General features: G+C 51.7%; 5 protein-coding genes across 15 annotated transcripts; 2 read left to right on the top strand and 3 right to left on the bottom strand.

Moving 5' to 3' along the window:
- Positions 1–1,961: 1,961 nt before the first annotated feature.
- LOC113999455 (heme-binding protein 1-like) lies at positions 1,962–7,597 on the bottom strand. 3 transcript variants are annotated; one of them, XM_027742894.2, is made up of 5 exons: positions 7,413–7,597; positions 7,211–7,296; positions 3,466–3,607; positions 3,150–3,333; positions 1,962–2,994 (listed from the first exon to the last, which is right to left on the bottom strand). In XM_027742894.2, exons 1-5 carry the CDS (start codon positions 7,570–7,572, stop codon positions 2,820–2,822), a joined length of 747 nt encoding a protein of 248 aa, XP_027598695.1. In that variant the 5' UTR covers positions 7,573–7,597; the 3' UTR covers positions 1,962–2,819. The 3 variants fall into 3 exon arrangements, with proteins under 3 accessions (XP_027598695.1, XP_027598697.2, XP_039241467.1); XM_027742896.2 differs by lacking the exons at positions 7,211–7,296; positions 7,413–7,597 and adding an exon at positions 3,936–4,277; XM_039385533.1 differs by lacking the exons at positions 7,211–7,296; positions 7,413–7,597 and adding an exon at positions 3,936–4,277 and having other exon boundaries at positions 2,906–2,994; positions 3,108–3,333.
- A 136-nt stretch (positions 7,598–7,733) lies between these two features.
- On the bottom strand, positions 7,734–33,090 carry KLC4 (kinesin light chain 4). 6 transcript variants are annotated; one of them, XM_027742880.2, is made up of 16 exons: positions 33,009–33,090; positions 22,461–22,727; positions 22,036–22,266; positions 21,584–21,662; positions 21,270–21,495; positions 20,865–20,952; positions 20,460–20,561; positions 19,980–20,153; positions 19,723–19,822; positions 19,145–19,197; positions 16,698–16,765; positions 16,507–16,615; positions 15,563–15,712; positions 8,832–8,956; positions 8,661–8,718; positions 7,734–8,216 (listed from the first exon to the last, which is right to left on the bottom strand). In XM_027742880.2, exons 2-16 carry the CDS (start codon positions 22,707–22,709, stop codon positions 8,127–8,129), a joined length of 1,902 nt encoding a protein of 633 aa, XP_027598681.1. In that variant the 5' UTR covers positions 22,710–22,727; positions 33,009–33,090; the 3' UTR covers positions 7,734–8,126. The 6 variants fall into 6 exon arrangements, with proteins under 6 accessions (XP_027598681.1, XP_039241456.1, XP_027598682.1 ...); XM_039385522.1 differs by having other exon boundaries at positions 15,590–15,712; XM_027742881.2 differs by lacking the exon at positions 33,009–33,090 and adding an exon at positions 31,313–31,414.
- A 123-nt stretch (positions 33,091–33,213) lies between these two features.
- MRPL2 (mitochondrial ribosomal protein L2) lies at positions 33,214–34,840 on the top strand. Its single transcript, XM_027742884.2, has 6 exons — positions 33,214–33,472; positions 33,558–33,699; positions 33,788–33,903; positions 33,993–34,103; positions 34,426–34,499; positions 34,587–34,840. The coding sequence occupies exons 1-6, from the start codon at positions 33,229–33,231 to the stop codon at positions 34,797–34,799; spliced, it is 900 nt and encodes a 299-aa protein (XP_027598685.1). The 5' UTR covers positions 33,214–33,228; the 3' UTR covers positions 34,800–34,840.
- A 1,321-nt stretch (positions 34,841–36,161) lies between these two features.
- On the top strand, positions 36,162–50,964 carry LOC113999442 (cullin-9-like). 2 transcript variants are annotated; one of them, XM_027742861.2, is made up of 29 exons: positions 36,162–36,786; positions 39,069–39,223; positions 39,580–40,098; positions 40,239–40,374; positions 40,567–40,757; positions 41,251–41,626; positions 41,826–42,027; positions 42,336–42,543; positions 42,646–42,833; positions 42,979–43,196; positions 43,342–43,573; positions 43,950–44,055; positions 44,361–44,588; positions 44,735–44,825; positions 44,898–45,069; positions 45,259–45,364; positions 45,717–45,812; positions 45,900–46,075; positions 46,577–46,710; positions 46,790–46,966; positions 47,210–47,325; positions 47,796–47,978; positions 48,329–48,489; positions 48,793–49,003; positions 49,098–49,263; positions 49,415–49,560; positions 49,743–49,860; positions 50,314–50,510; positions 50,591–50,964. In XM_027742861.2, exons 1-29 carry the CDS (start codon positions 36,192–36,194, stop codon positions 50,873–50,875), a joined length of 5,889 nt encoding a protein of 1,962 aa, XP_027598662.1. In that variant the 5' UTR covers positions 36,162–36,191; the 3' UTR covers positions 50,876–50,964. The 2 variants fall into 2 exon arrangements, with proteins under 2 accessions (XP_027598662.1, XP_039241468.1); XM_039385534.1 differs by lacking the exons at positions 50,314–50,510; positions 50,591–50,964 and having other exon boundaries at positions 49,642–49,790.
- Positions 50,965–51,161: 197 nt separating this feature from the next.
- On the bottom strand, positions 51,162–119,702 carry LOC113999444 (phosphofurin acidic cluster sorting protein 1-like). Of its 3 annotated transcripts, XM_027742866.2 has the most exons (25): positions 119,515–119,702; positions 71,025–71,112; positions 65,982–66,071; positions 65,509–65,634; positions 65,161–65,323; positions 64,918–65,009; positions 62,723–62,803; positions 61,871–61,930; positions 61,074–61,225; positions 57,548–57,641; positions 57,159–57,230; positions 56,743–56,864; positions 56,487–56,619; positions 56,258–56,362; positions 54,812–54,918; positions 54,342–54,496; positions 54,138–54,248; positions 53,948–54,050; positions 53,558–53,590; positions 53,157–53,199; positions 53,012–53,054; positions 52,779–52,920; positions 52,404–52,627; positions 52,100–52,213; positions 51,162–51,999 (listed from the first exon to the last, which is right to left on the bottom strand). In XM_027742866.2, the coding sequence occupies exons 1-25, from the start codon at positions 119,700–119,702 to the stop codon at positions 51,884–51,886; spliced, it is 2,757 nt and encodes a 918-aa protein (XP_027598667.2). In that variant the 3' UTR covers positions 51,162–51,883. The 3 variants fall into 3 exon arrangements, with proteins under 3 accessions (XP_027598667.2, XP_027598668.1, XP_039241469.1); XM_027742867.2 differs by lacking the exon at positions 53,558–53,590 and having other exon boundaries at positions 119,515–119,647; XM_039385535.1 differs by lacking the exon at positions 51,162–51,999 and having other exon boundaries at positions 52,208–52,627; positions 119,515–119,647.
- Positions 119,703–120,385: the final 683 nt, after the last annotated feature.

Raw genomic sequence — 120,385 nt, 5'->3', positions numbered from 1 at the left:
CGGGGGCCGTGAGGGCCGCGCCGGGGGCCCCTGCGCTGCCGGGACCTGCTCCTGCCGAACACGGCGTACCCGGAGCAGCGAGGAAGCGACAGAGGTCCCTTCCCGCCCAGGAGCTCCTCGTAGTCGGGCTGTTGATGGCAGAAGCTCCCGGTCTGTACCGCTGTGAGAGACCCTATGAAGGCACTGGGGCAGCAGGGGCCAGGAGCTCCACACCCTGTTAGGGGCAGAGGGCTGGACACAGCACAAGAAGCACAAGAAGCCTGCCCCTTGCTGCTCCTCTGCAGGGCCCAAGCCGAGACATTAGCTGGTCTGGCCATCTGCATGGCTGGAGGCCTCTCTGCCCGACCCAATGCCTCCGGTAGAATGTGCTGCAGTCCTGCAACACGGGCTTTCACAGCTGTAGCTCTGAACGCCAGCTTTCCAGCCGGTTTGTTGAGCCTCCAAAATGCTAGCTGCTTTTGGTACTGCATGGAAGTCTTGCCATCAGGCACACAACATCCCCGCAAGCGCTGCTGAATCCATCACAGAGGATGCTGAAGCCTGTACTCAGCAAAACCTGTGGCACAGGATTGGAGCATGCTGCTGCCCTGCGTGGCAGTGCCACTCTGGTGCTGCACCAGAAGCCTCCATTACCACCTCCTGGAACACCACGGAGCTGCTCCCACAGGGCATGCAGCCATGGAACTTTGCCAGTAACCACAGACCAGTCCCCTCGTGTAGGGAAGCCATCATCTCCTGCCACCAAAAGCTCTTCTGGTTGTGGTTGGGGACCAAGAAGCCTCAGAGGAAGTGGTACCCTACTCAAAAAGCTCTAGAAAGGAAGTTTTATTTCAACCTGCAACTCAAGACAAGCAAAGCAGCTAATGTGTAGTAAGAGAAAGTGTCTCTGTCCCACACACACTGGCAGACTTTCTCTCCCACTGATACTGAGCCACCTGACCTGAGCCTCACATAAGAGCATTGCTGCTTTTTCCCCAGGAGAGACAGTGAGTTCAGCACTGCTGACCCAGGTACCATGACTTGTCTGAGGAGCACTTACCACATCAGCCTCAGAGCTGCAGGCTGTCACTGCATCTTCCCAGTCCATATTGCCTTTAGTGCCCCAGGAACAAGAACTGCACCGTAAGATACCCAGGAAACCACTGTCTGCCCTTGCTGTGCTTGCCCAGACTCTGCCTGAAGCTTCCTTGCTTCCTTGCTCCCTTGCAGGGAAGGATGTAACATGCTCAGCCCCACTCTCCCCACAGCCACCAGCTAGGCAGCCAGACTCCTTGCTGCCAGAGGGCAAGCCAGCCTGGAGAGGCCAGTGAACAGCATCTGACTGAAGAAAGGAGTGGCAGAAGCCACCTGTGCTGCTAAAGGCAGTGAGACCACAGAGCTGGCCCTGGCTTTCCCCCCATTCCTACCCTCCAGCTGCAGTGTAGGGCCAAAGGGCCAGAGCCAGAGTTTGAGCAGCAGGCAGCGAGCCACACAGCACACATTCAGTCACAGCAGGAGGAAACCCCTTGGGAACTGGGTCAGAAGCAGTCACAAGTCCCTTGACACCAAGCCAGTTAAACACATCCCTACAGAAGTATGTGTTTCTGCAGCCAACCAGCATGACGTACAGTCACATTAGAATTCTCACCCCCAAAGATCAGGAGCCCATGTGCAGTACAGCCAAAGGATCCAAATTTTGCATGGAGAAAAATGAGGCTAGAGCAGACCCCATCCAACAGCAAAGCACCTTACTGGCAGGGGAACGTGCCCAGAGTTGTTTGCAGTAGCAACAGAAGCAGCATGTGCAGCAGTGCAGAGGCTGTGCTTGGCTTAACACAGGGTCATAACCTGGGCAAACATTAGAGCCCTTCAAATTAGCCACAGCTTTGCAGCCTCGAGCATCTTCAGGAAGGAGACAGCAAGCCTCTTCCCAAGCCAACCCACACACCCCACATCCCCACCATCAGTGATCAGTAGCTGCAGTGGTTTGAGCTGGGTTTATTTACTGTTGGCATTGCCAGCTTCCCCCAGGAAAGCATGACGGTATTCATGGATGTGAGACTTACTGATCAGTGCACAACACACAGTGGTGCCACGCCTGCTGCTGTCAGCACCTGTCCCTCTCAGCAGCAGGTCTGCAAAACAGCACCCACAATAGATGGACAAAGGCTGCCAGCGCCCCAGTCCTGGCTGATGACTGTTGAGTGACAGCCAGGGAGGCATCCAACAGTACAAAGAGAGCCACCCTGGCAGGAAACATTCAGGATTCTCACCTGAATTCAAGGCCTTTCCCTCTTCAAATCCCACTGTCCCCGTAGCAGCATTTCAGTGACTCTGTTCGGGACAGGCAGCCATTCTCACAGGAAGCAGGCCAGAGGCCACACAGAGCCCCACACCTTATACACAGTCATTTGCTTTCTAGACACCATCAGCTTGTGCTTCTGCCAACCACAAGCCCCACTGGCATACCTGGCACAGCTCTGCAAGCCCAGCTCAGAGCTGAGAGGAGCACAGGTCAGGCTAGCACATTGCACAAGCCCACATGGTTACTGCCTTAATGACCCCCCACCACATGCTTCCCACCAGGACCTTGCTGCAGAGATTGTCCCTGGTGCCAGCTCCAGCCTCAGCTGGCCCCTGTGGGGGCAGGTGAAGTGCAGATCAGGCAGGATTTCCCCTGACAGAACCCTTGCAGGGCAGGCTGCAAACCCACCCCGCAGTCTCTTGGTCTGTCATTTTGTGGGTGAATAGTGGGTCAGGACGTGCTCCATCTGCTTTGGGTCAGAACTGCCATCTGCACCAGGTCCAGTCACAGGACAGTTTGCGGTCACAGAGGGGACTCACTCTGCTCGGCAGATGAACCAGATCTCATTGCGGCGCTGAGGGATGCTGGGATTTTCATAAGAAGCCACAATGTAGGTTTCCCGGAGCACAGTGTCTGTGGAGCCCAAGAGCTCCCAGAAGAGATTGATCTCCCGCAGAATTGTCTCTTCAGTGGTCATCCCATAGAAAACCCTGCAGCAAAGGAAGCAACATAAGTAACAGAGCCAGCACATTCCCCCTTCCCACAGCCAGGGCTCCCATCCCTCCGCCCAAAGAACCACAGCAGCCATGCAGGGAGTTCGTACATCTCCGCTGAGCTGAGAAAACACCTCTGGTGCTGGGGTCACCTGGTTATAACCCGGAGCGGTGCCCTCTCAGTGATGTGGATTTCAGGGTCCATGGGAACAGGAGGATTTTGCTGGAACTCTCCTGGGAGATAATAGGCAGTTACGACCTCACGCTCCAGCTCGGTCTCATCTTTGGTCAGGTGGATTTCGTTGAGCACCGGGACTGTCATGCCCAGATAGCAACCTAGAAGGAGGTAGGAAGGCAGTTAGACAGGTGGGTCAGAAGTGGCAGCGCTCCTCCCCACTCCGGATGGACAGTGGCAAAGCCCTCCCTCTGTGCAGCCTGCCAGCCCCTCCAGCCGTTGCCTGCACACACCTACTGAGTTCTCTTTGCAGATGTAGCGCATGAGCTTCATGAAGCTCATGGAGATGCTCTGCTCATACATGGGCTCCCCCTTGGTGACACACGCCCACTTCCCAGCTGGGTAACGCCGCTCCTCATAGGCTGCTTCCTCGCACTGAAACAGGCCACAGAGAAGCCAAGTCAGAGTTAAGCACGCTGACAACACTGCAGCACTTGGGTGGAAAACCAACACTGACAGGCAAGAAGCGGGTAGACACAACCCTGCCAAAACAAGCCCCTCTGCTAATCAGTTGGCAGAGGAGGACAAAGAAGGCAAGGGGAGCTGGCATGACACACACTTCAGACAAGGATACTTATGAGCACCGGGCAAAAGTCAGCAAAAGGAAAGGCACAGACAAGGGACAGGGTGCAAGGGGGTCTGGAGGCTCCTGGCATGCACAAGGAATGCAGTACATCCTCTGGTCTCTGTCCTGCCTACTCACAAGGATGTTCCTGATTCCAGGCACCCAAAGGCCTCCAGTAAGGCTGATGTTATCCTCAGGTACAGTGCCTTTTCCTTGGAACACTGTATGCACAGAAGATAATGAGCAAAAAGACTCCCACCCAGTAGAGGGGAAAATCTGGCAGAAGAGCTCTAGCATCCAGAAGAGGACAAAACTCCTCTCAGATCCCTCTCCCATACGAAGAAGTGATAGGAGGAAGAAGAGACATGAACCCAGCTGGTGCAGAGAGGACAACTTTGTGAGATGGGTCAGAATCATAGAATCATAGAATCGATTGGGTTGGAAAAGACCTCCGAGATCATCGAGTCCAACCCTTGGTCCAAATCCAGTCCATTTACTAGATCATGGCACTCAGTGACACGTCCAATCTGCGTTTAAAAATCTCCAGGGACGGTGAATCCACCACCTCTCTGGGCAGCCCATTCCAATGCCTGATTACTCTCTCTGTAAAGAATTTTCTCCTGATATCCAACTTAAATTTCCCCTGGCGGAGCTTAAGCCCGTGCCCCCTTGTCCTATTGCTGAGTGCCTGAGAGAAGAGACCAACCCCCACCTGGCTAGAACTTCCCTTCAGGTCGTTATAGACGGTGATGAGGTCACCTCTGAGCCTCCTCTTCTCCAGGCTAAACAACCCCAGCTCCCTCAGCCTCTCCCCATAGGACTTATGCTCCAGTCCCTTCACCAGCCTCGTTGCTCTTCTCTGGACCCGCTCCAGCACCTCAATATCCTTCCTGAACTGAGGGGCCCAGAACTGAACACAATACTCAAGGTGTGGCCTCACCAACGCAGAGTACAGGGGAAGGATCACTTCCCTGGTCCTGCTGGCCACGCTATTTTTGATACAGGACAAGATCCCATTGGCCTTCTTGGCCACCTGGGCACACTGTTGGCCCATGTTGAGCTTCCTGTCAATTAGTACCCCCAGGTCCCTTTCTGCCTGGCTGCTTTCCAGCCACTCTGTGCCCAGCCTGTAGCGCTGCAGGGGGTTGTTGTTGCCAAAGTGCAGGACCCGGCACTTGGCTTTATTGAACTTCATCCCATTGGAATCAGCCCATCTCTCAAGTCTATCCAGATCCCTCTGCAGAGCCCTCCTGCCTTCCAGCTGATCGACACTCCCTCCCAATTTGGTGTCATCAGCAAATTTGCTGATGATGGACTCAATCCCCTCATCTAAATCATCAATAAAGATGTTAAACAGGACTGGACCCAACACAGACCCCTGGGGAACCACTAGTGACCGGCCGCCAGCTGGATGCAGCTCCATTCACCAGCACTCTCTATTTCCAAGACAGAATGTCCAGTCTTCTGGAGAAAGCCAACACAGAAGCAGGGCAAGGGGAGTGGGGAAAATTGCACCTGGATATGCTCACAGTTCAGCTCATGGCATGTCTGTGATCACAGGTAACACATAAAGAGATGCTGGGAAGTTGTAACCAGCACCTATCTTCCTGCTGTTCTCTTGTTCTTCAGCCAGATTAAAGTGGTCATGAGACAACCTTGTTCCACAGAGCTTAGGGTATCTTTCCAAACTTCTTGCTTCCACAGCTGTGCTGGCAGTGACCGAGCCAGGAAGCTGTGACCAGACTCAACAGTGAATTGTTGTCCTCCCTGTGCCTCCACCCACATCAGGTCTATGAGAGCCAAACCAAAGGCAGAAGGAAGGCATCTGGCCTACTGTTGTGCATCAGTGGGATGCCAGTAAGACTGCCCCAAAACACTGTAGGCCAGCCTTCTAGCTGAGGCCATGCCAGCTATTGTCCCATCAAGCAAAGCAGAGCAGGGAAAGAGTCTTTTCCAAGCAAGAAAACCACCAGTTCCTCTACACTATTTGCAACTCTCATCTGCCACATCATCTGCAAATAAACTTATCAACTCAGCAAGTCACAACAGCAGGGTATGCCACAGCCTGACCCTTATATTAAGCACTACCAGTCCAGATAGGAGTTGGCCAAGAGAAATATTGACGATGCTTCACACAGATCCAGTAGCAACAGGTCCCTGCAATGTGAGCTGGGGAATTTGACTGAGTATCGACAGAGCACAGCACTGTAGGTGACACAGTAATTCACTTGCCTCTGAGAGAATGAGGTCTTGTAGCACTGATAGCTCAGGAGAAGCAACAAATACTAATGACCTGCCTGAACCTGGGAAATGTGTCCCTAAGAGTCCAGCTCCAAAGTCCCCTCAGCACTAATGCCAGGAAGTGGCTCTTCTCACCCAGCCTCAAACTCCAAGAATCTTCCTCAGGCACAGAGGATCTTCAGGCAACAAAAGATCTTCAGTTCCCACAAAGTCCTGGGGCCCCATTCCTGCCTGGGATCAACACAGGTGGAGAAGCAGCCAGATTAAGTCCCTGGGACCAGAAGAACAGGGAAAGAGAGTGTGGTGAAACCCAGTTCAGAGCTGCACAACCCACATGCTCAGACATGTTTTACAGGGAGTGCTGGACCTCAGCCCAGAAAAAATGGTTAACCTCTCCTCATATAGAGGACAACTGACAGATGCCTTGGGTAGCAAGCCCAATGAGGCTTGCAGAGACACAGGAACCAGTCTGACAAGCAGTTATTTCTCAAAGCTCAGAAGCACCCATATGTGCAAGAGATGAGAAGAAGTGTGCAACTTGACCAGCATGGAGAGGAGATCTTCAGGCAGAAGATACCATGTTTGGATTGGCAGTTGTGACAAGTAACAACACATGCTCAGGTCTGACGACAAGGGCCAGAGGCCCTGCATTCCCCACAGAAGCATATTTATCTTATGCCTGCTGAGATCTCCAGCTCAAAGAGTAGCCACATAACCAGCATAAATACAAAGCCAGCAGGGCTTTGAGCTATGCAATGAGGAGTTTCGAGCAAGGCAGGGAGCAGACTCTGAACTGAAAATTCACTCTCTTGGATGTGCCCACCCCAGCAGAGAACAGGTTGGTAAAGAAGGCAGCTAGAAGTCAGAAGACCAGAGAAAGCAGCAGGACTAGTCCAATTTTAAAATAAAGGCCGGAAAATTGAGCACTGCCATTACTCTACAGAGGAGGAGATGCAGGAACACCAGAATACTGCACCGATCCAGAGGTGCCATCCTGGGATGCTTCTGCGGGAACCTCTGTGAGGCTTGTGCGCGCCTGCCGACACGGGGCCACCTTCCCCGCCAGGGAGAGGCTCTTCCTGCTCCCCGGGCTGGCAACAGCACCGGAGCCTGCCTCACCACGGGCGGGCAGCGGGTGAGAACCCGGGCGTGCGGAGAGGGTCCGGCCTCACCTTCCCGTGCTGCGAGAGGGACACGTACGGCACAGGCTCGCGAGCCTGGTTGTGCCGGGCCATCTGGGCGATCGGGCCTGCCATGTCTGCAAGGCAAAGCAACAGGAGAGACAAGGCTCGCCCCGGCCGCAGCGCAGGAGGAGTCCTGGTTCGTGCCGTCAGCCCCGGCGGGCCCGCGCCACCCCCGCGGCCCGGCGCTCACCTCGGGGCAGGCTCACTCGATGCGTGCTAGCCACGGCCTCCCAGTGCGCGAACAGCCGGCCCTGCTCCTCCTGGTCGTCCTCGCTGTCGACGCCGTCCCCGCCGGCGGCCGCGGGCTCCTCGCCCAGCCGCTCCAGGTCCTCCAGCGTGATCCGCGCCATCGCGTGCGCCGGGAACGGCGCCGGGAGCGGCAGCGCCTCGGGGCGGCGCAGCGGGAGCGCCCCCTGGCGCGCCGGCGGACCGCGCGCGGACCGTCGCCGCAGTCCCCCCGCCAGGCGGCGCCCGCTCCCCCCCGCCCACCCCGCCTCAGGCCGAGCCGCGGTCGCTTCTAGGGTCGGTTTTATTTAATAAAATAAAGTACAGCGATCACCCGGCGGGGGACCGACGTCTGGGGGCACGGGGCACTTCTGCCACTGCCCCGGCCGGGGGATAGCCCGCCCCCCCTCCCCGGGCTGGCGATTCTACCAGGCGAGCGTGTGCGACCGGTACCGAGCAAGCCGCCACCGGGGCTGCTGAGCCCGATGTGCGGCAGAGGAGCATGCGGGCGGGCTGCGGTGCCCAAACTAGCTAGGGACTCCCGGGGGAGGCCGGGCTGGGCAGGCAGACGGTGGCACGAGAGCCGGTGATGGGGAAAACAGAGCAGGTGGTGTGGGGAGGTGCCGGGTGCTGCCCTGTGCAGCGCGAAGCCAGGGTGCCCAGCAGCAGAGCAGCCACGTCAGTTGGAGGAGAGCAGGGAGCTGTGGGAGGACAGGTCCATGCTGCTGGCGCTGAGGCCTCTGCTCTCCGCACGGAGGCCTTGGGTGCCCTAGAAAAAATACAGTGCTGGTGAGGTACTTGCAGCCCAACCCCATGCCCCAAAGCTGCTACCCTAACTCCTGCACCCCTTGCCTCAGAAGCCAGAGATACCCTGGTGTTGCTGCTGTCAGACCCAGTAAGTGCTGCCTCTGCTCTCATTCTGTGGCTGGAGGGGTTGCTGAGCAGGCAGGGAGGTGGGTACTTGGAGGCAACACCTTCAGGTTTGGAGCTATGACCTTGGAAGAGGTCTGCAGCTGCCCAGGGGTGCCATGGGACCACCAGCCGAGGCAGAGTGGCTCCAACACCACACAGCCGCAGAGCGCACACACTGTGAGGTCTCAGGCACTGCACCTGTGGCCCGCTATTATGACCCTCACCAGCTGTGATGCAGGCCACAAGGCCGCCACCCCAATGCCCACTCCTGTACCAGCCCCTCCACCCACCCTGTGCTTACCTCAAATGAAGCATCGCTAGACTTGTGCAAGTAATTTAATGATGCAGCTCGTTTCATGCTACAAGAAATCAGAGGAGAGCAGGTTTGACCATGCTGTGTCTGATCAGATCCAGACCCACAAGGTGTCAGGGCCCCCACCTGCCCTGTACCCAGCCTGATCCTTGTACCTACCTGGTGTTCCTGGGCTCCAGGGGACCATTGCCCTGCAGTTTCTTGACCAACATCTCACTGCTCCTCCGTATCACATCCCGGATTTTCCCCAGGGAGCTGCTGCGCTGCAGAGTGCCACTGCCATCCTGGACACAGAGACACAAGCCAGGATGATGGCTGAGTGGCACTGATAAGGTTCTGGCATGCTGCTGATGAGTGGCTGGAATTGGCTCCAAACATCCTCTTGTCTGCCTGCAACTGAGGATTTAGCTCTGACCCAAAGCAGGCTTAGTGCTGACTACATGGCTCCCCCCCCCCACCCTGGTCCTTCACAGGACATGGGGATCAGGGATCCCCCCATACCACTGTCTGGCTCATCCAAACTGATGAGCCTATCCGGTGCAAGACCAACACCCAGACAGGTTGCTGACTTGCCCCAGGGCACCAGCACAAATGGCACTGGCACAGCTTCATCACTTTCAACAGCTCAGGCAGCAGCTGCCAAGGAGGTACCACTGCCCAGGGAAGCAACAAGCCCTGATGAGAGTCCCAAGTTTAGGGATACTTTTGTCAGGCCAGGACTCACTGCCAGGACTCTCTCCTCATCTGCCACTGGCTGGAGACTATCTTCCCCCACCCCTTGCCCTTCTTCACCATACCATTGCTAGTCCTCCTCTCTGTCCAGCACTCATCCCGATGCACACCCTGGTCCTGCAGGCTCACTCACATCAAACAAGACCATTCTACAAGCACACACAACCTTGTCCCACCTCTAACGGCCCCAAGACAATTAGCTTTGAGCCTCCTGAGCAACTCAGGCAGCTCCACTGGGGACACATTCATTTGGCTGCTGTGTTGCCAAGACTCCTATGCCCCCACCCTTAGCTGTGTCCGGCCACACTAGCTGCCCCAGGGGTGGCACTTAGCAGGGGTTTCTTTATGTCTGCCTGCTTTTTCTGAAGACCAAAACCAGGCAGAAATCTTGTTCCCCAGTCTGTTTCCTCCCATGTGCCTCCAAAAGTCCCCAGTACTCAGAAAGGCACTTCCAGCCCTTGACAGGCTCTAGCCCACCTCCTGCACTTAGCTCCATATGCAGGCAAGGCACAGGTTGCCTGCCTGACACCACATCATGCCACTGCGTCATTACGGCACCAAGCTCTTCCCCTGTGGCCTGGCCTGCTCGTTACATAAGGTTATGGCACCGCTGCTGATGTGGAATTACTTTTGCTCTGATGACCTGATAACAGCAGTCTTCCCTGCTCCCAATTCCAATGGCCCTGGCACACACAGGCAGTAGAAACTGAGATAAGGTGATGGCAAAAGCCCTTTGCTCCTTAAGATGTGGAGGAGCCCCTCTGAACCATTCCGAATGGCCAAAATGCATTGTGGCTCAGGCTAGCAGCAGCAATTACCCCAAGACTATCCATGCAGTTCTGCGGGTAAGCAGGGTCTCTGCCTTAGGCCAGTCCCTCCCTTGTGCTGACCACTACAGCTTGTGGTCCTAGGGAAGCCTTTTCCAGCACTTCTCTGCCCTGATTACCCAAAGCTGATTCAGCCTTAGACCCCTCTCTAACAGCTGACCGCGACTTTTCTTACCAGCAACCCTTTCTCATGGTATTCATTTCATCCCTTCTTGGATAAGCCAAGTGCATTGAATCTCTTCACTTTCTCATTGGAATGAGAGGTTTCCAAGCTGGGAGCCATGTGTTGCTGCTGCAAGGGACTCACTCACCAGAAATGCAGAGCACCAAAAGTAGCAAAGTAAACAATTCATTCACCCATGAAGCACCATGGGTAGGTTTTGGAGGAGATGGACATCAAGCGTGTGGCATTAGCAAAGATGGGGTAGGGTGTTTTTTGCCTCCACAGTAGATTTGCACTGGTCACAACTCTTCCTGCCATGCTAGACACTGTTCCTTTTCCCAGGGCACACAGACCAGTGGTGGAAGAGGGCACACAGCTTGGGAAGGGGAGCAGGACTGTAGTACAAGGGCAGCAGGATCTGGCCAGGAAGTATGCTCTTGTGTCAGGGCTGGAGAGGATGGAGCCACGTTTTCCCAGCTGCATTGATGCAGACTGACTGCAGACCAACACCAGAATCGAATGCTGCTGCATGCTGGGTTAAAAATAGCCTCTCTTCTCTCCCCACTCCCTTTTCTGCAGGGTTATTTTTAACCCAGAACATTTATGGGGTTTGGTTTGCCGCAGAGCCCCCACCCCATTGAATGCTCTCATCCTGGTGGGTGCAAAGAAAAAGCAGCAGCTCTACCACTGAGCTGCTCTCCCCTGCATGCTCCCACCCTGCCTAACGCACAGAAGCAGCAGACTTAGGCAGGATTTGGCAGCATGTGGAGTTAACTCAGAACTGGGAGACGCAAGGGGGTATTTCTTTGGCTAAATAGAAACGCCTCTTGGACAGGGAGAAGCACAGTGGAGCTGGGTCCTTCATCTCCACTTCTCGGCCTAAGAGAGGTGCCCTGGGGACAGCACATGCCCCTGAACACACACAGACAGACACCAAGCATCCCCACACCTGCTGCAGCAGCATTTGCACCCACCACCCCAGGACTGACCGACGCTGGCCTACAGAGCATGGAAAGAAGCACAGGGCAGCAATTTGGGTCTGTCTACCTTTAATTAGAGGTATGGTTGTTACAGTACCAGGTCCAGGACATGGCAGAGCACAGGGTCAGGTGGCCCCGATGATCAAATGCACCCTGCCCTGGGGACTCACAACTCTCCAGGAGTGTGGAGCAGCACTAGGAGAGGCAGGGAAGGCACAGCCCTGGAGCACTTGGTCTTGGGCTCCACAGCCCATGGTCCAGAGGACAAGCTTCCTTTCAGCAAGCACAAGCACCCAGGGGAGCAGCATGCATGCACCCCAAGGCCTTTGCACCACCACAGGAAAGCCAGGCCCAGACAGACACAGGCACATTTAGCATCATAACCTGCCAGAAGACTAGCATGAGAGAAACAATCTAGCTAAAAAAATAAGGAAGAGTCCTGCGCTGGCTTCTGGGCTCTATCCTGCTGGCTGCAGCCTCCTCAGCTTTCTTCCCAGATAGGAGGGCCAGGGAGGTTCACTTCCCATAGGAGGCAGGATGACTGTGTAAACCCAAGGGTGTGAGACTCAGAACAGTGGTAGTCTGGCTCTGGGAAACATTTCCTTTCCCAGTAGTGACCAGCAGCACCAGATCCTGTGAAGGCCTGAAGTACCAATCAGAGGCACTGAGCCACCCCCACAGACCCTCAGGGGCAGTACTGTTTTCCTAGCAGTTAATTGGGTTACAGATTTCCCACCCACTTGGCTAGGGACAGACAGACTGCAGTCAGCCCCAGGGACCTATGAGCAATCCAGCCCCTTCCCCCATGGCAACCTCCCTCCAGCCATCCCACCTGCTCCCACATGCTCAGAGCATCCCCAGCCCCAGCTCCTCCCTTCCTCACATCCTTCTTTGCACCTCCTTTTTCTCCCAACCATTCTGCTCCAAACCAGTCCTTTCCCCATCTCAGCCACTTCTAATGGCCTGGGATCTGACCCCCTGCAGGATAGTTCTTTCCTCCTACCCTTCCTCTGCCTCCAAGGAACAGCAAACAACTTCAGCCCTGCTTCTCCCACCAGCCACACCTAGCCTAGGAACCCCACAGCAATGGGGAGCTGATTCACCCCTTAATGCCAACAGGTGAGGAACGTGGCTACAGCATCCAGTCAGGAGGTTGCAGCCAAACATGCCTGTGCTGGCAGGTCCCTGTTCCATGCATGGCCCTTGGCTGTCACCCCTTCGCCTTGTCTTGGATGTCCAGTAGCTCTATGGGCCGTCCTATACTCCTGTGCCCTGCAGAGAGACCCACATACTGCCCCTGGGTTGCTGAGCTCAGCAGGGAGAAGGGTAGTGAGATAGGGACTGCCCTGTGCTGCAGGAAGAGCCCAGCTCACCAGGGACCAGCGCAGGTTTGCTACAGAGCACTAACATCAGCTAAGCCGACAGGGAAGAAAGCAACTGGGCACATGACAGCCCTGCCTAGGCCAGGCCTTGCTGTCCCATAACAGCCACCCATCTTCGCGCTTCTGCAGAGATGGAAGGAATAAGCTAGGAGGGTTGAGGATGTCTAATGACAGTGGAGTCACCATGCCTGGACTGAAGACAAGCCCCTGCAGGCCTGGTCCCCAGGGATATACAAGGGCAGGCTGGGGGTGGGGGCATGCAAGGGGACGGTGGCCCGTCACCCTGGCCTGGGGGAGTGGGCAGCTCCTCGCAGATTCTTCCTGCTCTTGCTGGCCATGGGACTGGAGCTGGGCCACGTGGCCAGGCACTCCTCTGCAGGCATCGCGGTGCCCTCGCGCGCCGGGAGGGTTGGGGGACTGGTGTGGAGTTCTCGCCGAGGAAGGAGGGATGGTGTGGAGGAAAAGTCGGAAGATACAACACAAACATCCAGGTGACTGCAGTGGAGGGGAAAGAGGGAGTCTCGGGAGGCATTTAAGCCTAGTGCACAGAGAGGAGAAAGACACAATTTACAAGGCTGTGAGGTTGTAGGTCACCTAGGGAACAGGTGGGGCAGGGCCCAGGCTGCATGCAGAGACAATGGGCCACATCTGAGCAGGGAGAGATTCTTGTGAGACAAACCGCAGTCTCACTTCTTTGCCAATGTGTTTAGCAGGCTGGCAGGAACAGCTAGCTCAGGGAGGAACAGCCTAGGCCTCCTGCTCTGGGGGCTCCTTGCTCCTGGGCCTTGGGCATGGGGTACCTGCCAAGGCCACTGCACCACTGAGCTGGTGCCATTCCTGCGCTCACATCCCAGACCCTGGCTCTCACAGCCCAACTGCCTGGGCAGCAAGCAGTTGGTCCAGGCCCTGGGGTGCTTCCAGAGCTGCCCATGGGCACAGAGGTTCCTGGCATCCTGGGGGCTCCAATGGCCCTACCTGCAGCACATGACAGCTAAGGGAAGGCAGCAGACACAGCTTTAAGGGAGCTCATGTGTGGTCTCTGGACCAACACAGAGAACAACAGGCCCTGACAGACAGGAGCAGCAGGAGCTGCCGCAGTCTTCTTTTCAGGGGAGCTGCAGCACAGTGCAGGGCTGCTGGCTTGGAAGAGGAGACTGGTTATGTGTGCAGCAGGCTGGAAAAGGCACCATGTGGCAGCAGCTGTCTCGCCTAGGCCCTCAAATCCTCTGTCTACATCTGGCTGGGTCAGGGAAGCTCTGTGAAGACCCTTGTGGAAGGGTCATACGAGCAGGAACTACTCCCCTTGTCTAGGATGGGCTGTGGGAAAGGGTGGCATTGCCTACTTGTCTTGAAATGATCACCTCAGAGACCGTCAGAAAGGTCTTCCCAGACCATCACCAGTGCAAAGAGATGACCCAACACCAAATACAGCCAGGAGGAACTGTAGAGATTCAGCAGCCAGCGTAGGGACCAGGCAATTCTAATCCAAGCCCTCCCTCTGTGCTTGTCTAGCCCCATTACTAATGAGGAGTGCAAGGGCCCAGGGTTGGTGCCTCGACAGGGCTAAAACCCTCTTTACTCCTTATGCCAAGAGCTGGCACAGAAGAAGCCATGCATCTGGCAGAGGCTGCTGGGTCCTCTCAAAGGTCTGTTCTCCAGATCCCCTTCAGCCACCTCCTGCGTACAATCCACAATCAAGAGAGCCAGCAGGCTTCAGGCTTCGGGTGTTGAAGGGCTGTCATGGCAACAGGGAAGAAAAAGGAGGAAGGGAGGGAGCTGATGCAGGTGAGGATAGAGCAGAACCAGGTAGGGAAGGGTTAGTGACAGCAGATGTGAGGGAGCAGCAAAGGACTCCGTGTGCTCAGCGTCTTGCCTGTTTCAGGCTGCAACAACCCCTAGGTACCCAGCTACACTACACTCTCAGCTATAGTTTGCAGAAGTAACAGTAAGTGTTAAAAGCTCTAGCAACCCTCAAGCCAAGCACCCACCAGCACCATGCTCACCTGTCGCCTCTTCTCCATCCTCCTCCTTGCAGGAGACAAAAGGTGCCTGTTCCAGACCTGGATCACTACCTTTCTCCAAACTCAGTGCTAGTAACCAAAGTGCCCCTCAGCCTCAGAGCAAACCTAGACAGCCTCAAGTTGGCCTGTCTGTGCCTCAGCTAACACCAGTCTCTACCATTAGTCAGCTCAGCCTAGCATCCCACAAAGATCTGCCTTTCATCACCTCTGCTTGGCCAGAGACAGTTGAGGGCATGAGACCAGGAGATGGGGACAGCAAAGACACTGGCTGCACACTATTCCTGTGCCCTGCAGTCACTCACTCACAGACACACCAGGCACATCACATGCACACAACCCTCCCCAGGCTCAGCATTGTCTGTGGCGCAGTGCAGGACAGACAGCCAAATGGCTCTCAGAGGCTGTGTGAGCCTGAGATGGGGCCGATGCTCTCAGCCAGGACCTCAAGAGGGGAGCAGCAGGGAGAGATGTTAATAAGGTTGCAAGCCTAAGATTAAGGGCAGACCAGGACCAGCTCATGCTGTGCACTGCCAGGGCCCGGCAGCTCCCCCGAAGCAGGAGCCCTTAGTTGGGAATATCTGGCCTGTACACCTGAAGCCAGACCCAGACACGCACCTTTGCAGGCTGGTTGGCTCATGCCAAGAAAGAGGGGAAGGAAATGTGCAGGGAACGAATGGAGGCAGACAAGGATGCCACGACAGGCCACGCGGGGACAGCCCTCAGCCAGGTTGTCCCTTCTCTCTGGCAGCCGGCTGAGGCCATTCTTGATGGTGTCTTGTACTTACCCCGCTCCATTCCACGCCCATACTCACTTCCTCGCTACCGTCTGTGGCATTCTCGTACTTGACGCTGCCTCCCAGGCTCCGACGTCTCTCTGTGCCATCACCCTCCTTCAGGATCTCCACCACCTTCGTCTGGTTGATTGGGTCAATGCCCTGCAAGTAGAAAAGGATAAGGAAGAATCATGTTTTGCCCTTCTGTATTCCTTCCCTCTAGAGATCTGCCGTGCATCACTGTGCTTGGTTCCATTCCCTCTCTTGGCCATTGCCCCATCACAGCCAAAACATTCCAGCACAAGCAGAATGCAGCCAAATGTCATTTCCTGCACTTAGCAATCTCTGTTTGGATTCCCAGCTCTGTGAGACCCCACAAAGCCATAAACCACCCCGGGGAACAAGGACTTGCTACCCCAAAGCTGACAGCCTTTTTTCTTCACATTCTGGAGTGCTGTCCTTCAGTCTTTGTGCTAGGTGCTTACAGATCCTGCTTTATTATTTGAGGATTGAGAGGAGACTAGGGAGAGAGGAACTCTAACAAATTTCAGGTGTGTCCTCTGGACAAAAAAAATTAGTGTGCAGAAAACATCCCAGTGAGTGCAGTTCTCCTCAGTAGCTGACTAAAGTCCAGTAATCTGCCTTAACTCAGCTGCAGTATTTCTACACTCAATGAGCCATGCCTTCTTCCTCATGCATACACACACTGACATCTGCTCCATCCCTGCGCACAGGCACATGCACAACCCCACACATGTACACACGTGTGTACCTCTGCACAAATGCAATCCCAACCACCAAGGTGCTCTGGTGTCATGGGAATGTAAACCAAGAACATAAGAGACTGCAAGGCCCAAGAGAATCCCTCACCACACCCAAACCAAACGCAGTGCCATAACCTGCCACCTCAAGTCCTGCAATGCCCCCTCCACCAGGGAAGGTCTCTCTGGGGTTACCTGTCGCCGAGAGCGAACTGCGCACTCCTCCAAGGTCTCCGCTGCCTCCAGCTTGCCCTGGCGCCGGTACAGTGCACCCAGGTTCCTCAGAGTGGTATTCACAGTCGGGCTGTGGTAACAGATGGAAGGTGAGTGGGAGCCCTGGGGCCACACCCTTCAGCATCCACAGGTGCCCACAGACCACCTCTTACCTGCTAACCTTACAGGCCTTGTACCAGCCACCGTACTCAGCATAGGGAGCACTGTCTCTGTGTTTGCTCTACAGAAGAGATCAGAACTGTTAGTCCCACACCTGCTGCCCTCCTCTGGCCTGTGCTCTCCCACTGGATTCCAGGGGCAGGCCCCAGGCTGCAACCCCACACCAGCCCAACCTTTGGAAACACAATATGCAAATACAGTGATGAAGCCCAGCAGGTTCCTGGAGTGAAAGTTAAAGGCCCATTTGCTGCAACACATTTTAGCCACAAGCAAAAGTGATAAGCCAGTACCAGGAAGGAGCATTATCCCATCTCCTTACCCCCTTCCATGGTACCAAAGGCAGCACGGACAACACAGCCCATTTTCACGGCATTCTGGAGGGCGTAACACCCCAACCAACATGAAAAGGGAGACGAGAAACCCAACAAAACCCCAAAGGCATACCAGGCTGCATGGGCACTAAGCCCCTCAGCCACGGCTAGCAAAGGAATCAGCCAGCCATATCCCAGCCTTCTGCCTACAAGGTCAGGCCTGCCCCACAGAGCTCAGCCCAGTTAGTTGTCTCCTCTCCATGCCCAGCCTTTGCACCCCAAAGGTGGCTGGCTGGCCCTGTCATACCCAGGTGCAAAGGGGCAGCTGGCCAGAGCAACAGGACCAAGCAGGTTCAGGGAGCCACTGCTCCACAGGAGGAGTTTCCCCTCTGGAAAGAGTTTTAGCCCAGAAGAAACTGTCTGCACGGGGGACCATTTTTCTTACTCAGTCCCACAGCACTTCTCAACTTTATCGCACATGCCAGAGTCTACCTGAGCCATAGGCACACGCGGTTTTCTTTGCACCAGAGCCTCCACAGCCTGGGCAGGCACCAAGGACAGAAGAGTTCAGGACTCAATACACCTCTGAAGCTTGAGGCAGCCCTAAAGGGTGTCCAAACCTGATAGGAAAGGTGTCAAATCCTCTAGAGCAGATAAAGCCAGGGCTGCCAGCTGTGCCCAAGGCTTTGCTGTTGTCATGAGCTGGCCTCCCTCTGCTGCCAGGAAAGAGGGCAAGGGAAAAAAGTAGTGAAGCTCTGCAAGAGGGATTTCATGCATTTTAAAAGAAGATATGGAAACAGCACAAGGCAGAGCACAGCAGCCCCATCTCCTGGGCCAGCAGTACAAGCACGTCTGTGATTACTGCTGCCTGAACAGGAATGCCAACCATGCTGTGCCATGGGGCACAGGCACAACTGCCTTAAGGACAGGAGCCCCAGGGGCAGGGAAAGAGGCTCAGCCCTTGCCTGAGACTCACATGTAAAATGAACCTCACTCCATCTGTGAGCCCCTGAGCCTGCTGTCTTGCCCTGTGGCAAAGCTTGCATTATCTGGAGCATAGCTCCATACTGCAACTATCTACTTTTGACCTCTTAATTCTCCAAAGATACCATCAGAATAGTCTCAATCCCAGAGGCGCTGGGGGGGGGGGGAGGAAGCAATCTCTACTCCAACTTGGATTTCTCCAGGATGGTGCTGCAGTAAGTACAGATTCCTTGCAGCAGAGCCTTCATAGTGCAGCAACTGGAGCACTGAAAAGCTGAGCACTGCCCTGCACTGGGAATGGCACGGAGCAGTTCAACAGGAAGACAAAGGATGCTGATGGGAAGCACCTCCTAGTGCTCTGCTCCCAGGACTCACAGGATGGGACTGATCAGTCACTAAGTCAAGCCTGCCAGCCTGCTGCCTGAGCCCATGCAGGGTTGGGACCTGCTCTGAGGGCAAAGGAAAACGAAGACTGTCTGCTCCCACTGAAGCTAGAGGATTAGACTAAAGCCCTTCACTCTGCTGCTTCACCCACCTGTTAAACAGTAGGCAAAGTCTTAGACTTGGCAAAAGCAGAGATAGGACTTCACTGCATTTATTGGCTAACCACAGGGCAGGGCCTGGGCAACAGGAGCAACCAGCAGCTTTGCCTTCCAGCCTAGTTCAAGGCAAGCACAACCTATTTCTATCCTCTTTAAGGGCCCACCCTGTTCAGAGATCTTTTTCAGGTTTGGCTCCATTTCCTACTGCAGTTTCTTCTTGATCTCCATTTTTCCCTAGACAGCCCTACAGGGCTGCTTCAGAAGCCGGTTATGCTCTGAGTACTGGTAGCTCTTTGGAACAGAGTGCCAAGGCGCTGCAGCACAACCCTCTGCCGTCTACCATCTTCCATCATCTGCATGCCCAAGAGGAATCACTAAAGCAAAAAGAGATAGCATGCAGCCATGGCTGAGAAGCTCAACAGTCCTAGGAAAAGCCTCATGCTCTCTGATGGGCCTTCCCTCCTTGTTGTCCTAGGGAGCAGCCATGCTGCATCCCCTCTCTCCAGACACCTCCTGGCCATGGCAGCTCTTTAGACTGCAGCTCCTCCAGGAAGGAGCATGTGGCTGTCATAATAGAGGATCAAACCTCCTGGAATCACTCACCTTGCTCATCTCCTCTCTCTCCTCTGCATGCATCCAGATTGGCTTGTGTTCATCTGTGTGGGGAAGAATGCAGAACAGGTCCACTCACTACCTCATCCTGTTGCTCTGCCTCCTGCACAACCCAGCACTCTGTCCCCAGAGCCAGCAGCTCCTCAGAAAGAAATGACAAGGTTTCCAGATACTTCTGGTCCCTAAACCAAAGCCCCAAGAAAGGAAACCAACATTGCAAGGGCAGGACAGGGGAAGGAAAGAACAAGTCCTCTCATGGGGAAGTACATGTGCCAAGTGCACAGGAGAAACTTCAGCCTAAGTCTGGGAATGACTGCGCCATTTGCTATTCCCTCTTTTAACCACAAGTATTCCCAGCCCAGTAAAGACTGGGTTGAGACTTCTGAGAGAAGAGGAGGAACAGCTTAACATTACTGCCATAACTAGAATGGCAACATCTCAAGGGCTGCCCAAAGCAGGGATCCTGCAAGTCATCCCATCCCTCTTTCAGGGCAACACCAGAACCAGCTGAGTTTAGGCTGAGAGCCAGGAGACCCTTCCCCAGCCCCAGTGGCTTCTGCTGTACAAACCATCCACAGAGCCAAACTCCTTCACGTGAGCACGGGTAAGGATCTCCTTATACAGCACCTCTGCATCTTTGTATTTTCCTTGCTTCAGGTAACAGGAAGCCTGCAACCAAAACAAAACAGCTCCAGCCCCACTGGGAAACACAACTGCAAGAGGGGGCAGAGTTAATCTATTTTTCTGCATCTTCTAAGCACCAGGCAATGCTCACCTTTCCCATGGCACCCCTCCCTAACCACACAGCATCTCCCCAAGGTCTCACCAGGTTGTTCTTGGTCTTGGCCACATTGGGGTCATCAGGACCCAGGCAGCTCTCATAGATCTCCAGGGCCCGGCAGTAATAGTACTCCACTTCATCATACTTGCCCTGGTTCTGGCACAACAGGGCCAGGTTGTTCAGCTGCTTGGCCACATCAGGATGGTCTTTGCCTAGAACCTGGAAGAACAAAAGAAAAGAAGCCACAAAGACTGCAGTGGACTCCTGGAATTAGTAGACGCTTGTCCCTCCAGCACATGCCTATGTCAGACAAAAGCTAAGGACTAGGGAGGTAAAGAGGAGAAATTCCAGCTTTCACCTCCTGGCAGGCCTCTCTAGGGCTGCAAACACTGGAGAGACAGGAAAGGTGGTGGCAGAATCAGCAGCTAAAGAGACTAGGTAGGCCCTGAGTCTTCCATGTACATTGAGGTAATGGGAGAAAGGCCTAAGAGAGAGCTGAAAGGAGAAAGTGTGGGAGACTAGTACCTTCTCACGGATCTCCAGGGCTCGCTTACACAGTGGCTCTGCTTCTTTGTACTTCCCTCTCTTGCCATAGAGAACAGCCAGATTGTTCAAAGTTGCTGCCACCTACAGAGACATAAGCTTCTCCGTGAAACAAAGCAAATTCCAGACCAAACAAGGGGTGCAAGCAGCAGTAACAGCGACTGTCCCATTTCCTCCACGCTGCAGAACTGCTGCTTCTAAAGATAAGAAGGTCCAGAGACAGAAGGCTTCCCTGCCTATATGGCAGGATCCAAGAGAAGACAACTCCTGACAGGCCATACCAAACCAGACAGCAGGAAATATTGAAGCAGTAAAACACTGCCAGAACAGTGCCCCAGCAGCACCCAAAGGTGAAGGAAGGGACTGAAAGAGGAAGGAGACACTCACCGCTGGGTGGTCTTTGCCTAGAGTCTTCTCACGGATGGAAAGAGCATCATTCAAAAGGTGTGCTGCCTCTTTGTATTTATTCTGATCCCTGCAGTGCAAAGCCAACCAGTTACTTGGGATTTGGACAACACAGCCCACAGCAGGCAGAGCTATGAAAAATAGTCCTCCTTCCACACAGATCCAGCCCTCACAGCCCTTCCATTTCTCCACTCCTCCCTACTATAGCCAGTCCCTAGCTATATCAGGGAGTCTGGCAAACTAAATACCTCACCTATGCCAAAACCTTTTTGAAAGGGAAATCACTGGAAGCTGGGGGAGCTCCCTGTCACCAGGATGTGCCGTAAAGGTGAACAGGAGATGCAGAAGCCTGTCTTGGCCCAGTCTTGTCCTCCCCACCATGCTCACCTGTACACTAATGCTAGAATGTTGAGCATGGTAGCCACATCAGGGTGATCGTGGCCTGATGTCTTCTCCAGATCCTCCAGCGCCTGCTTGCAGAGCGGCACAGCCACCTCATAGCGCCCCTGTGACGCATACTGGATAACAAGGTTGTGGAGGGTGCGCAAGCGTGCAGGAATCTCATAACCTCCCTGCTGGGCAGCTGCCACAGCACTGCTGTGCTGGTGGGGCACTATGGGCACAGAGAAATAAACATGGCACAGTTGGCACAGCAGGCTTGAACAGAGACAGGCAGCAACCATGCATGAGCAAACACTTACATCCGGGACCATGCTCCTCCTCCTCATTTGGGAACAGATCATCCAGGGAGTCCTTGGTGGAGTCACCCTCCTTCTCCTCCTGAGAGGATGAGAATCACAATACTGTTGCTTCTCAGACGAGACAACAGCAGCCTGGGCTAAGTCAGTTGCCAAACTCTCCACCTTTCTGCAGCCCACCAACACACTCAACTTCCCCTGTTGTCTCTGCCACCATATTCCCCCCAAAACAAAATGGATAAAAGACTGATTTCCCCAGCACCAGCATCCATGCTACTCCACGTTCTTCCAGAGACACTGCCCCATGCAGGCCCCCTTTAGTTACAGGCATTGCTGTGCATGGTAGCTGGGAAGGGACAAAATCCACGGCAATGCCTGGATTACACCCAGGCAGTACTGCTGGTCCAACCTCCCAGACCCACAAAAAGCAGCTGCTCAAAAGGACTCAGGCATACCGAAGGTGAGACATCCTCATCATACTTCTTCAGCTGATTCATGAACTCAAGGTGTTTCTTCTCCTCCTCCAGCTGAGCCACAGTTTGTTCACTACGCTGCAACTTCTGCTGGGTGTTGGCAAGCTCATCACGCAGCCACTGGTTCTCCTGGCACAGTCTCCGCACCTGAGCACGCAGCTTCTGCTTCTCTGACTCCACAGCATTCAGATGGTTGGACAACGCCATCATCACCTGGTTAAGAGTCTCAGTCAGTAACAACCACAATCCTGTGTCTCCCTCACATGCATGCTTAGGGTACACCTCAGGGTCATGCTGGCCTTCCACACTTAGCCCCCTCCTGTCCCTGCAGCTTATGGGAAATGGTCACATGCCTACCTTCCCTCATCAGTCCTGGATAACACACAGGGGATCCCCCACCACCTCACCTGAGCTTCTCCAAGCCCTAGTTCAATCATCTCCACTGATTTGCGGAGCAGGTTGGATTTCTCATGCACGAGATTGGCTTCTTCATCTTTCTTCAGGCACTTAATGGTCTCCAGCAAGCTGTGCAAGATGGAGTTGTGTTCATTCTTGAGTGCTTCCAGCCCTTGCATCACCAGCTTGGTGTTGGAAATGATCTCCTCTTGGCTCAGCTTGTCCAGTTTCTCCTCCCTTGGGTACACCATGGTGGACATAGTCCTACTCCTGCAGCCCTGCAGAGACCACGACAAAACCTGAGTGCCTCAGTGCTCTTTCAGAGTGCCACAACCAGACACAGGTATCATAACCTCCTTTAAGCAGTCAGAGATAGAGTTTAAGTGGTTGCCTACTCTAAGCCCTTTATCTTACCCTCTCCCTTTGGCAGCAGGCAGCTGTCAGGGCATACGCCTCTGCTTTTGTGGCCTGGCATGCTGGCAACCAGTGCAGGTGGCACAAGTGGACAGGAGACAAAAAGGCTAGAATCGGTGCTGACCTCCAACACTCCCACACGCCCAGCAGGAGGAAAGCTAATTTAGCTTCCATTTAAGAGCAGAGATTTGTGGTTACAATCCGTACATCTCCTGCCCACAGACCACTGATGCAGAGAGGCTGTCAGAGCTCAACACCTCTTCTGACTGCAGAAGAAAGGGAACAGAAAGTGGAAGGATGCCAGCTCAAAGCTTTCTGCTTCCTCATGGAAAATCTCCTGGAAGAACTTCTCATAGACAGGGGGACAGCAGTGGCATTACTGTGCCAAAATATTGCCTGACCAGAAGAGCACATCCTGACGATCATGGCCCTGGCACAGAACGGCTATTGTGGTAATAAGGGACACAACACCGCCAGCAGGACTGACTCACACAGCGTGGGGAAGCTTACATACACCGACTGCTACAGTCACACTAGCATAACCCTTGTGTGGGCGTCAGCTTGAAACACTAAGAGCTTTTCCATCTTCATGCGCCCTGCTGCCAGTCCAAGGACTCCTCAGGATGGCATAAGGACTCTGTACTCCTTCCCTAGATATACAATGGGAGAATACCAAGCTACTGCCTTGGCACAGGGACACCAACCACTACAACCCACAAGGTTAGTGTGGCTGCAAGATCCCTTCATAGAAAGTCCAGGAGCTAGGGAAACACAACAGGCGAAAGAGTGCGAGGCACAAGAGACAGGCAAGACCCCTTAGAGCTGGTTGACAGTACCCTGGCTGCTCCATGAGTCAGTCATCTAACCCAGTCCCAGCCTCCCCCTCCAGCTGGGCCACCCCAGCAGCCTCCTCGCATTACTCAGTAATAAAGCCACCACCCACCTCACTATGGGTCACTCCAAAACAAGCCTCCTGTGATGCCCTGCACAGGCAGCACCTGCCCACCAGCACCTCCTTGCCATCTGGAGCTGGCAGAGGGCTCTGCAACCTGAGTGCCCAGGGCCCTGCTGCCAAGAAGCTGGAAAACTGCCCAGGAGTTATGCAGGAGGTGGTGAGAGAATTGCTGCCAATGGATTTGCCCTTGCCCTTCTGTAGAAGACACCTCTGCATGGTTTGAGCTCTTTGTTGAGCAGCTGCCTTATGCCTAGTTTACTGAGAGAACAGAAATCCTGCCTCAGGTACAAGAACAGAGAGAGCAGAGCTCCTGGCAGGACTCCTTTTCTCCTCACCTCTGCAGTCTGCCCAGGAAGGCTCAGGGCTATCCCACAGTGCAGTGAGCTACCAGGGAGCTACTAGGGAATCGACCCTGAGCAATTGAGGGGCCCAGTTTCTTCCTCATTGCAGCACTGAAAGTAAAGATGACGACCAACACCGGAACAGTTGTTTCAAATAGCACATCTCATCATATCCACTAATTTCCTCCTCTTTATCCTCACTCTTTCTTGAGTTATTTTATAGGCCTGAACTCTCCTCTCAACTCTTCTTTGGTGTCTGTTTCAGTGATACAAATCCATCCCTCAGAAAGGGGAGAAAACCCTCAACACACAGTGGAGACCTTACTGAACCTCAGCAGGGCAGAAGCACTTCATATCTTTTGAAGACTGCATTCCTGTTCACACCTCTGAACAAAAACTGAGTTGTGCTCCCCCATCTACCCCAGTCACAACGCTGACATCACATTTACTTCATGATTCAGCATCAGCAGCAACCATGAGTCAGACTTCACCGTATCCTCCACTTTTGGGTATCTGCCATGCTTCATATGCAGTTAACCCTGTGCATTGGGCACTTTACACCAAAATGGTCTCATATGGACCACAACTTACGGCAGTTTGCTTTAGAGAAGACCATATGATAAGGATAGCATGAAAAACCTCATTATGGTTAAGATGGAGGGCACAGACTACTGTTTTGAAAGGAAAAATAGGTCTGTTGAGAGTTGGCTGCCACTCTCTTCCAAACTGATCTTCCAGAAACCAGCAGTTAAGCAGACCAGTTGACAATTACCCTGGTTATTCTTTTTCCCACCTTTATAACACATCTGGAGTGTGATCAAGTGCTAAAGCAATAAAGGAAGCCTTTCCTAAGGCAGACTTCTGCAGGTGAGCACAACTCAGGAAGAAATGTGCAACAATTCCCAGCCTGAAAGAAAGAGGCTGGCAGCCCAAAGGACACTAGTGCTGCCTCATCTGGCCAAGCACTGTTGTCCTGCTCTGAAATTGGTCCAGACAGCTTCCCAGGAAGGCTCAGCAGGCACTTACCTGCTTTCACAGAACCCAAGGGTTCTGCTAAAGGGTTAAATGGCTCCATCACTAGTTTCAACTCATAAGGAAACACAGCCCCAGACTTAGAAACAGGGAAGTAGGAGTTCAGTGGAGCATAGGCAATGCTTGGGACGCAAGAATATACCCAGGAATGGCCTCCTACCCAACATACCACAAAACTAGAACTCTGCTTTAAAGCTGACACAGCTAGGCAGTCCCTCTGGGTACCGGGTCAGCTGTGAAATGCTGAGTTTTCATGGCAGCACCACTTATGTCCATATCGAGATCTTGCTGCCATCTTTAAAAAGTACAATACATATGCATTGGGTAGAGGAACATGTTATAGGATAAAAAGCCACCAGAGCTTGCACCTTGCTAAGTAACAGTCAGACAAGATCCAAATCCATAGAAAATCAGCCTCAATAGTTCTACTGTACACAGAACCACTCCCTAACTGTGAAATTGCTGTGTGTTAAACCACCAGTGCCTCCACAATAGCAACATTCTTTCTTCAGCCCTTCCAGCAGAAAACATTCAAGCATTTCATAGTCCCTACGATCAACTTGTTTTTGGAAACTGTAAAAATTTCAGACTGAGAAGCAAAAATAGTTAAGACATCCTGACCCATAGCACATCAGACTCACTTACCCTGCAACTACATCCTCAGATCCTTCAAGACATACCAATACAGGCTCTTCTCTCACTGGCTGTGCAAACATCTGTACACAACCTTGGCCTCTCTCCCCTAGGATGACATCCTAGAAACACAGCTCTGCTCAATACCAACACGTTTCCAGTGTTCAATGGCTGACAGGGGATTGTTCAGACTGGACAGACCTAAGAACAACACACAGCTGCTCAACAAGAAAACAAATGGGAGACTGCAGAGAAGTCACTCAAATGCTGCTACCTCTTGCACAGCAAAGAAAACCAACAAACACTGGTGGGAGCTGACTTATTATCCCTCTAAAGCAACAACTCTCCCCCACAGAGCCTTATTTCTAGTTCTCCCCAGTGCTGACAGGTCTACACTCAGTGCTCAGCCCTCCAAGGAAGAAACATGCTCTGTGGCATCAATGTCAAGGTCAGGCAGACTGAGGCTGCTGTATACACGCTCTTCCTACTCCTTTGCATTCAGCATTCAGTGTCCTTTATCCAGGCACAAAACACTCAGAGGTTCCTGAAGAGAGGAGGGGAGACATCATCATTTGCCTTTTGCCGGGTGAGGTTAAACTGGAATAGGAAGAAAGAATGCTTCTCCAAATAGCTCCTTGAGAGATGGACTGCCCAGTTCCCAGCTTATTCTTCTGCATTCCTCATGGCTCTGCTGGTGTCACAGCCCAAGTCTCCATCTGCACGTTTCCACTCTAGTTGGCATGTCTTCCCTATTTACCATGAGCTGCTAGAATAGCCTAGCTTTCCGACAACACCCATCTCATCTCCCCTCTTCTGCTCCCACTTGCAGGAGTGCTGCTAGAAGACAGGGAAGGAACATGCGTGCACTGAGCTTTGTGGCAACTGCAGCAATCAGCCAGGAATCCACCAGCAAGCACATCCTGCCTGGCACAAACCTTTCTCCTATATTCAAGTGCCTAACCGGGAAATCACTGAAACTGCTGATGCAATTTCAGCAGCTCATTTTTCTGCCTCTGAAAACTGCTCCCACATGCAAGAGCTTTAAGATGAAAGAGCTGGAAGCTTCACTGCTTTTATCTTAAACCCACAACAGCTACAAGGATGTCAGATTAAATGGGTCCAAATGAATCTTGAAGCTCGGGTTATGATGCCTAACGCTAAAAGACTATGGAGAGTGGAAAAAAAAAGCACCAGGGAATCAGGAGTCAAATACAACAGGACAGAGACTCAGGTCTATGCACACCTCAACAAATTCAGTTCACTGCCTCTCTGCATGTTCCTGGACCTAAGTGAAATGCAGGGTACCATCCCAACTTGAACAAGTAATAGTGTCAAGACAATAACTGCAGCTTCCTTCAAATTGCAGGTCTGCCAGCACTTTCTGTATAGAAATGGGCACAGATTTTTAGCAGCAAATTCTTCTGCAGGAGAAGGTGATCTAAGGATAAGGTAGTTGCAGGAAAACAGCTGGGTTGTGGAAAAAGCTTCCTGTGGAAGAGTAAGTCTGACCCATAGCAAGAATGAGTGACCATTTGGGAGACAGATAGCAACAGTAGCATTTAGAAATAGGAACAGAGGGCTTAGTCTTACTTCACCATAATTATCCCAGTCTCATGCTGTGAGACACGCTTATGCTACCTGGTAAAACAGCAAGGTTATACATTTGGGAAGAAAAACAACTCGACAAAAGCAGGGAGGGGTGGCGCATAGGGTGTTTTGGTTTTTTCACTGTTGGACCTCTGCCAGCTCATTACTGCTGAACAACAAAGGGTCTCTGGAAAGACTGGTTGACCTCCAATGAAGCTAGAAGTGAGTTCGCAAATAAGACAGCTGAGTCTTCAACACTGCAACAAAACCATGACCTAATACTTTGGATGCTGAAAAATAAAATAAAAGCAGTAAAAAGCAATCAAAGTGCCAAAGTTGCAACCACCACAGAGGCCATGTCATAAGCACAAGCTTTCTCCTTATTTTGATACCATAGTGTCAGAAAGCAAACAGAGGCTGTAGGAGATTACAGTCAGCTGCACAGAGCCTCTGAGATTTCCACTGCACAGCCAGGACACATTAACACTGCCAGGAAACTTGCACACTGCCACACCACTGCTAGAAGAACCGTTGTGCTCAGGGTCACCACCCTAGGCTACTGTAACAGACCGATAGAAAAGGGATGACAAACTGGTGCTTCTGAGCTGTACATCCAACAGTCGGTATTTCCAGAGCTGCTCTAATACGGGTAAAACAAGAAATGCTGAGGTTCACGTGAGGCACAGAGCAGCAACAGTGCTCTGTGATGCTCGTTACCACTGCCAGAAATGCCTGTATGCTCCCCTAGAGCCACTAAGAACACGCAAAGAGATCAGTGACGGGTCAGCACCCTGGAAGTTCATATCCAACAAATCTCTGAGCTGCAATCCCAAAGTCTTTCAGATATTACAAACTCCAACGTGCATGACATTCTCTGTCACCATTTGTTTCTGGCTCAGAAGTTTCTACCCTACTGCCAAAAAAGGGGGCACCTAGAGCTTCATCTGCCACCCAAAGTTCCTTCCCAACACATTTTCCAACAAATTCCTGAATTCCTTAGATAAACTCAATGCATTTGCCTTTGCTGAACACCTTTTCATGACAAAGGAGCGAGGCACAGCACTAGAAACTGATCCAAGGCCTAGAGACAGGGAATGCAGTGCATGCCTCCTTTCAGCAGGGTCCCACAGGGATCCTTCTCCAAAGCAAGAGAAGCAATGCAATCTAACTCAAGTAACAGAGCAGGTAGTGGAGGCAACAAGCTCTCTCGCTCACATTCTCCTGTGTCCCAAAACCAGGACTCTCTTTGGCATCCAGGCACCCTCCGCACACAGTTTTGAAGCAAACCTCCAAGACCAGAAAGGCTTCACCCAAGGAGCTTCCACAATCCTTAGAGTGGTGTAACTCAGTACAAGTTGACTGTGCTATTGGAAACAGCATAGCCCTCCCTATTCCCTGGACAGGGATCAAGGCTAAGATTGCTTCTTTTAGCAGCAGCTGACACATGCCAGCACTAGCTGACTGTGAAGCTCTGAGGGTTTTTTTCTAGATACTGTAAGGCTTGTGTTGGGAATGTCTGTGCTAACCAGCATGCTGCAAGAGGCCCAGAGGACTAGGACTAAGGACTAGATTTGCAGCTCAAGTAGAAGGGTTCTGCAAGGAGATAAGAGGCTCCCTTGATGCTCTTTCCCTTCAGCACCAAACACTCCTCTCTGTCCCAGAAGCTTCAGCTCCCTACCACCTACCACCTCTAACAGAAAACACACCTTCACATAACCCTCCTGAAACCAAGGGCACGTGGTGCTAAAGCGGCTTTAAAAGGACTTGGCCACAGTAAGTCAAGTTCAAATCACTACAGAAAGAACATGGGAGCTTCCCATCCTCCTCCCTCTTTCCAGCCTTTAGCTGGAAATGACAAGACAAAAGGTACTAGGGTTTGTTCCGACTGACCAGAGCAAGCAATTTTTGCGTTATCAAAGCATGATCCGATTCCAATATGCATACGTACTCTGAGGAAGACAGAGCAAGTGGTCTGGTTGGCTTTGTATCAGATTACTCATTTCTTTCAAGACCATGAAGGTCTTACTCCCTTCATTGATTACTACTAGAGAATACAGATATTGGAAGCAATAAGAGTTAAAAAAACCCAACAAAACAACCACCCATAGCAAAAACAAACAAATAAACAGCACCAACCTGTTAGCAGAAAATCATTAGCAGAAAACCACTCTGCTCTGTATTACACTTCATACTGCTTACAACACCAGCTGGCTGGGGTAACGTGCACCTTCCAGCAGGCCAATGGAATGAGAAGCAGTCTTCACCACCCCCACTAGCAAGCTTGAGCTGGCACCTCCAGATCAGCTGATAAGACCTTGTTTTTAAATTCTTGCTTATGTCTGCAGCAGCTCACCAAATCCATTCTGCATCTGCTGCACCGGGGACTACAGTAGAACACCATCAAAATGTGTTTCCAGGCTAGTGGAGACAAGAGCTAAGCAGTTGGAATAAAGCCAGGACAAGCATCTCTTCCTAGTTTCAGAATCTGATTGGGAGTCTCACTCTATAAAAAATAGAGTGAGAGCCATTACCTTGCCCTGACAGCATCAAGTGGTATTAAAGCAGGCAGAATAATTCCCAGGAGCCAGTGCCTCTGCAGGCATCTGTCTAATGTGAATGCTATGCACTGGATTTGCCTGAGGAGTACAGAAGGCCAGGATGCAGATGGGACCAGCAAGAGCCCTGAAGCCACTGTGTGCGCCCCGAAGGGCTCTGGAGTGCAAAACACTCCTCCCATGGTGTACCTGGGGCAGCCGCAAACACCAGTCGATTGCAGACTGCAAGACTGCGCTATTATTTCCAGAAGCAAACAGGTTTTGTAAACCATAACAAGGCAGCCAAATTCACAGAGACAAACCTCTACCTGCATAACATGCAAAGGATCCGTTCTACCTCTGGCTCCCCTATGTAGCTGGAGCTCTTTGAGGAGCTATGTGGCTCTTTCCCAGCAAATTAAGCCTTTATCCAGAAACTCTGCCAAGGTCAGAATCTGGCCACGTGTCCTTTGTGCCCCAAGAGCCATTTTGGAATTTGGGGTTAATATTGTTATTCCAACCTGGACATTCCTCCAAAACAGCAGATGAAAGAACACATGCTTCCTGCTCCTTCTGCCAATTAAAAGCAAAGCGCAGCCATGTTTATTTACCCTGTGTCTGAGCTGGCTAGATCTTTGACCTATGTGTGCTGAACACCACCCTTTCCCCACACTAAGAGGCAGGGGCGGGTGCTTTCCATATCTCCAAGGTGGCATGGCAGAGAGGAGAGCAAGGGCACTAGGGAGCATGGAACCGCAACAGAGTGCCAGATGTCCCTGTGCAAGACACAGGGAAGCCTGCGGTTTCTGGTAACGTGCTGCTGTCTCCCACCATTGTGCAGATTTCTCCGGCTGCCTGGCCAGAGCGTTCTACTGCAACACCATCCCCCAGCTCTTCTTCAGACACCACCTCCCAGACGCATCCTCTCCTTCCCAGAAGCTTACCAGCGATTGCCCCCCCTCCCCCAGCCCACCACTTTTGGTAGGGTGCACCTCCAATTCAGAACAGCTTAGGAAGCAGTTAATTGATGGAAGGAAGGTTTGGGAGGAAACAAGGCTCTTTGAGAGCCATCGCTGTATGACCTGCCTCCGTCATCGTTTCTCCGGCTTTGTCTGGCAGGAGTCACGCCCGCTGCGTATCCTTGGAACACGTAAGCCAGAGAAACCCCTTCAACCCTCAGAACCACCACAGAGAAATTCTGTGGCCACCTGGCTAAGTGCAAGCTTTGCGAGGAAAAAAAAGTTTTCATCAGCTCTGCCCGAAATTGCGCATCAAAGCGGTCCTTTGTTCCAGGGTGCCTGGGCACCCTGCCTGCCTCAGTCACCGGATGGGAATGTCCCCCGCCCCGTGCCGCAGAGGAGCGGTACCTGGCTGCCTGCAGCGGCTTGTCCAACGCCGGCTCTCCCGGAGGAGGCGAAGGAGCGATGGCCGCGGCACTCCGCAGCTCCCTCTGCCGCGCTGCCCTCGGAGCGAGCAGCGGCGCAGGCACCCGACGCTCGGCAGCCAACCACACTGCGGCAGGGGGAGGGGAGGGATGCGGACAGGCTTCGGGAACAGGACGGTCGGACGCTCTCCTGGGAGCGCAGAAAGCGCCACGCGCGCCAAGCCCACGGCTCCCTCCTCAGGGATCGACGGGAGCACCAAGGAGCGGGGCCAAGCCCCCGAGATGCCGACAAACTCTGCTCAAGGAGATCTACCCAGCTTCGAGCTCCTACTCAGATCGGCAAAGCCCTGTTCCATCCCACCCTCCATCCTGTGGCAAAAGGTTTTACATCCTGTTTGGCATCACCCTCGCCTTCGTCCCACTGCTGACCCTATCCCAGCCCCTAAAGCCGAGCTGGTGTAGCTGCAGAGAACCATCCAGTTGTGTGGTTGCTATCGCTGTGCCCACAGCGATGGCCAGATACAGGAGATGTGGGATGGCTGGAGCCCTACTGTGTACACACTGCACAGGGTGGACTAGGCCAGGCAGTGCTGAGAAGCACTTGTTCAGTCTCTAGATGCTTTACACGGAGAGGGAACAATGACACAGCTTCCAGCTTGGATAGTTGCTGCAGTCACCCCATCCACAGTAACACACAACTGTCATGGTGCTCCCTACGATGTTTTGTGAGCCTCATGCTGTCCCCAGTTACCTACATCTGCCTGTCCCAGTGCTTCACCGGTGTTCCTGTCCCTTCCCACAGATTCCCCCGAGGGGGAAGGGCTTCAGGTATCCCAGGAGGCAGCCCAGCCATGTTGACACGCAGGTTCTCTCTTGCCTCATCTCACAACATATATTTCTTCTCTAAAGCTGTTCTCCCTTCCCTAATTCTGAAGGGCAAACCTGGCTTGCTATGGGGTATACACAGCAATGGCACAGTTAAAAGTCACACAAGTTACATAGGAGGAATGCAAACATACATTACATACGTTATTTGTCTTACAGTGAAGGCCATTCCCGGCAGTGAAGGCACGGACTAATTATAGAGCGGTGAATCCCGCAGTCTGTGCCCGCAGCACCCTGGAAATAGCCATGGCTGGGACTTCGGGCTGACCCGTCGTTGTCACATACATAGTCTGCTTTTCCCTCGGGGGCTCCTGGCCCCCGCCAGCCGACCCGGCCCTGCCCGCGGCGGGGCCAGGACCACCGAGCCCGCGGACCCGGTGCTGCCCGAGCAGGGCGGGCGCCGGCGGGGCTCCCGAGCCAGCGGCTCTCCCGGTGTCGGCGGGGGCCGGTCCCGCGGGCTGCACCTCCCCGGCTCCAAAGTCCGCAAGGCCGGCGCCCTTCACGCCGCCGACTCGCGGCGTTACCGAGGCCCGCGGGACCCGGGCACGGCGGCCCTAGCCCGAGCCCTGCCCTCGCTCCTCCCGCTGTCCCGGCGAACAGGACGCGCTGCGGTCCTCGAGCCCCGCCGGTCCCGGGCCCGCCACAGGGACCTCCCCAGCTCCCCGCGGGGATCCCGCCGCGCCCCGCAGCCGGTGGGGTGGGGGCGCCGCCCGGGAAGGCCTGCGCCGCCGAGCCCCACTCATCCTCCCCCCGCTCGGGGCCGCAACCGAGCCCCGTAAGCCCGCCCGCCCCACCTGCTCGGCGCGACACCTCGATGGCGGCCCCGGTCGCTGCCCCGGTCCCGGCGGGGGCGGAGCGAGACGCACACCCAACACCACCCACCCTCTCAGCGGCGCAGCCCCTTTAAATCCAAGATGGCCGCCACCTCCTCCCGGCGGCGCGCGCGCCCCCTGCCGGCGGCTCCCCCCACCCCTCAGGCGGCCCCGCCCCGCCCGGCGGCCCCTGCGCGCGACCATGGCGGCGCTGGGGCTGTGCCGCGCCTTCGGGGCGCTCCTGCTCTCGGCGGCCCCGCGCCGCGCCCGGCCCCCCGTGCTGCCGCCTGGGCCTCCGCCCTGGCTGTCGGGGCCGGTGGCTGCCGCCTGCCGCGGGCTGGGCGGCTCGGCGCCGCGCTGCACCACCGACCCGCTGTGGAAGTGCCGGGTCAAGTACACCGTGCGGCCCATCGGCATGAAGAAGACGGGTGGCCGCGATCACACAGGTGGGCGGGCAGGCGGGGACGGGCGAGCCCCCGGGGCCGGCGGGGCGGTGCGGGTCCCGCCTGCAGCCGCTCCCGTGTCCCGCAGGTCGCATCCGCGTGCGGGGGATCGGCGGAGGGCACAAGCGGCGGTACCGCATGATCGACTTCCAGCGGCTGCGCTACGAGGAGGGGGCCCCGCCGGAGCCCTTCACCGAGAAGGTCATCAAGGTCCGATACGACCCTTGCAGGCGAGTGCGGGGTGCGGGCTCGGCCCGGGGCCTGGGCAGCCGTGCCAGCGGTGACCCCCTGCTCAGCCACTGCCGGCTCCCCGTGCAGGTCGGCTGACATCGCCCTGGTGGCTGGCGGCAACCGCAAGCGCTGGATCGTTGCCACGGAGAACATGCAGCCGGGGGACATCATCAAGAACTCCTCTCACATTGGCAGGATGGCAGGTGCATGCCAGGGCCAGGGGCAGCTGCACTGGCCTTGCCAAGGGCTCGTCAGTTGCTCCTTGCCCAACTTGTCAGCTTGTGTCTTCCAGTGTCTGCCAACGAAGGGGATGCGTACCCACTGGGGGCTCTGCCTGTCGGCACACTGATCTGCAACCTGGAGAGCCACCCTGGGAAGGGAGCACAGTACATCCGGGCAGCTGGTGAGGAGGCCTTGCACTGTTTGTAGTGGTTTGGTTCTGCACAGATGAAGAGGAGGGCAGGGGGGCACTGCTGTGGGTGGCCAGTGACAGGGAGTTGCTTTCCTCTGCTCTCCCCCTGTTAAGAGTGCAAAACAGCCCTCCAGAGAGGCAGGGACAGCTCTGTCTTGTTGATTTCTCAAGGCCCTGTCTTCAGCAAGAAGTGCTGCATGCAGTACAATGGCAGGGTCTTTGGAGAGTTTCCAGCATGGGGTTGTGCTTGCCACAGAGTGGGATACTTTGACCTGCTGCTCAAGGCAGCTACCTCCTTTCTTGCCTGCTGCAGGGACTTGTGGGGTGCTGCTGAGGAAAGTGAACGGGACAGCCATCGTGCAGCTGCCCTCCAAAAGGCATATGCAGGTAAAGGAGCTGTGCTGCCCCTGGCTCGACTGCCTTGGCATGCAACTGTGTCCGCAGGGAGGGCTGCAGCTCTTCTCTGCCCTCTAGGTGCTGGAGACCTGCGTGGCTACAGTGGGCCGCGTGTCCAACGTGGATCACAACAAGCGGGTGATTGGGAAAGCGGGCCGGAACCGCTGGCTGGGCAAGCGCCCACACACAGGCCTGTGGCACCGCAAGGGTGGCTGGGCTGGGCGCAAGATCAAGCCTCTCCCGCCCATGAAGAGCTACGTCAACCTGCCACGGGTCAGAGCAGCGGAGTGATGCCAGCAGCCAATAAAGCATCCTTCATGCCACTGCTGTCACATTACTGATGTCTTTTATGTACAAGGCCTTGGGGTCTGGTAGTGGGGTTGCCAGGAGAGATGAGCATGGGGTTGTGGACAGCCTTGGCTTGAGTTTGAGGTGGGTGGGTGACTCAGTGGGGTCAATGGGCACACTCGTGCCAAACACAGCTGTAGGACAACTGGGTTCTTCCCCCACCCTCAGCTTGTGGAGCAGTGAAGGCGAACGGGCAGGAGGGTGGCTTCCAGCAAGAGTGACCTGCTGCACAGCTGGGAAGCACAGACCTCAATGCCTCCCAGCCCCGTTAACCCCTCACTGCTCCCCAGCCCCGCGCCGGTCGCTGCCTCCCCTTTCCCTCTCCACCTTCCCTGTCCTGCTGCCCTCCGAGTGCCGCACTGTGCCCCCGGTGCCTCACACAGCCCCCAGCGCTGCCCCGATCCTGCAGTGTCCCGCCTCCGCCCGGTCTGAGCTCCCGGTGCCGCCCGCCCCGCGCAGCCGCGGTCGGTGCGGGGCCCGCGCAGGCGCCCGCGGGCCGGAGCGGCGCGAGAGCGGTGCTGGAGGTAACAGGGCCGCCCCGGCCCGGCCCCGCGGCGGAGGGAGGGCGGCGGGCTGGGCACAGCACGGCCGGCGAGCGCCCCGAGCGGCGCTGTCCCGGGCCCTTTCGGGGAGGCCTCGTTAGCGGCCCCCGGCCAGCCGGGGAGGGGGTGCGACAGCCAGAACGGGCCAGGCCGGACGCTGCTCGGTGCCCGGCGAGCTCTCGTTTGGCCCGCGCCTGGAAGGAGCTTTGCTGCTGCCGCTGGCGCGGCCTGCCCGTGCGAGCGCTCTCCGCGGTGATGTAGCGCCGTGCCACCTGCCTTTAGCGTGTGTGTCCCGGGCACAGGCCTGTCCCTGCACCGCGCTCCCAGTCCCGACTGGGTGATGTGCAGCGGAGCCCTCCAATACAGACTTGTACAGGCCCCTGGGTCCAGCATGCATGTTCCAGCTGGCTCGGGGAGCTCCATCAGCACACAGCCAAGGTGTTGCAGCTGAACTCCTGGGGAAAGCTGCCGTTCCTGGGCACTGCTGTCCGTGTTCCTGCCATGCCCATAGCCCATTTGGCAGTCCAAAAATTACTGTGTTCTACCGTATTGTCTTGTTTCCACACATATGCAGTTTTCCAAAAAGAAAGCAAGCTACATCTCATACTTTACTAGACTTGCTGTATTAGGAACTTGTAACACTAACCATGAGTACAGCCAGTACAAAAGCACATTTTATTGGTTGCACTGCCATGTCATGAGCACTAGATTACAGATCTCTAGCCATAGCATGCCTCAAACACCTCTCCCCAGCTCCTACTTCCCCTCTGTCTCTGCAGGCACATCTGCTGCCATGGTGAATGAGAAGCACAATGGCAACCTGCTTGTGCAGCTGGGACCCAAACTGCAGGCCCACCCGGAGAAGCTGCTCCGGCAGCGTCGAGGCCACAACGGCCGGCCTGAATACCTGATCCAGTGGAGTGTGATTAGCTTGGAAGAGAGAGCAGTGGGAGGCAGCAGTGCCTCCTGCGCAGAGACCAAGCCAGAGAACATCTCGATGTGGATGTCTGCAGAAGAGGTCTGTGCCAGCTGCCCAGCACTGCTGGGCAAGAGGAAGCTGGAAGGGCCATGGGTGAAAGAGGAGAAGGCACCAAGTCCGTTGGCTGCAGATGTCCCGCTGGACGAAGCCTCGCTGCTGGAGATGAAGGCTGATGTCAGGAGCCTGGTGCAGCGAGCCATGCGGCAGTTGGCCGAGGCCGGGACGCCCAAGTGCTCCATCCTGAACACTGTGCACGTGCTGAGCGCCTACGCCGGCATTGGCTCTCTGGCGGGTGCCTTCAGGGAGACGGGAGCCCTGGACGTGCTGATGAAGATGCTGTGCCACCGGGAGAAGCAGATCCGCCACAGTGCCGGCAAGATGCTGCGGACCCTGGCTTTGCAGGATGCAGGTGGGGGCTGCTGCTGCTCAGTGCCTCTGTGGAGGTGCTGCTGGGCAGCTGAGGGGTGACAGTCCTTTTGTGGGGGTGAGACGCCTGGGAAGCAGCATGCCTTGGGGCTTGTTGGCAAAAGGGGAAGAATCAGTCTGGATCTTCCAAACTTCCTCAGTTGTAGTTGTCTGGAGTGCTGTAAGAGTTAAAAACCCCTGACAGGTTTCTGAGCTGGGATGCTAATTAATTGTTAGGAGTGTTAAAGAATATTAGGGGTGGCTGTCTCCTGCAGCAGTCCCAGCACCTCTCCTGCTCTGCCACTAGAGCCCAGCCTGAGGAGTCTGGGGTTCCTCAGCCTGAGGGGTGCAGCTGCCGCTTTCCTGTTTGCAGGTTCAACCAGTAGCAAAGCTATCCCAGAGCACAGACACATGCAGAACACTGACAAGGCTGGACACGGACAGTGGTGCCGTCTTCAACAGCATGTACTTACGAGACTCACATAAACACAAGCACAGACAGCCATGTCCCCTCCTGCTCTTCGTCCAGCCGAGACAGAAGGTCGCTCCTGCCAGCACACACTGCACTTTCCAGGTTCACAATTACACGCACATTCATGGATCCCTTGGGTTCCAGCACGGCCCCTCTGTCTGTCCTGCACCTGTGCCTGGATCCAAGCCCGCCTACCAGCCTCAGGAGTCCCCCTGCTCATCCATTTGTCAAGCTCGATGCTTGCTGACAAACATATAGCACTCAGACACTTGTTCCTCCCACAGTCCACATTTCACAAGTCCCTTGGGACTTCCAGCACAGACCACCACCTGCCTCATACCTTGGTCTGGACCCAGGACCTCCTACTTTCCAGCTAATCCAGCGTGAAGTTTTGCTAACAAGTTAAATGCACACTCCGTGCCCAGCAGGACTGGGGAAGATAGAGATACTCGCCCTTTCCTGCTGGCACCAGGCACTGCAGTCCTGCTTCAGCTGCTGGTGCTGACCTTCCAGTAGCTTGCCTCCCTTCCAGTAGCTGTATTTTGGGACACACACTGTTCGGTCCCCAGTGGCTGATGGCCGAGGACCCTCCCTGCTCCAGTCACTAACACTGAGACCCTTGCACTTGCCCCAGTAGCTGGCACCTCAGACCAGGGACACCTACAAGTCTTGATCAGACTTGAGTAGCTTGTACTGAGCCCACTGTACGCCAGTCTTCCCAGTAGCTGGCTCCAGGCTCAAATCCGTGAGACCCTCCCCAGGTCCAGAGGGCAATGGCATTTCCAACTGTCAGTCTCTCCACTTGCTGACTCCACAGGGCTCCCACGCCCCCAGTTAGGCTCCAGTTCCTAGTACCGAATGCAATTCGCACAGGTCTCACCAGTAGCTGGCACAGAGTGCTTGCAGTACACGCACACATGGGGCAGAGAGAGTTAGAAAAGATTTAATAAGAGGACATAAAAAAGTAGGACAAACTGTGTCAATGAAGTACAGGGCTGTCAAACAAGTGCACTGGCTAGCCATGCTTTAAACATGACTGGTGCCTTTTATATTCCTTTCTGTGCACCCTCTTTTGTGTTCCTTGCCAATTCCAATTACTCAGATAATCTTACTGAAAAATAATCATTCTTAAACTCCAGATGTCCTTACTAATTATTGTGACTGACCAGATTTGTTTCTCCTCACTGCCTCCATTAGCATTTGTCAGTCACGTTTGTGATTCTTTATGTTATCATTTATGGCTTCCTTCTTTCACTTTTTGCAGTGAAAAGGTCCTTGACTAGATACGCTTAGAGGAACAGGCAGTCTCCTTCCGCATACCCTTGCAATGAAGACTGGTACCAAGGGGCTTGGCAGAAGCCTGGAGGATAGAGGCTGGTCCTCACCCAGTTCTCTCATTTAAGAGGAGCTGCCATGACTTGGAAGTGCCTGATGAGCCTTGGGTGCACCTGGAAGGTTGCTGGTTGTGGTGTATCCCACAAGAGATCTGGCTTTCCCTGTCCTAGTGTCTGAGTTCATGCAGCTCTGAAGTGGGGCAGATGAGGGGCTGATTGAGGTTAAAACTTCTTTTCTTCCCTGGGGCCCTGATCTGTAGTCAGTTATTTGGGTTGCTGCTTTGGGTGAATCTTGCAGCTTTAGGGGTAGAAAAAATACATTGTGGAGCAAAACGTTGCCACTCCAGATGGAAGGATAGAACATGGTTCAGGTGACAGGGAGCAGCAAAGCTGTTCCTTGCCTGTGGATCTGTCTCTCGCAGGGAGGGTGGGGTACGGGTTGTCTTTATGGGGCCTGAAGAGTTTTTGTTGCTGTTGCAGAGAGCCGGGCCTATGTCCTGCTGTCCCTGAGCCAGCAGGATGGCATTGAGCAGCACATGGACTTTGACAGTCGCTGCACCTTGCTGGAGCTGTTTGCTGAGATAACATCCTCTGAAGAGCAGTGCATGTCCTTTGAGGGGATTCACCTTCCACAGGTAGTGGCAGGCCCTGCCAGCCCTGGGCCTGTGGGGCTTCAGGGGCCAGGAGGGGTGGGAGTGGAGGGCCAGGGCGGTGTCCTTGTTTGGGACAAGAAGGTAGTTGGAGTTGGGCAGCTGAGCAGGACTGGCTATTGGGAGAGCTGGCACAGGATCTGGGCCTGGCGTGAGGCTGGCGGTGGAGGAGGGGCACATGGAAGCCTTTCTGTGAGCAGGGAGACGAGGGTGGGCTGCTGCTGCTGCCAGCTGGTCCAGAGGTCTCCTGGGATCCTGACTGTGGATGAGCTGGTGGCTTGGAGAGAGCTGGGAGCTGGAGGTGCTCTGCAGGCTGAGTCTGACAGCTGTGCTTGTTGCAGATCCCTGGGAAGCTGCTGTTTGTCCTGGTGAAGCGCTACCTGTGTGTCACTTCTCTCCTGGACAAGCTGAGCGGTGGTGTGGAGCAGGGAGAGGAGCAGCAGGGGTGCGCTGTACCCAGCCTGCTCCCTGAGGAGAGGAGCCGTGTGAAGCAGGAGTTTGAGTTCAGCATGGCCATGGCAAACCTCATCTCGGAGCTGGTGCACGCGATGGGCTGGAACCACAACCACAAGCCAGAGCTGTCGCCCCGACAGGAGCTCCGGCCTCGCACCACCTGCTCCATCTTCCAGCAAAAGACTCCAGCCAGCACTGCTGCTGAAGCAGCCCCTATTTCCCCACCAAAAGAGCCCATCACCTTCAAGACACGCTCAGCCTTCCCGAGCCGCAGCAGCTACGTGGAGTACGTGCAGGCGAACCTCACGTGCGGCATGCGAGTTCGCATGCTGGAGGACTATGAGCAGGTCAGCGCAGGTGACGAGGGCGAATTCCGCCGCAGCAACGACGGCATGCCACCCGTGCAGGTACCCTCTGCTGGGGGCCAGGGGCTACCAAGTGGCCTGTCTGCTCTGTTGGCTACAGGCTGTTGTGCAGCCTTCCGTGGGGACAGTGGGGTTAGGCTTCCCTTTCCTCAGCTGGGCCTCTGTTGGGCTTTCCTCTTCAGGTGTACTGGCAGGCCCTGGGCTGTACATACTGGGTTCACTGGCACATGGTTGAGATGATTGGCCCTTCAGAGCAAAAGGAACTTGAGGGCCAGGAGAAGGTGAACAACCTGACACAAAAACACAGACTGAGAGCAGGTGAGCAGCCTATCAGTCTCCTTCCAGCATGTTCCCCCTCTCCCACTTCCCCTTCCTTTCCCCCAGCAAGCTGGGGATCTCTTCTACCCAGACACTCCACGAGTTCTTTCCTTGGGGAATGTAGAGTGTACAAAAGAGGATGGGGGAATTGGCAGAGCTGACAGTGCCCTTCCTTGCTCTGCCCTCCTGCAGTTGCACAGCCATTTTTGTGCAAGCCCTTGGGAGGTCTGTACTCCCTGCCTTACCTGGGGCAACCGCCGACCAAGGCTGCAGAGGCCCTGAGCCGTGCCGAGTGGTGGGAGCTGCTCTTCTTTGTGAAGAAGCTGGAAGCACAAGAGCAGAAAGAGATCACCTTTCTCATCCAGCATGACCAGGGAGAGCAGGTATGGGCCAGTGCCTGCAGTGGGGAAACGGGAGGGAGAGAGCGAGGGAGAGCATTAGGGAAAGGACCAGGACCAGTGGAGATGGCAAACATGAGCTATGCAGGGACAGACTGAATGGGGCAGAAATGGGACAGAAATGGGAGGGTGAGTGGGGATAGCAAAACCATGGGGAGCTTGTTCCAGCAAAGCTATGAGGAGAGATGAGAGGAAACGCAGTCTCCCATGACTGAAAGAGTGACTGTCCAGTGAGGTTTGGGTAGGTGAGGCAAGGCCATGGGGTCATTCTGCCAGTTGCAGTTGGGTGGTGAGTGCAGGTGGGAGGTCTGGGCTGGTGGCAGTTGGGTTGGGGACAGCCAGGGTGGCACTGGGAAATGGCTCCAGGGACCTCCAACGGTGCAGCCTTTCCATCAGTTCTGCCACTGGCTGTCACAAGGGGCATGAGGGCTGTGGCGAGTCCAAGATTAACTTGGCCCCATTGGTCTGGCTGTTGGAGGTGAATGAAGAAGCCCTGATCCGGCTGTCGGTACCTGCGGAGCTGGCCCAGAAGGTGCTGCAGGTCTTGGAGAAGCGGTGCCAGGGCAGCACTCTGCGTGACCTGCGTGGCTGCCGCATCTATGCCAGATACTTCCTCAGTAGGGGAGCTGAGCAGGATGGTGGGGGGAGCACCGCAGTGTCCTCAGAGGGCAGTGGCTGCAGGAGCATTGGCCGTGAAGCCACGATGGCCAAGGCAGCAAAGGAAGACCTTTCTGCAGCCGCAGTGCCGCCCCAAGCCCCCAGTGTGGCAGTGAAGTCCGATTCCCAGCTGTTCAGCGAGCTCCTTAGGAGTGAAGGGCTGTGCTTCCCAGAGGTGACGGAGGAGCAGATCAAAGGTAATGTCCTGCTACATGCTGGGGTGCACACGCAGTTCTGGAAGTGGCACCGTTGCCTCAAGAGAGGAAGGTTCTGGGCAGGGCATGGGGGGCCAGGCAGCTGGTGGGGCGCCTGTGGGTGCTGGTTTTGTGAGTGCATGGCACCCTGGGAGCTGCTGGGGGTGTTACTGCTGCCTGATGCCTCCCTCCCTCTGGCCAGTGTTGGGCAGCTCCAAAGGGGTGAGCGAGAGCGGCTCGCTGGCCGAGATTGCAGCCATGGTGGACGTGATCGAGAGCAGCAGTTCAGCGGTGGGGCTGCGCTTAGCTGGGCTCAAGCAAATCTTGAAGATCCTGGAGGAGGAGCCCAAGTCTGAGCAGCAAGTTGGCACAGCCCAGGGCAGGCTGGGGACCGGGAGCGCTGGGTGAGCCGTGGGATGCTGCACACCCCTCCTGCTGCCTGGGGAGGGCTGTGTCAGCACGGTGGGGGACAGTACTGGAGCTGGGAGTACCGGAGGTGGCAGTGGGAGTGTGCAGACCGGTATGTCCCTGCATGCTTGGCAAGAGGAAAGTGGATTTTGTGTCCCTTTGTCTCAGGCAGGCTCATTCCTTGGGCTGACCCAGCTGCGGCAGAGCCGTGTGGGCAGAGAGGAGGTGGCTGGCAGGGCCCAAGGTGCTGGTGTGCCAACGGCAGTGCCAGGAGGCTCCTCCTGAGGTATCCTTTCCCGAGCAGGGAGAAGCTGGTGCAAGTGGCAGTGGAGCTGCTGAGCACTGAGGTGGCAGAGAAGGCGCTGGTGGCGGTGACGCTGCGGCTGCTGGCCGTGCTGATGGCGCAGCACGACTGGCGTGTGCCGTTTGCCACGGAGGGTGGCGTGCGGGCCGTGCTGGCCTGCATGCAGCAGCACAGCTCCTCCGCCCTGGTGCAGCAGGCTGGCCTGGCGGTGAGTGGCAGAGGGGATGCTGTATGTGGGCAGGCAGTGTGCAGGCTCACCCAGGTGTGGTGGAGATGCCCACTGCCCTCTGGACCGCTGCTGACTTTGCAGGCCCTGAAGGTGCTGGTGGGAGCTGCAGATGGTGAGCCAGGAGGTGGGAAGTCCTTGTCCTGGAACCATGCTGACGTGCAGATGATGCGGGAGATCTTTGCCAGCATCGGCTCTGCCTCCAGCGAGGGCTCTGCCAGTCTGCTGAGTACTATCCCTGCTGCCCTGAGCACCATGCAGAGGGTCCCAGGGTAGGGGCAGAGTGCGGACAGCAGCTGGGGCTGGGGGGACCCTCCGCAGTGGGGAGGAACGAGCACGGCAGGCAGGCGGCTTGTGGGTTCAGGGGAGGCTCTGTGCCTGGGGGAGGAGAGCGCCCGCATGGCTTCGTCCCTGCAGGGGCTCCTCAGGAGTGCAGAACGGCTTGCTGGTGGTGAACATGCTGATGGATGGGCATCGGGGCCTTGCGGAGCAGCTGGCGAGTTGCGACCTCCCGGCGGTGCTGCAGAGCTGCTGGAGGGATGGGCAGAGCAGCGGCTGCCCTCATGCGGTGCTGGCCCTCCGCGCCATCAACCGCCTCGCAGAGCACGGGCTGCCCCTGGGCCTGGAGGCAGCAGGTACCGCGCTGCCCATCCTCCCCATGCCACGGCTCCACGAGTGCCGCAGGCAGGGATGCCTCACCTGCCAGGGCAGAGCACCCCGAGATGCTGCTGGCTCTCAAGCTGGTGCCTGAGCTGGGCCCACATGTCCTTGTCATGGCAGGTAGAGAAGTCCCACTGGACCTGAAGGGTGTGCCGATGCTTCTGGGCAGCCTGGAGGATGGCGCTTTGTCCAAGGAGGTGGTGGTGGCCCTGGAACGGCAGCTCTGCGGTGAAGGCCCTGTCCCCTCTGGGCAGGTGGCCCAGCTGCTGCAGGACCACAGCTGCTTCAGGCTGCTGCTGCGCAGCTTGGAGCTGCTGGGGGTGGAGAAGGCTGTGAGCCTGAGCATCCTCAGGTGGGTGCAGGGGGATTTGCTGGGGATCTGGGGCCCCCTCAGCAGGCGTGTGAGTGCTGATGGTGATGTTGGGGAGACACAGCACATGTTTGTGGGTCCTAGTGGGGGTGTTCTTCACCAGGGGCAGGAACACCCCAACACATAAGCAGGTGCTGATTGGGTCGTCCTGGGTACAGGGCCATGTGGGGACAGAGCAGGATGTGTCTGGGTGCTGGTGGGGACATGCAGGGGCAGCACAGAACGTGCCTGGCTGCTGATGGGTTGTCTGAGGTACAAGGGGAGCCTTGGTTACCAGTCCCTGAGAGGTGCCTTCCAAGCGGGGCAGGGAAGCAGAGCTGCCTCTGGCACTGCTGTCCATGCGCCCTCTGTCGCTCAGGATCCTGAACAAGTTCCTGGACAGTTATCAGGAGGATGTGCTGCCCTGGCACGAGTGTGTGGAGCCCTGTGTGTCCTCCCTGAGCGCCCACAGCAGCAGCTGGGAGGTGAGGGGGCCCTGGGACTCCGGGCAGGCAAGGGCAGCTGTGCTGGCTGTGCTGGCTGTGCCGTGCATTGGCCGGGCCCAGCATTGGTGAAGCAGGTCCCAGCCTGGCCTTCTTGTGTCTAACGTGCAGCTGTGGGGAGCAGCTGTCCTGGCCGTGTCCATGTCCTGATGGCCACGTGCCTGGCCAGACTCTGGTGGGCACTGGTGCAGTCGGGGTGGGGGGGATGGAGCTGCAGCACCTGCAGCTGGGGGGGGCCAGGGGAGTTCCTGGCACCGCCCCTGCTGCTCAGGGCTGTGGCTCAGCAGGTGCTGCAGGAGGTCGTTGGCTTCCTGCACCGCCTGGCCACTGCCAGCAAGGACTGTGTGGTGGTGATGTGCCACGTGGGCACCCACGAGGCTCTGTCCAAAGCCCTGGAAAAGCACAGTGTGGCTCCGTCGCTGGCACCAGCCCTGCTCAACCTGGTGACGGACTGTGAGAAGTACACCAGTCTCTACAAGAAGCTGACGACCAGAATCTTGGCTGGCTGCATCCAGGTGGGCCTGGGGAGGCCCAGCTATGCTGGGACTCTGAGTCTTAGGGCACTGAGGGACAGCCTTCTGCTCTCTGCCAGCCGCAGCTCTGCGGTGGGGGAGGGGAAAGGACCCAGGCCCCCCAGTAAGAGCCTCACCCCATCCTGTAGCTGGTCCTGGGGCAGATTGAGGAGCACCGCCGGAGTCACCAGCCCATCACCATACCCTTCTTTGATGTCTTCCTGCAAAACCTGTGCCGAGGTGAGTGCTGGGAGTGGGAACTGACCCCTGTGCTGGCTTGGTGGCTGAAGGCTCTGTGTTCTCTCCCCACAGTGTCCAGCCTGGAGGTGAAGGAAGACAAGTGTTGGGAGAAGGTGCAGGTCTCCTCCAACCCGCACCAGGCCAGCAAGCTCACGGACAGGAACCCCAAGACATACTGGGAGTCAAATGGCAGCACTGGCTCCCACTTCATCACTGTGCACATGCAGTGTGGTGTGGTGATCAGGTGGGGTTGGGCCAGGAAGGCTGAGAGGGCTGTGTATGGAGGAGAGGGCTCTGGGGATCTGTGCAAGCCCTGCCACGGTGGCCCCTGTCGCTGAGGGTAGCAGGACATGGACAGCAGTACGTGGGACTGTCAGGGGTCAGGGCAGGGGGGTGGGAACTGCTGGGCAGCCCTGTGTTTGCTGTGCTGCAGGGAGATGAGCATGCTGGTGGCCAGTGAGGACTCCAGCTATATGCCATCCCGCGTCGTGGTGCTGGGTGGGGACAGCCCTGCCACCATCAGAACGGAGCTCAACACAGTGAGTCCCCATGGGAGTGGCAGGCTGGTCCTTACTGTGCCCTGTGGAGGTCTGGCCCTGGTGTGAGGCCCTGCATGGTGCTCACTGGGAGGTGGGGATGTGTAGAGCCTACTCTAGCCTGTAGGCTCCAGTGCGTGCTGGGGAGGTGGGCACAGGCAGTCTTGCAGCCAGTCTGCAGCAGGCTGGTGTGCTGTAGCTGTGAGCCAGGAGTGGGGCCCTGGTGGGGGAAGCCCCGAGGCTGTGCTGGGGCTGCTGGGATACAGAGGAGATGCATGGCTAGTACAGAGGCTGTGACTAAAATGAGGGGTTGGCCATGGGAGGGTGTGGCATGCTGAGGGCTCACTGCCTGCAGGTTACCATCCTGCCTTCGGACAGCAGAGTGATCCTGCTGGAGAACATGACCCGCTTCTGGCCCATCATCCAGATCCGGGTGAAGCGGTGCCAGCAGGTAGGGGAGCAGGGGCCAGGCCAGCCAGCTGGCAGTGTGGGGTGTCAGGGCTGTGCCTGAGGTACTGAGGGTCATGCTCTCCTGTAGGGTGGCATTGACACACGTGTGCGTGGCATTGAGGTGCTGGGTCCCAAGCCCACTTTCTGGCCCGTCTTCAAGGAGCAGCTGTGCCGGCGGACATTTCTCTCCTGCACTGCTCAGGCTCACGCCTGGGGCCAGGAGATCTGCCGGGACCGGGGGCAACTGCTGCAACTCTTTGGCAGGTGAGTTGTCTCCTGGCTGTGCTATCACAGGTGTCCCAGGGCCCCAGGGGGTGTTGCTGGCAGCTCGCGAGGGGACTGCGGGGCTAGGAAGGGAGCAGCTGGCTGTCCTGCCTGGACAGGGAGGGGCCCTCACTCCTTCCTGGCCACCAGTGCTCCCAGAGGGCCAGGGCCACCTGAGGTCCCCCAGGTTTAAGCTGGGTGTGTGGACTCGGTTAACCCACCAGAGAGGGGTGCTGGTTCCCCACAGGAGCTGGCACATGCTGACATGGCAGAAGTCGGCCAGGCGCAGCAGGATCTCATGGCCACAGGCACTGCAGAGCCCCCCAGCTTGGCCCAAGGGCCATTGCGAGCGGGTTCCAGGGGCAGCAAGGGGCCCTGGCTGGTGGGTGTGAGTGGGTCATGCCTGGCAAGGGGCAGAGCAGGGAGCAACCACGGCACTCTGCTTTCCCACGGGAATTCTCCCAGCCATTGGCACCGTGTGCTGCCTGGTTGCTGTTGCAGACTGAACCGGGCGCTGCAGCACGAGCAGGGCTTCGCCGACCGCTTCCTTCCTGATGACGAGGCAGCCCGGGCATTGGGCAGGACGTGCTGGGAGGCCCTGGTGAACCCCTTGGTGCAGAGCATCACTAGCCCAGGTACCCTGCGCTCTCCGGGGCCCATCCGTGCTGTGCCCCAGGCAGAGGCAGCTGGCTCTGAGTCTGGTTGGCCTTGCAGCCCCTGATGGCATCAGTCCCCTGGCCTGGCTGCTGAGGGAGTACCTGGAGAGTGTGGAGCCGCCCCGCTGTGCCAGGGGACACAGGGCTGTCTTTGGATCCTGTGTGCGGCGCCTGACCCAGCTCCTGGTGCACGTGGACCCTGGTGGCCCAGAGCCGGAGGAGACAAGAGCAGCTGGTGAGCGAGGCACTGCCCTCCCCTGGGGCTGGGCTGATTGTGGTCCAGGATGTCAGGCTGTGGCCGTGGGGCTCGTCTTGGGAGGGCTCTGTGGCACAAGGAGGCTCCTGAGCCAGGAAAGGCTTGTGGTCCTGGCCCAGCAGTGGCCATGCCTGCCCAGCGTCCCCTCTGACCTGCTGTGGTCGATCAGTGTCTGGGGCCTGTCCACAGAGCCACACTAACCCCAGGGTCGACGCTTGGCAGGTGGGAAGGCGGGGAAGAACAAGGAGGTGCCGGCCAGGGCTGCAAAGGCAGTGGTGGAGAAGTCGAGTGGCCTGTGGGGAATCTCTCAGTGCTGGCGTGGCGTGGTGCAGCAGCAGGTAGAGCTTGGAGGGGCAGCCGGGAGGGGCATGTGGGACCCACACTGGGTGGGTGGAGCAGAGAGTGAGGCCTGGCAGTGCCCTGGGAGCATGGGGAGGGCACAGGGCTGTACCAGGCCTCCACAGAGCCCAGAGCAATGTGGGAACAGCTCTGCTGCACTTGCCACCCTGGCATGGCTCAGGTGTCAGCCAGGCCCTGCACCCAGGCTGATGCTGCCAGGCCAAGAGCAAGGTACAGTGTCAGACCCCTAATTTCCTACTGGGCTGCTGCTGTGCCTCTGTCATTCCCTCACAGACCCTGCCCAGCCCTCTCCACAAGCTCTTGGCAGCCTGCAGCAGCAACAGGGCCCCGAGTTGGCCCCTGGCTGGGACCCAAGGAGTCAGTGTTGGCAGAGCAAGGCTGGGGCTGCAAACATTCCCACGGGCACATCCCGCTGTGGGGCTCACCCCTCTCGCTCTGTGTCCCACAGGTACAGCAGTTCCTGGAGGCAGCAGGGCAGGTGCCAGACCTTGCAGAGCAATACTGCGGGCTGTACCAGCGCCTGCGCAGTGCCACAGAGGAGCTCTTTGGGCAGCAGGCCGCCTTCATGCTGGCCCTGGGCCAGGGCTTTGCAGGGGCTTTGCTGCAGCTCTCCTTCCTGACTGCCCTGCATGTGAGTTGAGGGAGTGCGGCACCGGCACCGGTGGCCCCAGGCGGGCGCAGGCTGGGGAGCTGCCCTGGCCCATGGCCTTGGGGCGAGCTCTGGGTGGGTGGTGTGCTCGTCCCCACCGAGCCACAGAGCCCTGTCCTGCGGCAGCCCGGTCCCCAGCTGCGGGTGTGTGGCGCTCATCATGGTGTGGGGCTTGCCCCGGCACACGCGTGCCTTGGGCTGGTGCTTGGGCACCCTTGGCCCCCACCTGAGAGTGCCAGAGCTTCCCAGCTGCTCCCCCAGGGGACATTCCCCCAGGCCTGCACTGTGGCCACCCTGTGAGTCCCCTCCACAGCTAGCCCTGTTCCTCACAGGTGAGTGAGCAGTTTGCCCGCTACCTTGATGTGCAGATCCAGGAGCATCGCAGGGCAGCACAGGGCAGCACAGGGCCGCTGGAGCGGCTGCAGCAGTTCTTGGAGCCCTTTGTCGTCTTCGGTGGCCTGGAGTTCGCCCACAGCTTCGAGCACTTCTACAGGTGAGGGTGCTGTGTCTCCGTGGAACCAGGGGCCTGGTGCAGGGTGGCGTGGCATGGTGGGGGAGCCTGGCCCAGTGTGGCAGTGGTGCTCCCGCTTTGCTTTTCCCAGCTCTGGTGTGTGGAGGACCCGTGGGTGCTGCCAGTCTGCAGAGGCACATTCCCTGCACACACATTCCCAGAATGTGTGTGCTGCCAGGCCTGTGTGGCATGGGGTGAGGCCGGGGCTGTGTCTGTCTCCTGGCGGGTGGCTGATGACCGCAGGGCCGGGGCCCACCCCTGACCTAATGCTGGCGGCTGTGGCAGGCACTACCTGGGGGACCGGCTCCTGACGCAAGGGCCGTCTTGGCTGGAAGGAGGCATCGTGGAGCAGATCGGGCTGTGCTTCCCCAGCCGCTTTCCCCAAGATATGCTGAGCAACTTGGCTGAGTCAGAGGAGCTCCAGCGGCAGTTCTGCCTCTTCCAGCTGCAGGAGCAGGATAAGCGGCTGCTGGAGCTGGACACGGGCCTGGATGAGGTGAGAGGGTGGGGTGGGGAGGTTGGAGACCACCGGCATTCCTCATGGGGATCCTGGAGCCTGAGCTGAGCCACCCTCATGTCCCCATGCCCAGGTGCTGGAGACAGCCTCGGTGGCAGATGTGCCAGAGGTGAAGGTGCTGGCCCTGTCCCCGCGCTGCTGGCCTGTTTCCCCACTCTGTTACATGGATAACCCTGGGAGGTTTTTCTCGGCAACGCTGAGCTCCCCCCTGGATGAGTTTGCTGACTTCTGCCAGCAGAGTGAGTGCTGTGGCAGTGGGTGTGCGTGTGGGTCTTGCCGGGGCCCAGACCCTCCCCAGCAGCTCAGCCAGAAGTGGTGGCGTGCTGGCGTGGGCTGGGAGTGCTGGTCAGGGCTGGTCCCTGGCCCTTGTGCTGACACTGTCCCTGGCAGGCCAGAGCCAGCTGGGCTGGGAGTGCACGAAGCCCCAGCGATTGCAGTGGACGTGGCTGGGCCACGCTGAGCTGCAGTTTGGAGACTGTGTCCTCCACGTGTCCACGCTACAGATGTACATCCTGCTGTGCTTCAACAGTGCTGAGGTAGGAGCTGGGGCCACAGTGGGGGGAGGGAGGCAGTGGCTGCCAGAGCCTGGCAGGGCTGTGTCCTCCCTTCCCTTCCAGTGGGGTCTCCAGCAGCGTTTGGGGCACAGGACACCCTTGTTTAGCTGGGCCTGCAGCCAGTAGGTCTTGGCCAGCCATTCACCTCCCATGCCCTGCTGCAGGAGGTGGCTGTGGAGGCCCTGCTGCAGGCTACAGGGCTCCCTGCTGACCTGGTGCACCACGCGCTGACACCGCTGATCCACGGCCAGGGCGTCCTGGTGCAGAGCTGCACACTGGGAGGTGAATGTGGGGCTGGGGCACCCCTGGGGAGGTGCTGCTCTGAGCCCTGAGTAGGTGCTGGGGTTTGGGGTGCACAAACTCGTACGGCAAGTGAGTGGGCTGGGGTGGGTCTGTCTGGTGGTTCTGGGGGTGCGAGTCTGTGTGCCAGGTTGGGGCCATTAGGCCAGGTGTAGGGTTGGGAGTGGTGTGTGGGGCTGGGGCTTGGGGCCATGCTTGGGGTGCGGGTCAGTGTGGATGGTTGTGTCTCGGGTCTGTGTGTGGGTTGGGGACAGGGATGGGGTTGTGTGCGTGGCTGTTGCTTGGGGCCACGTGTGGGGGACAGGGCTGTGGCGGCCAACTGTGGGGGCAGCAGGAGGAGGCCCAGGTTGGGTCCAGCAGCCACACATGTGTCCTGGGGCTCCTTCAAGGCCCTGCTGGAGGCTTGGCTGACCCTGGGTTGGGTGCTGGCTCCAGGTGCACTGCGGCTGAACCAGGTAGCCCTGGCCCAGGCCTCTGGCCGCCACCTGAGGCTGCTGCCTCAGCAGAGGTACCTGCGGACAGAGAGGGCTGAGGTGAGCGCCCTGGAAAGGAAGAGGAACGTCCTCTGCTGCCTCATCACCCGCATCCTCAAGGTGGAGAAGCAGCTCCACGTCGACAACCTGGTGTTCAGGGTACGAAGGTCCTGGGGGGCAGAGAGGGACTGCATGGGTGCTGTGGCACACTGCAGTGTGGGGCTCCCTTGCTGCCATAGGTGATTGATGCCTGTCAAAAGGGTGAACTGGGGCCAGGTGTGCAGTTTCTGAGCTTCTGCTGCCACAGCGTGGACGTGCTGTCCTGTGTCCTGCACCTGTTGAACCAGGGCTATCTCCGGCGCCAGGAGGGGAGGCCTCATGTCCTGGAATACATCTCTGCTGAACCCACAACACCCCCCACTTCCCAGGTCCAGCCACAGGTTGCCTTCCAGACTGTAGAGATCAAGATGGCATCAAGCCTGGCCTCTGCCGAAAAGAGAAAGGCATTTTCCACATTCAGGTAGATGAGGACCTGGTTGGGAAGACTCAGGCTGGGTCTAGTCTGTTTCTTCCTTGTGGGTTCTATTTAAATAAATGAGCCAAGTGCCATCCAGTCCTGGTTCATAGTCTGTCAGAGAGCTCAGCTGGCTCATGGCTGGGAGTGTGGTGAGGCCACATTGCTGTGGTCAGGCAGCCCTGACTGCTGTGCTTGCTAGAGTGGGTGTAGTAGCTGCACCCTGCCCACATTTATTCTCCCCCAGCTGTGCTTGGTCATGCCCTGAGACATGGGGACACACACACCCCCTGCCATAATGGTACCAGCATTAATTTATTAAAATTAATCCTGAAAAGTAACCGTACAATAAATTTAAAAAAAATAGAATCTTGTAAAAAAAAAAACCCAGGTGCCCTCATGCCACACCTCCAGCTGGCAGCACCCTGGGGTAGGGCTGGTTGGGAAGGGATGGGGGAATGAAGAGGACAGCCTCAGCAGCAGGGCTGCAGGGGGACTGGAAAAGCTGCTGAGGCTCTGCTGCAGAGAGCATGGCCAGGCACAGCAGCATGAGGCTGGCAGTGGGGCTGGCAAGGGGCAGCACAGGGGTTGTGGGCCCTGCTCAGCACCTGCCCCCTGCAGAGCAGTCTGGGTGGCTGCAGCGCTGGGGAACCTGCCTGGGTCCAGCCCAGCTGGGGCCCTGGCTGGCTGCAGGGGTGGCCTGGCAGGTGCATCTGTGGAGAGTGAGGCCCAGAGCCCTTCCTGGGGCCCTGCTGGCTGGTGCCAACCCTTGTCCCAGGCTGCTGTTGGGGGTCATGGGAGGCAGATGGCATGGTGCCCTGGCTGGTGTTGGAGGGTGCGTGGACCCAGTCTCACTGGCCTCACCTTCACAGGTCTTGGCCCACAGGGTGGGGGTGTGGTATCCCCCCTCCACAGAGCAGGCAGGGACTGGCCACAGAAGATGGGGACAAGAGCATGTCCATTTCTCTGTCTCTTCTTGCAACCCACTGCAGCTCCATTCCAGGGATGCCCCCATGTATCACACACTCTTCGAGTAGCCAAAGATACCCACAGGGAGGTACTTCACATGTGTTGGCCACTGTGCTGCCAACTGGAAAAACTTCACATCGTTCCACTCCACCCCATCTATGGAGACTGAGAGGAAAGGGTGCAGTGAGGCACAGCCCTGCCACAGCCAGCCTCTGCTGCTTGGTCTGCCCCCCTAGAGCCCCAAATGGCTTATACCTTCCCTCACCTCGCAACATGGTGTTCTGGTGCTTGGCTGTGCAGATGAGGCGTGTGATCCCTTCGATGACTTGGCTTTTGGGTTCCAAGTCCTTTTCTTTAGGTTTCTTGCTCAGGAACATCACTAGGGGCCAAGGCCAGACAAGACCAATGTTAAGATGTCCCCACCTGGCGCTGGGTGGGAGCCCTTGCCCCAGGGCTGGCTTATTGACTGGCCCCTCCTGGGCCAGCTCTCAACCCTGTCCTCCCTCCCACCCTTTTTGCAAAGGACTGTGGCCCCACAGCCAGAGAGCACACAGAGTGGGCTTGGTTACCTTTCTTGTTTTTCTCCTTGGTGACCACAGTCATGGCCATGGTGCTGGGGGGCACCAGTTCCCCTGTGCCAGGGATGCGGCTGACCTGGAGTGAGCGGAAGTTGCTCTTGAGTGTGTTCTTGATACCCGTCTCCCGCTTGTCACCCTCCTTCTTCCTGTCCAGTCCTTGTGTTGTCCAGTAGTCCACCTGCAGGCCCATTACCTCCACACCAGGGCTCAGAGACCTGGGCAAGATGGGCAGCACCATGTAGCACACAGGTGCTGCCTGTTCTCCTCTCCTTCCCAATTGCCCAGCTGCAGCCTGCCCGGGGAGCAGCAATAATACTCCTACCCCAGCCTCTGCTGCCTCAGGCTAAGTGTGGCTTGCCTTCTTACCCAGCACCCGAGAGGCCGCTGCTGACAGACGGGGAGGGTGGCGGAGTGCTCACGGTCTCCTTGCCATAGGGAGCTGCTCCACTGGTGGCTGGCGCTGAGCTCAGCAGGGAGGGGGTACAGACTGTGGCATCATCTGAGTCCACTGTGAAGGAAGAGTGCGGGTTGTGGGGGCTGGGGGACCCCAACAAGGGCCTCCCACAGTGGAGAAGAGAGTTGGGCTCCCAAGGACTCACCAGAGGCACTGAATGACTGCTCCACCAGGCCCACCTTCACCACCTGCAAGGACAGATGAGTCAGAGGACAGCCAGCATCAGTAGGGCTGCGCGCTGCCCCTCTCTCCTCAGCCCCAGTGGCCTGCTGGCCCCTCAGAACACTCACCCCCACAAAGGGGACAAACTTCTGGCAGGAGTCCTCGTCGGGGCTGGAGAAGGAAGAGAGGTTGGTCAGGGTTTGGGTGTACTGAGCACCGAGTGCCATGTGACTATCCTTGTGCCCAGGCACCCCCGCACTGGCAGGGGTCAATGCTGGCTCACAGCCACTGGCACAGTCTCCTCTGCCCTCCCTCCCATGGGACCCCCTGTCCCCAACATGGCAGCACAGGGCACACTACACAAGGAGGCAAGGAGTTGTCCTCTCCAGTGCTGGGAAAGGGCTTGCATGCGGGAGGGCAGCCCTGCCCCACTTTGGGGTCACGGCTCCTCTGCACAGCAAGAGGGATGGACGCACATGGGGGAAGGTGGGGGGGGCCAGGCAGCGGCACAGCAAGCACAAGCCAATACCTGATATAAAAATCAAAATAGAGACTTCTCTTCCTTGAGTGCCAGAAACCAAGAGAAGGGAGAGGTGAGAGTGCAGCTGGAACACGAGCGTCAACCCCCGGGCAGCACAATACCAGCTTGCAGCCCCCACCCAGCCCATCCCAGTCCTGGCAGCTGGTCCCCACCACTGGGACTGTCACAGCCACAGCTGCTGGAGGGGCCGAGCACACCGGGAGGTGGCAGGGAATGGTGCTGCTCTCACTGTGGAACCCCAGCTCCCCTCAGCACCACGCTGCTCGTCAGCGGAATGCCAAGCCTCACTCACTTGTCCCATGTCCCACATCCCTGTCCTGAGCACAGCCCAGACTGGGGCGACATGAGGGAGGACAAGTGCCCTGGGGACATGCTCACCTCTTCTGCTTGTATGTCAGCATGGCCTCAGAGATGGGAAGCTGGTGAGAGAGGCTGGCTCCAGCGATGAACTGGGCAACACGGCCTGCAATGTCCACAGTGTCTGTGGGCACAAAGAGCCATAAGGGCCTCAGTGGCAGCTGGGCTCACCATCAGGGCACTGCTGATGCCACCCTGCCCTGCTCCTCACCTGCGGTGGGTGGCTCAGCCCTGCTGAACAGCTCCCGCCATGCTGTGTCCAGGAAGAGAGTGCTATATTTGTTATCCACTGAGGCCAGGTACTTGGCCAGAGGGTGAGAGCCTGTGGGTAAGAAGGGCAGCATTGGCTCCAGGCAGGGGAATCTGGGGAGGTAGGAGAGGACAGCCCTGGGAGCAGGCTCACAGTGGCTCTCACCCAGCGGCACAAGAAGAAAGCGAAGGTAGTTGAGCCAGTCGGGTGTCTTGCTGGCCAGTTGCTCCACAAAGAAACGGAGGACAACACTCAGGTAGCTCTGGTCCCCTGCCACCACCACCTTCACCGGGGGAGGCATATGAGAGTTACAGTTACAGCTGCCAAAGGAAGAGAAAAGGAGACCATGAAGGATGTGTAGTGGCTCAGCAGGCGGGCCAGGGGACATGCCCTGCCAGGCCAGCTGACAGAATCCCATCGCTGAGAATTTCCAGCTTGCTGTGCACTGCCAGGGGCAAAAGCAGCACTGGGATACTGGGATACCAGGATACTCCACTTTCCCCAGGTCTAAACTTGTCTCTACAGTAATGTCCACAGCCCCAAAAGGTCCTAATGAGCCCTGGGGAGCCACGGCCATACTGAGCCCTTCTCTCAATTCATATGGTGCCACCAGGCTGAGCCCAAGCTGTACTCACTATCGCTGGATGCGGGAGACAGTGGTGTTGAAGGCTGCCTGGATGTCCGCCACGGAGCAGGTGGATACGACCAACTGCTTGTGCGCCTGGAGCTGCTCACTCACGTACTGCCAATGCAGAGAGCTCAGGTTAAGGCACCCTGGGGGCATGGCTGTGCTGGCCAGCAACAGCACGTGCCTGCCCTGGCCCCCCCTGCCCTCTGGGATAGAGCTGAGACCCCTGTCCCCACCCATGCCATGTGGGTAGGCTGAAACCATCAGGTCACTCATGGCTGCATGCCTGAGCATCCCTGCTCCTCCCACCTCTGCTCTAGAGGCTGCCTGCCCCAGCCCTCTGCTCTCACCTTGAGCACAGCAGTCACCACCCTTGCCATGGCAAGGGCAAAACCGTCCCAAGAACCAGGCTGTGCTCCTTGAGATAAGTGGTTTGGTCCAGAGACACTCTGATTTAAATTCTGCTATCCCACAGCACGGCCCAGCTATAAGCTCAGTCCACCTCTGCTCATTCCCTCCTTTTGCTCTCCCCCACTGTGGCACTCCAAAATCCTTCTGTGTCTCTTCAGGTGTCTGCATGCAGTTCAACAATTGTAAAACAGGCAGCCATGCTAAACAAGGGGGCTTAGAAGATACCCGATGGGGTCTGGAAGTGGGCATTGATCCTTTTTTCCCTATCCAGGACAAGTGCTAGAGCAGGAATATGTCAAGAATGCACAGCCTGAGTCAAGACTTCACCACCCTTACCGAGAAGCCCTTCCTTCTGCCATAAAATTTTCCAGCACTGTTTCTGGATATCAGATGTAGCTGCAGGATCCTGAAGGGGTCTCAGAGGTGTTTTGTCTAACTGTTTGCATGTTTGCACATACGTACATGTCCCTGCTCACCTTTAGCGGTCAACTCCTCCAGGTATGGGGGAGGCAAGTGCTCATCAGGGGCTGGGCCCAACCTCACATGGACAGTCAGCATGAGGCAGGAAGGCCTCACATGCCCCCATGTCTGGAGACCCCAGCTCTGACAATGAAGTTAATGCTCCCTGGGAATGGCAGGCAATGTTCTTCCATCTCTCAGTGGGAAACACCTCTGCTGCTTCCCAGGGCCTGGTGCCCACAGAGGAAGGGAGCCTTTTGCCAGGGCATCCAGCAAAGCTCTGACCCGTGGGGTTCCTGGGAGCCAGGACCAAGCAGTGAGGGCCCAAGGTACAGTCCACTAGCCAGCCTTTCTGGGACTGAGCTGCTATGTGGCACGTGACAGAGGAGACACATGCAACTCTTCTGTATGTGGCTCAGCACTGTGTAAATGCATTGTCTCCCTGAAGGAAGGGCCACGCTGGGGGAGAGGAGGACACAGCTAGTGCCATTTTCCCTAGGACACCCTGCCATGGTTGGGAGAATCCTTGAGGACCATGTTTACAGCTGCCCCTATGCATCCAGCTCCCATCACGCCTACTCACCTGCCCCTGCCACTCAGCAACATTCACCAGCACGATGCTCTCGGGGAGCTGCTCGTCTGAGACCAGGATCTGGTTCAGCTGATCATAAACAGACTTTCGGGGCACCTATGACAGCATCACCATGAAGGTTAACCCCAGTCAGCCACCTTGGACACTCTGCCCATGGCTGAAGACCTGGCAGAGCTCTCAAATGAGAAGCCTCCAGCTGAGACTGTTCCCAGGGCCTCACCTGGGTGCTGTGCCACGAGTCTGGAGAGCTCTCACTGTCCAGGCTGCTGGCACGGCCACCCTGTCCCTTTGAGCTCTGCCGGTCCTTCACAGAGGTGCTGCGGGGACGCCACAACTGCTTGCTCTCTGCCTTGCTGTGAGGGAGAAGCAGGAGAGGCAAAACTGTTGACGAAATCTCATCTCCACCAATCCCCACTCTCTCCAGGGAGTCAGTGTGGGCCCATGCAGCCCCAGCATGGGGCACAGGCCTGCCTTACCTGGGGGACACGGCACTGGGGAGCTCAGCTTTGGTCCCAGGGCCCAGTCTATCCACGCTGCCCTCCCTCGTGGCAGCCTCTGTGGGGGCCAGCCGTGGACATGGCTCCTCTGCAGCCAGCTCCTGAGGGCCACACACAGTCACTTCATACACACTCCTCTCTCTGCTCCTGCAGGGAGCAGCCCTGCATCCATGGATGCCCATCATCCAAGACAGGCCTGGAGAGCCAAGGCTGCAGGGCCTCGAGAGGACTGGGCTGCATCTCCTGCAGACCCTAACATTCCCTCCACTCTTGCCACTCTCCAGCACAATGTACTTGTCTTCCCAAGCCCTGCTCCCAGGCTGGTGGGCACTCTTGGTACTCCAGAAAACAAGGTGGGGCCTGAGAGAGCTCCACATCTCATAGCCCGTACTCACCACTGCAGGGATCTCCACTCCTGGCTCTTCCTGTGGTCGCTGTGCTCCTGGCTTCCGCTTGTCTGCCTCGCCCTAGGGGACAGGGAGTGGGGTCAGAGCAGGATGGAGCATGCTGAGCAGGGAAGGTGCCAGTGACCCATACCTGGCCTCACAGAACACATGCTCCCACAGGGGAGCCCGGCGTCCCCCTGGGACCAGCCCCAGAGGATGCCCCCCATCGCTACCTGTCTGCCTGCGCTGGGAAAAAGAGGAGGAAAGAAGGAAAGGAGCAGCCCCAGGCAGGTGCTGCCAGGAGCTGTGGTCTCAGAGTGCAAGCACTGTGGGGGTGCTGGGCTGGCTGGGGAGGGAAGGGGGCAAGAGGTGGTGGTGATGATGGTGGTGTAACTCACAGGGCTGCCCGACTCTTGATCCTGCCCTTTCTGGCTGTGCAGACTGCCGATCTCAGTCTGGGAACCAGAATGAGAGACTCCCTCAAAGAAACGCCTGCAGAGAAACAGACAGACGAACGGACGGACAGACAGACAGACGGGAGAGAAAAAGGCAGGAATAAGAGAGGAACAAAGTCACCATGATCCCAGCACACCCCCACCAGCCTGTCCCAAGCACAGACCACTGTGGAAAGGCCCCCAGTGGGACACAGGGCCAGACACCCAAGTGCCTAGGCAACTCACAGCCTAGGAGCAGACCTGCCAGCAGTGCCACCTGCAACCCTGATGAGCTGAAGGAAGCATCCCTATCTCCCAGCCAGCAGTGCTTTCTCCCTCAAGTGATCCCCTACCCCTGCAGTGCAGGTGAGGAACTGCTGCCATTTCACTGGAGTATAGTCTCTGTAAAACCACAACTCCAAGATACTGCTGAACCTCTCTGCCTCCTCTGCACCATCACAGCTTCCACAGATTTCTGCTACCTTCCCTTCTGCTTCCCCATTTTCAGGAATGGCTCCTTGCCTCTGCCTGCTGCTGCAGCACACTTCTAACCACATCTTCCAACTTCTCTTTCTGCTTTCCCCTTTCCCAAGGCTCTGAAGATCACAGTATTGCACACAGAACCACACCTCAGCACAATACTTAAATCTGCCTATTTTTAGTCTCTGAGCTGACCTTTTGGTAGAGCTGCAGGGTGCAACTCCAAGGTCCTGTTTCCAAATCACCATGGTCAACAGAGGAACTCTCTTGGGGCAGCCAGGACAGTCTTTGCTACAGTGTGAGCTTCCACCTTTGCTTACCCTTTTTCCACACATTATTTATTTGCCAAGGACCCCCTTCATATCCTGTGGGCTGCTTGAAGACCAGTCTTTAGGAAACAAGCAGGCTCTATCACTGAATCTCACTTGCCGGTTTTCCCAGGACCCTTACAGCAACCACAGTCCATCTGCGATGTGTGACTTTCCTGCAGGAGACTTGAGCTAGATTCCCTCTAAGCTGTGTGTATGTGTTCATTAACTCCCAGGAAATGTTTCTCCTGATTTGCCTAGTGCACAGATGGGGACGTCAAGTTGCAGGTTTCCAGGGATGGCCACAGAGGCATAGAGAAGTTCTTCTGTTAGGACTCTATCTTTCTATTGTTTTCTACTGTCCTCATCTGGACATATCTGCAGCTTTCTGCAGGATTCCTCCTCATTTTACTTTCCTTTTAGCATGCTTCCTCCTTTGTATACAGCACGCTGTAGTGCCAGGCACGACAGTCTTTGTCAGGTTTTACTGCTACTAAAAGGACATTCCATCTCTGTAAATACATGATGGTTCCCACCGCAGAGCAGCTCTTCAGCAGCAGTGTTTATACACTGGTTGGGACAAGTCAAGGCTCGATTTTCCCCTCACTGGCCCAGTGACCAGTTGCTCACGACATGTTTGTTTACCAAAGCTCCAGATTTACAGTCAGAATTGTACTCTGATGGGACATTTTCTCCGGGTCACACTGGGATAAATTATGTCTCCTGTTAATAAAATATCTCTTCTCTCTCCTAGCCCTTCTGAACAGCCTCCTTCCATTTTCAGCAAATTTATTCCCCTTCTTCCCCATTCATTTTCTCAGTCATTTATGGAGACATTTGTACCTTCACCTTTGATCTACAATCAGTTGGTCTGACTATTGAGGACTTACCTAACAGCCTCAGTTCCAGCTCCAGTTTTGCCCCAGCGCAGGAGCAGCCTACAGCTGCGTAGCCTCCCTGGCTGACCAAAAGGATGGCTATCAGCTCCCAACACCACTGGCCCAATCCAGGGCACCAGCAACTGCTCACCATTAAGGACTACCTTAATGCCCTTGCTCCACAGAGACCTTCACAGCGTCTAGCAAGGCTGTCTATGACAATAAATCCAACATGAGGATCACATCTCGAATTTACAGGTTGGGCTGGAAGGTCTCACCAGCTGAGAAGGCTATGCAGGAACCACGGGAACCATGAAGTCTACATTAAACACCTTGGCAGTCAGCTTCCACATCTCCTTAGGAAAAGTACAGATACAGTAATGTGAATTCAAGGGATACATACAGCACTGCCAGAAACTGAGGCACTAGAGACCAAACCAAGCCAGGGACACTTTGTGAACAGGCTGAAGAACACATCAAAGCCCAATAGACTGTCCTTCCAGAGTCAGCACCAAACAGCTCAAGAAGACTCTAACAACAGGTACCAGCAGAAACCAGTGCTCACTCTGGGATGCTGTCCCAGTGACCAGATGTTTGCAAGTAGAACCAGGTTGGAGGTCTTACATTAAATACACTCAACAGACTTTTCTTACAGTTTCACATAGTTCACATACATAAAGCGTTATCTGCCCATCTTCCTTTTTCTCCCACAGCACCTTTGTTTCCTTTGATGAGAGACCATGTGAAACTCCTTTTGGAGTCAAGCAGATCATCTAAGCAGCTCCTTGTCCATGTGTTTGCTCTCTCCTTCACAATGACTTGCGGGTTTGTGAAAAACATGACTTCTGTCATGTCCCTGTTTTTACCCCAGTGCCCCATGAGTTCCAGAATCCAGCAGATTTAATTTCAAAAAGTTTGCCTGCAGCAAACCAAGTCTGCTACTCCTGCTAAGTACCTTCAGCAAGGATACCAACTAAGCCAAATTATATTTAAATACTATATATATATATAATATATATATTTACATGGCAGGGAGGTTGGAACTAGATGATTTTTAAGGTCTCTTCCAACCCAGGCCATTTTATGATTCTATATATAAAATCTATAGAAAAAATAATGTCAAGTGAGCTTGGCTTGGCTAGAAGAGACCCAATGCACTATGAGGCAGTCAAGTAGAAAGACAGTAAAAGGCGACCTTTTCACAAAAAGACAGCACAAAAGCAGAAGAGCCGTGAGCAGAGAGGCCAGGTGATCGCAAATCACATGGGAGCAAAGCCTGGTTTCACTGCATGGTCCACTGGAGACTTCTGTGCCAAGTCAGCAGTACTTGGCAGAGCAAGTCAAGTCACCAGCGCCTGGGGAATGGGATGAGGAACATTGCTGATGGTTGCTAGTCACGTTTCCACAAAGACTGGGAACACAGCATGCACATCTCACAGGGACATAAAGACTGGCCCAGGCAGTCACTAAGTGCTCATGCTTCAGTGCGGAGAGCCCAGAAAACACCAGGACTGTTGGCAGAAAGATATGAAAGCTGGGAGCAGCCGGGGCTTAGATCAAGTAGGTACTCTTCCAGCAGATCAGCGTCAGATGCTGGGCTGGCAGAAAAATGAGACTAAGTGTGAAAGAAGATGGATTTTATGGGCAGTTTTGAATTTATTAAACAGGATATGCAAGTGAGGAGCTAGAGGTGCCAACAGAAGATGGCAATAGGAGTGGAGACAAGACAATGCCTGCATTAGCCCAAGCAACAGAAAAGTGTCAGAGGGCATTTCTTCACATCCAATAGACTGCTGTAGGCCAGGGACTCCCTTCAACCCTTACCTCAGGGTGGGCTTGGGTGTGCTGTGCACACTCTCATTGTCCTCAATCTCTGGGCCGCTGTCACTGTTGTTGCACTCTTCCAGGCTGTCATAGAGCAAGCCCAGGTCTTCCTCCACCTCCTGGGTCTGGTCTACAGGGTCAGAGTCCAGGACCTGCAGGACCAAACCCAGAGGACAGTGAAGAGATACAGAGTTACCTGCATCCCAGAACAGGCACATAGAAACTGCCTGACAGTCACAAGGCACACCATGGCACCGTTCTCACCTGAGAGAGCCAAATCCAGGCTGTGGACAAATCCAGTGACATTGCCATTAGGCCAAAGGAGGGTGCCACGAGCATGACATCCAAAGGAGTCTCAGACATCCATCATACTTACTGGCAGTTAAGACACTTGGGAGGACCTTCACTGACTGTGCTGCACACTTAGTGCAGACTCTCAGTCAAGGCAAGCTACCCCCAGGCTGATGTTAGCCTGCACTCAGTCACGGTCAGTATTGCCCCAACAATGCCAGCTCCTGGTGCAGAGTCGGTGTGTGACCGAAGCCTTCTTCCCTGGGCACCTCTCCCCAACAGGAAGGTGCTTTTTGATTTTAGCACAATGCTCAGAGCTACATTCTTGAGGCAGAAGGCTTTGGAAAAGCCAAGGCCCAGTCTATGCCATGTCTCACACCACCTTTGGCACACCCCTGAGCAGCTACAGCTCATGCCTTGTGCTCCCAGTGAGTGGGAACCAGGACTCTGACATCTATACATCTGCCAGAGACATTCCCAGGTGAGGCAGCCTTCTTGCTTCTTACCTCTTCTGTCACTTTAAACCTCTTCAGCAAAGCCACAAATTTCTGCTTGAAGTTTGGTTGCTAAAACAAAAGAAGATCAGAAAGAAGATCAGCAAAACTACTAAACCACGTTCCAAGATGACTAACATACAGGCCACAGTTACTGTCTCTAACATGCTGTCAGCTCCTTTCTAGCTCCATAGGTCCAAGGTCAGCTATGATCTCTCTCACTCTTTAAATTTGCTGTAGGATTTGGACTAATTCTGTACTCCACAAGAAGTCTGGGCATGAGGGGGGATGAAAGGCTTCATACTTTTTCTGCTACAGGCTGGAATAGCACTCCATTTAAATCTCCTTTCTCCCCAGATCATCTGGTTGAGGAATACTGCCTTCAAGCAAGAAAAGATGGGGAATAAACTCAGGAAGAAGGTGGCCAGACACCTACAGGGCTGAAGTCAACAGGGATGAGAAGCTTGGAGAGCAAGGGGCTGGTAGAGCAGCTCCTCCCTTCTGCAGATAGGCAGAGGAGCTGCTAATCGTTCACCTTTCTTTGTGCCTACCTCCCCTTCCTCAGGAAAGGAAAGAGACCATGTCACAGCAGCAAGTTAAAACTGTGTTGCATACAGATCATCACTGATATGAAGTCAGGCTAAACACAGTACAGACCATGAATCAAGGTACAGCCCTGAGCAACAAGCTAGCTAGCTCATTAATGGCAAGAGGTTTGTTCCTTCTTCTCAGAGCCAAGGGGGCTCTCCCCTGCTTTGCACCAAGGCCATCATTCCCCCTCCCCAATGCCCCTCACTGCCTTCAGGGAGGGGACAAAGTGAATCCCTTCCATCCCTTTGATCACGTTGTAAATGCTGATGTTACTCTGGTCATTGATGTGGTTCGGATCATTTTCCTCCTAGCCTTCTTGGTTTTCCTCAAGTCATCCTCTTCATCAAACAGATCCTGCAGGTAAAAAAGTCACAGCACATCAGAGCAACTGAGTTCAGGGAGCAGCACCTCCTAGTTCTCCCGCCCCACACTTGCCCTCCATTTTGAAAAGCTTTGGTCCACTCTGCTCCCAGAGTCTTGCTTCTTATTTCCGCTACCTCTCTCCATGGAGATCCTTCTCCCTCCTTAGCACTGTACCCCAACAGACCTTCTTTCCCAACAGACCTTCTTTCCCAGCACCTGTGCCACCAGGCTCCTCCAGAGATAAATGTACCAGCAAGATTAAGAGGAGAGACAGCAACTTTCTGCAACGTTCCTTGTTGCAAGCTAAAACTCTGCTCTCTGCACTCATCAGCCTTCCCCATGAACCATGTCTTGTTCTCCTGCTCTCCCCTCTCCAGAGTTAGTTCAGAGGGTACAGCACACAGAGTCACAAAAAACCATTTTTTCCAGGGATCAGCCTTAACAAAACGCACAACTCCCTGGGACATGGGACCCTGATGTGTTAACTCAGCACATTGGGACGGGTAATCTGGAGAACCCTTGTGAGAGAGTGAAATGTTAATCATTAATGATTCAAACAATCAGTCATTTGCAAAAGAAGCAGAGTGTTTTGCCAGGCCAGGTTTGCACCTGAAGGGAAGGAAGAGAGTTTCTGGATGTGTGGTGGAGAAACTTCTGATCTGCATAAGAACAGCTCAGGAGCAGAGGGGGTGGAGCACCTGTCACCACAGGATGACCATGACAAATCAAGCTTCGCTAAGCAACAAACTGGATTTTGAGCCAGATAAGGGAAGAGGCCACTAAAAAGCAGATCCTGCTAGGTGGGACAATGCCAGTGTCCCCCCTTACACAACCAGCTCAGCTGTAAAACCCCACTCCACCCCCCCCCAAACCCCAGGATGGTATCAGGACATTCACGGGTAGGCCTGAAGGTATTGATCCTTCTGATGAGGCATAACTGGCTCAACTACACTGATGGGAGAGGCAGCTGTCACGTCTTAGAAGGTATCATAAACCATCAAAGTCCCCCAAAGCCCACCAGACTCATTCCTGAGGCCTTCCACCAGAAGACTGATCCACAGTGTTTCAACAGATCCACAGTGTTGCAACAGAGTGTAAAACTGTGTCACTCTCACCTCCCGCCCAGAGAGGTATCTGGGTGTTCACACCTAAACCTAAGCATATATTAACCCATTGAACTCTATGTTTTGGGGGCTTCCCCCACCTTTGACAGATCAAGACTGTGACCATCACTTTGACCAAGCAACAATCAAGTCTCATGGCTGGATCCACAGGTGGTGATATCTTTCCACTATCTACTCTTATCCTTCCTTCTTTCCTTTCTTTCTTTTCCCTACATATTTTCTTAAGTGATATCTTTATACTTTTATATTGTTATATTACTATAGATAATAATAACCAAAATGGCTACATTCCACCTTTCCATTGCAACCAAAGTGTTCTGAGAAATAAACCTGCCATATATATATAAACACCAGTCATTCATTGTCACTTCACTCTAATCTGCCCCAAGGGATCTATTAACTAGAGCCTCAGTTACACCTGCCTTCAGGGGTGGGTCATAACAACCCTGAAAAGGGTTTGTCCCCATGCTTGATCAGCATGCTACCACAAGTCTTTCTTTGGCCCCAAATACAGGCAACCACAACAAGAGGACAGCAAACACAGTGACACAGATCATCACAGGGCTGGGATGAGTCAGCAATCTCTGACCATTTTCAGACCTAGACAGTACTTCTTCCTAAAATCTCTGTTCTCTCTCAGAGAGTGAGCAGTCTCTGGTCTGTTAGCACAGGGAGACAGGAGAAAATCATGGTGCCAGACTGAGGAGGGCTCAGCAGTGGTTTTCTGTTGCAGACCCGACACCTCTAAAGACAGATGGTTGAGACCTATGGCTCTCCAAAGTCCCTTGCCTCACCATGGACTTGACAGCAGCCCACAATTCTTTCTGCTGTCAGGTATTATGGCTCTCTGCCCTCTGAAACCATGCCAAATGTTTCATGAGGGAGATGAGAGGGCTCAGGGTGATCAAGATCTTCAACCCCCTAACTCTTGGCCCCAGAAACAGGACCAGGACATAAGCCATTTTGCCAGGCCTCCCTTACCTGACCCTGCACAGCATCATCGCTGGCTTCCTGCTCTGAGGAGAAGCTGTCATCCTCTTCTTCAGAGTAGTTATCAATGTCCGGGGAGCGATCTGAAAGCAGACAGTGCAAATGCCCAGCTAAGCATGATGCCTGTCATGGCTCCAGCGAAATGACTGGTACTGCTGGCAGGCACTGGGGTACACACTCTGTTACCCATGTCCTGTCCCAAACGCTCGCCTTCAGGTCTGAGCGCTAACACACCTGAAGCTTTGATTTTAGGACCTGAGGGGACGCTCCCGTCCTCGTGGTCAATGGGCTGACTAGACAAAGAGTAGATGCTGATTTCAGCCACTCGGATGTTCACATCTTTCATGTTGCTGTGGAGGCCCAGAAGTTGCCCACCATCCGTCGGGTGCTGCATCACCTAGACAGACAGACAAGCTCCCTGACAGGATGACACAGCTGGCAGCCCACCTCCTCTATATTATAACCCACCAACAAGCCAGAGCACTCCCAGCAATGAGGCTCTGTCCACCAGCCCAGCTCTGTGCCCAGCGCTGGCACAGGGAAGGCCATGTTAGGCTCCCCTCTGTTCCCAGCTCCCTGTACCTCGGCCATGTTAATGATGCCCACTGCAAGAGTCTTGTAGCCCAGGATTGTGCGGTTCTTGTATCTCTTCCTCCGCTGCAGCATGATCTGTAGTTTGTTGCCATCTCTCTTGAGGAAATGTGGGTACTGGGGAAGGAATGGCAGCATGAGGGCAGGGCTCAGCATGACACACAGGTAGAAAACTCTTCCTCAGTGCTGATGTACAGCAGGATATGACCTGCCAAGCTTTGAGGTGCTCCTCAAAGGCCACCTGCACTTATCCATCATCCTCCATATCCCGATGCCCGGCAAAACAACCCCTGGAGCAACGGAGCACTTGGCCTGTAGCAGGAATCTTTGCTGCTATGGTCTGAGCATGGGCAATCACAGGAGGCCCCTCCCCAGAGACTATGCCTTTCACAGTTAGCCCCAGTGTTGTGGTTGCTGAAAAGCGCCAGGCAAGAAAGCCCAAGGGACCAGGCAACACCAAGTACCTGCAGTGAGAAGGTCAGTTCCAGCTCAGTCTCCATCAGGCCTCCAGGTGGGAGGACGTATTCATTTGATCTCAGGACTCGCTTTGAACCCTACAAGATTGGCAGACACACACTGTAAGCTAAGCTCAACCACAGACTCCACTGCACCACACACACAAGTCAATGGTGTTCACAGTCCATAAGGAAAGAAGACAGTGCCATGACTCTGTTCTGTTCCACCTCACAGAGCCACCTTACACACACCTGTCAATGCTTTGCAAAAGCCTGCAGTTTCTCCTGAGCTGCCAGAGGTCCCTTCTCCTTGCCTGCCTGCCAGGGAGCACTTGCTCTTCACAAGTCTGTTTTGCTTAATCTGGCTCTTTGCATGGGGAGTGCAAGTCTAATATTGTGCAGGGGACACTACTTGAGCCAGAGGGAGCCATGCAGAGGGAAGGAAAGGGTCCCAACACACTGCTTGGCCAGGAAAGGGAGACATCTCTGCCCTGCAGTAGACAGACCCTGTGCAGACAGATCCCTGTCTAAGCACAGCTGGCAGAATGGCTCTTCTGGGACCAAGTCAGGATGTCCCAGGAGAACAGGGGTCCCTCTGCTTGCTCATCTTGTGTCTCAGAAAACTCCTCCTAGTCTTTTCCTCAGGCAACAGTCCTTATGTCTCCACATATAGATATGGTTTTTTCCCCAGAAGGACAATAAGAGAAGCACTCTAATTATGTACCCACTCCAACTCTTTCTTTTACTTCTGTCCTATCTTTACTATCTCTATGTCTTGGCTTCTGACAGAGAAACTGAATGACTTGTGGGATGAAAAATGCTGTCTGCATGCAACAGGCTCTCTTGGCTGCAGGGTGGCACAACTTGCAGACCCTCCCAAAAGTTGTCTGCAATGCTGTTCCCAGAGTCTGTGCCAGGACCAAGGCTTTCCTATGAAAGGTCTTCCTAAAACTGAAGAGAGGAGGTGGAGCACATCCCCTTCACCATCTGTGAGCATTCCTGGCCAAGAACACACTGACTCTTCCTTCCTGAACCCTTATTTGATAACAGATGACAGGTAGTCACAACGAGAGTGACCATTTGCTGTTTGATGCAGAGAGATTATCCACCAAAGATTCATTCTTTCACCAAAACACAAATACTACTGCAATTACTCTTGAAGATGCTATTTTTGGGGAACGAGTTATGGCAAAGAAAAGGTGAGGATACCCTGGGTGGTGTGTCCAGCAAGTGAAGGTTTCATAAACGATGCTGTCCTGTGCCTTACTGTCATTTACCACTACGTCCAGCCTCAATCCTAGGTGAATCCAGTCCCTCAGTGAAATGCCAGTGCCACATCTATGTGGCGTTGCAAGGACTGGGACAAAGGCTGCTTCACTATCACAATGCAAGCACAAGAACACAGAAATACTGAGGATTCTCCATCTCTTGAGAAATTCAAACCTCTACTGGATATAGCACTGAGCACCTGATGTAGCACAGCTGTTCTGCAATTTGAGTAATGTCAGGCAAGACCAACTTCTCAGCACAACAGTTGAGTATCCCTATGAGTACTACAGGAAAACTTAATATCAGACTGTTATAGTGAAAATCACAGATAACAAAGAGTGTCAAGGAAGTGAAAAACAATAGAGGTCACGGCCACAGATCTTCACTACCTAAAAACTGAAAACATACAGGAGCTTTCACTACTATACACAAGCACATGATGCCCAAGTGTGGTCTGCAAGGTACAATTCCCAATTTCAGGTATAAATCTGTCCTGATTGGTTTATAACACGGTTGAAACTAGAAGAGCATACCACACCTGGAAAAGGAGAGAGAACTAACACAATATTGGAGACCTGGCCTTAGGTATACAACAAAGCACTAACCAGAATTCAAGCTAAAGGTGCATTTTGGGAGGGAAAAGACCATTAATACCATCAACATATTTGGGGTGTAGCTGAAATTACTTGGGTAGGAGTGAAAAACAAGTGGTTGCAAAGAGAATACAAACAAAGCATAAACAGAAAACTCTGCATAGCAAGAAAGAGCAAAAAATCCAAGTTCCTGCAGGAAGCAGGGCTGGAGCAGCAGGCAGGCCTGTCAGAGGCAAATGAACTTCTTAGCCTGGCCTATTTTGTAGCACACACTCTGGTCTGCTATGTAGTGACTGCCAATATCATCCCTCTACAGCAGTACCAAGGTTTGAATCTGAGTCACCAGCTGTATCCTGCAAGCAGCTGCAGGAGGATCTGCATCCGCAGCACCTGTCACAGGAGCTGAAAGTTCTGGGAGTGCTGGGGTTTGCTTTCTTCTTTCTTTGATTGTTTTCTCTATTCATGGCTCAATATAGGGTATTTCTGAACTATAGTCTCTCTGTCGAGAGGGAACACCCTGTTTCCCTTCATGACATAATCAGTTATGATACCAAGACAGGTATCTGCACCTTTATGGAGCTGAGCCAGGCACATCCAAATCTCTTAAGGCCATGCTGAACACCACACAGAAGGAAATGCTCTATGACATCTCCAGTCTGTTAAAACAAATAACAAGGGATAAAAGTTTAAAGACCGCTCAAACGATACGACAGTAAATCCCCTTTTTCACATAGTTCAGTTCTCACTCAAGGCTACTGAACATTATATATTGAAATAACCTGTGGGAAATGAGTAAGTCCTGTAGACGTAGAAAGCTCCCTTAGTCCTTTGACAGTGGTGTTTTCAGAAGAAGGAGCAGGTAACAGCACATGGCACAGCTGGAAAGCTATCTTTTAAGACCAGAAGGGCATGATCGCTGTGAGATCAGGTATTCCAGACAGGCTTACACTGTCCTTTGAGTAACATACATTTTTTGAGCAGACTACCTCCAGCACTGGGGCTGTTTTCTTGTGCCAGCACCATTCAGGCACAGTCAGAGGTTTGTTTCCATGCAATCTGCCCTTCAGAGCAGCAACTTCCCAACATGCAACTTTCTGAACCCAACAGAGCTGCTACTGAAATAAGAGAAAATACAGCTCTCCTTTCCTCTAGTCCCCAGCTGCCCCCTTGGGAATTTGCAGGTCCTCCATACATGCATCAGCTGTTTCCATCCAAAAGATGGAAGTAGCAGAGTTCACTGGGCAGCCTTCAAACAGCTTCTTACTAGTGTGACTCATCTGTTACCTAGGAGAGGAGCAGAAGGAATGGATCCATCTGAGGCCACATTGTAGGCAGGCTATGCTGAGGCCTCCATCTGCCTTCCAGCAGTCCCAAACCCTGCCAAGGCGGCTGGTCAGGCAGGTGAAAGCAGTCTAAGGAGGCACACAGATCCACCCCACTCCCACAATCAATGTTAAGCCATAGAGTAACGCGGGCAAAAGCATTCTCCTTCAGTTTTCTTCAGCTTTGCAGGGAGTCTACATCATGCAGTCATAACTATGTGGCCCTGCAGAGAGGAGGTGACCATGTTTAAATCAAGTCCCTGAATTCAGCCTCCATTCCATGGCCTCCATTCCTGCAGTGAAGAGTCCCTGTGGCTTCAAATTGCTGAGGCCTATTAATTTCTTTTGCCATCAGGGTGCAAGATTGGCCTGTGGCAGGGATGGGGGTGATCTCTTTGAAAGAGATGGAGTCCCACTGCACAGCCTCTTCCACAGTCTCACATTTGCAGTGCATGAGAGGGGGCATTCCTGAGGACCTACACACTCAGCACATATCAGTCCAGGCATAAGGGATGCTGCACAGGAACTCAAAGATCCCCAGTCCCACAAAACACACACAGCTTGGGCCAACAGTGCAGGAGAGAAGTGAGACCAACCTAGCCTTCCCAGTCAGGAGGGACCCACAGCTCCCAGATGGCTCCCAGCCCCCCAGTCCTGTGCTGCTGCCACCTGTGGCCCAGCCTTGATTGCTTCTGCATTTCCAGGGGCCAGGCACTCTCTGCTGCCCAGGTTGTTTCCTTGCCTGCACCAAAGGGACACAGGTCTTAGAGGTCCCAGGGCTTTCAGCTCTCCTGAATGACATCATACACGCAGTGATGGAAAGATCAGCAAAGTGGGACACTGACCAATAATGCATAAACCCCAATATCCTCCTGCTGTCCTCACTCCAGGCCCCAGCTTTCACGTATTTTGCTTTCTGTTTCTTCTGTGCAAGTGAATCAGGTCTGCCATGAAGACAAACTCCAGCTCCCAGAGCTCCACTAATGCTGCAGCTTCCAGCATTAATCCAGGATTTAGATCCTAATGTGTGCAGCACAAAGAGCTCTGTGGGAGCACAAAGCTGCTGAGCTTTTGCCTCGCAGTGCTTTCAATGGGATCAGCAGCTTTCCTGCCAGCTGACAAGAACGAAGGAAGGACACCAGCACTCTAGTTGGGTAAGAGGGGCTGTGGTGAGAACATACACCCAAGACGCATCTTGCTTCCATGCTGTCTCCTTTGGCAGGTGGAAAGGATGTGACTGCACCCATAGGAATCCATCTCTTCACCACCAGCTGCAGAGAGGGTGGGGGGATTGCACATACCAGGATAGTGGCAAATTCCCAGTCCTCTCTCCCCTCCACTCTGCCTGGTTCAGAGTAGAGGCATCAGGCCTAGCACGGATGCACAGAGAAAGGGAGAGGACAGCAGAGGGAACTGTGAGATCATGCAGGGTACAAATGTCAGCAGAAGTTATGCACAGAGATGATGCTGATCCCTTGCACCCTTCCCACCCTTCACTCCCCAGGGAGTGATCTGGATGGAGGGCACTGCCAGAAACCACCCAGTACTGATCCTTTCTAAAGGGTTGGGAACAGTGGGAAGCCAAAGTCTGAACAGCAGCTTGAGAGGAGGGCCTTGGCTGAGGTGGGCAGGAAGGCATGACACATTTTGTCCCAGTGCCTAACCAAATTCATCCCTGATATAAACCAGCACCATGCAGTTTGCTGCTGTCCCACTGGCCTGAGAGCCAAAATCTCCCCAGGGGTGCTAACCGAGACAGAAGGGGTTGATTGGCACAAGGCAAGGGACATGCAGACCAGCACTTCACAGAGAGCAAAAGGACAGGCTTGGCCTGCTGCCATCAGGCAGCAACATGGAGAGGAGCCTACCTGAATCTTCACAGCAATAAGCACAGAGCTCAGCTCTTTGTCCAGCTCTTTCAGCACCGTGAGTTTCTTCAGGCGCAGACTGCAGAGCCTGTAAGATAGAGAGAATGGGACACATTCAGGCACCACCATCCCTGGGGCCCTGCCACATGGTACCCGGTGCTCGGAAGGCAGCCTGGATGCTTGGCCCACTTGCAGGCACAAGCTTGGCCGAGGAACACTGGCATTCAGGCACCCCTGAGACAGACCATTGGGGAAAAAAGGAAAGAAGAGAAATTAACAGAGCTAAAGCAGGCTTAAGGGATTAGTGGGAGACAGGAAGTCCAACAGCAGGCCATACGGTAAAGAGATCCCTTCCCAAGCAGGGCTGTTGCCAGCTCTGCTTAAATCTACCTTGGCCACAATGCTGTTTATTTATAAACCAAAGCACTTAAATCCACTCTTATCCTGGACTTAGTTAAGGCAAATGTTCCCATGCTCTTCTCTTGCACGATACCACACAAAGCTGACTCGGGAAGCAGCCTCACAAGAAGCTTCATACAGCAGCCACCCTGACAACCACAAAAACCTGGGGACTCAGCATGGTAAGTGGCACTTGCAAGAAAAAGCTAGGAAGGAGCCTGAGGCTAAGTGAGAAGAGTGACTTTTGCTGCTCAAAGGATTAGTCAGTGCCTGTGAGATAGCCAGCCACCCCAATCTCCTGTCTAGGAGCCTGCAGCAGAACTCCCACAGAAAGTACCTGCAAGGAACTCTGTGTCAGGGAGCACAGGCCAAACACATCTTTACCAGCAACACCAGCACGCTGATGTTCTGCAAGCCAGCCCCTGTGCTCCATGCTCCACAGCTGCAGACACTGGTACCCAGGACTTTTGTGGATATCAGTATGCTGGACCTGAGATTTAGGCCACCCTTCCTGGAGAACAGATTTGGCTACTACCAAATACATTTCTGTCTGACACACTGTGCTCCCTGAAGGACCAAATCTATTCTCTCCTGCTTTTTTTATTTTTAAAGGAAAAAACCCTGCTCTTGCTCAGCTAATGAACAGGAACAGTGTAGAACAGCCCAGAGGTGGAATGACAGTGGAAAGGGAAGGACAAACAGCCAAACTGCAGGGCAGGTTTAGGACTTAGCAAGCACTCATTTCCTACCATGTCCCTGCCCTCTCTTCTAAAATAATTTTAGCTTGTGTAGAAGATTTTCTGGACTGTGACTGCAACCCTGCTGCTCTGTCCTTCACATTTGGGTAGCAGGGCATGGTGGAGACCAGAATTCAGGAAGCTGGGAGTGCAGACAAGCTCTTGTACACTTGTTTGCCCAATGGTCTGCATTCCTTCAGCCAAAACCCAGGGCTACAGACCCCTAAGCCCTTGTACCCTGTGCACCCCAGCACTACAATAAGTGACCCCATCTCTGTCCACCCTTCCCCTCTGAGCTTCTGTTTGTAGGAAGGGAGAAACCTTATCATCTGGGGCAGGTTTCTTTCTCCCCAGAAATACTTCGTCAAAGTTAGGAGTGAGCTGAAGGGAGCAAGGCCAAAGACAAAGAGGATGCCTCTTGGGCAGGGAGGGGGGACTAAACGCTCACCAAAAAGATGGAGTACAGCAACTACACCAGATGTACTAAGGGAAAGCTTGCAAAGAGGCTAAGCTTAGCTAACACCATCACTAACCAGTGCTGGCTTTGACTGTCCTTAGTCCCTAGACAAGCCACAAAGAGAAATGAGGCTTGAACATGTAAGACAAGAACAGGACATCTACTCAAATTTTCCTTACAGTACTGATCTAGTTACCTGCATGGAAAAGTTATCCCCAAAAGATTAAAACTTCCATACGGATATCCAATCTTAATTTGAGGATATCTACCTGGCAGTTGTTCTCACTGTAAAAACACACTCCTCATCCAAATTAATCAATTCATTAGCTCTTCATGCTCTTCTCGGAGGCACTCAGGAGTTCTGTCAGTACCTGGTATTTTTTCTCAGGGAAGAATAAGTGCACATCGATCAGCTTTACCCACTTGGGCAGCTCTTTCACCTCTGATAAGGCAGTCGACAGCTTCTTTCTTCTCTCTCTCTGAAAGCTTCTATCCCTCTCCAGCTTTTAAGATCTCTTTCACACAGTGTGAGACACTATACTCTGCACCTTGTCCTTCTCATACCCCGTGCAGGAAGGTGGTTACCCCCTCCCACCCTCTGTTTTTCCTCCCCTGCAGCACTCAGAGATCCAACTAGCTCAGGTATAGCTTGCAGCCTGCAACTCAAACCCTTCTCAAAACAGTGCTTTCTAAAACACCATTACCCTTCCGATAGGGATTAACATGCATGTTCTGGAGTCTAAATGTACTTATTTGCAGCACAAGAGCACATAATTTTTAAAAGGGTGCTCCTTTAGCAACTTGGCTGTCCCTGATGATCCTCTTTTGATCTGTTACTTAACCAACCCCTGCATCACCCAGATTTGTGTCACTGCTGGGTGTTCAGTGCCAGTACTGGGCAGCAGTGGGTCTCACACTAATCCCTGCAGATCTCTACAGGACAGGATCGATCCACAGTGATCAGAATGGTATGCTGCTCTGAACACTTCAGCCAAATCCCAGGGCAACTACCCCATGGTTTTGCCCAGAACTGATCAGTGTGTGATACCCCCAAGTGACTAACTTTTTGGTAGATAAATTATAAATCTGGATTTACTTGTTCCTATAATTAAAGACAATAACTAGCAAATGTTCTTGACCTGTGGAACTACTGCAAGGACTTCCTCTATATCCAGTTGTGGTAAACATGACTAACATTCTGACAGCAACAGTGACTGGCAGCAACAAGGAAAATGAGCTCCAACAGGACAGTCTGACAGCCTCCTGGACCTCCAGTACTCCTACACTCCACTACTGGTTGTTTACTAGTGAGGAGTATTTTTCCTGGTATTATCTTTAAAAATGCTGCCTTCTTTTCATCACTAACTTGGATGGTCAGTCAGACAAAAATCCTCTTTCTTGATCATGGCTTTTCAAACATGCAACCAAAGAAAGCACCTCCTACTTTTCACTTGTTCCACTCTACCTCTTTATTCAACCCCGTACCCAGCAGGAGCACACATCCCTCCACCGCTACTGCCTGAGGAGGTAACAAGCAGGAGTATGTCTGCATATTCACACACCCAGCACTGCCACCACCCTCAGCTAAGATGATGGTAACAAAAAGGAACACGTGCACATATAAACACACACGCATCCCAACAGCCTGGCTAAAGAGCGTGTGTGTGTGTGCACCAACACACACACAGACAGACACACTGTGCCTGGATGCACCTCAGCTAAGCAAGCACTGACTTTCAAGTTGGGATTCTGAACTGCAAGCAATTACATCAAAATAAGAACATGAGGAGCGAGAAGGGAAAAAAAAAAGAGAAAGGGGCAAACGAGGAACTCAATGAGTTAACAACTCATTAAAACCACAAAGATGACATTTCCTGGAGTATGTTTTCAGACACTTAGGTCATACTTTGAAAACGGTCCCCAAAACATCACTCAGCACATTTCTTTTGCTTTTCTTTCGCTTTTCTTTCCTGCTCCAGGTTGCAGCGTCCCAGCTGTTTCCTTCCTCTCTAGTTAAATGACAAATTTGGAGCTTTTGCTCTGAAGTCTGATTGAAACGCTCATAACACTTTCACCAAGCTGGCCTGTGAATTCATCTTGAAAAGCAAAGCTCCTGTAACACATACATTTTGTGAAGTTCAGTGCCAGCAGCAAAGCACTGCCTCCAGTGGTTTTTTGCAAATGCCAAGAGGTGACTGCTGCTCTCAGTGGACACACACACACAGTGGCTAGTTTTTTTAAGGAAACCTTCCTGTCTGAGTGGTCCATTCAGGACTACTCTGGGAGTCACACTCCCACCACCCCAGACTTTCATTGCTGGGACCAAAGCCCCTTCGCAAGGGGCAGCTCCATTGGACCAGTGAGTGGGTGCCCCAACTGGATCCCACCACACACTACACTCATTTAATCACAGGGCAGTAAAACAATAACAGCTTGAGCTAATGCCTCCAGGGTGAATGTAGAAATCTTTGGGCTTTTTTACTCTGTTTTTAGCCTGTTACTTACATGCTCTTCATGCCCCTTACATGTGCCTCTTGATCCCATGGTGATATTTGGTCTGGGGTCTTCTGCTTCTTTATTTGGGTTCTACAGAGTCTCTGGGTGAACCAGCCACACAGTGCCACAGATGGCAGTGTCCTTTGTTAGGCAACAGGTCAGTGGCAGTTCATGGCTCCTTTCATGGGACTCCAAGACATCTCCTGCCATCCAGGGCACAAACCTGCAGCTCACACTGCAGCTGCACACCCAGCTACCTGCACTAGGTGTACTCTTCAACAGCTTTATTGTTGCATTTTCAAGGTCAGTGTCTCAGTGAATGCCGTATATCCCTAAAGCCCCTGATGTCAGGGGATTATAAACCAGAGGTATGGTTCTTAAGGCTCATAGAAAGCAAAGGAAAACAGGATGAAAATACATCTATGCACAGTACAGAATGTGGTACATTTTTTCTGCTGGCATCCTGGGGCTGTTCAGTGCTTGGCTTACTGACCACTGGTGAGCAGCAGGTCATTCTCTGGAGAGGACTGTTTCACTGGACATTTGAACTGATTTTTTCAAGTGGTAGCAGCCAGGTTCCTTGGGTTTTCCTGTAGCTCCTTTGCCACCTACAAATGTTAGAACACAGCCACCTCTCCCAGCACTGGCCCTCTGCACTTCCTTGTCAACGCTACAATCCTTATTGGATGCACAGCCATGGACTAAGCCTTCAATAGAGGCAACTTAGTAGCTCTTCAATGTTTTTCCTGACTTTGACAGCTCAGGTTTCCCTTTCAAGGTGATATTAAACTCTGAGACTGGGCTTCTGGAGAGATGCCAGATGTTCTGTAAGGCTCACAAGGTATGGGACGCTCCCGACAGTCCTGCACCCCTGCTGGAGCAGCACCTATTCCCAGTAAATGTTCCTGCTAGAGGACAGAACGCAGTTGGCCAGGACCAGACATCCTGGGCATGGGGACGCCCTGCAGACTGGCTGGTCTTATGGAGCAGTTTGTAAAAGCAGTTTTACTCCCTCTGATCAGAGGGGGGTCCAGCCCTACAGCTCACCTCTGATAGTGGCCAAAGGGAAGGTGTCAAGGAAAGAGCACACCAACAGGGTGAGAGCGGTGAGATATCACCCAGAACGTGCCACAGCTTTCTGAAGTCAAGATACTCCCTGAGCCATAGTGGTATCTATGCATGAGACACCACTGATGCACGCAGAGGGGAGGAGAGACCTACTCCACTTACAGAAAGCAAGTCCCTGTTGCCAGCAAACAGGAGCAATGAACTGGGACAGCAGCAGGTTCATCAGGTTCTGCAGCTCAAGCATCAGGACAGGTAGGTGGGCCAATTACAGACACACTGGGATGAAAGCCAACATCAGCCTGCTTTGAGAGCCTCCCCAAGGGAAAGAGAGACAGAACAGTCAGGGCTTGCTAGCACGCTCTTGCCACTCTGCCTTCTAGCAACTGCTGCAGCCTGGGAAGGGCAAGTAAAGCGAGCTGCGCTGAAGTGGTGTAACACAATAGGATGCAGAGGCCAAAAGCCATGATAGCACCCTCTTGGGATCTCCAAGGAAAGAGCTAGGGCCAGAATCACCAAACACCTGCTGTGTATCAGGTCCTTTAGCCAAGTTACGCAAGGTGATGCGCAGCACAACAGCCCTAGTGCTGACCAGCAATCCTCTCCTTGCCATCAGAGAGGCATTTTGGCTCCTCTACATCCTGGCTGACAGCAGCTTGCTACCAATAGCACATGTCTGCCCTGTTGCTGGATCCAGAGCAGAGTTCTATTACTGCAAATTGCAGTAGGTTCGACTTATCCCAATTACCAACTGATCTTCCCAAAGGAAATCCTAAAGCATGAAAGACAGGAAGACAAAAACTCCCCACATTGTTACATCCCTTCATTTCCTGTAAAGCATTCACAGCTTATGGTTCTGCCTGCCTCACGAAAACCAGGATGTTTTCCCATGTGACTATTCCTCTCCATCATCCCATCTCCTTCCAAGTGCCTCTAGACAGACGAAACCCAAGCCAATGCTCAGGCATCCCAGAGGACCAGCTGACACTATTCTTCCTTTTGTCTCTGAGGCTTGTAACAGCAAAGGAATGTAAAGCCTGTGCTGAGAAGGGGTTCCTTCTCCTCACAGCAGCGACTTGGCTGCCCTACATGGGAGCAGGACAGGCAAAGGCATGCTGGGAAGGGCAAAGAATTACAGTATCAGTAGGGTACACATTAGGAAGAGCAAGATGTCATCCTCAGTCAGGAAAAACGGGAGGCCAAGGGAAGAAAACAATGTCCTGAAAGCAGATACATCCACCTTTCCTTGTCTTCATGGCTGGCTGTTGCAGCTGCCCAGTCTTCCTCACAGCTTTGTGTCCTGGTTAGCATGTGCCCCCTGGGATGGCCATTCAAGATAGACCAAAAAGAGGCCAGTGCAGGCCCTGACAGTGCAGCATATTAAATGGGACCTCAGCACCACTGTATTGAATTGGAGCACCTCTTTTTTTCATTTTCCTATCCTGATGGAAAAGAAAGTCCACACAATCAATGCTGTTATCATCTGACTGGGCAGTCCATTCTTAACTGCATTAAACATCACTGTGTATGCACATTTATCGGGCATGCCCTGCTGCAATCAGCCCTTGGAAGGGTGCCTAACTCTTTATTCTCTGGGTAGATGATTCTGGTTTGGTCAGCAACTTGCCCTTGAGCTTGCTGCACCAGGCTGCTCTATTAAACACTCTGAAGCGTCTTTCCCACTGTAGGGACCACACACAGGTCTGCCCAGGGGCTCTGACTGCCACCCAGAGGCCTCCCAGGAACCGCCTGCTCTCCCATCACAAGCTCTTAGCACTGCTGTGTTCTCAGATATGTATTTCATAGTATTGCAATACCACTGAGACAGCACACAGCCACTCCCAACAGATGCACAGGAAAAGAGCGGGTCACACCCCAAAGAGATGCAACAGTCACGACAAGGCATAACAGACATTCCAGGCTGGGTCAGGTGCACCAATGAGATAAGGAGGCTCAGATAAAGGACAAGAACATCAGACTATGTGCGTGTTTCAGCCAGCAGCAGTAGCTACTAATGATCACTAGCAACAGCTACCAGAGCTGCTTGCTGCCAGTGTGAAAGCAGCCAGGTGCGAGAGAAGAAAGCACAGATAGGTACTGGATTCACTGATTTGTCTAGAAGACATAAGATTCACTCAGCATTACAGAAGAGATTTGTTGGATTTATTTAGGTGAATATAAAAATCTTTCTAAATACCTAATAAGATGTACAAAATCATCCTCTTCCTCAGGGTTTTCAAAACCGGTATCTGACATCTGTAGCCAAACTGTAGCCAAAACTGTTTCTGGACCAGCCACTGTTTCCTTCACAGGAAGGTTATGTTTTTGAAACACCCTTTTTAAAGGAGATCAGCCAATATGCATTACTGAGTGTACACCAGCCCTACACACATGAGGAGAGGCAGAAAGACCAGCAGCAGTGCTTGTGCTCAGGGTGCAGAGCACTTCTCTTTCCAAGAAGCTACGTCTACTACAGGCTGCTTTTGTGCTGCCAAAATGTTACCATGCCGGCAGTGCACACCGAAAAAGATCTGAACTACTCATAACATTGCATTTCTAATTAAAGAATGGCTGCTTAGGACAAGATCTAACATCAAGATCCCTCTGCTTGTTTGCTGCCCATGGCATAGTGAGGAAGTGGGGGCTGTTGCAAGCAGGAGGGCAATGACGCAGAGATCACAGCATCCCAAACCAGGACAGAGCAGGCCTGGCTGCAATGAAAAAACAGCTCTCAAACAAATGCTTGGCCAAGGCCACACACGAGTATTCCCTGTTCTCCAGTATCCTCACTAAGCACAGACAGCAGTGACACTCTCAAAACAGCAAATTTCCCTGGGATTCCCTCTGGTCAGGCCTGCAGCCAACTGCTCCAGAGCACATGTGCTCTCCTTCTTCAGGCTGCTGAGCCATCCTCTGGTGTTTGGATGTGCCTCGTCACATAGGCAAGTATATGACATCTCTGCAAGCAAATCACTTCTAAAAAAGACAAATGCTGCTTTCTCAGACCACTTCAAATGCAGTAGCGGAGGCAAGTCAAAGATAAGCCTGTATTATGAAATGCTCCCTTCCTGTTCTGTGGCAGATTTCTTCAAGCAAACTGTCCTGTGCAGGCTCCATAGCTACAGACAGGTCCACAGTTTCAGACTCAATAATACAGGCAGCCTCGAAAAGAAGCAGACCACTCTGTCCTATTAGCTGTGTGTGTTGTGGACTTGTGTCTGTGACACTACACAGCAGACAAAAAGACTGCTAAACTCAATATATAACCTAAATGCCACTCCTGACTTGAGGACTGCTTTCTCCCGATCTGCCCTGCTGTGGACTGAGAGATCCCACACGTTTTGCTAGCCTGGAGAGTAAACCACATACATCCTTCCCCTGATCTCAGGGGACATTCCTGCTAATGCAGCTAGTCTCACTGTAGGAGGAAAGAGCAGCTCCTACCATGATGCCAGGCCTACCTAGCACCACAAACTCCCAAACAGGATGAGTACTGCCTGTGTATGCAGCCAGTGCAGAATGGGGCAACATGAAACAGACCACTGCAACCTGTCAGCATTGGCAGGGCTATTCCTGCCTCTCCTTTCTAGCAACTCTCTTCTCTCCAGACAGAATTCAATATAGAGCTCTGCTCAGCCAAGTTGCTTCCCAATAGGTTTATAACCTCTCTGATGCACAGGTCTCTTAATCTACTGATCCAGACCAGTGAGGCCACTGTGTGAACCACACACAACAGACCCTTGTCTGAAAAGTGGGGAAGCCACAAAAGGACAGTTGTTAAAGCCATGGAAGAGCAATCATTCTGTATTCAGTGTCAAAAACAAGATCAGAGGGTGGAGTGGAAACCCTGAGATCTGCCTAGAAAGACACTGTTGGTCTGCTCCAATCTGTCACTGTCCCAGACATGCCAGAGCTATCTCACATCCCACAGAGAGGAGCTGCAGCTTACCTGGCATTACAGAGCAGCTTTCCTTTTAGCACAGAAGTGCCTGCAAACACTCCAGTGTGCATTGTTTCTCCTCGTCAGTCAGCTTCAAAAATAACCCCTCCTGGCGGAGACATCCATCTTGTCACACCACTGCAATCCATAGCTTCTGGGCTGTTTCTACCCAACTATGCATGCTTTTTTGAGGCAGAGATGCCACACAACCCATGCAGCTGGAGCGGAAGTGAGAAGGCTGTACATGTTGCTACGGCTCACACTAAATTCCCTAGCTCAGGGGTACCATGGTATTTACCAGAAAATCTCAGCAATAGAAGAGCGCTTTGTGTCCAGGTCCACTATGCCTGTAATATCAAGCTCTCTGAGAGCAGGCATGGAAAATCATGAACCAGCTACACTGCAAAAATAGAGGAGCTGTGTCCAGGGAGCAGCCTGAGCTCCAGTGGGCCAGAGCAGAGGCATTTTCTCCTTGGGGCCCTCTCCAGGTGAAGCCTGCAGGCAGCTGCCATTCTCAGTCATTCCTGCTCGCTGGCACTCAACCAGCAGGCTGCCAGGCTGTCCAGCAGACTGTCCCTGCTCTCCAAGGTGCTGCAGCTTGGGCTCAGCGGTGTCAGACAGTTACTCGCAGGCCGGCAGGGCCCTGGGGGTCCCAGAAAGCAGCAGACGGACTAAGCAGATGACACTCCATGCACTTGCAACTGCTCACTTCCAGCCACTGTCCCAGTGGAACAGGACATTCTTTCCAAGGATCACTGTGCCCCCTCACCACCTCAGCAAGCTGCAAGCAGAGCCAGGAGCTATTGTGGCAGATGTTTCGTCTAGCAAAAGGGTCCATAAATAACTTGGTGTGACTCCTCACCACAGCCTGTATTACAGCCACACTGGGCACAGGCAGGCATCCAAAGACACCCTGGCCAAGAAAATTTGAATTTGTAACATACATTAGAAGCTCAACATCCTAAAACCACTTTGTCTCTTTAAAGCACAGTTTTGTAGTGCTCACTGAAGCATCAGAGTGCCTATTGAAGAACTCAGGAAACAGAGGGACAGGTGGTTTATCATACAATTCCTTCCCACCCACCCATGGGAATCTGTGGCTGAAGGGAAAGGATTTCCTGCACAATAGGTGCACACAAAACCACTTGGTGCAATGGAGGTGTTCCTTTATGTCCATTATATGGGCATATGCTGGCCTATATGTTCAGATGCATCGCCCTTGTTTTCTCTCTAAGTACTCTGAATTTTTATACAGGAGGTCGTTAAGCATTTCTGAAATGAGTCGTCCCCAGCTCTTCTATATAGCCTTTTAGAAAAACATTTGCCAGTGCACATACCTTGGGACTGGCCCACAGGAAGCTCTGCACCAGCCAACTAAAGCAGAAGAGACAAAATGTGGCTTTTTTGGTTCACTGATCAAACTGTAAAAGAAGCCTATAAAAGAAATAAAAGCCAGTTCCAGCCCAGAATAATACTGAAAAGTTTTAAAAACAGCCATGAGGGGACAGCTTTGAATTTGACTCTATCTAACAGTGGTTAGTAAGGGCAGGAAATAAGACTGCAAGTGACTGAAATTCCAGCCAATTACAATTTTTAAGAGGACAAAAGTGTAGGGACAACAATATCAGAGGAGAAAACTTAACTAAAAGCCCAGGATCTGAACATACCAAAAGTGTACCACTTAAGGCAAAAACCTACTACAGAAATATCTGGCAGTTCCTTAACAGAAACACTGCTTGCAGCTATAAATAGGCTACCGGTTCAAAGGAGAATGCCCTCCTTGGGATAATCCTATACAGAGAAGAGGCAGAGGAAGCTGTTCTCCAGGGAAAGCCAGATACAAAACCACAGGATCTTTTGTTAGTGCAATTCCTTGGATGCAATTGCCCTACTCCTCCCTCATGTATAAAAGATCAATCAGAGATTCTACAGATCGTCACCACTGCTCCTTATCGTAAGAGGCAGGATCAGCCCAGATGATGTTGAGGTGAGGAGAGGTACCAGTCCACAATACCTGGAGATCCAGCAACTATCCAGAATCCTGGAAGCTGCACAGACTATCTGACATGCTCAGAGCACCCAGCCTCACAATCACAAGCCAGTAGCATGGCCAGCAGTGGCAGAGCCAGGGATGTCCAGTCCAACAGCCTGCAAAGCCTGCACTAGTTTAGATTTTTTAACATGCACTAAAATTGGATTGGCAAATTTAAATATAGTTTTACAAGAATAAACCTTACTTAAAATTAGAATGTAATTAGAGAAACATGTACAGGTCAGTCAAAATTGGATGCACTGCATTTACTCTTGCCCTCATCAAGAACACACACAACCTGCCGTCCTTCACACTGCAGCAGCCAAAGCACATGCCCCATACGGACAAGGCATGCCTTAGCTGTGAGACGACTTGCTTCTCAGAAGTAATTCCAACACTGTCACAAGGCACAAGTTGATGTGATCACACCCTAGTCAAAAGTGAATACTCTGCATGACGAAACCATCCTTGTTCAGTGCTGGATTTTAGTGAGCTGCTTCTGAAGCTTGTTTTCATCTGCACCCAACAGTACCTAATTATCCCACATATCCCAAGTGATCCAACTCATGTTCAGTGTCAAAGGGGCTTTTAGGTAGCATCCAACCTGGTTTGTGTCATCAGAGGAGATAAAAGGACAGTATGGGAACAAACAGCACAATCAAAGTTACCTATCTCAGTAAAATAAACCAAACTGGCTTTTCCCATCTTGGAAGCAGACCAGCACTTACTGGAAGCAGCAAAACTGAATAAATTTCTTTCACACTTGAGGCAGCTATACAACTTGGCACCCAGTTGGCTACTAGCTATGCACATTCACAAAGAAGAAGAGATAGGTTTAGACCTATCTAAATGCTGGTTGCCCTCAGCAATGCAAGGACAGGTTTACCTACTACAACAGAAGAGGTTGCTGTTGTTTAAAAGGTTTTTCCTCCATCAAGCCTTATGAACAGAGTTAGATGTACTTAGGTACAACCATTCTTAAAAGGAAAACATTTTTGTTCTATTGTACCATGGTCAAACAGTACAATGGGACAATAGGATACACTGTTGCCCTCCAAAACCTGTCAGTCCATACCCTACAAGTCCAGAAGGCTGTTAAAAAGCTCATCTCTAACGTAGCAAAGCCTCAGACACACAAGAACTACGATGCCACACTTGCCAATGTCTTCTGCAGGCTGCAAGTCACTGCTTCAGGCAGTGGCACAGGCTAAGCCCCTCCTCGTCCATGTCCACACTTCACTTCCTGCTGTGGCAAGCTCATGCAAATACATCCTGCAAGCTGCTGCTTTGTATAGCAATGCACAAACACAGCCCATGCAAATGCAAGCATGCCCACAGTCGAGCTCTGCTCTTTCCCTGCCTTTGCCAGACCATCAGCAATGTACGTCCAAAGGCCCTTTGCCAGGCACCACTCTATCTCCAGTACAGTACATGCAGCCATGAGAGCAAGATGGATATGGGAGGGAAGGCCAACTCCCACTGCAGGCTGGCCTGGGATGTGCCATTGCTGAGAGAAGACAGATTAGGGTGCAGTGGAAAATGTTCTTCCCATCAGAACACCCATCTGACGGGAGTCCTGCAGCAGCAATTACACATTTTTAAAGACCTGTCAGGTAAGAGGAAAGAGAACCACTAGGAGTAGGCTCAAAACACTCCTACTGGGAGAATTAACTGTGCAAACAAGAGTTATTCAAGCCCGCCAGGTTGACAGAACTTGGACAGCAATGCTGAGCTCCCATTACACCTGGTCTGAACCAGACTCGGTGTTTCTTTGGCTGACCAAATTTCCTTTCCACTAGTGGAAGATGAGCAACAGCAATACTTATACACATACCACTCTGAGAAGTGTCTGAACCTATATAGCCCCCAGTTTCCTCCCTGGGAGGAAGTAACACTAACACAGAGACTTTTCAGCAGAGAGCTTCCCCAAAACATGCACAGCTACACCAGACATCCTCTCCTTCATTCCTCCAAGAATGCCTCCCAAGTTCCCACAGGCACATTCAGTTGCTGATGTGCAAAGAGACTGGCACAGCACACCATCCTTTGCAGGACAGCTGGATGAGTACAGGGTCACAGCAGGAGAAAGCCACAGTGCCACTGCTGCAACACTCAGAGCGCTCTGATGTGCTGGCCTCCACTTGTCAGAGTCCCCACATTCAAATCCCAGCAGTTTGAGATGGGAGGAGAGAGCCCAGAGTTTGCTTCCTGCAAACAGATTGACACAGCAGAGCCTGTGAGTGTTGCTCCCCTAGCAACCGAGAGGGCAGAGAGAAAGTCTTTTGCAGCTTTCTACCTACCAGTGTCTGCACCAGTAGCTGCATCCCCGGCACACAGGAGAGGTACCACACACAGTCCTGGGGACAGAACACCTTTTCTGCAGCCATGCAGAGTGTGAGCAACAGTGCTCTTCCTGAAAATTATACAATATACATATCTATAATGTTGTTGGACAACTTTAACTGCCCCCTCTGAAAACTAATGACTGCACAGTCTGTTTTTCTTTGATAGACAGGTCCTTAAGAGGTATCTGAGCAAGAATAGCCTGCAGATTCACCCTAGGAGGTGATCTTAGTGAAGAACTCACAGATCAGACAATGGCTCAGAACGACCAGAAGATGCCCCAAGGAGAACCTGCTCCAAATGACTATTCAGCTCTTGAATTGAAGACACACACAACATGCACAGTTGATGAATGGGTTCTTGGAAAAAGGGTAGGCAGAGTAGAGGCAGTCAGCTGAGCTCAGCAGAAAGAGATGAACTTCCAAGACCTGTTTCCAATGTCCTCTCAAAATACTCTGGTGACCAGTGACCCAGGGGAATGGCATGAAGCTGTGTCAGGTGGGGTTTAGGCTGGATATTAGGAAAAGGTTCTTCACCCGGAAAGTAGCTGGGCACTGGAACAGCCTCCCCAGGGAAGTGGTCATGGCACCAAGCCTGCCAGAGTTCAAGAAGTTTATGGACAATGTTCTCAAGGCACATGGTGTGATTCTTGGGGTTGTCCTGTGCAAGGCCAGGAGGTGGACTCCATGATTCTTGTGGGTCTCTTCCAACTCAAGATATTCTATGATTCTGTGATACTGCAGACAGTTTAAAATCTCAGCATCCTCAGAATATTTAAAAAGCTGCTTGACAGAGATCCAAAGCATCAGAAAATTCACACCTGAGATCTAGCTGCAACTTAGCCAAGAGGCCAGGCACAACCAAACAGATCAGCGTGCTCGTGTCTAAGAAGCTTGATGCATCTGTAGTCTGGAAATTCATAATTTACTCTAGAATAAAAAGTCTTCAGCAGCTGTGAGATGCAGCCACTGTTTCCTTGGCAACAGAGATGGCAGGATATCTCTCCCCAGGGCTGCTTTCTCCCTGGAGAGTCACAACCAGGGCAAAGTGCTAAAAGGGCACCCTTGGATCTGATCATTCCTCAGAGGGCACCCGCAGCACCCCTCTTCAGTCTAGCACTCTGCTACTGGCAATCAATTGCTTTAACAGGAGGTCAGAAGCACTGGACTCTTATAACACTCAACAGCTACAAGTCCAGATACCATCTGAAGCTCAAGAACACTGTCAAGGTCTCAACATGCTTCTGGGCCTGTAGAAGACTTTCAGGGTCTGCATCCAAAGGGTGAGCAGTTAGAAATAAAAGCAATAATTAAGACTGCAGAATTAAAAAAAAAAACAAACACGTTATCGAAATCAGGAGCCACTATTCTTAAAATTACATATAGGGATCCTTGCTCAAACTGGAACACTACATCCACAGCAAAAACATCCTAGGCAGCTCTAGTCTAGGTGCTGGTCTGTCAAAGGGATCCCATCAGAACAGTTATCTTAAGACTTGGACCTTTAACTTAAGCTTTTCATTAGGCTGCATGGATATCTTGGGGAGGGCTCAGCCACTCACTGGACCCCGTGACTAGTACAGAAATAGCTCAGAGTTATCCTACCGCTGACATCTGTGATCTATGATTTTCTGTGCCCTGATACACACACGCACTGGCAAACAAGTCCTACACTTGTCCCATCACATTAGCACAAACCCTCCACTGCCTCCCCTGCTTGGTTGAGGACCTCTCTGAGGAAAGTCTCAGCAGCACCAGACACCCTTTTCCTGAGCCAGGCCATGGCCACACAAACCCCTGATGTTCAGCCTCAGAGACCATCTGTCCCAGATCAAAGAGTAAACATGATCACAGCCAACTGAGACATTAGAAGGAGATTTCTTGCAGACAGTTTTGACTTACCACAGCTGGCTACGGAATTTGTTTTAATCCTTACCAGGTGAGGAAACCAGCCCAAACTATTCCCCCTTTTGTGGCTGAGCAAAAGACAGACCTGCTGCCAAAAGCCTACTGCTGCTGAAGATGCAGTTCCTCCAGCACCTCTCCATGCACTACCAGATGATCCTAAATTTGCACTGTGACACAGTAGAAGGGAGTCTTGGTCATGGGTGTCTGACCTACAGAGCTACAGCCAGGGAATTAGAAGGAAGGCTGGCATACACACTGAGGTTTGGCTATTGCATTCTAATGTAAAAAGTAACAAACTCTGAGCATGTAGCTCAAAATTTAAATGAAACCTAAACCAAAGACAGAGTGAGTTTCTTTTGCAGCAATACACCAGTCTAGACTGCTCTTTTCTCTGCAAGCAATAGGATTTGTTACTGAAGCATGAACTGATTGCAAAAACACACTAGTGGCAGCCTTCCACAGCTATTAACCTTTCTTACCCTGCCCGTTTTCACCTGCCACTTCAACAGTCTGTGTTCACAGAGGCCTAATAGGCTATGATTCTTCCTTCAAATGCTGCTGAAATCCTTATCCTGGGTTTGTCTGGAGGTTTAGACTTACTGGGGACAGGTGCTGATTTTGTCAAGATTGTTCAAAAGAGCCTATTAAGCTTGCACTGGGTGCCTACAAAGAACAGGCCTGTGGTTCCAGGGAATCCCTTGACTGTGCTCACTGTCACTTCCTATCATGTTCAGCTAAGAGAAAACAAGCAGGGATGAGGAAAACAACGCACAGAGCAGTGAGGAATACTAAGCAAGTGCTTTGCTATCAAATTCATGGAGCTGGGAGCTTTCCAGAGGAGATAACACAGCATTGGTCTGTTACTGCAGAAATGGCAGACACAAGGCACTGACACAGCAAGATGCAGCCATATGGGAGCTTACAAGAGCAACACGTTTCAAAGGTGGAGTGGAAAATACAACTTCGCTGTCCCAAGTCAGGATTTACATTTACCTGGTGAGATAGAAACAGCCTGCTCTCAAAGCAAAGCAAAACTGCATCAAAAGGTGACCTCGAACTATACCAACAGTGCAAAGAGCATCCTGAGGAATAAGAGACAGGACACCATTTATCATCTCCCAGACCCTCCTCTGTCCAACAGTGAGTAAACAAACCAATAAGTAGATAACTATTCCAAGAGAGGACATCTATGAAAGACTGACTTCATGGCAGACACCAGTTGCTTCCAGCACTGTAAGCCAGTCTCACCATCCTAGCAGACACACTGACCAATTCCTCCCATTCAGAATTTGCCTCCAACCTAGTGATCGCTAAAGTGTTGGCCCCGAGCGCTGGCCTTAAGTGTAGTGTCTCTTGCACTCTGCTCCAGCTCCAGCACAGGCTGCCATGCTGTAGGAAGGAGGTGGCCAGCAACATTCACATGTCCCTGACAGGCTTATTTCCAGTTGCCGGAGGGCACAGCCACAGCACAGTTAGGGTGGTGCTGCCAGTAGGATTTCAGGATGTGCCAGGCAGTAAGGGTGAACAGATTGCTGACACGAGTCACCCACATGCATGATATTCATTCATACAAGCCAATTTCAGGAAGAGTTGAGAAAGTTATTACCATTATTTCTACCTTTGCCTGCTCAATCTTGTTGTCCTAGTTACCAAAGCCCTGGTGACTAAGGCAACCAGCCTTGGCAAGTAAGAGGCAGAATGGAATGAGATGGAATAAAAATATTTAAGATGACTCTCAAAGAGCAAAAGCAGAAACAAGTAAAAGCAAATCTATGCCCCCAGAATCACTCCCAGTCCCTTGGTCTACTACATTTCCCATCACCTCCACAGGAGTTTGAGAATGGACACTCAGGTATGTTTGTGACATACCCAGGAGACACAAGGTGGGCTGCAAACCCAACTCAAATGTGCCAGAGCTCCCCTACACACTCCCTCTTCACACAATGAGTTAACTGTACAGACACTAACATGTTGTGCTGGTTTAAGAGTTAACCAGCAGGGGAAATGAACTCAACTCAAAGGAGAGATTATAAGTCAGAATAACAATTTACTAAAATAATACAGTAAGTACAATCATACAAACAAACAATTGGTCTTAACCCACAAAACCCAAATGTATAACCCCGTACCCTGGGGCATGAACAACGTGGTGTTCCTTGGGCCCCGCTTGAGTCCAAAGTAAAGGGAGAGGGGAAGAACCTGCTGGTGGGAGAGCTGTTGCAGTCTAGTCAAAAGTGGTGATTGCAGTGAGATGCTGGGGGAAGAGCTGTTGCAGTCTGGTCAAAGTGGTGATTGGAGTCCAGTATAGGGTGGTGGTCCACGTCTGTTTGAGAGCGATGAGCCGCAGTCCTTCTCTGGATCCCACAGAGTGGTTAAAAATGTTCCAAGACTCCAAGATTATATATCCTGCAGTTCAGGCAGAAATGCTCAGCACTTCCCTCAGGGCGGGGAGTTCCACAAAGGGTGTGAGGACAGGAGCATCCTCCTATCTCACAGGCCTCTTAACACCTAGTTTATAGCCGGAGGAGTCAGGCTCTATGGGCAGATGGTGTAAATGGTTCATTGATAACAGTTTCTGGGAAATGGCATGGAAGGCTATAGAATACACAGTTTTGGGTTATACCCATACCCTGATGAACTGGTCTCAGTTGTCCTAACTAGGACATTATCCACCCCTTATTCTATGCCATCCATGTCATGCCCAAATTAACCCCCTTTAAAAACTATATCCCTTTAAAACTATATACATATATATATATATATATATATATATACAATGAAACATTACAGACCATTCTCACTCAAAATTAGGTCCCCTTGTGGTACACAACGTGTCTCCCCATCTTTTTGCATTACCCACCAGGTGGAACCAGGTCCTTGAGCAAAAACAATCCCTCGGATGGGTTTGCCTTTGCTTGAGGTGGGACTAATCCATACAGTCTTCCCTAACATTCCTCTCATATGTACCACGGGGACTTTATCTCCATCTACAGTATGCAAAAGTTCTGATTGGGCAGGGCCAGCTCGATTGATGGAGCCTCGGGTGTTGACCAACCAGGTGGCCTTTGCTAAATGCAGCTCCCAGTGTTTGAGAGTCTCCCCACACAGTGCCTTCAGGGTGGTTTTCAGCAGTCCGTTGCACCGCTCAACTTTTCCAGCAGCTGGTGCATGGTAGGGGATATGATACACCCACTCAATGCCGTGCTCTTTGGCCCAGGTGTCTACGAGGCCATTCTTGAAATGGGTCCCATTATCAGACTCAATTCTCTCTGGGGTGCCGTGTCGCCACAGGACTTGTTTTTCAAGGCCCAGGATGGTATTCCGGGCAGTGGCATGAGGCACGGGGTATGTCTCCAACCATCCAGTACTCCCTTCTACCATGGTCAGTACGTAGTGCTTGCCTTGGCGGGTTTTGGGGAGCGTGATGTAGTCAACTTGCCAGGCTTCCCCATACCTGTACTTTGACCACCGTCCACCATACCATAGAGGCTTCACCCGCTTGGCCTGCTTGATGGCAGCACACGTCTCGCAGTCATGGATGACCTGTGAGACAATGTCCTTGGTTAAGTCCACCCCTCGGTCACGAGCCCATCTGTATGTTGCATCTCTCCCCTGGTGACCGGAGGCGTCATGGGCCCATCGAGCCAGAAATAATTCTCCTTTGTGCTGCCAATCCAGATCTACCTGAGAGACTTTAATCCTGGCAGCTCGGTCTGCCTGCTCGTTGTTACGATGCTCCTCATTAGCCCGTTTCTTGCCTACATGAGCGTCTACGTGACGGACCTTCACACTCAGCTTCTCTACCCGGCCAGCGATGTCCTGCCACATCTCCGCCGCCCAGATGGGTTTCCCTTGGCGCTGCCAGTTGGCCTTTTTCCATCGCTCCAGCCATCCCCACAGAGCATTGGCCACCATCCATGAGTCAGTGTAGAGATAGAGTCTTGGCCACTTCTCTCGTTCAGCTATATCCAAAGCCAACTGAACGGCTTTAAGCTCTGCAAACTGACTTGACCCACCTTGTCCTTCAGTCGCTTCTGCAACCCGCCGTGTGGGACTCCATACAGCTGCCTTCCATTTTCGGTTTGTCCCTACAATGCGGCAGGAGCCATCCGTGAAGAGCACATATCGCCTTTCATCTGCTGGTAGCTTGTCATATGGTGGGGCCTCCTCAGCCCGTGTCACCTTCTCCTCCTCTTCTTCAGAGGATAGTCCGAAACTCTCACCTTCGGGCCAATTGGTGATAATTTCCAGAATCCCAGGGCGATTAGGGTTCCCTATCCGGGTTCGCTGCGTGATCAGAGCGATCCACTTACTCCACGTGGCATCGGTGGCGTGATGTGTGGAAGGAACTCTTCCCTTGAACATCCAGCCCAGCACTGGTAGTCGGGGTGCCAGGAGGAGCTGCGCTTCGGTGCCGATTACTTCTGAGGCAGCTCGAACTCCTTCATAGGCAGCCAGGATCTCTTTCTCAGTTGGTGTATAGCTGGCTTCAGATCCTTTGTAGCCCCGACTCCAGAATCCCAGCGGTCGTCCTCGGGTCTCCCCAGGCACTTTCTGCCAGAGGCTCCAAGAAGGGCCATTCTCCCCGGCTGCGGTGTAGAGCACGTTCTTCACGTCCTGTCCTGTCCTTACTGGCCCAAGGGCTACCGCATGGGCAATCTCCTGTTTAATTTGTTCAAAGGCTTGTTGTTGTTCGGGGCCCCACTGGAAATCATTTTTCTTCCGTGTCACAAGGTAGAGAGGGCTTACAATCTGACTATACTCGGGGATATGCATCCTCCAAAAGTCCACAGCGCCTAGGAAAGCCTGTGTTTCCTTCTTGCTGGTTGGTGGGGACATGGCTGCTATTTTGTTAATCACCTCCATGGGAATTAGGCGGCGTCCATCTTGCCACTTCACTCCTAGGAACTGAATTTCCTGAGCAGGTCCCTTGACCTTACTCCGTTTAATGGCAAAACCGGCTCTTAGGAGAATCTGGATTATCTTCTCTCCTTTCTCGAAGACTTCGCCCGCCGTGTTTCCCCATACAATGATGTCGTCAATGTACTGTAGGTGCTCTGGAGCCTCACCCTTTTCCAGTGCAGTCTGGATCAGTCCATGGCAAATGCTGGGACTGTGTTTCCACCCCTGAGGCAGTCGATTCCAGGTGTACTGCACACCTCTCCAAGTGAAAGCAAATTGTGGCCTGCACTCAGCTGCCAAAGGAATGGAGAAAAAGGCATTGGCAATGTCAATGGTGGCATACCACTTGGCTTCCTTGGACTCCAGCTCGTACTGGAGCTCCAGCATGTCCGGCACAGCAGCACTCAGGGGTGGTGTGACTTCATTGAGTCCACGGTAATCCACCGTCAGCCTCCACTCTCCGCTGGACTTACGCACTGGCCATATAGGGCTATTAAAGGGTGAGCGAGTCTTGCTGACCACCCCCTGGGTCTCCAGTTCACGGATCATCTTATGTATAGGGGTCACAGAGTCTCGGTCGGTGCGGTATTGCCGACGGTGCACTGTTGCTGTGGCTATCGGTACCAATTGTTCTTCAACCTTCAGCAGTCCCACAGCAGAGGGGTCCTCTGAGAGACCAGGCAAGGTGTTCAACTGTCTAATTTCCTCCGTCTCCACAGCAGCTATGCCAAAAGCCCAACGAAGTCCTTTTGGGTCTTTGAAATACCCACTCCTCAGGTAATCTATGCCAAGGATGCACGGGGCCTCTGGGCCAGTCACGATGGGGTGTCTGTGCCATTCCTTCCCAGTCAGGCTCACTTCAGCTTCCAGTACAGTCAGCTGTTGGGATCCCCCTGTCACCCCAGAAATGGAGATGGATTCTGCCCCTACGTATCTTGATGGCATTAAAGTGCATTGTGCGCCGGTGTCCACTAAGGCCTTATACCTTTGTGGCTCTGATGTGCCAGGCCACCGAATCCACACTGTCCAATAGACTCGATTGTCCCTCTCCTCTACCTGGCTAGAGGCAGGGCACCCCTAGTCCTGGTCATGGTACTCATTGTGCTCTTCTTGTGGGTATGACCTGGAGGTCCCTTCAAGAGGATCAGACGTATCATCATTCCTGTACCGTCTGGAGTCTTGCCCACGAGAGACTGGAGCAACGTTTACCCTTGAAGAGTTCCTTGTGGTACTTGTTCCTCTTTTCAGTTCACGTACCCGGGCTGCTAAGGAAGGGGTGGGTTTCCCATCCCACTTCCTCATATCTTCTCCGTGCTCACGGAGGTAAAACCATAGATCGCCACGTGGAGTGTACCTTCTCTCCTTAGCTGGGGGACGCTGGCTCCTAATAGCAGAGACTCTTGTTTGTCCTGGTGAGATATGGAAGATCCCTTCCTTAATTTCCTCTCTTAGCTTCTGGTGTCCCTCTTCAATTTTCTCTTCCAGGCTTCGGACGTGTTCAGCCAGTTTGGTTTCCACAGATGAGACGTGGGCTCGTAATGGGGCGGTGACAGTGTCTTCATACATCCTGAGTTTACTAACCAATGCTCCCACCTTGTCCTCTCCCTCCCTCCATTGCAGCGTTGCTAAGTAGCGGGAATACATTTCTGGCCCGAGTCGTGCAAACTTTAACCACATCTGGGAGGTGCACTGTACGCCATCTGGACTTTTAGGGAATCTTTCATCGTCTGAAAAGATTATCTCCAGTACAGCTAACTCCCTTAAGCACCGGATACCTTGTTCCATCGTGTTCCACTGTCCTTGCTGTACGTGGAGGTCCTCCTTGCAAAGGTATCTCTCCCTCACACTGCACAACAGTCGCCGCCAGAGGCTGAGAGTTTCCTGCCTCCTTCCAATCCCCTGATCAATGACTACATCTCGAGACAGGGACCCCAGCTGTCTGGCTTCACTCCCATCTAGGATTGTATCGTTAGCTGCAGCATCCCAGATTCGGAGCAGCCAGGTCAGAATGGACTCGTTCGCCTGTCGTGTGAACTCTCTCCGGAGCTCGCGTAGCTCACCCAGGGATAGGGACCGAGTGATTATTTCTGGCTCTGTCTCCTCCAGTGGATGTGAAGGTCCTGCCTCTTCGTCATCATTTGCTATACGGACTGATTTAGTCTTTGATTTCCTTTTCTGGACAGGGGCGACTGCTATTGGTTTTGGTTGTTCTTCTGGCTCCTCGATGGTTTGTGTGGACACGGTGCCGGTTGGTTTATTTCTTTCTCCCTCTGACTCAGCTGTGGTTTGGGTGGACGTGGTGCCTGCGGATTTGGTCCTTCTCTCCTCCCCCTGACAGTGCTGTACCATGTCAAGTAGTGTCCGGTAGGCAGTGGCCAGGGCCCAGCAGGTTGCTGTGAGCTGGCCATCTCTGGAGCTGCCAGAGCATTTTTCCTTCACCAGTCTTATCATGCTAACAGGATCCTGCAGTTGTTCAGGGGTGAATTTCCAGATCATTGGAGGAGAAAACTTCTCCAAATACTGGCTGATGTCCTCCCACTTCCCGTGCCACTCAGCATTATCTGCTCCCAGGGCAGGTGTCCAAACAATCTCCCTAGAAGGCCCTGTTCTGACCCTAAACATGGTGTACACAGTACAGAGCAGACAGAGCAACACTAACAATAACATTATGCTGTCCTTAACATCAAAAGGGAACTCAATATTTTCAAAAACTGTTGTAGCAGGTCTGAAGGGGAAAAAGGAGGTGAGAGGTTGGAAACAACCATCCCCCCTGTTCCCCCAAAGGGCTGGGTACGATTTTTAATGAGGCCCCAGAGGTAGCAACCCAAACCAGGACAGGCAAACAGGACTGAATACACATTTACAATGAAACTCATTGCTTCTGATGTTAGAATGACATAAACATAATATACTAATAAAGCAATTTGGATCCCTTTCCCTGGTCTTAAAGAGAGCATCAAAACAGGCAAATAGTGCCCCATCTGTGGAAATATGAACAGGCTCAAATACAACATCCATGTGAATGCATCAAACAACATGGTGATCAGGGAGTTTCTATATCCAAATAGACAAATGCTTAAAGTGAAATTGTGATTCTGACTTCTCTCTCTCTGCCCCACGTTGGGCGGCCAAAAATGTGCTGGTTTAAGAGTTAACCAGCAGGGGAAATGAACTCAACTCAAAGGAGAGATTATAAGTCAGAATAACAATTTACTAAAATAATACAGTAAGTACAATCATACAAACAAACAATTGGTCTTAACCCACAAAACCCAAATGTATAACCCAGTACCCTGGGGCATGAACAAAGTGGTGTTCCTTGGGTCCCGCTTGAGTCCAAAGTAAAGGGAGAGGGGAAGAACCTGCTGGTGGGAGAGCTGTTGCAGTCTGGTCAAAAGTGGTGATTGCAGTGAGATGCTGGGGGAAGAGCTGTTGCAGTCTGGTCAAAAGTGGTGATTGGAGTCCAGTATAGGGTGGTGATCCAAGTCTGTTTGAGAGCGATGAGCCGCAGTCCTTCTCTGGATCCCACAGAGTGGTTCAAAATGTTCCAAGACTCCAAGATTATATATCCTGCAGTTCAGGCAGAAATGCTCAGTGCTTCCCTCAGGGCGGGGAGTTCCACAAAGGGTGTGAGGACAGGAGCATCCTCCTATCTCACAGGCCTCTTAACACCTAGTTTATAGCCTGAGGAGTCAGGCTCTATGGGCAGAGGGTGTAAATGGTTCATTGATAACAGTTTCTGGGAAATGGCATGGAAGGCTATAGAATACACAGTTTTGGGTTACACCCATACCCTGATGAACTGGTCTCAGTTGTCCTAACTAGGACACATGTACAGAATTGTGCCCAGCCTGAAGATCAGAACTTGTACTGCCATTCAGGAAACATCTCTTCTCTACTGCTGCCTGTGCAGCATCCAGACTCCATGTTCATAATGTCCTGGAGCATTTCACACAGGCATTTCAAGGCATCTCCATCTAGGAACTGAGTAACATGACACTTCTGTGGTTCTGAGATCACTACCAGTTCTGCAAGAATCCCAGTCCTGATTACATATTTGCTTCTCTCTTATTTTTATCACAGATACACAATACCCAGAACATCTCAGGCTCAAGGCTATGTAAAGCTAAGCCAAAAGTTACTTTAAGTGAACTATGTGACTTGGAAATATAAAGAGAATAATGACTGCAGTGACCACGTGCCACAAAATTCTCGGACAGACATGTCCATTGGCAATCATCCAGTCTCAGAAAAATACCTGTATTATAAGAAAGTACCATTTACCAGCACACTTAAACCATGCAAGGGTTTGAGGTGATCTGGCACAAAAAACGTAGCTGAGAGTAAGGATGTTGAGATTAACCTTCTGCTAGAAAAAGATCAACATGCCACTATTAATTTGAGGCTATTGAACCCTCAGAAGCTGCAGAAAGACTTTGCAATGTCTGTGACCAACACTGGGCTCTATCACCTTCATCTGCTAGGTATATAGGGAATATATATAGGGTATATAGGGAAAATAACCCTGTGTGTCCCAGCAGGCATTACACCCTGCTGACTAGCCAAGACATGGAACGAGTTCTACATCTTCCAGCTCTTGACATAACATCACTGAGAAGCGTGATGGGGAGTAAACAGGCTAAGTCCAAACACCTTCATGCTTCCAGCTTCCCTAAGCCACCAAAAGAAGCTGATACTTCTGCTGTCCACAGTCCAGAACCTTTAACTCTAAACTCTTACGATCCTGACCCAAGAGCATATAAAGCCCAAAGTATAAGCAACTCCTGCTGTCTTGGAACTCCCAAGTAGCATTTCACTAGGCTTAGGCTTCTCTCCACAATTGCTGCTAAACTTCAGATATATATAAGAGAAAACTACATGCTTTATACTTTAATCAAAACATCAGTTCTGCAGAACCTGTTGGATTGAAAAATAAAAAAAGGAACAGCTTTTGACAAACACTGCATGTTTGGCTTGCCCTGAACCCTAAGTAGTGCTGAGCACCTCACAAGAAACATGAAAACAAGACTGTGCTGGGATAGGTGGTCAGATCTTGAAGAGAAGACAAGAAAATTTCAATCAAGATATGCATATAATAACCCATGATGAATAATAATAAGGCAGTGTTTAAAAATTGATTTAAAAGAAAAAAAAAGATACTTTTATCCCTCTCCAACCCTTAACTTCCCCATATTACACCTGTCTACTATTTAATTAATCAGCTGTTTATCTTTTAAAAAACAGACACATAAAATGGGAAGTTTCATTTTCTCCCTGGTGATTCACATTGCCACACTCAAAGAGATTTCCACCCAGGACCTTGTAGGCATCCTCATGAGAAGGCGTGGAGCTTCAGAAGAAAAATTGCAAGCATGTAGAGCCAAGAGGGGACAGTTCTGCACAGACTACACGTTTCAGCAAGGACCTCAGCTAAGAAGCATCAGGTCCTAAGTTACCTTGAAAGTTTGAAAAATTCTGCCTTCAAAGGGCTTAGCTCAAGGCCCTGCTTGAACTACGTTCCACTCAAACAAACTTCAGAGGAAGGAGCTCGCTTGCAGCAAGTACTGTTTTAAGAGCCATGTTTTTGCTTAAGTTATGAATATTTTTTCACCTAAAATGAAAACAGCACAGAGTTTTCAAATCAATCTGACCTAAATGCAATAGGGCCAGGACACAACAACTTTAACCACTTTTAAACTACAACTACTTTAACTATGGCAGGAATAAGCAAGCAAAGGCAACAGGGAGGTTGCAGAGAGGCAGCAGCTCTCGCTCATCTGTCCAGATGGAGGGAAGGAAGGCAGGCACTGTACTGCAGCTCTGCATGCTCTCTGGGAAGATGGTGCTCTCTGCCCTCAGCCTTCCAGAGGCTGCTTAGCTTGTCCAGCAGGCAAAGTGCCCCAAGGCCCAGCCCCCACTCCCCCTCTTCCCAAGCAGGATGAATAACAAAGCTTATTGGGAAACCAGAGACTGGGCAGGGGCTTGAGGGAACCTATGCAGGTTGCCACAGCAACTCCACAAATACATGTCACCAGTGACCACCATACTCTGAAAACTCTGACAGCAAAGCCCTTCCAGCACCTGGATGACAGGCAGTTATCCTGCTTTCTGGCAAGAGGATTGCAAGTCTAAGTAAGATCAACCTAGCTCAGTCTTATGAATGGAAGATCTCCAAGGGACACCAGAGCAGCTGGCACATCCAGTGCAGGCCTGGCATCCAGCAAAGCCAAGCTGTGAAGGTATTATAAGGCAGATCGTTGAACTGCCACTATGATTGATTCCCCAAGTTTTTCCATTTCAGAGAATGACACACTGGAGATCTTTGAAGACTACACACAGGAGCTTCAGAGCAGCACATGTGTGATGTGCATCACAAACAGATTTTTCTCTGTTAAAAAGTAGCCTGAGCTGCTTCAGCACAACAGGCACTAAAAACATAAAACTAGACCTACTGGAGTGAGTAATCCTCAGAACTACTTTATAAGGGCTGACAATAATTCAGAGCACAGCAGTCTTCCAGCATTTTCCAAAATTATAGAAATAAAACAGGGCATTTTCCTTTCTTGTTTATATCATCTCTCAAAGCCTGAACTCAAGTACCTGATATTAAACACCTGGCTTAAGCCTCAGTCAGACAATACCGCCATCCCTCTGGCTCGCAGCACTAGCAAGAGTTATAGGCTTGATGCAATTGCTTCTGCCAGCCCCTCTGACTGCCTGTAACCACCATGTAGAAAGAACAAATTATTCCCACAATTGTACAGATAACCTGAAACAAGAGACTCATCTACCACTTGCATTTCTGTTACTGTGACTTTTGCCTCTCTCTGGAATATCCCAATTTGACGGCAAGCCCAGCCTCACTTTTGGTGATGCTGTGGAATGCCAAAACTCTACAACTGAACACAGGTGAAATATAATAAATCCAAGATGTGCACGCACAAAGAAAACATAAGATCTATGGCTCAACTCTTCCTGTAAGAAAAGAGATTTAACCCAGCAATGTGAACGGCTATGAAATACAAAGAAAAAATCCAGAAAATACAGGAGACAAGCAAACTCTTAGAACAGAGATCAGGCACACGACTATGAGAAGCTCCTGCATCAGTTACAGCCATGTCTGTTTTCAGGTTTGCTAGCTACATAAAGCACACAGTACTTGTCCCTGGGTCTCCATGAACAGGCTCTGTGTACACACCCTGTGTATGAAACAGCACCCCATGTCTTCAGAGTAATGCTGCTTACTCCTCAAAAGGCAGGCTGGGACAGTCTCCCACAACCAGCTGCTCGCAGACACCAAAGCACTGGGTTTCAGACACAAGGTCAATTTCCCCTCTGTAAAAAGAAACGTTTAAAGGAAAGATTTCAGTCATAGAACAAAGACTGGGGGCATGGGGTACTTGTTAGCTGCTTCTGGCACTTGTTTCTTGAGTTTGCACTGCTTCTGATAAAGCTGCTGAGTGCTACTGATAATCTGTCCAGCACGCACCCCTGACTGAGAGCTGCACTCCTGATTGAACTGTCTCCAAGCGCAAGATTTCAAAGCCTTGTAAATATCCCTGCCGCTCACCTGCTGAATGATGTTTGCTTGCAGCCCCAGGTACACCATGGCAATTTGAGCTTAAAACACCTCTGTGCACAGGAAATTCTGTAACAGCTTCAAACATAACGAAAAAGGATGATTACTTACACAACACTACAGCAATGCCCTTGGGAATCCCTATGCTTCAGTGCAACTTCACTGTGCTTTGGTGCTATTGGAAGAGCCTTTCTTACAGTTAAGAGACATATTTCCATCTCTGCAGAGAATTTTTTTCAAGGAGTCACCTGGAAAAGGTGCTAGGGAAGAGAACACTTGATAACACACCCATTAGAACTGGTACTCAGTGAGAAATACCTTATTCATGTTATCCATGCCAAACACTGTTAATTGAAACCAGCACAAAACAAAATATAAAGAGGACTACCTATTCACACTAATCAAAGGGAAAAAAACATATTTGTGAACAAATAAAGAGGAGGGTTTAATTTGTTTACACTAGGGCTAAATTAGAAAGACCTTTTCCTTATACTGCTGCCCTACACCCCTTCCTTCCCCCCCACAGACAAAACAGCACAGTTCCATTTTGTGGACCTTATGCTGCAGGTTGAGCCCATTTGAGAGGGCGCAAAGGGCAGCATTGAGCAGGCAGATATCTGGGGTGACATCACTGCCCACAACCAGCTTCCCCCAGGATGCCCTCAGGAGTCCAGGCAGTTCACTGCCAGACTAATTTTCAGGTCCTTGTAAAAGATGCTCACAGAAATCAAATATCAACCCAGTTCTTCAGGAACACTGACATCCCTTTCAGAGGGTACAGGCAGAGAAGTTGGTGAACCAAGCCAGCAGTCCTCACCACCAGAAGCTAATGCCGTATTCTCCACTCTCTGTAATTCCCCACCACCACTGTGTGTTTGAGTACACGACGAACTGACTCAACCTGTTAATCCAGCAAAGAACAAACCTGAAAAATAATGAGTTGTTTCCTTCCAGGCCAGCACTGAGATAGCTTGCCACATAATCAAGCATGTGCTGGAACTAGTGCCAAGCTGCAAGGCTGGGACTGCCAATTTGTACCATCTCAGGTGTCATGCTGAGTGTAGGTACACTCAGGCCCAGGATTTGGAACTGGACCTGAGAAAGGAATAAAGCTCTCCCACCTTCTTTTGAAATAACCCAATCAAAGCATGAATTACCCACAGGAAGCACTTGTAATGCCAACTATACCCAGTACCCCAGCAGAAAGGCATGTAACTCAGGGAGGCTTCCAGTTAAGACAACGGCAATTAGCCACTTTGGGGTGCCTATCACCTTTCTAGTTCTAAAGCAGCTTCATGAAGGCAGTATTGCTGGCTTTGAGTAGGGTTTTTTCACCTGTTTTGTCCTGTGTCAAATCCTGCAACCTGCTCCACAGATTTCTATTGACAATGCTGGCTGTGCTGTGATGAGAGCTCACACAATAACTTTGGGTCATGCATGCCAGCTACTTGCACTGCAGCACACGAAAGATGACAAATCATTTGAAAAGATACTTATGAGAAAACCATTCAGTGTTAAGAATTAACATGTAGCCCTCTAAAGAGCAGCATGTAAGACTTCCCATTGGGGTAGGGTTCCACATTTTTTAAGATTAGAAGGGCCATAAGTCTTTAGAGTCTGTCTGGCCTGAGCTCCTGTAGAGCATACACAAACAACATATTTGCTCAGGCAAACAGAAAATGGCAACACACCAAGAAGCCACAGCAGAATGGTCCATCTTTTATCAGCGAGTAACAAAACTTGGGCTGGTGTCAAGCCATCTCTGAAATTTATCACCCTTTTTGTGAAGTATGTCAAGAGGGAGATTGATGGACTGGAAGAGAAGCTGGCACACTGCAGAGAGAGCATGGAAGAAGTGGATCTTAAGCTGCGCAGGGAGACGCTCAGTCCTGAAGGAAGGTATTGGCGACCATCTCCTTTCACAGCTGTGGCTGTGCACTTCAGCTACTTGTTGCCCTGCTGTAGTACTGAGCAAGGGCTCTTGAAAGGATGGGAGTCTAGGGTTCCCTATGATAAGACTCTCTTCCCTCAGCTTGGAGCTTACTTGGGGAACTTGCTGTATGAGAAGTTCAGTCATACATGGAGACAACTTTATCTTCTTAGCAGCCTGACTCCAACCTGCACCACAACCAGACAAGCAGTGCCCAAAACTTGCCACTTCATTTGCAGATCTGACTACTGGCCTACTAGGAGACAGCTCTGTCAGTCTGGCAAGGTTTTGCTGCGCGCCATTGCTGAAGCCTTGCCGAAACTGCATGAGTTCAGTCAGGGGAGATGTGCAGCAGCTACTACTGAGGGCCAAACCAGACTGGGATGCAACTGCAGAAGGGGCTGAAGGAAATTATCTGTGCCTGTGTTGCACATGTATCTGGATGTAGGGATGCATTGACACACTGGCTTTTCTTGGGAAAGCTAAGAGGGACAATCCCCCTAAAATCTGCCACTGCCATAGAGGTGGCAACTGTTGGCTTCTAGAGCTGGGATTCAAGCAAGGACTTTGGCCTGGATTTTGCAGCAGACAGAGGCAGAACCTGCTTTCTCTTGAGTGTGAAGCAAGAGATCCTAAGTCTCCCAGCTGATTCTCAAATCTCTCAGTTTGCAGACATTCTTTCAGTCACCTGAGATTAGCTCAGTTGGTTGGAGGTTGGTGCTGTTAACACCAAGGTAGCGGGTTCAATTCCCATAGGGACCATTCCCTTAAGAGTTGGACTTGATGATCCTTGTGGGTCCCTTCTAATTCAGAATATTCTGAGAATTAAAAAATGCTACACAGCTGAAAAAGTGCCTCAGACATTGGATGCAATTCCTTGTCACAGACAGACGAAGCAGCGGCCTGATCCCAGGAGTAATTCCTCCAGCAACACAGTGTTTAATATTCATTTACAGGAGCTGTAAATGAATTCAACATTTGCAAAGTTGAAATTCAACAACTTCAAAGTTATTGTTGCATTAAACAGCACCAAAATCCTTACACTTAGAAGCAACTTTTTGGAAAGCTCTGATTCCCATCCTGAACAGCTCTGTCTGGATTCAGAGATAGCTCCTCAAGTCGTTGCCTAGGAATCATTTTTCTTTCCCATAACAAAGTATTAAGTAGGAGAAAGCTTCCCTTCCCAACCGTAAACTCCTGGTCTATAAGTCTCTGACACATAGCCAGGGAGCTTCAAGATGTTCTTCAGAAATGGGGACAATTATCACAGAATCATAGACTGGTTTGGGTTGGAAGGGATCCTAAAGATCATCTAAGTCCAACCCCCCTGCCATGGGCAGGGATACCTTCCACTAGACCAGATTGTTCAAATCCCCATCCAACCTGGTCAAATCCCCATCCAATCCAGGTCAGGGAAAAAACCCCCCCGGGCAGATGGAGCTCGTCAGCCCTGTAAGGCCATCCATCTAAGAGAAGGTCACTCTAAACAAACCTACGTCCAGAGGACCTCACTGCCACTGTTCAAGCTTGCTTGGCCCCGGTAGATGAACCTCAGGATTAAAGGGTGGGCTCAGTTCAGCGCACACTGTGTCTCACCTAAAAAATCCATTGTGCAGGCTCGAAGGGTTAATGACCTTTCCCAAATCTTCGCTCGCGAAGACTGGCCATACCATCCAACCTGGCCTTGAACACTTCCAGGGATGGAGCATTCAGAACTTCTATGGGTAACCTGTTCCAGTGCGTCCCCACGTTCAAAACAAAGAATTTCTTCCTAATATCTATTCTAAATCTACTCTCTTTCAGTTTAAAGCCAATGACCACAACTCTTTGAGTGTGACCATCCAGCCAATTCCTTATCCACCAAGTGGTCCGTTGATCAAATCCATGTCTCTCCAGTTTCAAGACAAGGATGTCAAGCAGGACAGTGTCAAATGCCTTGCACAAGTCTGGGTAGATGACATCAGTCACTCTTTTCTCATCCACCAGTGCTGTAACTCCATCATAAAAGACCACCACACTCGTTAGGCATGATTTGCCCTTAGTTGGGCATGTTGGCTGTCACCAATCACCTCATTTCTCTTGTGCCTTAGCAGAGTTTCCAGAAGGACTTGCTCCATGATCTTGCCAGGCACAGAGGTGAGACTGACCAGCCTGTATTTCCCTGGATCTTTCTTTTCTTCCTTTTTAAAAACGGGGTTGTTTCCCCTTTTCAGGTCAATGGATGTTTCACCAGAATGCTACAATTTCTCAAATGTGATAGATAGTGGTTTAGCCACTTCATCCACCAGTTCCCCCAAGATCCATGGATCAGGTCCCATGGACTGTGCACCTTCAGGTGCCTTAGGTGGCCTTGAACCTGACCCTCTCCTACAATGGGTGATTCTTCAGTCTCCCAAGCCCTGCCTTTGCCTTCTCCAACTCGGGCAGTGTGGCTGGATCACTTGCTGGTGAAGACAGAGGCAAAAAAGTCACTGAGTACCTCAGCCATCTCCATGTCTCGGGTAACCAGGTCTCCCCTTTCCCTCTGGAGAGGGTCCTCATTTTTCCTTGTCTTCCTTTTATCACCAACATACCTACAGAAGCTTTTCTTCTTGTCCTTGATGTCCCTGGCCACGTTTAATTCTACCAGGGCTTTAGGTCCTTTAACCTGATCCCTGGCTGCTTGGACAACTTCTCTGTATTCCTCCCAGGCTTCTTGCCCCTGCTTCCACCCTCTGTAGGTTTCCTTTTAGTGTTTGAGCTTGTCCAGGAGCTACTTGTTCATTCACACAGGCCTCCTGCCATTTTTGCCCAGCTTTCTCTCTGTTGGGATGCATCACTCCTGAGCTTGGAGGAGGTGACCCTTGAATATCAACCAGCTTTCTTGGGCCCTTCTTCCCTCAGGGCTTCATCCCATTGTACTCTACCAAGCAGATCTCTGAAGGGGCCAAAGTCTGCCCTCCCGAAGGCCAGGGCAGCAAGTTTGCTCTGTGCCCTTCTCACTGCCCTAAGGATCTTAAATTCCACAATCTGATGGTCCCTGCACCCAAGGCTGCCCTTGAGCTTCACATTCTCCACCAGACCATCCTTGCTGGTGAGCAAAAGGCCCAGCACAGCACTTCTCCTCCTTGGCTCCTCTATCACTTGGAGAAGGAAGTTACTGTCAACGCATTCCAGAAACCTGGATTGCTTTTGCCCTGCTGTGTTGTCCCTCCAACAGATGCCAGGGTGGTTGAAGTCTCCCATGAGGACCAGGAACTGTGAACATGTGGCCGCTCCTGTCTACAGAAGGCCTTATCAGTTCAGTCTTCCTGGTGGCGTGGCCTGTAGCAGATCCCCACTATAATGTCACCTATCCCTGACATCCCTTTAATCCTGACCCTTAAGCTCTTGGTTGGTTCCTCATCTATTCCCAGGCAGAGATTCATGGACTCCCTCTGGTCACTGACACAGAGGGCAACACTCCCTCCTTATCTCCCCTGCCTGTCTTTCCTCAAGGACCTGCATCCTTCCAACACTCCAGCCACGAGCTACTACCCCTCTATGAGGTAAGTTACCATCATCCACCCTCACAACCTCACAGCAGCGCACAATTTCAAGCATCCTGAGCGTACAATAACATGACCTGCCTGTTCTGCTGCATTTCAAGAAAACAGCAGAGCTTTACTGCACATGAACATCTGCACAACCTGCCCACAGTCAGTTCACATGTCAAATGCTCAGCTGGTTGGTCATCTAGTGGGCTTTTCCATTCCCTGAGTTCTCCGCCCTGGCATGGGCCCCATCACTGTGTTAACTGAACCCACAGACTTAATACCACATTACCTGCTGCAAGGTATTTCCAATTAAAGTTTGAGACTTTTAGGTTGTTCTATATGGAGTAAGGATGATCTCTGATGATCCCTGTGGATCCCTTCCAATTTGGGATTCTATGATATTTGAACTGTAAATGCCTCTTCTATCCTAACACACTGTCTTACACCTGAAGCATGTGAACCAAAAATCCTACAAAGGGTATCAGAGCATCTATAGGATTTGCTTCACACCATGGTCAGCCACACTTTAAGGCAACTTCCAGAAGGGCTGCAGATAGCTTTTCTTTTCTCCATATACCCAGGCAAGAAGCAACTGAGAGGAAATTATGGGACTCTGCTTGAGAAAACTTGCTTGTTTTCTAATAAATAAAATTTATAATTACCCAGCCCACTGTTTTTTCTAAAAGCAAACAATGGGAGATAATATGTCTAGTAGATACTTTACAGATAGTCTGCATGCCCTTTCCCATCTCTTCCGGAAAAAAGGAGGGAGAGAAGCTGCACTAGAAGATGTTTCTTAGCAGGAAGGAGTAAAGGCAAGGGGTGTTCATCCCCAGCAGCCCCACTGTCTGTAAAGCTGGCATTTCTCCCCACCGACCCACCAACTGACAAACTGCCTTAGAAAAGACTGGAAAGCTGGAAAGTCTCCTCACACTGACTAACCCCACCCAGATCCATATAAGAGAAGATGGAAGTCAGCAACCATGGATGAAGAAATCAAAAACATAGCATCCTTCCATCAGCCAAGTCTGGATTTTCATCAGACACTCTTCTTGCCCGCCAGCAGAGTTGCCGCTACCTCTGAGGAGTTCCAAAAAGGCAGTGCTCTTCTACAAAGGGGCAGCTTCTCAGCATCCATGCCATATTACTCCATTCTCCTTTGTACTGGTGAGAAGACTAACTCACAAGGGAGAAAACAACTGCCAACTTATTCCTTGCTAGAGATGTCAGCTATTGGGAATTAGTTCTGGATTTGCACTCAAATTCATACTAACCAGTAACGCTGAAGACCAGGTCCAGGCAGGCTTTTCATCTGCACTTCCAGGGCACAACAGAGTATTTCACACACTGCAGTCATACCACCTTATGCTTGCTGTAATCCTCATGTGTTACTAAATGGCTCACACTACAGGTGATTTAGTAAGGCAGCAAGAGCCTGGAAGTCTGCCAAAAGCCATTGAGAAACAGCTTGAAATTCATCTCAAAGGACAGGAGGGAAAATTCAGCCATACACCTCACAGCTCAGTTTTCTCAGTTCTGTAATAAAATAGGTGCCTTAAGAACAACCTAACACTCAACACGCTTGTTACACTCTGGAGCTGTGGCCTTGGAAGCTGCCTGCAGTTAGGAGCAGGATTTTATATCCAGTTTTGTCACTGGATGCAGCCCAGTAATTCACAGCATAGAGATAGATCTGATTCTAAAGTATATGCTTTAGGAGCATCTCACCCATTTCATTTAGTAGCTGCAGCCACAAAGAAACATATAGCTTGTCCTGACAGAACATTCCTTATTCAATCAGACACCTTCCTTCAGAGCAAAATCTGCACACATCTTCAAAATTAGATCCTTGCTCTTTAAGGGGAGGCAAGCTGCTAGACTTGCTATTCAGAAGATGACAGTTCCCAAAAGCATAACCTCTGCAGGCAAAGTAAAAAGAAACTGAAGCCTGCCTTAAGAATCATAACACTTTACAAGAAATCTATTATCAATGCAACAGAAATCACATGCCAAATTCTGCTAGGGCAGGGAAGGAAGACAGACAAGGAAGAAATACCCCTGTGGGTCCCAGGCAACTCTAAATACTTTTGTTCTCAAGTGTGTCCACTTGGAAAAGAAGGTTCTTTTCCTATTCCATAATATCTCAAGGCCTTCCACTAGAGAAGAAAAAAAAAATCATATTTTTTGTGTACCTGCATACATACTATACGAGAGCTTGAAAGGTTCACTCCTCAAAGAACAGTAAGTGTAAATCAGAGGAAAGGAAGCATTCAGTTTAGGTGAATTTGCTCTAAGTTCGTCTTCTGTTGAGGCAATTTAATTATAGTAAAAGAGTGTGGTGAAACTCAGCATAAGCAATAAATCCTTGTGTTTCAGGTTGTGAATCTTAAGACAGCATGTCAAAAACAAAGGAGATCCTAGATTGGCAGTGGCTGCACATTCACAGCTTTAAGTGCAACACAGTACAAGACTGAAAAGCTCTTTTGAATCAGTCGTACACAACCTCATACAAATTCCTAAGCCTGAAAAATATTTGCAATCTTTTTTCACTGGCCTGGTCATTTTACTACCAGGTCACTAGCAGTTGCCACCCCAAACCATCTGTCATTACCAGACCTACTCCAAGAGTAGTTTGTTCAGGAGATGCTTTTCTTCCCAAATGTTGAAAGCTGTCCATGCACAAGAACAAGGTCACCAGGCATAAAACACTCCTTTCCCTCAACAACACTTCTATCTAATCCCAAACATTAAGGCTTAATCCTTCAAAATATTTGTATAATAGCTGAAATATGGGAAATCTCAAGGTAACACAAAACCTGAAAATATAAAGGGAAGAAAATTAACAAGTGCAAAACACTTGGCTTTCACCCAGCCCCACTTGTCCTTTATATAATCTAGATGTTGTAGGAAATAGTGAAAAGATTGAGAACTATGGGAACCAGAGAGAACATAAGCAAATGGCACAGGCTTGTGTTCCTACTGTGCTGACAGTTGTGATACAATTATACAATTAGTGACACAGTTGCACAGTGTCTTCGGGTTCAATAGGAGAGAACAGAAATTCTCCATTTTTGCCCCCTCTCCCTAGACCTGCACCAGAGACATGGACAACACCAGCCTGCAACTTGTTTGCTTTAAATGGATTTATTGCTTTTCTAAAAGGTTGAGCACTTCTGTTCCAGGAGAAGGGAGGATGACAAGCAACAGCAGAGCACAGTGCAGGTGTAATGTCCAGGACAAGCATGCTGGTGGAGTCAAATATTCTGCACAGATATGTGCTTCAAAGGTAGCATTTCAAATACTCTCCATCACCACCCCTCATCACCAGGTATCATTCAGAGGCAGCAACTGTCACTTGCAACCCAATGAGCATCCTACAGGTTGCACACAGCTGGCACTTCAAAAAGAGTTCACAGGCACGGGGAGAAGCAGGAAGGACTAACAGTCACATCACCACAGCTCAAATTCAAAGGCCTTTTGCAGCGCATGTATTTCCAAAGTGTCCTTGATAAGGGAGATAACTTTTCACAGAGGTCCAGTTTTTGTCTTTCAGGGGGGCAGCGGGGAGGGTGTGCACATGCAAATGTTTCAGTTACGTGCCCAAAGAGCAACAGATGTTCTACAGAACAAAGACCACATATTTTGTGGAGAGATTTCCTACTGGAAAATAAGGGAAGAAGAAGTTGTTCAAAAGTCTCCTTTTGGGCAGCCTGATACTATCTTTCTCAGCCCCAGAAAGAAACAAGTTACTTACAGCTTGATTTCTCATATCTAGTCAAGAAACAAGAGCCATGACACTCAAAAGGTACCTCTAAAAATCCCTATATTGACACCAAAAAATCTCCTTTCTTTCTTTTCTTTTTTCTTCTCTTTTCTCTTTTTTTTTCTTTCTTCCTTCCTTCTTTCTACAAGATTCCTGGTTTTTTAGCATTTGTTGTTCTACCTGATGCTTCTAAGAAAGTCCCCCATCTTGCTCTCTGTCCACTGCTTAGAGAGAGAAACCATATCAGATATGAATTCACCTGCACTGTTGACAGGGGATCAGGACTATCAACTCAGGGATACTTCTAGAGAGCTATCAGCAGCAAATGTTTGTTCTGGATAACAGGAACTGAATTCTGAAACTTCGCATGCTTTACTTATACAGTAAAATATAATTAGTGTTAAATTAGTGTAAAACAACATATAACCCTACACTTGATTTTCATAATCTCTTTTGGAATGCTGTGCTATCACAAGGAAGTTGTTCTGTAGACCTGGACAGTTGAGGCTGTAACCACCCTGGAATAGATCAACACTGAACACTTCTAACCTCAACAGAAAGTTTGTTTGGCTTGAAATCACACCTACTCTGAAGGAAGAGACCATGGAGCTTCTCTCACACAAATCTTGCCTGGATTTTAAACCGTGATCTATTTAGTTTTACCTTCTTCCCAAAGAGAGTTCCGACATTGTGCATACCTCAGAGTCAGCTCTCCTTGAGAAAAGTCATTTACTCTCATAGTATTAGAAAAAAATAGGCTGTAATTAAGCAGAGCTATTAATCTTTTGTCACCTGGGACCTGAAACCTGTTCATATTCATGTCAGTAGAAGTGTTTGCCACTACAATCAGGACTGCACCCAAGTGCCTCATCATTTCTCAGAAGAGAATATAAGAACTTCTGGGGGCCAATAACTGTTCTGCCTTCTGTTCACAGCAGTGTTTTGCTGGGATTTGACCACTTCTGCCAGCCCATCACCAACCATTTTGCTTTTCTGCATCTTGCCCAAAGAACACTATTCCCCCATCACATGCACAAGCTGCCACAGTCTACAGCCCAGTTTCTTCCATATCTCACAAGTCTGCTAGCTGAGAAATAGAGGAGAAATAACCGTGACTGAAGAGGTAGAGGTGGTGTTTGGAAAATGTTTTTCAAGATTCCTCTTCTCAAGAGCACAGAACTATCAGGATCTGTTCAACAGTCTCCAAAAGACACCTAAATCTTTGAAGGAAGTCTTTCCTTACCTACAGAAATAGACAGGACGCAAATTTTGGGGCCAGCTGTTCTCATGCTCCTTGGACAAACTCCAGGTGCTCAGTGTGCAGCCTCATCACAGTTTCTTCAGCTAATGGTTAAGGCAGGGGGAGGTTCAATGATTTCCTTTATAGACACCACGTCCCTGTCTGCAAAGGTACAAAAACCAAGACTTCTCTCTTCTAAGTGGGGTCCAACAGTGTTAGGATTAAAGTATGGCTGTAATTGGATTGCTTACCGTAGTAACACACAATAATCAGGTTAAGAGATTTCCTTTCCCTCCTCTGGGCTAGGCTTTAAGTAAGCAGAAGTTACAAGGTAGGTGGGCAGCTGTTAAACCTTTCCTCCTCCAATTGCTTAAGAAAGGTGTTTAGGGTTGCTAATTTTGCCTCCTACTCATTGGTTTAAAGGCACATTTACCTATGCAGGGAGCAAGTGCACCTTGCTGCACAAACAATGAATGAAACAGACTCCTTCAAATCAATCTCCTAACTCTGCATCTTTTCACATCATATACCCCCATGGACCACTGGAAAGATCACAGCTGAAATGGCATAGCCTGAAAATGCACTGTTCTCTCCCACCCCCGTTCCTGCACTTATATCGGCTCTTTCTAGGCTGCCCTCTCTCCTCCTTTCCCCCTCCTGATTCTCAGTACCACCCCACTAGAAAAACACAAAAAACCTTGAGGATGGTTGAGAGTTACCGCCACAGCCCACCCAGGTACATCAGCCAGCAAAGGGGGAATTGGAAGACAGCCAAGTTTTCCTTTAAAGGTACCTAACTGGACCACCAATCTCCCTCTAACCACTGATTGCTATGAAACGTGGTTCTTTGAGACAGTTGCCCTTGACAAGCCAGTACAAAACTGGGCAAATGGATCAGAAGTTGAGAGAGCTGGACAAACATTGTGTACTTTCCTGTGTAAAGCCACAACTCATTGGCTGTGTTGCTCACGATACTCAAACATTGGGGAAGGGGTAACAAAAAAGAAAACGGAAAAGCAATTGAGGACAAACCATACCAAACAACTGTTGCCCCACCATGTGCTCGGGAGAGTTGCAGTGACAGAACTACATGCCTTGGGTCCTGCTACAGAAAGACTTCATTGCTCTTGGCAGGAAGCAATTTAGATTCGAGATCCAGGCAGAGAAGCAAGATTTAATCTGTCTCTGCCACATTTTAACTGTTGCATTAATTACTTCGCCTCTGCTTCCGCCTGACCCACCTTTTATCAAATACACAGAGTGAACCCCCCACCCAACACGCAGCGTTTCATTGTAGCACATCATGTAGCACCTTCCACAACAGGAGATGAGACTGCCATAGCCTCCTGGCACCTCCTGTCACACAAACTGAATTCCAGATCATAAGACCATTGTCAAGAAGCATCTCCTGAGGAAGCACTAGGATCTACCCAAACAGCCTGTCCCAGCATGCACAGCATGCTACCCAGCCACACAGCCATCATGTTCCACCCCTCTCATGTTCCACTGCAAGCTATGCAGATATTAATTGCCTCTAACAGGAGACACGTCTTTTCTCAGCGGAAAGAGCTCTTAAAACCTCAGCAGCAAGTCCAAATAATTTTCACATACTGCTCCCCAAACCTTACTCCAGACTCCACCAGTTCCCAGGGGATTCCCAGCTGGCAGATGGGACAGCAAGGAAAACTCTGCTGGGGATCTTGCTCTTAGGTGGTGTCTCTCCAGTTGTCCCTTTACAACTGCACAGTCACCCTAGCACATTCAAGGAAAAGAGAACACTGCAGCAGGGAAACATGCATGGAAAAAAAGTGGAGAGAGCAAGAACATGAGTCATAGCTGTGGCTTCAGGGAGAGTAAGGGTTATTTGAACTAGAAGAGGAGCAAGTAATTTCAGATCCTGGATCTGAATCTAAGCCTCACTTTAGTATCTAAACCGCAAGGTCATCTTTCTGCTCTATTTTCAAACAAGTTACTTGTTTAACAAAGAGCATGTGACCACATTCATTGCTGATGCATAACAGCCTGCCTAGAAACGTTAGAAAGAGCTTACTAACCAAACCACAGGTCAGTGGTAACATGCTGCAGCGAACTTTTAGAATCATTTTTCCTAGGCAAAGAAAGGGTACATTACTTGGGAAACATCCCATTTTACCTGGTCATTGCTTTAGTTAAGATCACTGTTAAAAATTCCAGCTATTCACTCGGGATCTACCCAAAAGCCACCTAAGGGCAGACAGAAAAGAAGTGGAAGTCTGCAGCAGCACATTGAACTTGTTCATTTTAGCCATGCTGAAATTAGGCATCAGCAACAGTATGGTTAATGTCACAGAACTTTCTTCACAAATGTAACAGACTGAAATTTTCATCTCCATGTGCAGCAGAATTGCTGCACCAGCTGTCCCCAACTCCAAGCCTGCTTTAACAAAAGATGCTGCAGTGCCAGTTTCGCTGAGAGCAGCAGTCAATGGCTGCAAGGTGCAAATGCACCACACCTCCACGGAGCCACAGCACTAGCAGTCTGCCATGATACCTGTTGCTAAACAGCTCACTCACTGTGTCTCCAGGCTACAGTAAAATGTGTTAATGAATTAACCACCACAAAAGTGATTACAAAAACACCACTTGCAGCCTTGTCTGCAGAAAGGAAAGCACAAGTGCTTAAGGTACAGTGACAAGTACCTTTGAACCAAGTGTGAAAGTGCTAATGGGGATGCAGGACAGGCTACATTCTCACACTCATCACCCGGCAGAGTTTACTGGGTTACACCTCTAAGTCTGCTGGAGATGTGCCAATGTAGCCAAGCTGGGAAAGGCTGGTCAAGCTGGGAAATGAGGTTAAAGGTAGGTCACTGATACACACTAACTTCTTCCATTGTCCAGACTGTCCTGGTAAAGATCTCCACACACTCTGACAAAGAGCAAACATGTGCCACACAGCAGCTTTGGTAAAGCACCGTCTAACAATTTTCCTACTAATGATGAATGCAGAGTTTATGTTTCATTACAGCTTGCTACTTCTGAAGTAGTATGGACACAGGACTGTCATCCCATCTACTTCCTCTGCTGTTATCTTAAGCTGGCAAGCACCTAGATCTGAATCCCTGCAGGCTCAAGAACATGGTACCATGGTATGTTACATCTGGGAAGAGAGTACAGAGGAGGGACTGAAGTGACACAATAATAGTGATACAGGCCCATGAAAGAGACAGTGTCAAACCAGCATAGGCATCCATTTTTGAGGCTTCTTCATAAATGTAAGAAAAACATTTAAAAAACCCCCAACACAACAGTTTAATTCTAAAGAGTTGCACAATTAAGACTTCACTCAAAAGAATGATTCTAACCAAAGCCGGCAAATTTGTGCATAGGCTTTTCATCCACTTGCAATGTAAGCTGTACAGTGCCTGTACAATGCAGTTCTCTGCTCAGATCCTTGTGGGTGGAACGGGATCCTGAAACAAGGGTGACTTGTCCACACTTCCACAAATCAGTATGGCAACAGATAAAATTACCTCCAAATACGTATGAACATTTCAGCAATACACAGATGAGATGGAACACTGTGTAAATGCACAGTAATGGGAATGTTGTCCTTTTGTCTGACTGGAGATTAGGGAGCACAGTAGGCAGGAAAAAAGAGCTTGAAATGTCAAGGGACTTGACAAACTTCAAGGAAAAATTTAATAAATTATTCATACACACAGCATGCCGTGAAATCCAAATGGGACATCCAGAGTCTGTTTCTGACAAAGGAGCACACAAGAAAGGAAGGAATACTTGGAACAAGCAGCCTTGAGGATAAGGTATGAGAAGACTGAAAGAAATGTCAACTTATGCGACTGTATTTCAGGGGTACACATACAAGACAGTTCAGAAAGTCTAAAAGAAGAAAAAAGCTGACATTCATTAACAGTGAAAAAAATCTAAAAGCCATTAAAAACAAGCCAAGCACTTCAGAAATATAGTTCATCTGAAAAATAAAAACTATAAAAGAACAAGATGTGGTCACTACGGCTTCACAAGGAATAGTCTCTGAATTTTCAGAAAAAAAGCAAACTACTTTGAAAAGAGAAAAATTAAGATTCAGAATGAAAAATTGCTCATTTACAGGTATGCAAGTCAAGATAGAAGCATGTAAAAAACCATGAGAACAGTGCCAAAAATATCCACAGGCATGTGCAGGACTTTCGAGGTAAAGGAACAATGAGAAAAAAGTGAATGTATTGATCAGGCAGAAAATAAACATGCTACTAGAAGACAGCTGAAAGAACATGGGGGAAAATGCTAAACAAATACAAAAAATAGAATATAAAAATAAATATATAAATAATGTAAATCTAAACAACACGGATTATCTAAATAATACGGATTCAGAGACACTACTTGAACTGTTACTGAAAAATGAGACAGCAGAAGAATCAATGAGAGGCATTGAACAGGCTCTTCTCCCTTGGTAGAGAAAAGGTATTAAAGAACAGGAAAAGAGTAGCAGAACCCTTTTCCAGGGAGTTACTCTTACTCTAGCCCTGTTACCATTGCAACAGTACAATACCTAATTGTTAGTGGTTTTCAGTTTTGGAAAGTGGAACTAAAGACATGAGTCCTGCTATCATCCCAAACCGTTTATACCGATGAGAATTTAGTTATCATATATGCAGAAAAACAGTTGAAATACATAGCTGGGCATGGAACCTGGACATTTTTTGTCCAGGAGATGGTCCCATATGCACTGGCTTCGGATCTCATCCTACTTAAGATATGCTTGCTCTGAAGAATAAGAAACACGATAAGAAGGATCTACAGTGGAAGTTTAAAAACCAGCATGAGTAGGAAAATAAGGAGAACCTAGAAAAACTAGAATAGCAGCCAAAGGACAATAGGAGTTCTTATTTACTAAACAGAATCACTCACTGAGTTAGACCACTTGATACAGAGCAACAGAAAGAGCATGAGAGATGGCAGTGGACAGCATTATAAAGAAGCGAGCATTGCAACAGGTCAGCAGAAAATGCCAGTGTAATTTTGGGCTGTGTGCACAGAGGCTGAATCACATTGCAGAGCAGGGAGTGGTCTCTGTAACCACATGCAATATTTCAGGTGCTTGAACACATTGCATCTCTCCTCCCAGTCCACTGCAATGAGTATATTGAAGTATCCAAACAAAGCCTCATTTATCTAAGAGACTTCTAACTACAAAAGCAGTATCACTTAAGCTGTCTGCTTCACTGAAGGCAGACACGGGTTCCTGCTGCCACATCCCACACAGAGGAGTAAGACACTCTCACTACTTGTTTCCCAAAACAGTATTCACCAGCTTTGATGTAGTTAAAAAAAAAACCAAAACAATCCAAAACAGAAGCACAGCTTCCCCATAAGCTGGGATGCTGAAAGCACAGATAATAACAAAAGGTGTTTGGGAAATAACCTTGTCCATATGCTCATCTGGCATGCTATAAAGTGCAGTATGTTTCTCACCTCTGGCTCTCTTTTGGAAATAACTTCTGAAGTTGACTGGAGACATACTTTCAACCCAGAATCATTCTACCTTGCAAACAATTACACAAAAGCATTGGCACAGATTTCATCAAAGAACAGATCTGCTACAGGAACCCTGTAGGCTACTGGTGCTCAGCAATTTATTCTTTTGACAGAATAAAGGTCAGGGAATCTCAATCCCAGAGGAGGGTGCACTATACACATCCTACATGGCTGCCAGTAATCAGTCACAAGTAACTGAGTATGCCAGAGGAAGCGGAATGCAGTCATGGTGTACTAGCACAATAAAAACAATGCAAGATTTTTGATAAGCCATCAGACAACTGATGTAACACAGCCTAGCTAATGAATGAAACACTGGAAAGCAAGGCTAGGAGGCAGCATGACAGGTACTTCAAATAAAATTAAGCCCTCAGGGAAGCCACTACTAACATTCTGAAAGGAGCACATCCCCCATCAATCATACTGGCAGCGGACATTTGTCCGGAGCTCTACTAATTAGCAGAAAGGAGTAACAGTCAGCCACTCAACTATTGTACACTCAGAAGGGAAACATAACACTGCCAGAGAAGAAATCCCAAACGTGCTCTGCTGCCACAGAGAGCGACAGATAGCGGACAACACATCAGACTTATTATGGCTGCAGGCCTGTAAGCCAAGGCCTGTAAGCCAAGCCCACAATATTAAGAATAATAAGCAATCTGATGGCTGTTTAGGACATTTTGTTTTCTACATAGGACTAGAAGGAAATCATAATTCAAACATGGCAAATATCACCAGTTATAAGAGATTGTTTCCTTACAAGAAACTGTGGCCTCTCCCAAGCACTCCGGGTCTGAAGCTCCTCTGGTTTGTCACGACATCATAGTATTTTTTGAAGGAACAATCTGGAATCATTTAACTTTCCCAGAGGTGCAACTCTGTAGCTTATCCAAACAGAACAGATTTTGCTGAGGTTGGAAGTTTACAATGAAAATGTCTGATTTACCCAGGAAACCACTCAAGAACATCTCAGGAAGATAAATATATGTTATTCCAGCTGGAGTAAGTGTTTCTTAAAGGGACACCCAGTTTAGAGGCTCTTCATCACCAAACCAGCTTCAGAAAAGGAAACTCTTACGGGTTATAGAAAAGACAGGCAATACTCTCTGCTGAGAGTAAACAGACCCCTGAGCCCACAGCAGCCCCTTTGTGAGGCTGCAAGATGCAACCTCAGGTAGCTGTGCCAGAGAAGAGCACGTTCCTCCAGGCTTTATGGCAGGTACTGTCACTGCAAGGATTTCTGGACCTCAGGTAAAGGAAATCATGCAACCATCTGCACAAATGAAGTCTTAACCTACTCTCCGTGAGTTGTCAAAGTAATGGACACTGCCCAAACAGTAAAATAGGGTTGCAGAGACAAGAACATTGACCTCATGGCACTTTAAAGGATCACCCTAGCTGGCACTTCTGGGATATTTCCAGTAGTACTTGCAACAACTGCTCTCATTTCAAGCAGACTATTAGGCTATAACTTTCCAAAACACAAGTTTGCCAAGTTTTAATGACAGGGAATTCAGAGCATCTTCTGAAATTTAATATCCTGAAGGTACACATACAATGTCTCACAAAGTGAGCCCAAACCACATGCATTTCCCTCAGTCAATGCTTTTCTAACTATCATAAGCAGGAGACACTGTGTTCAAGCAAAACGTGTGGGTGGTAGCAAGACTTGGAATGTTTGTTTGCTCATGCATTGTACTGAGATATGAGGTACAAAATGGAGTGTATTCGAGTGTACTCGAATCCTTGCAACGCCATTCATAGCATAATCTGTACAGGTACAATCTGCCTGAGCTCAAAATACAGTAGCCAAAATACAACTCTTATCTCTCACCTCTCACTAGAAATATGGCTACTTATCACTGAAACAACATCCACATAACACTGAACACAACAGCTGTGTCATGGAAGAAGTGAACACAATCACACAATCTTATCTTGTTTCCTAATTAAGAACTTACATTTATAGATGCTCAGATGTTAAAAAAAAAAAAAAAAAAGAGCAGTCCATTATAAGAGGTTGAAAATACCACTGTGGAACTAACAAGATCTCAAGCATGTTGGCTTAAACCTTTCACACATTTTTTCAAAACATACTGCCTGATCAACACACAAAACAATGAAAACACAGTTAAGACATTACCTTGATGCAGATGGACATTTTACTTTGGCAAACCTCTAGTTCATTTCTTGCAGTCTTCGTACAGTGAAAACTTGCTACTACCTTAATACCCTTCATTTTATAGTATTTATTTGCAAGGCATCACAATAAAGACACTCCCGCCTCAGAACACCGCTATGAAGACTTCTGCTAAGAAGTGAGTAGAAGTTAAGGTTAACTGATTGACTATTTTAACCAAAGCATGCTTCACACCCTGCAGCATGAACTAATCAGGCTTGCTTTCCTCAAAAGGCATTGTGATGGGAAGCCAATAATCCCTATCCCAATGGGCAGCCTAACTGAAGATGCAAAGTGCATTTTGTTTGGTTACCAGGTGTTTACTTCCTTCTGCGTCTGCCCAGAAAATTCAGCTCTGCCTCCCCTGAAAACCACTTGAGCCAAAGGCATCTGGATCTAGGCTATGCTCAGTCAGTTCATAGGAAGGTCATTAATAGGTCACAGATCTCTCTCAACTTGGGTCTGAAATGAGAAAGACTCTGCAGAAGGGATGATACTTTCATTCTCCAGGCCATTTGCAAAAATAAATATGGACTTAGTTCAGGGGCATATTCCTGATTCAGCAGGAAAAAACTTCCATTATGGCCAACAGTTGGTCTTAGAAAGCCAAGACATTAGACATCTTACAGTCATACTACTGGACTGTTCCATGCACTGGGGCTTTTACTTCACAGTGCCTGTTTTTACTGGCCCAGACTGTCTCTGGTATCCTGAAGGCCTGGACACAACCTCTGAACTGTCCTGCATTAACAGCCAAGCACAGAGCAACCCCACAAAAGTTAATCCAGCCTAGTCTCACTCCTGCAACAGCCAGAGCTGCATCTGCAGAAAATGAAACACCTAAGAAGGAGTACAGGGACAGCCAAGACTTGCAATAGAGAGTTCAGAAAAAGAAGCCATGTTCTATAGCATTAAAACCAGTGCAAAGTTCTCCTTTCCCCAGATATGCATAAGGATGTAAAAATTGAGACTACCCATGGATAAGAAACAGAGAAGCCCAAGGGAGAAGCATGATTGCCCTTGAATGGATGTTATTTTGCCACCACTACCACCCCCAAAGCACAGTAAGACCAGAGACCACTTGTGCTGGGCACTGAGACAGTACAGCAGAGTTTCTGCCTTGAAAAAACTAATGTCAAGACTAAAACATTATACAAGCACATCAGTAGAGGAAGAACATAGACAAACAATAAGTAAGCACAGTGCACAGACACACCATTAACCCAGCTCAGGTTTGGGGCTTGACCTCCCTTTAGTTTCAGTGACCACAAATACCTGCCTGACAGGTGCCCATCTGTGACCCATTCACTAAGGAAAGCTTGGGCTAGCTGAAGACTGGAAAACACAGAAGCACCAGTCCCACACTGGTCACTGTGGACTGTGACCACAGGCAGAACTTCTCCAGACCTGTTGACTCTACAGACATGGCAGCACAACATGTTAGAGCCATGGTCTCTGAAGGAAGAATCAGCATCAGCTTCTTCCCATCTTAGCAAATGTTGCATTTGAAGATATTCCAGAGACTAAATTTCAGATTAATTTAACAGAAGTTTCCTGCAAGCTGCTGTGTTAGATGGCTGCCCCTCTAGCTATCAGCACACAAAGAAGCTCATGCATTAGAACAAGCACCTACACAATGCTAATGGAAACTGTCCTCATGAAAAGATACAGGATTCACTGGCCAAAAACCAGTTCTTCAAACAACTTTCAGACGGATTACACACCACTTCTTCTCACCCACTGACTTCCTGAATCTGCCCCATAGCTCTTATGAGAAGACCTTCTGATCAGTATTTGATAAGATGAGTGAGCCAAAAGACACCCAGTTTGTTAACACATCAGGCACCTCCCGGCTCCAAGAGAGGTGTTTACAGGCACATCTAGCCTGGACTATACCCTTAACCACAGAGTCAGCGATGACATCTATACCACTCAGCTTGTCTCCCAGCTCTGCCAGAGATACAACTCTGAGTTCAGCTGGCAGCACAATGAATCCTTCTTGCTGTTCCCTGTGGTCTGGAGTGCAGGTGACACACTCCCACAGGCTCAGGGATGCCTGGTGGCCACTGCCTGGCTTCAGGGATCCGGCTGTAAGGCCAACCCGTTCACTTAGGAGGCAAAGAGGCAGCTTCCCAAAGCAGCACGGCCACGATGACACACCCCGTTCTGGGATCCGTGGCCATCGCGGCACAGTCGCCAGAGGCTGCAACATGGAGGCAACGCAGCCGCGGTCCGGTGGTGTCCCACCCTGCCCCGCGGTCCCCGGGGCTGCTCCCGCGGGAAGCACGGCGCGGGCACGGCGGCCGGGGCTCGCCGCGCATCAGTCCTTGCCCGGGGCCGACCCTCCCCGCCGCCGAGGGGGCGCGGCCCGGCGGGGCAGGGATGCTGCAGGGCCACCTCCCCGCCGGCCCCGGCCGTGCCCGGGCTCACCGCAGCCCCCGCGGCTGGGAGGGGCGGGGTTGGCTCACCTGGGCACGCAGCTCGGCGCCGAGCGGTCGATCTCCCACGTGGCGAAGAGATTCATGGGCACCGGCACCGGCCCGGGGCCAGCTACCGCCATCGCGGCCACCGCCCCGCCGGCCACCGCCGGAGGCCCCGCGGCGGGGCCCGACCCGAGCGCGCCGCCCGCCGCAGCCGCCGCCGCCATCGCCGCCATCCCGCCGCCGCCGCCGCCGCTGGCGCTGGGGGGCGGCGCGAGCCCCTCGCCTCAGCGCCGGCCTCCGCCCCGGCGCGCGAGCGCGCGCGCCCGCCCGCTGGCTCGCTCGCGGCCCGTGGCCAATCAGAGCGCAACCGGGGCTCGGGCACGGTCCAACCGGAGCGGGGAGAAAGGGAGGGGACCGAGGCCGGTGGCGAGCAGCCAATCGGAGCCTCCGGGGAGGGAGGCGGGTACGGAGCGGCCAGTACCCAATCGGAGAGGTCGGTGGGCGGGGCCAGCCAATGGCCGCGCGCTCCCCCCGCCCCTCCGGGGCCGCGGCGCCGCTCCCTCTAAAATACGCCGGCCCCGCCCCGAGAGAGCGCGCGCAGGGGCGCGGCCGGGCGCGCGCGGTCCGTCCGTCCCCTCGTCCGTCCCCTCGTCCGTCCCCTCGTCCGTCCCCCGGACGGGAGGGGGCGATCCCCTCGGCCATACACGAGCTGCTGTGCCGGGGGTGGTGGCAGAGACATCCCGCTGGAGATCCCCAGGGCGATGGCGAGCCCGTGGGCCGCCACGGGGAAGGAGTGCCCTCCGCGGGGTAAGCAGCCAGAGGAGGGCCTGAGGAGGAACAGGGCAGATAGACCCGCAGGCATGGTGGGTTGAAGCTGAAAGGAAACCGAGAGCTACAACTGATTGTTTCCTCGAAA

Source organism: Pipra filicauda, unplaced genomic scaffold, assembly GCF_003945595.2.
Source record: "Pipra filicauda isolate LSUMZ 115617 unplaced genomic scaffold, ASM394559v2 scaffold419_size605101_pilon, whole genome shotgun sequence".
Lineage (NCBI taxonomy): Eukaryota > Metazoa > Chordata > Aves > Passeriformes > Pipridae > Pipra > Pipra filicauda.
Note: the sequence above shows the minus strand (reverse complement) of the source record. Positions and strands in the feature narration are given on the sequence as shown.

What these genes read in the sequence shown, in the direction of transcription:
- LOC113999455 (XM_027742896.2), bottom strand. Translation starts at nt 4,214, where the DNA reads ATGATTCTGACCCATCTCACAAAGTTGTCCTCTCTGCACCAGCTGGGT. An exon ending in CTGCAAAGAGAACTCAGTAG is followed by an intron (nt 3,334 to 3,465) that starts GTGTGTGCAGGC and finishes ACCTCCTTCTAG; the next exon opens with GTTGCTATCTGGGCATGACA. An exon ending in CCGCTCCGGGTTATAACCAG is followed by an intron (nt 2,995 to 3,149) that starts GTGACCCCAGCA and finishes CCTTTGCTGCAG; the next exon opens with GGTTTTCTATGGGATGACCA.
- LOC113999444 (XM_027742866.2), bottom strand. Translation starts at nt 119,702, where the DNA reads ATGGCGGCGATGGCGGCGGCGGCTGCGGCGGGCGGCGCGCTCGGGTCG. An exon ending in ACTCGTGGCACAGCACCCAG is followed by an intron (nt 56,363 to 56,486) that starts GTGAGGCCCTGG and finishes ATGCTGTCATAG; the next exon opens with GTGCCCCGAAAGTCTGTTTA. An exon ending in TATTTTGATTTTTATATCAG is followed by an intron (nt 53,200 to 53,557) that starts GTATTGGCTTGT and finishes TTCCTTCTCCAG; the next exon opens with CCCCGACGAGGACTCCTGCC.
- KLC4 (XM_027742880.2), bottom strand. Translation starts at nt 22,709, where the DNA reads ATGTCCACCATGGTGTACCCAAGGGAGGAGAAACTGGACAAGCTGAGC. An exon ending in CCAAGACCAAGAACAACCTG is followed by an intron (nt 19,823 to 19,979) that starts GTGAGACCTTGG and finishes TTTTGGTTGCAG; the next exon opens with GCTTCCTGTTACCTGAAGCA. An exon ending in CTGGAGCCCAGGAACACCAG is followed by an intron (nt 8,719 to 8,831) that starts GTAGGTACAAGG and finishes GATTTCTTGTAG; the next exon opens with CATGAAACGAGCTGCATCAT.
- MRPL2 (XM_027742884.2), top strand. Translation starts at nt 33,229, where the DNA reads ATGGCGGCGCTGGGGCTGTGCCGCGCCTTCGGGGCGCTCCTGCTCTCG. An exon ending in GGGTGGCCGCGATCACACAG is followed by an intron (nt 33,473 to 33,557) that starts GTGGGCGGGCAG and finishes CGTGTCCCGCAG; the next exon opens with GTCGCATCCGCGTGCGGGGG. An exon ending in CCTCCAAAAGGCATATGCAG is followed by an intron (nt 34,500 to 34,586) that starts GTAAAGGAGCTG and finishes TCTGCCCTCTAG; the next exon opens with GTGCTGGAGACCTGCGTGGC.
- LOC113999442 (XM_027742861.2), top strand. Translation starts at nt 36,192, where the DNA reads ATGGTGAATGAGAAGCACAATGGCAACCTGCTTGTGCAGCTGGGACCC. An exon ending in GTGGCGTGGTGCAGCAGCAG is followed by an intron (nt 47,326 to 47,795) that starts GTAGAGCTTGGA and finishes TGTGTCCCACAG; the next exon opens with GTACAGCAGTTCCTGGAGGC. An exon ending in AGCTTCGAGCACTTCTACAG is followed by an intron (nt 48,490 to 48,792) that starts GTGAGGGTGCTG and finishes CGGCTGTGGCAG; the next exon opens with GCACTACCTGGGGGACCGGC.